We start from the raw sequence: 129,855 nt of genomic DNA, 5'->3' as shown, positions 1-129,855 counted from the left end.
GGGGTCCTACAGGGAGGCTGCAGAGGGACTTTTCCTGAGGGTGTCTAGAGACAGGCCAAGGGGGAATGGTTTGAAGCTGAGGCAGAGCAGGGTGAGACTGGAGCTGAGGAAGAAGTTCTTCAGTGTGAGGGTGGTGAGAGTCTGGCATAGGCTGCTCAGGGAGGCTGTGGCTGCCTCCTCCTTAGGGGTGTTCAAAGCCAGGCTGGATGAGGCCTTGAGCAGCTGAGTCTAGTTGAGAGGTGTCTCAAGCTGTGCCAGGGGAAGTTTAGGCTGGATGTTAGGAAGAAGTTCTTCCCAGCAAGAGAGATTGGCCACTGGAATGTGCTGCCCAGGGAGGTGGTGGAGTCACCACTGCCTGAAGGTGTTTAAGAAGAGCCTGGATGAGGCACTTGGTGCCATGGTTTAGTTGATTAGATGGTGTTGGGTGATAGGTTGGTCTTGATGATCTTGAAGGTCTTTTCCAACCTGGTTTATTCTATTCTATTCTATTCTATTCTATTCTATTCTATTCTATTCTATTCTATTCTATTCTATTCTATCACAGATGCCAGGATCCCAGGAAGTTAGGGGATTGGAGGGGACCTCAGGACATCCTTGAGTCCACCCCCCCTGCCAGAGCAGGAGCAGAGAATCCAGCACAGGTTCCACAGGAACACATCCAAACAGGGCTGGAAAGGCTCCAGAGAAGGAGACTCCACAACCTCTCTGGGCAGCCTGCTCCAGGGCTCTGTGACCCTCCCAGTGAAGAAGTTCCTCATGTTGAGGTGGAACCTCCTGTATCAGCTCTGGCAGCAGCAATCACCCATTTCTCCCTGCCACTCTGCGCCTTCTGGGACCACTCAAAGCTCAGTGGGATTTTACTTCAGCCTTTCCTGATGGGTCTTCTACTTGCAGATTCTGAAACTCCAAGGACTCTTCCAGTTCTGGCTCTCCAAGATTCCAAGCAATGCCATAGCTCTCCTTAAAGAAGTGAGCTATTCCTTGACAGAAGTGCTTAGCAAAAGCTTTGTGCTTTTCAGCACGTGCATCAAAGCTTTCCAACTGGGAGCAGACTTCACAGATCCAGGGAAAGAATCCTGCCATCTTCTACAGCTCTACTGCAGAGGCTTAGAGAAGGAGTCCAGAACTTCAGCTTGGCTTTGATGGAGCCATGAGGACTCTCTTGCAGAATCACATTTTCATCAAGTTGAGATGTGCTCTTGTGGCCAAGAAGGCCAAGGGCATCCTGGGGTGGATTGGAAGGGCTGTGGTTAGTTGATTGAGGGAGGTTCTCCTCCTGCTCTGCTCTGCTCTGCCCTGCTGAGGCCACATCTGGAATATTGTGTCCACTTCTGGGCCCCTCAGTTGAGGAAGGACCTCAGGGACTGCTTGAGAGAGTCCAGCTCAGAGCCACAAAAATTATGAAGGCAGTGGAACATCTTCCTTAGGAGGAGAGCCTGAGGGAGCTGAGGGCTCTGTAGCTTGGAGAGGAGGAGCCTGAGGGTGACCTCATTGCTGTTGATAAAGATGTGCAGGGTGAGTGCCCAGAGGCTGGAGCCAGGCTCTGCTGGGTGATGCCCAAGGACAGCACAAGGGGCATTGGTGGAAGCTGAGGCAGAGGAAGTTCCATGGAAACAGGAGGAAAAATCTTTTCCCCATGAGGATAGCAGAGCCCTGGTGCAGGCTGCCCAGGTATGTTGTGGAGTCTCCTTCTCTGGAGACATTCAAAACCCTCCTGGATGTGTTCCTGTGTGACCTGCTCTGGCAGGGGGGTTGGACTGGATGATCTCTGGAATGTCCCTTCCAAGCCCTAACACTGTGTGATGCTGTGTGATAGCAACAGGGAAGCTGGCAGAACGGTGCAGAACAATCAGAGAATCAATAAGGTTGGAAAAGACCTCAAAGCTCATCAAGTCCAACCTGTCACACAACACCTCATGACTACTAAACCACAGCTTAAGTGCAGTGCATGGCTTGAAGTGCCTGCTGGCTTCCTTTCACCACGTCCCTACCCGTTCCCTCATTATACCTGCTGCCAGGCTGTGCCGAGAGCAACACACAAGGCAGAGTCAAGCTTGAAGACTTCTTCCTAGGGAAAACTGCAAACCAGTGCTTGTGGGAAGCTAAGGAGTATTTCTTTGCAGCTCCTTTCATTGAAACAAAAAACAAGGCAGAGGAAATGAAATCTGAAGGTTGCATCCATTAGCAGGCTACCCTTACCTGCCCCCCGTGCAAAGCAAAGCTTTAAATGAAGAAAACACCTTCGAGTGGCACTGAAATCCAGGGTGGGCCTCCAGAAGGCTTTTGGGAGGCTGAGGCAAAAACCCAGCAAATGCTGTGGTAAGTACATACAGGTGGGGGACAGGAGACGTGAGGGAATGCTTCTACACAAAGGGTAGCTGCTGCACAGGTAATCCCTGCAGGCTGCTACACTGTGCTCCCACTTCAAACACCTTTTGTGTTTGGACCTGTGCTGGCAGCTGCTCAAAGGCATCTCAGCCTTTCTTCCCTCCCCCTTCCCCACTTTGCATGATAATTACTCTGGGAATATGCCGCTGATTTCTTATTATCATTTTAATACAGTCACATCTGAGAGACTTCAGAGCTCCACCAAAGCAGTCCTTGATGCTGAGGGAGCTGGGGGTGTTCAGCCTGGAGAAGATAACACTCCAGGGGGGACCTTAGAGCTGCCTTCCAATAGCTGAAGGGATCCTCCAGGAAGGCTGCAGAGGGAGTTTTCCTGAGGGTGTCTAGAGACAGGACATAGGGAATGGTTTGAGGCTGAGGGAGAGCAGGGTGAGACTGGAGCTGAGGAAGAAGTTCTTCAGTGTGAGGGTGGTGAGACTCCAGAACAGGCTGCCCTATAGACTCTGGATTAGGTTGTGGCTACCTCCTCCCTGGGGGTGTTCAAGGCCAAGTTGGATCTAGTTCAGAGGTGTCCCTGCCCATGGTGGGAAGGTTGGAGTAGATGATCTCTGAGGTCCCTTCCAACCTGAGCCATTCTGTGATGCCATCATGAAAACCCATGCAGCCTAAATGGACTGGAAAAACAAAGCAGAGGGAGAACATCACCTATCACCCCTGCTGTGTGCAAGGAGGGATGTGGTACCAAGCAAGTGCCCTGCCAGAATCTGTTCAGGCAGTGTCCTGTGCCTGACTGCACACCCAGCGTTTGCTTTATACACTGTGTAAGAGAAGGTGAAAGAAGCCCAGCAGTCAGAAGCCTCATCTGTCCTCACACTTCATTTCTTCCTCTTTCCCAGGAGTTAGATCCTGGTTTATTCCCTGCAGCACCAAGCTATAATCAGATAATTCTGACTGGTTTTGAACATGAAGTTCTTGAATGTTAAGTTCTGGGCTCTGAAACTATTCCTACCAGTGTAATTCATACATTTACAGAATGGTTTATGTTGGAAGGGACCTTGAAGATCATCCAGTTCTAACTCCCCTGCCATGGGCAGGGACACCTCCCACCGGCCCAGGGTGGTTAAGGGCTGCTCATCCAGCCTGGCTTTGAACACCTCCAGGGAGGGGGCATCCACAACCTCCCTGGGCAACCTGTGCCAGTGTCTCACCACCCTCACTGCAAAGAATTTCTTCCTAATCTCCAGTCTCAATCTGCCCTCCTCAAGCTTCAATCCATTCCCTCTCATCCTGTCACTAAAGCCCTTGTCAAATGTCCCTTCTCAGCTCTCCTGTAACCCCCTTCAGGTACTGGAAAGCTGCTCTAAGGTCTCCCTGGAGCCTTCTCTTCTCCAGGCTGAACCTCCCCAGCCCTCTCAGCTTGCCCCCACAGGGGAGGCTCTCCAGCCTCTGATGGTCTCCACAATCACACCAGTGTCAAGGTCCATCCATACAGGGACCTTCAGGCACCTGCACAGTTCCACTGAGTTCAGAAATACACCAAGTGGAGCACAGAGGTGATTCCTGCAGGGGAGGACCAGGGTTTTGCCCAGCATGGCAGCTTGTAAAGTCTGGGAAACTGAGTACAGGTCTCCTCAGTTCCAGTCTCTCCCTGCTTTACAATTACAATGCTGAGGAGGAACAGCAATCTGAAAGTCCTGAAGCTGCAAAGGAAAGGGAACCAAAAGTATGCATTTGGTGAATGATGCAAAACATGAGAAAGCACTGCAGGAGCTGGGTGTGCTGGAAATACCTTTCCCCAGGCTAAGTGCATGTTGATGTGCTTCAAAACCCTAAACAGATCTGTGCGTGTGCTGGCAGCAGAGGCTTGGGGTGGAGCTCTGGGGTCTGTTGTTACAGTGCTGCACTTGCTCTTAGTGCTTCTCAGGAAAGGGCAGATTCAGGCTGGCCATCAGGAGGAAGTTCTGCACAGTGAGAGTGGTGAAATACTGGAACAGGCTGCCCAGGGATGTGGTTGAGGCCCTGACCCTGGAGACATTCAAGCTCAGCCTGGACGTGGCCCTGTGCAGCCTGCTGTAGCTGGAGGTGTCCCTGCTGAGTGCAAGGGCATTGGACAGGATGACTTTTGAAGGTCCCTTTCAAACCAGTGAAATCTGTGAACCTGTGAAAGACACAAACAATGGAGTCTCTTCCCTCTGACCTGGGATTTATGTCAGCCACAGCAAGCTTTCTCAATCCTTCTGACTGTTTGATGATAGGGGAAAAAAGATGGCTTCTTATCACCCACCAATCTGCCTCCCTGGCTGGCTAAGGATTAACAAAGGAGCCCAACTCAAGAAAATACAATCGTAAACCAGTTTGGGGGATGTGATTTAATTCTAGAGGAAGCAAAGGAAGAGAGGAGAAATCATCCAAAAATCCTAAATTCAAATACTGCAAGTCCAATTTCACACCAGCTTGTCCATGTCCTCTGTCTCCTACTGGAAGCAAAGAGGAAAGCCATGCTTTGGTGCTTAGGTTCAGGGTGCTGGTGGGTGCCACAGCCAACCTTTGATGGCATATTTTCTTGCATGGCTTACAGTGACACATTGATAACTACTCAGTGACTGTGTAGAATCTCTTTCCAGCTGCAGGTAGACACTCAGGGCACAGACAGGATGCACATGGAAAAGACAGATGGACAGGCAGACATCTAACAGCCACTTACTTCTGTAACTTTGTTTTAGTTTGCCACAGAACAGAATCTCAAGGACTGTGACTGAATGAAATACATTGCTGCACACCACCAGCATGCTCCCATGGTCCTCCCAGCAGAGGACACAGCCCCAGCTCCAAGAAATCACAGAATCATAGAATGGTTTGGGTTGGAAGGGACCTCCAAAGGTCATCCAGTCCAACTCCTCTGCAGCCAGCAGGGACATCCTCCACTATAGAAGGTTGCTCAGAGCCTCGTCCAGCCTGACACTGAATATCTTCAGGGATGGGGCCTCAACCACCTCCCTGGGCAACCTGTTGCAGTGTTCCAGGACCCTCATTGTGCAGAACTCGTTTCTAACATCCAATCTAATTCTCCTCTTCCCTAATTGTCCCTCATCCTGTCCCTGCAGGCCTTTGCAAACAGTCCCTCTGCAGCCTTCCTGTAGCCCTCTTCAGGTACTGGCAGGCTGCTATTAGGTCTTCCTGGCTCTTCCTCTCCTCCAGGCTGAATACCCCCAGCTCCCTCCACCTGTCCTCGTAGGTGTTCCAACCCCCTCATCATTTTCTTGGCCCTCCTCTGGACCTTCTCCATCAGGTCCATGTCCTTCCTGGGCTAAGGGCTCCAGAGCTGGATGCAGTACTCCAGGTGGCGTCTTACCAGAGCAAAGTGGCAGAAAGGTACCATCCAGAGCATGCAGTGAAAAATGAGTCACCTCCAACAAGCAGGTGGAGGAGTCAGGCTGGCAGGGACAGCCATTACCTGCTAGTAACATGGGTTTCAAATCCCTTCTCGAGACACACACCCATGAAGCTCATTAGGTTTAGTCTTTTTACTTAGGCAGCAAGTTCATGAATATTGGAATATCACCTCGAATATTAGAGGGAAATTCTTCGCTGCCTTCCTGCTACAGCAGCTTTTTGGCAAGGCACCAAGGGCTTTGATCCTGAAAACACTCACCCCGTGTAACCACCTGGGTAGCCCTACTGGCTGAAACAGAACCAACCAAGAGCTTCAGCTCATGTGTCTGCAGATTAAGCCTCCTGTTTGTATTTTCAGATCGTATCTACAGAAGAAACGGCACTCATTTACCTAAGTGCTTTCAGAAACACACCTTTATTGAAACGAGTGTGATGCTACCCGGGCAGGAGGCTGCCGGCCGGGCAGGAGGCTGCCGGCCGGGCAGGAGGCTGCCGGCCGGGCAGGAGGCTGCCGGCCCTGCGGGGTGCGGGGGCCCTGCCCTGGCTGCCAGCAGTGCGACTGCAGCGGTGGCTCTCGGCCTGCTGGAGACCATCAGCACACAACACGGAGAATAAGGAAAAAAACCTTTCCACCGTGAAGGTCACAGTGCCCTGGAGCAGGCTGCCCGGAGAGCTTGTGGAGTCTCCTTCTCTGGAGACTTTCAAAACCTGCCTGGATGTGCTCCTGGGTGACCCTGCTCTGGCAGGGGGGGTTGGACTGGATTAAAGACCTGCTAGATCTTTCGATGTCGCTTCCAACCCCTCACGCTGTGTGACTCCACCATGGTAGTGCCAGGCTCTGCAGCGCCCAGGGAGAAGCCTCTGCCCGCAGGCAGCAGCTGGAAAGCCTCCTCACGTCCAGCTGCTTGCCCTTAGTCGGCAGCGCACTCCTGCAGCCTCTCCTGCTCCGAGGGCCGGGGACGGTGCACGGCTGGCGCTGTTTAGGCCTCCTCCTCGACCAAGCTCAGGCGGGAGCGCCCGGGCCGGGCCTGTCTCCCCTCAGCGAGGCCTGCGAAGCTCCGCGGCCCAACGTGCCCGGCTCGGCCGAACGGCAGCGCCGCGGGGCGCGGCCCCTGAGGCGCCTTCCGCACTGCCGCCGGCAGCCTCGGTCCACAGAGCACCAACCAGGCCCGGCCGCCCCCCGCCCCCTTTCCGTCCCCTCTGGCGCCGGCTCCTCCTTCCCCGCGGCCCCAGGCGGCCGGTTGGTTGCGGTGCCCTGCCCGTGGCGGGGGCTCTGCTGGTGCCGGTGCCCTGCCGGCGCGGCCGGATCTGCGCGGGCCAGGTGCGTGTTTGCGGGGCTCCCCTCACCCTGCTGCTGTGGGGGAAGCGGGGCTGCTGCGCGGGCAGCGCCGGGCACGGCCGGGGCGGGGCTGGCGGCGCCCCTCCGCCGGGCGGCAGCGCTGGCCCGGGGCCGCCCGTCCCGCGGGGTGCCGGCCCCTGCTGCCGGCCCCTGCTGCCGCTCCGCCGCCGGGGCGAGGGGAAGCGCGCAGCCTGCCGGCGCCTCGGCCGCGCTCAGCGCCCTCTCTTCCTCTTGCCGAGGCCTTGCTTTAGTGCCCTGCAGCCTGTGCTGAGGTCGCCCCCGCCGTGGGGCCTCGCTGGGCCGCAGACCCGGGTGTGCCCTGCCTCGGGGGGCTGGAGCCCGGCGGCGGGGCCTGGGGTGTACCTTGCGCCCATCTGCTCGCCCGTGTCGGGAGTGGGACAGGCAGCAGCTGGGCTGCCCAGCAGGGACGCGGACGTGCCGTGGCGTGAGCTTTCCCCACCAGCCCTCTCAAAGCAGCTCGACCCTGGGTTGTATCTGGCTGCCGTGCACAGGCTGGGGGCACACATGGGCGGCGCCAGGCGAGGCTGCTGTGATTCCTAAATTCATAGAAGGGTTTGGCTTGGAAGGGACCCTGAAGATCATCTGGTTCCACCCGCCCCCTGCCATGGGCAGGGACACCTCCCAGCAGCCCAGGGTGCTCAAGGACTCCTCATCCAGGCTGACCTTGAGCCCCTCCAGGGAGGGGACATCCACTACCTCCCCGGGCAACCTGTTGCAGTGTCCCCCCACCCTCACTCTAAAGAATTTCTAACTAATCTCCAGTCTAAATTTGCACTTCTCAAGCTTCAATCCATTCCCTCTCATCCTATCACCACAAGCCCTTGTCAGAAGTTCCTTCCTGGCTTTCTTGTAGCCAATTCAGGTACTGGAAGGCTGCTGTAAGATGTCCCTGGAGCCTTCTCTGCAGGCTGAACAGCCTCAGCTGTGACTGGCTGAAGGCTCTGCCACTGTTAAGTGGAGCAACCTCATCGATACCAGATGGGTTCACTAGATATTTAATTATGTTTTATGGCACACTTCACAGTGAAGAAGTCTAATGTGATTTAGTGCCTCTAAGTAGGCAATTCTGGTTTCTGCTACCCATGAGGCTTGGTTTGATGGGACTTTTTTCTTCAAAGACTACTTCAAACTGGTGCCAAAAGGGAGAAGTGTATAAGAAGAGAGGCAGTTTTTGGGTGTATGTACAAGTTTTGTGTATATGCACATACATATTTAATGAAAGTACTAGAATATATATATATATATATATATGAGAGACAGGAAAGAAAGATAGCAAAAACCCCATGAAAAGCTGCAAGTTCTGCAAGCTTGAATCAGATTTTACTAAGGAAGCAGATGGGGAGAAGCCTTTGGAAGGTGGTGGTCGTGTGACAAGTTCCATGTCTGCTCAGAAATACTGGAAAGAAAGTTCAAGATAGAAACACTGCAGTTCTTCTTGATGTTCCTCCCCTCCCTCCCCCCCCCACCCCCCAAACTGCAGACTTTTATGGCACCTGACCTTCCAGAGTGCTACATGAACACCCCAAAATGCCTGCTTAGGGAGGGCCACACATGTGCCACACCACAAATCCTGATTTGGTGTTTGGTGAGCCTCATTTCTTTCACTTCTGCTTCTCTGTGCTCTTCCCTCTGTTCAAAGTTAGATTGATTTTTTACTGTTTCTGCAGGCAGCTCCACATCTGTTTGCCCTTTAGCAGCAAAAGCCTGTTGTAGTCTGTGGATGGAAGGGAAGCCTGTGGGTGTTTCATAAAGCAGGACTTGGTATAGCTGTAGAACAGATTCCCTGTGTGGGAATGAAAGAACTGCTTCCATCTACATCTGTCTAGAATGCTATCAGTCTATTTTAGCTTCAGAAATGGGTAAGATTTGAGCTGAGGTGACAACAGTTGGCCTTGGTTTTGCTCTGAGGATTGCTCTGCACTGTTAAAAGCTTTTTTTATCACTTACAAATCACTTTTCAGTCTTGTCTGGTGTCCCCTCTGTTTGGCTATTGCTGTGAATAAACCTTACACAATTCTTTCCTGAGAGAAACCCTGCAAAACCTTACAGCCCTTGCTTCCTTGTAAATACTAACTCATTTTTTAGACATATGCAATCACAGAATGGTAGAATGGCTCAGGTTGGAATGGACCTCAGAGGTCATTTACTCCAACCTCCCTCCCATGGGCAGGGACACCTTTCAACTAGAATCAGCTGCCCAAGGCCTCACCTAACCTGGCCTTGAACACCTCCAGGGAGGAGGCAGCCACAGCCTCCCTGGGCAGCCTGTTCCAGAGTCTCACCACCCTCAGAATGAAGAACTTCTTCCTAAGATCCAGCCTAAACATGCTCTTCCCTGAGCTTCAAACCATTGCCCCTTGTCCTGTCTCTAGACACCCTCATGAAAAGTCCCTTTGCAGCCTTCCTGTGGGGTTCTACACATTGGCCACAGCAACCCCATGCAGTGCTACAGGCTGGGGGCAGAGTGGCTGGAGAGCAGCCAGGCAGAAAGGGACCTGGGGGTGCTGATTGACAGCAGCTGAACATGAGCCTGCAGTGTGCCCAGGTGGCCAAGAAGGCCAATGGCATCCTGGCCTGCATCAGGAATAGTGTGGCCAGCAGGAGCAGGGAAGTCATTGTGCCCTGTGCTCAGCACTGGTTAGGCCACACCTTGAGTCCTGTGTCCAGTTCTGGGCCCCTCAGTTTAGCAAAGATGTTGAGTTGCTGGAAGGTGTCCAGAGAAGGGCAACAAAGCTGGGGAGGGGTCTGGAGCACAGCCCTGTGAGGAGAGGCTGAGGGAGCTGGGGTTGCTTAGCATGGAGAAGAGGAGGCTCAGGGCAGACCTTCTTGCTGTCTGCAACTCCCTGAAAGGAGGTTGTAGCCAGGTGGGGGTTGGTCTCTTCTCCCAGGCACCCAGCACCAGAACAAGAGGACACAGTCTCAAGCTGTGCCAGGGGAGGTTTAGGCTGAAGGTGAGGAGGAAGTTCGTCTCAGACAGAGAGATTGCCCATTGGAATGTGCTGCCCAGGGAGGTGGTGGAGTCCCTATCCCTGGAGGTGCTTAGGAAGAGCCTGGATGAGGCCCTTGGAGCCATGGTTTAGTTGATTAGATGGTGTTGGGTGATAGGTTGGACTCAATGATCTCAAAGGTCTTTTCCAACCTGGTTAATCCTATCCTATCCTATCCTATCCTATCCTATCCTATCCTATCCTATCCTATCCTATCCTATCCTATCCTATCCTATCCTATCCTATCCTATCCCTTCAGGTACTAGAAGGCAGCTCTAAGGTCCCCCTGGAGTCTTCTCTTCTGCAGGCTGAGCACCCCCAGCTCCCTCAGCCTGTCCTCACAGCAGAGCTGCTCCAGCCCTTGGATCATCTCTTTGCACAGCAGCTATCAGTTGTGCCTTGCAATCAATTTTCCTTTGCCCAAACTTCAGTCTTTCAGATGAAGTCTGTGGAGCTAAACTTGGATCAGAGCCACCACAGCTTTAGAGATTCATCTAAAGCCTTTGTCTTATCCAGGCTTTTTTCTTGGTGCTTCAAATCTGTATAATTCTTCAGAGCAGCACAACAATAAGAGAATAAACCAGATAAGAACAGATTGCAAATCTGAGCTGGGAAAGAGCAACCTGGCATTGACCCCTGTTGGGAGACATCTGTCAGTAGAAGCTCCTATGAATTCTTACTGGGTTTATGACAGGGTTTTACAAGTGCCTGTGTGTCTGTAATGTCAAAATTGGGCAAGGAAGCAACTTGCATGGTTGATGTAATTGCACCAACTCCTCATGCACATGGGATTTTTTTGGTCTGTTAATCATAGAATGGCTTAGGTTGGAAGTGATCTCAGGGATCATCTCTGCCATGGGCTGGGACACCTCTCAGCCAGATTGGGTCGCCCAAGGCCTTACCCAGTCTGGAACTGAACACCCCCAGGGAAGAGGCAGCCACAACCTGCCTGGGCAGCCTATTCAAGAGCCTCATCACCCTCATACCAAAGAACTTCTTCCTCAGCTCCAGTCTCACCCTGCTCTCCCTCAGCTTCAAACCATTCCCCCTTGTCCTGTCTCTAGACACCCTCAGGAAAAATCCCTCTGCAGCCTTCCTGGAGGATCCCTTCAGCTATTGGAAGGCAGCTCTAAGGTGTCCCTGGAGTCTTTTCCTCTCCATGCTGAACACCCCCAGCTCCCTCAGCCTGTCCTCACAGCAGAGCTGCTCCAGCCCTTGGATCATCCTTGTGGCCTCCTCTGGCCTCACTCCAGCAGCTCTGTGTCCTTCTTGTGCTGGGGACACCAGAACTGGAGGCAGGATTGGAGGTGGGGTCCCAGCAGAGCACAGCAAAGGGGCAGAATCCCCTCTCTTGATTCTGACAGGCAGACAGACTCCAGCAGCTCTGTGGCCTGCTGGGGACACCAGAACTGGATGTAGTACCCGAGGTGGGGTCTGCTCCTGCTGAGGTGTGGAGAGCTTTAATGTTTTAGGATTGAGCACTTTGTCTTGTCATTTCTTCCTTCCATTCCAGTTGTGGGAGGAGGAAGATGCAGGATGACAGTACATCTAGGAGAGAGCAGCTGCAGGGGGGAAGTATTTTGCTTTAAAAAGTACTTTGTGCCTAGAAATGTACAAAATGATTACAGCCTTGAAGCTCCAGAGCTCTTTCTGTTCTGTCACCAGTGGCATTGCTTACCACTCACATTTGCTTACCAAATGTCTGCAGCAATCCCAAAGCAGTGCAATACATGTGAGGTCTTCCTTCAGCTGACCCCCCCCAGACGCTATCACATTGTCACTGCAATGGCAGCAGTGAATTTTGAGTTCTGATTTCTGATCTCCTAAATGCCAATTACTTCATCAAGTCGCTTTTCTAGACAGGATCTGTGGAAAAGGCTTCTTTTTTGGGTTCAATTTCACAAGGGGAAAAAACCAACATGTCAGCTTGAGAAAAATGTTATCTGTGTTAGGCTGTAGTTGTAAAAAATCATTGATAATGTCATAGAAGCATAGGATGGCTGAGGCTGGAAGGGACCTCAGAGATCATAGCATCACAGGATCAGTCAGGGTTGGAGGGGACCACAAGGATCATCTAGTTCCAACCCCCCTGCCATGGGCAGGGACACCCCACACTAGATCAGCCTGGCCACAGCCTCATCCAGCCTGGCCTTAAACACCTCCAGGGACAGGGCCTCAACCACCTCCCTGGACAACCCATTCCAGGGCTTCACCACTCTCATGGGGAAGAACTTCCTCCTCACCTCCAGCCTGAATCTCTCCACCTCCAGCTTCATTCCATTCCCCCTAGTCCTATCACTACCTGAGATCCTGAGCAGTCCCTCCCCAGCCTTCTTGGAGCCCCCTTCAGATACTGGAAGGCCACAATGAGGTCACCTGGGAGCCTTCTCTTCTCCAGACTGAACAGCCCCAACTCCTTCAGTCTGTCCTCACAGGAGAGGTGCTCCAGCCCTCTGCTCATCCTCCTGGCCCTTCTCTGGACACCTTCCAGCACCTCCAGATCCCTCTTGGAATAGGGGCTCCAGAACTGGAGGCAGTACTGCAGGTGGGGTCTCAGCAGAGCTGAGCAGAGGGGGAGAATCCCCTCCCTTGCCCTGCTGGCCACACTTCTCTTGCTGCAGCCCAGGCTCTGCTTGGCTCTCTGGGCTGCAAGTGCACACTGAGAGCTCCTGGTGAGCTTCTCCTCCCCCAGCACCCCCAAGTCTCTCTCCTCAGGGCTGCTTTCCAGCCAGTCCCTGCCCAGCCTGGATTTGTGCCTGGGATTGCCTCCACCCAGCTGCAGGACCCTGCCCTTGGTCTTGTTGAGCCTCCTGAGGTTGGCTTGTGCCCACCTCTCCCTCCAGCCTGTCTGCTGCACCACACAGCTTGGTGCCATCAGCAAACCTGCTGAGGCTGCACTCAATGCCACTGTCCATGGCACCCACAAAGGTGTTGAACAAGCCTGGTCCCAGGACTGATCCCTGAGGGACTCTGCTTGTCCCTGGCCTCCACTGGGACATGGACCCATGGACAGCCACTCTTTGTGAGCAGCCATCAAGCCAGTTCTGTATCCATCTAGTGGTCACCCATCAACCCCATGTGTCACCAGCCTGGAGAGCAGGATGTGCTGCGGGGTAGTGTCAATCATCTACTCCAACTTCTTAATATATAATCACAGAAAAAAAATCACAGAATGTTAGGGGTTGGAAGGGACCTCAAAGGATCTTCTAGTCCAGCCCCCCTGCCAGAGCAGGATCACCTATACCAGATCACTCAGGAATGAACCTGTGTGAGTTTTGAATACCTCCAGAGAGGGAGACTCCACAACCACCCCTGGGCAGCCTCTTCCAGGGTTCTGTCACCCTCACAGGGAAACAAATTTTCCTCATGTTTCCGTGGATCTTCCTATGCCTCAACTTCCACACATTGCCCCTTGTCACAGAATCACAGAATTAGCCAGGTTGAAAAAGACTTCAGAAAGCATCAAGTCCAACCTATCACCCAGCACCATCTAATCAACTAAACCATGGCTCCAAGTGCTCCATCCAGTCTCTTCCTAAACACCTCCAGGGATGGGGACTCCACCACCTCCCTGTGCAGCACATTCCAATGGCCAGTCTCTCTTTCTGGGAAGAATTCCTTCCTGACATCCAGCCTAAACTGCAAAATTGTTTTAGAAACAGAGAGAATTGTTGGAGGGGACCTCAAGGCTCAGCCAGTTCCAACCCCCCTGCCATGGGCAGGGACACCTCACACTAGATCAGGTTGCCCAGAGCCACATCCAGCCTGGCCTTAACTGATGTTAACTGATGAAACTGCTGTTTAACACCACCTCCCTGGGCAACCTGTGCCAGTGTGTCACTACTCTCATGGGGAAGAACTTCCTAAGATCCAATCTGAATCCTCCCATTTTCCCCATTCCCCCCAGTCCTGTCATCACCTGACACCCTGAAAGTCCCTCACCCACCCCTTTTCCCCCTCACATCCCAGGGCACCTGGGCTCTGTTGGAGTCTCCTCCCACCCCAGGTGTGGCCACTTTGCCCTCCCCACCCACTCCCCTTTTTAGTCCCCCCTAGGAAGGGCAGCAGCCCTAAGCTGAGCCCATCTGGGCTGAGGATCCTCCTCTCATCGCTGGTGAGTGCCCATGGTGTGCACTGGGTGATGGTGGTGGTGACAACAAAGGCCGGGGGGCCTGGTGGCCCCCCGGTTGTTAGGGACATGATTGATGACTACTCCAAGATCATCCACGGGTGCTGGCTAAGGCTCCTTGCTGGGGCTGAGCTCTTCTGTGTGGTTCTTCCTGACATCCAGACTAAATCTCCTTTTCCTCAGCTTCAAACCATTCCCCCTTGTCCTCTCTAGACACCCTTATGAAAAGTCCCTTTCCAGCCTTCCTGTAGGAGTCTGTAGGATCCCTTCAGGTAGCTCTAAGGTCCCTGCCCAGAGTCTTCTTCTCCAGGCTGAACACCCCCAGCTCCCTCAGCCTGTTCTCACAGCAGAGCTCCACTCTAGCCCTGCTCTTCCTCAGCTTCAAACCATTCCCCTTTGTCCTGTCTGTAGACACCCTCAGGAAAAATCCCTCTGCAGCCTTCCTGTAGGATCCCTTCAGGTACTGGAAAGCAGCTCTAAGGTCCCCCTGGAGTCTTCTCCAGGCTGAACACCCCCAGCTCCCTCAGCCTGAACACCCCCAGCTCCCTCAGCCTATCCTCACAGCAGAGCTGCTCCAGCCCTTGGATCATCTTTGTGGCCTCCTCTGGACTCACTCCAGCAGCTCTGTGTCTTTCTTGTGCTGGGGACAGCAGAACTGGAGGCAGGATTGGAGGTGGGGTCTCAGCAGAGCAGAGCCAAGGGGCAGGATCCCATCTCTTGCCCTGCTGACTTACAAGAGGCCTGATTTCTGGTTTTTTGAGTCACAGAGCATGGACCCAGGGTGCGGGAGGTTGCCTTCTCAAAAGGAACTATTTGTTTTTCCACGGTCAGCATTCAGACACCCAGCACATTTGGATTCCTTTTATTATTTCATCTTGATATTAATAATATTTTATTGGAGGCAAAGAGAAGGCTCCAGGCAGACCTTAGACCTACATTCCAATTCCAGAGTCTCACCCCCCTCCTACTGAAAAACTTCCTCAGCTCCAGTCTCACCCTGCTCTCCCTCAGCTCTGAACCATTCCCCCTTGTCCTGTCTCTAGACACCCTGATGAAGAGTCCCTCTGCAGCCTTCCTGTAAGGTCCCTTGTGTCTGAGCTGTTGTGCTTCTGAAAACCCTCTAGAGATTCCTTACCCAGCAATTACTTCAAGGCAACCATACTGAACAAGTGATTACAATCAAGCTGAGTTTGTTTTCCTTCTGGGGTATCTCTCAGTGCATCACAAAGGCAGCAATTGTTTGCTCTGTGTAATTTTGGGGCAGCACTGAATCTCTTACCTGAGATTAGTAATGCACTTTTCTGACTTAGCTAGTTGTCAGAAGAGAAAAATACTAACAGCACACTGCAGTAGATGATCAATCTGCAAGAAATTAGCAGCTTACAATTCTTTCTGCTTCCAAAGCAATCAGGAATCCCATCAAACCCCAGCCCCAAGAAGTGTTTTCAGAGTATCACAGTGTCACCAAGGTTGAAAGGGACCTCAAAGATCATCGTCCAACCTGTCACCACAGACCTCATGACTAGACCATGGCACCAAGTGCCACATCCAATCCCCTCTTGAGCACCTCCAGGGATGGGGACTCCACCACCTCCCTGGGCAGCACATTCCAATGGCTAACGACTCTCTCAGTGAAGAACTTTCTCCTCACTGCCAGCCTAAACTTCCCCAGGTGCAGCTTGAGACTGTGTCCTCTTGTTCTGGTGCTGGGTGCCTGGGAGAAGAGCCCAACCCCCACCTGGCTACAACCTCCCTTCAGGGAGTTGGAGAGAGCAGGAAGGTCTCCCCTGAGCCTCCTCTTCCCCAGGCTAAGCAACCCCAGCTCCCTCAGCCTCTCCTCACAGGGCTTGTGCTGCAGACCTCTCCCCAGCCTTGTTGCCCTTCTCTGGACATATTCAAGAGTCTCAATGTCCTTCTTAAACTGAGGGGCCCAGAGCTGGACACAGGACTCAAGGTGTGGCCTAACCAGTGCTGAGCACAGGGCAGAATGACCTCCCTGCTCCTGCTGGCCACACTGTTCCTGATGCAGGCCAGGATGCCATTGGCCTTGGCCAGCTGGGCACACTGCTGGCTCATGTTTAGGCAGCTGTCAACCAGCACCCCCAGGTCCCTTTCTGCCTGGCTGCTCTCAGCCACTCTGACCCCAGCCTGTAGCTCTGCATGGGGTTGCTGTGGCCAAAGTGCAGCACCCAGCACTTGGACTTGTTGAATGCCATCCTGCTGCACTCTGCCCATCTGTCCAGTCGGTCGGGGTCCCTCTGCAGAGCCCTTCTGCCCTCTAACTGACCAACATCTGTTCCAAGCTTGGTGTCATTTGCAAATTTGCTGATGCTGGACTAAGTGCCCTCATCCAGATCATCAATAAAGATATTGAACAGGATGGGGCCCAGCACTGATCCCTGGGGGACACCACTGGTGCCTGGCTGCCAGCTGGCTGTGGCACCATTCACCACCACTCTCTGGGCTCAGCCTCCAGCCAGTTCCTAACCCAGCTCAGAGTGCTGCTGTCCAAGCCAGGGGCTGACAGCTTGGCCAGCAGTTTGCTGTGGGGGACAGTGTCAAAGGCCTTGCTGCAGTCCAGGCAGACTCCATCCACAGCCTGCCCCACATCCACCAGGCAGTCACCTGGGCATAGAAGGAGATCAAGTTGGGGAGGCAGGACCTGCCCTTCCTAAATCAAGTCTGCCCCAGAAGAGCACTCATGTTTTGTATGGGAGGACACGACCAGGGAGCTCTAGGAGGTGAGCCCTGTGATTCAGAACAGCAAAAAGCAACAAGATCAGAGAAGCTAATCTCAAAATCTGTGAAGAGCAGAGGGAAGAAACCATTACAGATAAATCAAATTCATTCTTTGGTCTTCAAAAGTTACAGATAAAAAGAGGAAAAAAGTGAATGCTTTCCCTAGAGCTCAGATCTCATTTTAAGGCCTCAGAAAAGCACATTTCTTTCTCAAATGGCTGCTGGCACACACACACATAAGGAAAGCCTGTTTTGTGGGGGCTGCTTAAAACACAGAACTCCTGATTCCCTTTCTCACCTACATTCACAGTCAAGTGCCTTCTCTGAAATGAAACCCTCTCCACTCAAAGGCACAGATCTCAATGCACATGGAAGAGATGAAAGCTGGACCAATTAGGGGAGAGCAGAGGAGATCTCATTCCCTTTTCATAGTATCACAGTATCAGTCAGGGTTGGGAGGGACCACAAGGATCATCTAGTTCCAACCCCCCTGCCATGGGCAGGGACACCCCACACTAGATCAGCCTGGCCACAGCCTCATCCAGCCTGGGCTTAAACACCTCCAGGGACAGGGCCTCAACCACCTCCCTGGACAACCCATTCCAGGGCTTCACCACTCTCATGGGGAAGAACTTCCTCCTCACCTCCAGCCTGAATCTCTCCACCTCCAGCTTCATTCCATTCCCCCTAGTCCTATCACTCCCTGAGATCCTGAGCAGTCCCTCCCCAGCTTTCTTGTAGGTCCCCTTCAGATACTGGAAGGCCACAATTAGGTCTTCCCCAGAGCCTTCTCTTCTCCAGACTGAACAGCCCCAACTCCTTCAGTCTGTCCTCACAGGAGAGGTGCTCCAGCCCTCTGCTCATCCTGTTCCAGCAGTGCATTTAAGGAGAGGCTCATGCAGCATAACCAGCAGCTTGCAATTAAAAAGACCCAAGCCACAAACCCCAGAGACACCACCACACAGAGGCTTAAGCCCAGCAGTGTTTTCTCAACCAGGCTTCACGAGGGTGAAAGCAATTCTCAGCTGCACAAGATGCTTCTGTGGGGTCACCAAACAGGTCTGGGCAAATCCTGGGCTGGTGGAAACTGTCAATACTGTAACAGAATGCAGGGTGATCAGTCAGGCAAGTCTGAAAAGACTTCAGTTGTTTGTGTTTCCTGATGGCCTGAGATTAACCTCCCCTCACTACAGCCTGTGGAGCATTGATTTCAAATTTTATCTTGGAGTGCTGAGATGACTTGGAGTGGATTTTTTGCCTTCTCTAAACCAGGTTCAGCATCTTCTCAGGTCAGGTTTCAGGACCACAGGTCTTTTATCATCACCTCTGGTTGCAGGGGGTTAGAAGGGAAACATTTTGCCCAACTATATAAATAACCTCTTAGAGCTTTAATCCATGTGTCTGTGCATGAGGTGCTTCTAACAAATCCCCTTTGGCAGCAGCAGCACCAAAGGGATTGCTGTGTTTTGCTCTCACTCACTGTGGAGCACTCATCAAACAGTTCTCTGTTAATTACAGATGTACAGCTTCACAGACTGCAGTGGGCTGCAAGGGATCCTCAAAGGGCATTTTGGCCACCAACCCTGTGCTCAGCAGGGACACCTCCAGCTACAGCAGGCTGCACAGGGCCACAGCCAGTCTGAGCTTGAAGGTCACCAGGGATGGGGCCTCAACCACATCCCTGGGCAGCCTGTTCCAGTCTTTCACCACTCTCACTGTGCAGAACTTCCTCCTGGTGGCCAGCCTGAATCTGCCCTGCTCCAGTTTCACCTCTGCTCTGAGAACAGGCTGAGGGAGCTGGGGGTGTTCAGCCTGGAGAAGATAAAGCTCTGGGGGGACCTTAGAGCTGCCTTCCAGTAGCTGAAGGGATCCTCCAGGAAGGCTGCAGAGGGACTTTTCCTGAGGGTGTCTAGAGACAGGAGAAGGGGGAATGGTTTGAAGCTGAGGGAGAGCAGGGTCTGGAGCTGAGGAAGAAGCTCTTCAGTGTGAGGGTGGTGAGACTCTGCCACAAGCTGCCCAGGGAGGCTGTGGCTGCTTCCTCCCTTGGGGTGTTCGAGGCAAGGTTGGGTGAGGCCTTGAGTGGCTGAGTCTAGTTGAGAGGTGTCCCTGCCCCTGCTGGGGAGGTTTGCAGGAGGTGATCTCTGTGGTCCCTTCTGAGCTGAGCCATTCTGTGATTTTAAAAGATGGATTTCTATCTTATTACTTTTTGTCTCATGCCCTGACCCTGGCAGTATCAATGTTGATTGAAGGGAGTTTCATAATTCATTAATCTACTTTCCTTCTGACAAATACTTTCTTTTGCCATCTTGGAAAGCTCCCCAGTGTAGCTCCTGAAGGTGTTTTGTCAGTGGGACTCTCCTCCTTTGTTCTGAAGCTGCTGCTTGGTGTCTGTGCTTGTTTGTTCTACGGTATCTCTGCGAGTGCAGCTGTGCAAGAACAAGGCTTTTGTTTCTGCTTGGGTAACATCATCTAAAATCTATTCTGTTCTATTCTGAGGTTTTTCTAAAGACTTTCCCCTGCTGAAAAACTTCTTTACAGCCCAGCTCTGTGGAGACTTGGTCTGAACACTCTTGAAAGCTGCTGATCAGGACCGATGGCTAATTGAACCTGAAAACTCTACTGTAGGCATATTCTGCCTTTAGCTTTATAGATCATTCACTGGGTAATTGCTGCATTTCCTAGTGTTCATTCTGTGTACTGAGAAGTCAACACAGGCCTCTAAAATAGATGCACAGATTCCACTGGGTTGGAAGGAACCTTCAAAGGGACCTGGGGATATTGGTTGATGGTAGGCTGAACATGAGCCAGCAGTGTGCCCAGGTGGCCAAGAGGGCCAATGGCATCCTGGCCTGGATCAGGAACAGTGTGGCCAGCAGGAGCAGGGAGGTCATTCTGCCCCTGTATACTGCATTGGTTAGGCCACACCTTGAGTCCTGTGTCCAGATCTGGGCTCCTCAGTTCAGGAAAGATGTTGAGTTGCTGGAAGGTGTCCAGAGAAGGGCAACAAAGCTGGGGAGGGGTCTGGAGCACAGCCCTGTGAGGAGAGGCTGAGGGAGCTGGGGTTGCTTAGCCTGCAGAAGAGGAGGCTCAGGGGAGACCTTCTTGCTCTCTCCAACTCCCTGAAGGGAGGTTGTAGCCAGGTGGGGGTTGGTCTCTTCTCCCAGGCAACCAGCACCAGAACAGGAGGACACAGTCTCAAGCTGTGCCAGGGGAGGTTTAGGCTGGATGTTAGGAAGAAATTCTTTACAGAGAGATTGGCCATTGGAATGTGCTGCCCAGGGAGGTGGTGGAGTCATCATCATTGGAGGTGTTTAGGAGGAGACTTGATAGGGTGCTTGGTGCCATGGTTTAGTTGATTAGGTGGTGTTGGATGATAGGTTGGATGCAATGATCTCAAAGCTCTCTTCCAACCTGGCTTATTCTATTCTATCTTGTCCAACCCCCCTGCCCTCAGCAGGGGTACCTCCATCTAGCTCAGGCTGCCCAGGGTCTCATCAAGTCAGACCTTGAATGGGATGGGCCCTCAACCACATCCCTGGGCAGCCTGTTGCAGTGTTCCACCACTCTCATTGTGAAGAACTTGCTCCTGATGTCCTTATGTTCTCCTGATGTTTTATTGGACTTGATTCTGCTTTGAGTATTCACTGGAATTTGTGCTGTCACTTCTTGGCTGCTTCAGAGAGAGATTTCTTCTGTTCAGGCATTTGCTTAGAATTGTTATTCATACAATGGTTTAGATTGTAAGGGACCTTAAAGATCATCTGGTTCCAACCCCCTGCCTTGGGCAGGGACACCTCCCACCAGCCCAGGTCGCTCAAGGCGTCATCCAGCCTGGCCTTGAACAGCTCCAGGGAGGGACATTCATCACCTCCCTGGGCATCCTGTTCCAGTGTCTCACCACCCTCATTGTAAAGAATTTCTTCCTAATCTCCAGTCTCAATCTGCCCTCCTCAATCTTCAATCCATTCCCTCTCATCCTATCACTTGTCCAAAGTCCCTTCCTGGCTTTCTTGTAGCTCCCTTCAGGTGCTGGAAGGTTGCTCTACGAAGGTCTCCTTAGAGCCTTCTGTTCTCCAGCCTAAACAGCCCCAACTCCCAGCCTGCCTCCATAGGGGAGGTTCTCCAGTCCTCTGGTCATCTTTGTTGCTTCCTGTGGACCCCCTCCAGCAGCTCTATGTCCCTCTTGTGCTGGGGGCAGCAGAACTGAAGTGCTGCAGGTGGGGTCTCAGCGGAGCAGAGGGACAGAACCCCTTCCCTGTGCTGCTGCTCTCCCTGCTTTGGATGCAGCTCAGCACACAGCTGCCTGCTGGGCCACAGAGGGTAGAAATCCAGCACACAGAGCATAAATCAGCTGTGAACTTTATCTTTTGCTGAATGGGGAGCTCTGCCTGCAGTGTCTAGTGGCACCTTTGGACTTTCTGCTTGAATCCTTAGCTTTCTTCAAACGTTTCACTTCCTGCTCTGTGTTCCTCAGCACTACTGCCCTGGGCTTGGGCTTACATTGCCATACCCTGCTAGGTCACACTTGGGATTTAGAAGGGTTTAGAATCATAGAATGGTTTGGGTTGGAAGGGACCTCCAAAGGTCATGCAGTGCAACCCCCTCTGCACTCAACAGGGACATGCTCCACTAGATCAGCTTGCCTGTTGAGCCTCATCTTGAATACCTCTAGGAATGGAGCCCCAAACACCTCCCTGGGCAACCTGTTGCAGTGTTCCACTACCTTCCCGTAGTGGAAGGTAGTGGAAGGTGCAGAACTTGTTCCTGACACCCAATCTGAATCTGCCCTTCTCTAGTTTGACATATTTGCAGTTATAGCAAATCAAGGTAGTTCTAAAGTTGCTAAACAGCTCAGATGCTTCCTTGGAGTTTCAGCCTTTTTGGTCTAAGTAATCTGATTTAGTTTGCATTCAGAGTCTTGTATCCGTATCATGTGGTACTCTTCCTCCCCTTAGCTGGAAGCTCAAAAAGGCTCCTTTTAAGCACCTCATAATGTAAATGAGAGAGGTTGTGGAGTCTCCTTCTCTGGAGACTTACAAACCCCACCTGGATGTGTTCCTGTGTGACCTGCCCTGGGTGATGCTGCTCTGGCAGGGAGGTTGGACTGGGTGATCTCTGCAGGTCCCTTCCAGCCCCTAACATTGTGTGGTTCTATGATGTTCCCAAAGCCAAGATTTTCTACCTGATTAAAACCTTCTCCCCCATGAGGCTTCTTGACAGCTATGGAAAATGCAGTGGTGTGGCTCAGTTGGTAGCACATAAGGCCTTTAATGGGGAAGGTTGTGAGTTCAAGCCTGCAGTGGGCACTAGTGTCCTCCCTACTCTAGTCATGAGGTCTGTGGTGACAGGTTGGACTCGATGATCTTTGAGGTCTCTTCCAACCTTAGTGATACTGAAATACTGAAAAAGCAGGCTTTGAGGCATGTCTGCTTCACTCTGCAAGATCATCCAGCCTTCCCCCCTGCCCCTTGTCTCTTCATAAGTGATGAAGAACTCCATGACTTTATTTTCAGGCAGAAATCTCCTCCTCATTGTGCAAGTCCACCTAGCCTTCCAGCCATCCTACCCCACAGCTGTCACCACAAACTTGCTTTCAGATGCTCTTAAGTGTATCAGACATCACTCTGCAGCCTGTGAGTGTGCTGCCCTGGGGCTTTTCAGTCTGTTCTCATGTTCTCAAACCCACCATGTGAGCCCAACGTTTGTTTCTACATTCCTTGGAGGCAAATCAAATGATACATGGTTGGGCAATGCATAGATACTCTGCAGATTTAGCAGAGCTGGAGCAATTAAGTGGTTAATATCCTGAGCTTATTGTTTTCTTTCCTCATTTCCCATAACCATCACTCTCTGTGAACTCTGTATCCCTTTGTCTGCATTTGCAACTGGGATTTGGGGGAAGCTTTGCCACGCTGGAGAAGCAGCATTCCCTTGGCTTTGTTTATCCTGTTTCTGTTCCCCCAGCTCCTCTTTCACTTATCCAATTGCTGCTGACACTCTTCTCATCTGTTTTTTTTTCCCTTTTCTAATCCTCTTTCTCCCATGCTTTTGCCTCTATTGCATTTAAGTTGTTTGTGTTGTAAGGATTTTGGTGGTGGCAACACTGCTTAGCCTGGTTACAGACTGGGTGTGCTAAAGCTCTTTTATATAAGGGCATGGTGATACCAGACTGGGAGGCTTGGCTGAGACACCTGGAGGCTGTGTGGCCATGCACAGACTTGGACAGACTGAGAGCTGGGCAGAGAGGAACCTAAGGAGGTTCAACAAGGAGAAGAGCAGAGTCCTGCACCTGGGGAGGAAGAATCAACTGCAGCAGCACAGGCTGGGAGGGGATCTGCTGGAGAGCAGCCCTGTGGAGAAGGACCTGGGAGTGATGGTGGACAACAAGTTCTGCATGGGACAGCAATGTGCCCTGGGGGCCAAGAAGGCCAATGGGATCCTGGGCTGCATTCAGAGGAGTGTGTCCAGCAGAGCCAGGGAGGTTCTCCTCCCCCTCTACTCTGCCCTGCTGAGACCTCACCTGGAATATTGCATCCAGCTCTGGGCTCCCCAGCTCAAGAGGGACAGGGATCTGCTGGAGAGAGTCCAAGGGAGGGCTGCAAGGATGCTGAAGGGACTGCAGCACTGCCTGGTGAGGAGAGGCTGAGAGCCCTGGGGCTGTTTAGTCTGGAGAGGAGAAGACTGAGAGGGGATCTGATCAATGTCTGTCAATATCTGAGGGCTGGGGATCAGGAAGGAAGGAACAGGGACAGCCTCTGCCCAGTTGTGCCTCTTGCTGGGAAGAACTTTCTCCTCACCTCCAGCCTAAACCTCCCCTGGCACAGCTTGAGACTGTGTCCTCCTGTTCTGGTGCTGGTTGCCTGGGAGAAGAGACCAACCCCCACCTGGCTACAACCTCCCTTCAGGGAGTTGGAGAGAGCAAGAAGGTCTCCCCTGAGCCTCCTCTTCTCCAGGCTAAGCAACCCCAGCTCCCTCAGCCTCTCCTCACAGGGCTGTGCTCCAGACCCCTCCCCAGCTTTGTTGCCCTTCTCTGGACATATTCAAGTGTCTCAATGTCCTTCTTAAACTGAGGGGCCCAGAACTGGACACAGGACTCAAGGTGTGGCCTAACCAATGCAGAGTACAGGGCAGAATAACCTCCCTGCTCCTGCTGGCCATGCTAAAGGAGCTGGGGATGGTTAGTGTGGAAAAGAGGAGGCTGAGGGGAGACCTCATGGCTCTCTACAACTCCCTGAAAGGAGGCTGTGGAGAGGTTGGTGCTGCTGGTCTTTACTCACAGGCAATTAATGATAGAACAAGAGGGAACAGCCTCAACCAGTGTAGGTTTAGACTGGACATTAGGAAGAATTTTTTCCCCTCAAGAGTGGTCAGGCACTGGAATGAGCTGCCCAGGGAGGTGGTGGAGTCCCCAAGCCTGGATGTGCTTAAAGCTGGTGCTTGGGGCTCTGGTTTAGGGGTGACCCTTGCAGAGCAGGGTTATTGGTTGGACTTGGTGATCCTGAAGGTCTTTTCCAACCTGAACATTTCTGTGGTTCTGGGGCAGTTCCTGCTCCTCTGGAGCAGCCTTTGGAATGAGGCTGCTGCTGGTTGGGAATGAGGCCAGGGGAGCACAAGGGAAGCATTAAGAGAAATGTGCTAACTGTGGGTTCAGCTCTCCACTGAAAACAATACATGAAGTTGGTGTGCTGGGGGGCTCTTGAGGTGGCCAGTGCTGGTTCAACAATCCTCATGGGTTTCCTGCTTAGCAGCAGAGCTGTCAGCTGTGCTAACCCTTAAGCAAACACAGCTCCAACCAAACCTGTAGTTTTTGAGACTCACTCTCCAAAGCTGTCATCTTTGAATTTGTCTTGTGGCAGAAAGCAGGTTACCTTGCTTGCTTCTGTGTGGGTGATGAGCTTGGCAAAACCCAGGCAACAAGCATGGTCATCCTTCAGCAAATGCCTGGTGTCTCTAGGAGAGGAGCTCTAGAAGCATGTAATTAGCTGGTCCAAAGGGAAAGAGCATGGGGAGTGTAGAGAGCAGAGCAGTAAAAATACATCAATGCCCTCTCTAGTATGACCACAAACAGCAGCTCTGACTCTTGAGAGGCATTTTACACTTCTCTGGCAGTGTCCTCACATAACCCAAGTCTTGTGCTGCTGGTTGGGTGAGACCTTGGCCCTGTGTGTCTCTGTGTGATGGCTGTGTCACTTAGAGATGAAATCACACCTGGGTTTTGCCACTCTCTTGGGAAAGTGGCACTTCACTGCACACAGAATTTGGCACTGCCTTGATGTCAAGTTCAGGGGGTGTTTACCCTAACCCTCTACTCTGACCTGCTGAGACCACAGCTGCAATCCTCTGTCCAGTTTGGGGCTCCCCAGTTCAAGAGAGACAGAGACCTGCTGGAGAGAGTCCAAGGGAGAGCCAGGAGGATGCTTAGGGGACTTGAGCATCTCCCCTGTGAAGAGAGACTGAGAGCCCTGGGGCTGTTTAGTCTGGAGAAGAGAAGGCTGAGAGGGGATCTGATCAATGTCTATCACTAGCTGAGGGGTGGGTGTCAGGATGAAGATGGTGGTCTTTTATCAGTGGTGCCCAGTGATAGGATAATGAGCAATGGGTACAAGCTGGAACACAGGAGGTTCCACCTCAACCTGAGGAGACACTTCTGTATGGTGACTGTGGCAGAGCCCTGGGGCAGGCTGCCCAGAGAGGTTGTGGAGTCTCCTGCTCTGGAGACTTTCCAACCCCACCTGGATGTGTTGCTGTGTGACCTGCCCTGGGTGATGCTGCTGGGGCAGGGGGGTTGGCCTGGCTGAGCTCTGGAGGTCCCTTCCAGCCTCTACCATTCAGTGATTCTGTGATCTTCTGTAGGCAGAGAGGTTCAGCCCTGCAGTGCTCACCATTTGATCTGGCAGACACAGCTGTGGCCTGAAGCAAAGGTGGACTCTGGTTCTCTGGAGACATTCCAAACCCACCTGGCTGTGTTCCTGGGTGAGCTGCCCTGGGTGACCCTGCTCTGGCAGGGGGGTTGGACTGATTTAAATTCAAAGGAAAGTGAAACAATTGCACTTGGTTTTGTGTGCAGCAATAGAGAAATTGACCTTTGGCTTTGGCTAAGCACCATACTCCCTGTGTTACAACACAGCTGATTCCAGGAGGGTTTTGTTGTCCAGTTTTTATTAATAGTACAGCCCAAGTAGGGAGAAAATTGGTAAATGAGAACTCTTAATAAGGTGAATGAGCTGTCAACTGTTAACAAAGATTAAACTCTTGCTGTTGAGCACAGGGCCAGCACCCCTGGCACTGCACTTTCCCCCAGTCCTTGAGAGATTAGAATAGAATTGAATAAACCAGGTTGGAAGAGACCTTCAAGATCATGGAGTCCAACCTATCACCCAGCACTATCTAATCAACTAAACCATGGCACCAAGCACCCCATCAAGTCTCCTCCTAAACACCTCCAGGGATGGTGACTCCACCACCTCCCTGGGCAGCACATTCCAATGGCCAGTCTCTCTTGCTGGGAAGAATTTCTTCCTAATATCCAGCCTGAACCTCCCCTGGCACAGCTTGAGACTTTGTCCTCTTGTTCTGGTGCTGGGTGCCTGGGAGAAGAGACCAACCCCCACCTGGCTACAACCTCCCTTCAGGTAGATGTAGAGAGCAATGAAGTCTCCCCTGAGCCTCCTCTTCTCCAGGCCAAGCAACCCCAACTCCCTCAGCCTCTCCTCACAGGGCTGTGCTCCAGACCCCTCCCCAGCTTTGTTGCCCTTCTCTGGACACCTTCCAGCATCTCAACATCTTTCTTAAATGGGAGACTGTGGGGACAGTGCACCCAAATGGGGTAAGGGAGCTGGGGTGGGGACACACTGCACCCAAATGGGGTAAGGGAGCTGGGGTGGGGACACATTGCACCCAAATGGGGTAAGGGAGCTGGGGTGGGGACACACTGCACCCAAATGGGGTAAGGGAACTGGGGTGGGGACACACTGCACCCAAATGGGGTTAGGGAGCTGGGGTGGGGACACATTGCACCCAAATGGGGTAAGGGAGCTGAGAGGGGACACACATTACACCCAAATGGGGTAAGGGAGCTGGGGGGGAACACACTGCACCCAAATGGGGTAAGGGAGCTGGGGGGGACACACATTATACCCAAATGGGGTAAGGGAGCTGGGGGGGACACACATTGCACCCAAATGGGGTAAGGGAGCTGGGGGGGGACACACATTGCACCCAAATGGGGTAAGGGAGCTGGGGGGGGGACACACATTGCACCCAAATGGGGTAGGGGAGCTGGGGGGGACACACATTGCACCTAAATGGGGTAAGGGAGCTGGGGGGGGGACACACATTGCACCCAAATGGGGTAAGGGAGCTGGGGGGGACAGTGCACCTAATGGGAATAAGATACTGGGGGGACCTTACATCTAAATTGCTCTGACATCTTTCCAGTGCAATGAAAAGTCCTTCCCTGGTTCTGGAGCTAGGGATTAAGAAGGCCTTTTATTCCTGAAGGGTTTAAGCAGTGGCTCTGGGGAGGTGCTCTGTGTGAAGACATTTGGTTTGGCAATCCTGGCAAGCCTTGCTCCTGACAGAAGAGCTCCTCTTGGATGGCAGCAGGCCTGGGTTTTGCTGCAGTGAAGGATGTGGTCATTTAAAGAGATGCAGCATTCCAAGGCTGTTTCTGAGGACCACAACAAAGCCTGGGTCCAGTGCTCTGAGTATCTTACTCATTTGCTTTCAATCATTGTGTCTCTGAGTTTACTTCCCTGCCAGCTCTGATCAAAGCATTTTCATGATAAGCTGATTTCATTCCCTTTTGCCCTGCCTGCCAATCCAAATAACAAAAAGCATTGCTGATAGCTGTATGATTTTCATGATTGTCTTTTCAATCATTATGTTGGGTTGTTTATTTTGCCCTCCCTTCCCCCCCCTCCCCTTCCTTCTTTGTGTCTCTCCAACAGGCCAGCTGTGGGAAAGCAACAAGAGGGGGAAAAATGAAGTACTCACTGCTGATGTGTTTCATGGCTTTCTTACCTCACTGTGCTGGCAAGTCTGTGGGAAGAGGTGTGAGTTACCCAAAGGCATTTGAAGACATGAAAAAGGAGATAGCTGGCTACAGAGATATTGCTAAAGCTATTATTGACCTTGCTGTCCATGGCAAAGCTCAGAACAGATCCTATGAGAGACTGGCAGTTTTTGCTGATACCATAGGGCCCAGACTCAGTGGCTCAAAAAATCTAGAGGCAGCCATCAAGTACATGGTCAGTGCCCTGCAGGAGGATGGGCTGGAGAATGTGCACCTGGAGCCTGTGAAAGTGCCACACTGGGAAAGAGGAGAAGAGTTTGCCCTGATGCTCAAACCAAGGAATCACAGCATTGCTATCCTGGGGCTTGGGAGCAGTGTTGCAACTCCTCCAGAAGGTAACTCTTTGTTTTGGAATGAAGTGTCTCTTCCCTTTGAATCACAGAATGTTAGGGTTGGAAGGGACCTCCAGAGATCAGCCAGGGCAACCACCCTGCCACAGCAGGGTCACCCAGGGCAGGTCACACAGGAACACATCCAGGTGGGGTTGGAAAGGCTCCAGAGCAGGAGACTCCACAACCTCTCTGGGCAGCCTGCTCCAGGGCTCTGCCACCCTCACAGGGAAAAAGTTCTCCCTTCTGTTCCTGTGGCACCTCCTCTGCTCCAGCTTGCCCCCAGTGCCCCTTGTGCTGTCCTTGGACATCCCTGAGCAGAGCCTGGCTCCATCCTCCCCACACTGCCCTGCACATCTTTATCCCCAGCAGTGAGGTCACTCTCAGGCTCCTCTGCTCCAAGCCCCAGCTCCCTCAGCCTGTCCTCACAGGGAGATGTTCCACTGCCTGCAGCAGCTTTGTGGCTCTGTGCTGGACTCTCTCAAGCAGTTCCCTGAGGTCCTTCTTGACCTGAGGGGCCCAGAACTGGACACAATATTCCAGATGTGGTCTCAGCAGGGCAGAGTAGAGGGGAAGGAGAACCTCTCTTGAGCTACTCACCACAGCCCTTCTAATCCACCCCAGGATGCCCTTTGCCTTCTTGGCAACAAGGGTACATTACTGGCTTGTGAACATCCTTCTGTCCACCAGGACCCCCAGATCATGGGTTTTTATATCTCAAAATGTTAGTTTAATTGCAAATCACAGAATGGCATAGGTTGGGAGGGACCTCAGAGGTCATCTACTCCAGATGGGCAGAGACTCAGCTGCTGAAGGCCTCATCCAGCCTGGCCTTGAACAACCCCAGGGAGGAGGCAGCCACAACCTCCCTGGGCAGCCTGTTCTGGAGTCTCACCACCCTTGTACTGAGCAGCTTCCTGAGATCCAGTCTAAGTGAAATGATTGATAAGATTCAGAACAGAACAGAATTAACCAGGGCTGTAGGAACCTTTCAGGCCCAAGCAGTTTTTATTTCACAGTATCACAGTAACTAAGGTTGGAAGAGACCCCAAGGATCATCGAGTCCAACCTGTCCCAACAGACCTCACAACTAGACCATGGCACCAAGTGCCACATCCAATCTTCTCTTGAACACCTCCAGGGACGGTGACTCCACCACCTCCCTGGGCAGCACATTCCAACAACGAACGACTCGCTCAGTGAAGAACTTTCTCCTCACCTTGAGTCTAAACCTCCCCTGGCACAGCTTGAGACTGTGTCCCCTTGTTCTGGTGCTGGTTGCCTGGGAGAAGAGACCAACCCCTTCCTGTCTACAACCACCTTTCAGGTAGTTGTAGAGGGCAATGAGGTCACCTCTGATCCTTCTCTTCTCCAGGCTAAGCAACCCCAGCTCCCTCAGCCTCTCCTCACAGGGCTGTGCTCCAGACCCCTCCCCAGCCTTGTTGCCCTTCTCTGGACACCTTCAAGTGTCTCAATGTCCTTCTTAAACTGAGGGGCCCAGAACTGGACACAGGACTCAAGGTGTGGCCTAACCAATGCAGAGTACAGGGCACAATGACCTCCCTGCTGCTGCTGGCCACACTATTCCTAATGCAGGCCAGGATGCCATTGGCCCTCTTGGCCACCTGGGCACACTACTGGCTCATGTTTAGGCAGCTGTCAATCAGCACCCCCAGGTCCCTCTCTGTCTGGCAGCTCTCAGCCACTCTGACCCCAGCCTGTAGCTCTGCATGGGGTTGCCGTGGCCAAAGTGCAGCACCTGGCACTTGGACTTATTAAATGCCAATTTAATTTTTTTGCCAATTAATTTTAATTTGTTTCACTCCCAACAGGAAGTTCACTTCCACACAGATCTACAGCTGAGGGGGAAACGGGGAGCATTGTGTTACTTTTGGTTTCCTAAACACCTCATAAAGGAGTACGAATTCCTTGGAAGCAGCTTAGGGCTAAGGCTAAGCCTATAGTTCTTTCTGGAGAGCAGTCACAGAAGGTGGATGCCATCTAGGCTTTGATTAGCCCCACATCAGTATCTACACAGTCTCAAGCTGTGCCAGGGGAGGTTTAGGCTGGATGTTAGGAAGAAGTTCTTCATAGAAAAAGTGATTGGCCATTGGGATGTGCTGCCCAGGGAGGTGGTGGAGTCACCATCCCTGGAGGTGTTCAAGAAGAGACTGGATGGATGGGGCACTTGGTGCCATGGTTTAGTTGATTAGATGGTGTTGGGTGATAGGTTGGACTTGATGATCTTGGTTAATTTCTAGTTTTGCTCCATTCCCCTGGCGCTGGGGAGGGACTTTTGAGGGTGTCAGGGAGTGATAGGACTAGAGGAAAGGCAACAGAACTAGAAATGGGGAGATTCAGCTTGGATGTCAGGAAGAAGTTGTTCCCCATGAGGGTGGTGAGAGACTGGCACAGGTTGCCCAGGGAGGTGGTGGCAGCCTCATGCCTGGAGGTGTTTGCAGCCAGGCTGGCTGTGGCTGTGAGCAACCTGCTGTAGTGTGAGGTGTCCCTGGCCATGGCAGGGGGGGTTGGAACTGGCTGAGCCTTGAGGTCCCTTCCAACCCTGACAATTCTATGATTCTGTTTATCCCTCACTGATTTCTACTGTGTCATATTAACCCCCCACTTTATTCTCTTTATTCTTCCTCACCCTTTTGCTTTCCCTGACTCCTGCCATGTTTCTGGAGAGGTTTCTGTGCCGGTGCTGGGAGGCTGCCTGGCAGTGAGATCCCTCCCAGAAGAGCAGCCCCTTCCTTATGCTCAGTGCAATCATTCTGATCCCATGCCTTACCTTCTGACTTTATCCTGCAGTTTCTGCTGGGCTCACCTTGCTCTATGCAGGCTGTGACAGGTTGCTGTGCTTGAGGAGGCTGTGTGGGGTAGCTGGTCCCTGGTGAGCTCTTGGCTCCCGTGGTCGGAGCGGCTGCCTGCCTGCCGGAACTGCCTGGGGAGGGCTGCTGCTTGCCAGCCTCTCCAGAGCACAGGTCTGCAAGGTGAGCTGTCCTGAAGCCAGCACTCACCCCAAGAACGGAACACAGAGCTGTGCTGCTTTCCAGGCAGGGTGAGTGGGGGGCTGCTGAATTGGCCTCCATCCACCTGCCCGACCCTGCTGCAGAGGGGGCCCTTGGCCTGGCCTGGCCCAGGGAATGGCTTGGTGCAGGAGGCAGCAGGTCTGTGTTCAGTGAGGCTGGGGCCCATCTCTCTGCTCCCCTGTGCCCTCCAGGCCTATGGGGTTCTTGGGGGGGATTATGTTCTGTGCTGGGCCTCAGTGAGAGAGGGAGAATCCATAGGCTACCATCAGTGCCTGGAAGGAGCTTCTCTGGCATCTGTGTCACAGTCTCACAGTATCACCAAGGTTGGAAGAGACCTCAAAGATCATCAAGTCCACCCTGTCACCACAGACCTCATGAATAAACCATGGTACCAAGTGCCACATCCAATGCCCTCTTGAACACTTCCAGGGATAGTGACTCCACCACCTCCCTGGGCAGCACATTCCCATGGCTAACAACTCTTTCAGTGAAGAACAGTTTGAGACTGTGTCCCCTTGTCCTGGTGCTGCTTGCCTGGGAGAAGAGACCAACCCCCACCTGGCTACAACCTCCCTTCAGGGAGTTGTAGAGAGCAAGAAGGTCTCCCCTGAGCCTCCTCTTCTCCAGGCTAAGCAACCCCAGCTCCCTCAGCCTCTCCTCACAGGGCTGTGCTCCAGACCCCTCCCCAGCCTTGTTGCCCTTCTCTGGACACCTTCAAGTGTCTCAATGTCCTTCTTAAACTGAGGGGCCCAGAACTGGACACAGGACTCAAGGTGTGGCCTAACCAGTGCAGTGTACAGGGGCAGAATGACCTCCCTGCTCCTGCTGGCCACACTGTTCCTGATGCAGGCCAGGATGCCATTGGCCTTCTTGGCCAGCTGGGCACACTGCTGGCTCATGTTTAGGTGGCTGTCAGTCAGCAGTGTCTTTGCAGTATGTGCTGAGCTGCCCACCAGTGCTTCTCTGGAGAGCTTCACAACCTGCCTGGATGTGTTCCTGTGTGCCCTGCCCTTAGTGGGCCTGCTTTGGCAGGGGGCCTTGACTCAATGATCTCTGGAGGTCTCTCCCAACCCCTAACACACTATGATTCTATGCCTATGAAAATCACTGTCTCTTCACTTTTGAGGAATTCCTTGCCAGCTCCACTGCCTCTGCTCTGAGCAGCAGTTGTCAGCATGCCCTGTTCCTGCACGGGGAGGTGGCTGCCCTGAGGGAACAGCAGCAGCTCTGGTGTGTCCTGTTTTGGCCAGGGAGCTGTGGGAACGTGAGTCAGCCTGTGGTTAAAATGAAGCAGCTCAATAAGAGATGCTTGATGCTGATTCTCCTGGCATTGTGCTGCTGTTGCTGTGTGGGATCAGACCAGAGACATGTGCTGCTGCTGGGCTGAGCTTTGCCCAGAGGAATGCAAGAAAGGCCAAGGACTGGCCCTCAGGTGTCTCCTCCATGACCTGGCCCTTAGTGCCTGGATTGTGCCAGAACCTTCAGAGCCTCCTCTAGAGTGGACTGTGCAGGTGATCCCTGCAGGTGTTCAATGATATATTCTGTGTGTTTTAAAGCAGTGTTCCCATCAGGGTATGTTTCAGACACCTTGCTTTGCAAACTCCTGTCTCTTGAGAGCCCTGACAGATCCCTTCCTTGGCACTCCTGATGCCTGCTTAGAGGCAGAGAGCAGCACTGCCTGGACATTTTGTCTTTTAAGGTATGAGAATGAGATGAAAGAAGAGGACTCCTGTGTCCCAGCAGGAGGTACCTGAGTCCATTTCTTGCTTCTCATCTCACAGTTATGCCCTGTGTTCCTCCCTTCCCATTACCTGTCCCTCCCCCCAGCTTGGGATGGGATGAGCCAAGCAGGCTGCAGAGGGATTGTTTCCACAGGCCTGCAGTGATAGGATGAGGAGCAATGGTTTAAAATGAGAGAAGAGCAGATTTAGGTCAGATGTGAGGAACAAGTTCTGCACCAGGAGGCTGCTGGAACACTGCAGTGGGTTGCCCAGGGAGGTGGTTGAGGCCCCATCCCTGGGAGATACTCAGGGTCAGGCTGGACAAGGCTCTGTGCAACTTGATCTAGTTGTGGATGTCCCTGCTGACTGCAGTGGGGGTTGGACTGAGTGACCTTTGGAGGTCCCTTCCAACCCAAACCATTCTGGGATTCTATGAAGGGTGACCTGGATCTCCAGAAGTTGGCAAATTGACAATGGTCACCTCCTTGAGGAAGAGGATGCCAAGGCAGCCAGGACTGAATGGGCTCAGTGTAGGGAGCTGACAGACTGGAGTTTTACCATATTTAGTGTCCTCAGATCATCTCCAGTGGCTCAACACTGGCAAAACATACAGAGCTCTGTAGAGCCTGTGTTGTTTTGGGGTGGGACTGATTATAACCCTAAACTAGGAGGAAAATAGATATAATTGTTGCTTGGGCAATCCCATAATTGAAAGAGAGTAGCACTTTAGCAGATGTTTGACCATAAACTATCAGAGAATTCATTTTTGGGCATCTGTTTTAAATTGCACTCTTGGTTTTTCCTTCTCCTGGTGGGTGACCCTGCCCTTTCATTTTAAAGGAATAGTGACAAGGAGAACCAACTCCAGAGTGCAGCCTTCCTGAGCTGTATCCTGGGCAAAGGAACAGGCTCTCTGTGTGCTGTGTCTTGAGAGGCTGAGGGAGCTGGGGTTGCTTAGCCTGGAGAAGAGGAGGCTCAGGGGAGACCTTCTTGCTCTCTACAACTCCCTGAAGGGAGGTTGTAGCCAGGTGGGGGATGGTCTCTGCTCCCAGGCAACCAGCACCAGAACAAGAGGACACAGTCTCAAGCTGTGCCAGGAGAGGTTTAGGCTGGATGTTGGGAAGAAGTTCTTCACAGAAAGAGAGATTGCCCATTGGAATGTGCTGCCCAAGGAGGTGGTGGAGTCACCATCCTTGGAGGTGTTTAGGAAGAGCCTGGTGCCATAGTTTAGTTGATTAGATGGTGCTGGGTGATAGGTTGGACTTGATGATCTCTGAGGTCTCTTCCAACCTTATTAATTCTATTCTATTCTAAATAGAGATGAAGGCTGAAAAACAAAAGCTGAAAGAATATAAATGTGAAGGTGATGTCCTAGCAGACTTGTCCCTAGTTTTTGTGTTTGATCCAGGCTTACAATGATCAGCTCATGGAATGGTCTGGGTTGGGAGGCACCACCAAAGGGCATCTAGTCCAATCCCCTCTGCAGTAAACTGGGTTGGACTAGGGGTTGTACTTGTATGGAGGTGGTGGGAGTTGTGCCATGCAGATAATCATAGCACCATAGAATGGCTTCATTTGGAAGGGACCTCAGAGATCATCTACTCCAACCTTCCAACCGTGGGCAGGGACACCTCTCAACTAGACTCAGCTGCTCAAGGCTTCATCCAGCCTGGCCTTGAACACCCCAAGGGAGGAGGCAGCCACAGCCTCCCTGGGCAGCCTATTCCAGAGTCTTACCACCCTCACACTGAAGAACTTCTTCTTCAGCTCCAGTCTCACCCTGCTCTCCCTCAGCTTCAAACCATTCCCCCTTGGCCTGTCTCTAGACACCCTCAGGTAAAGTCCCTCTGCAGCCTTCCTGCAGGATCCCTTCAGCTATTGGAAGGCAGCTCTAAGGTCCCCCTGGAGTCTTTTCTTCTCCATGCTGAACACCCCCAGCTCCCTCAGCCTGTCCTCACAGCAGAGCTGCTCCAGCCCTTGGATCAGCTTTGTGGCCTCCTCTGGCCTCACTCCAGCAGCTCTGTGTCCTTCTTCTGCTGGGGACACCAGAACTGGAGGCAGGATTGGAGGTGGGGTCTCAGCAGAGCAGAGCCAAGGGGCAGAATCCCCTCTCTTGCCCTGCTGCCCACACTCCTCTGGCTGCAGCCCAGCACACAGCTGCCTGCTGGGCTGCAGGAGGGCACTGCTGGCTCCTGGGGAGCTGCTCAGCACCCAACACCCCCAAGTCTCTCTCTTCAGAGCTGCTCTCAACCCACTCTGCACCCAGCCTGGATTTGTGCCTGGGGTTGGCCTGACCCAGCTGCAGGGCCTTGCTTTTTGACTTGTTGAGCCTGATGCAGCTGGCACTGGCACACTTCTTTTTGGTGGTTTGGGTTTTTCAGTTTGTTTGCCTGGGCTTTTCTGTACTGTAAAATTTGTTGAAACTGCAGAGATTTAATTTCTTTTCATTTATGGATCAGCTATTTTTGTAAGCCTTTCAGTCTGTATTTCCAGTTGTCTTATGTTCAGCTAAGTTGTTTAGCAACATATCCAAACAATGCCATGAAAAGCTTCCTGTCTGTTTTTATTAATCCCACAGGCAGCTTTTGCAACTGGTTTTGTACTTGAGATGGGTGCAGTGAGGCATTGAGGCCCTTGCAGAGAGTCCTTGTATCCTTCTTGCCCCTCAAGTTATGTTTTAATACAGGCCTGTCTCCTCCAGTCCTGCCTCCAGTTCTGCTGTCCCCAGCACAAGAAGGACACAGAGCTGCTGGAGCGAGGCCAGAGGAGGCCACAAGGATGATCCAAGGGCTGGAGCAGCTCTGCTGTGAGGATAGGCTGATGGAGCTGGGGGTGTTCAGCCTGGAGGAGACTCTGGGGAGACCTTAGAGCTGCCTTCCAGTACCTGAAGGGAGCTTATAGGAAGGCTGCAGAGGGACTTTTCCTGAGGGTGTCTAGAGACAGGCCAAGGGGGAATGGTTTGAAGCTGAGGGAGAGCAGGGCTGACTGGAGGTGAGGAAGAAGTTCTTCAGTGTGAGGGTGGTGAGACTCTGGAATAGGCTGCTGATGGAGGCTGTGGCTGCCTCCTGCCTGGGGCTGTTCCAGGCCAGGCTGGATGAGGCCTTGAGCAGCTGAGTCTAGCTGAGAGGTGTCCCTGCCCATGGCAGGGAGGTTGGAGTAGATGATCTCTGAGGTCCCTTCCAACCTGAGCCATTCCATGGTGATTCAGAGAACTGTGTACTTGGCTCTGGGTGCCATTACAGCTGTTCAGTGCCCATCCTGATGAAGCATTTCCTGCAGTCTTCCTTTTCCAGTCTCAGGTTAAATCTGATTTCCTGTGTTCTTCACAGGCCATACCCTGGCTGCCTGTGGAAGCCTGCTGCAGGAGAGCTGCAGGCAAGGAGTGGTAAACCACTTGGGATGCTTTCTTTCAGGCATTACAGCAGAGGTCATAGTGGTGAGCTCCTTTGATGAACTGCACAGAAGAGCTCAGGAGGCCAAGGGGAAGATTGTTGTCTACAATGAACCTTTCCTCAGCTATGGTGAAAGTGTGAGGTACAGAGCGCAGGGAGCGGTGGAGGCTGCGAAGGCTGGGGCAGTGGCATCCCTCATTAGATCTGTGGCTGCCTTCTCCATACACAGGTGAGCAGTTTTCTCTTCTCTCCCTTGGACTTGCAGTTATGATGGGGATGTGTCCTCATCATGAGAAGGACACAGGGCTGCTGGAGAGAGTCCAGAGGAGGCCACAAGGATGATCCAAGGGCTGGAGCAGCTCTGCTGTGAGGACAGGCTGAGGGAGCTGGGGGTGTTCAGCCTGGAGAAGACCTTAGAGCTGCCTTCCAGGACCTGAAGGGATCCTCCAGGAAGGCTGCAGAGGGACTTTTCCTGAGGGTGTCTAGAGACAGGCCTAGGGGGAACGGTTTGAAGGTGAGGGAGAGCAGGGTTAGACAGGGAGGTGGTGGAGTCCCCATCCCTGGAGGTGTTCAAGAGGGGATTGGATGTGGCACTTGGTGCCATGGTTCAGTCATGAGGTCTATGGTGACAGGTTGGACTCAATGATCTTTGAGGTCTCTTCCAACCTTGGTGATACTGTGATAGATTGGAGCTGAGGAAGAAGTTCTTTAGTGTGAGGGTGGTGAGACTCTGGATCAGGCTGCCCAGGGAGGCTGTGGCTGCCTCCTGCCTGGGGGTGTTCAAGGCCAGGCTGCATAAGGCCCTGAGGGGCATCCCTGCCCATGGCAGGGATGTTGGAGTAAATGATCTCTGAGGTCCCTTCCAGCCTGAGCCATTCTATGATTCTCTCATTTCAGCCTTTATTCCACATGTCATGTTGTTTCCTAGGACATAAACCTTGCCACTTACAAGTGGGTGTTTGGGTTTGAAACCACTGGCTGCACAAAAAGTTCTTTTCCCCCTGTGCTTGGTCATTCTTTCCCAAACTTTTCATTTCTTTTTCCTTGTTACTGCTCCCAGTTTTGTATCAGATTTTGCTGTAAAGAACTTCCTGCATTCTCCAGGCTGCCAGAAGTGTTCTGAGATCAACCCAAATCAGATGTGTTCAGTGAGAAGCTGACTGTCAGTGTGGATAGGAGCTGTGTGGTTGACTACAGTGTTGATTGTGGAAGGGGCTTTTTGTTGGACATTTTCCTAGCACAAGGCTGGCTTGTACTAGATGAAGGAGCAGGCTGCTTGGAATTGGATTATTTACAACACTTCAGCAGCAAGCTTTCTGATTCATAGATTCACAGAATGGTTTGGGTTAGAAAGGACCTCAAAGATCATCCAGTTCCAACCCCCCTGCCACGGGCAGGGACACCTCACACCAGCTCAGGTTGCTCAAGGCCTCATCCAGCCTGGCCTCAAACACCTCCAGGGAGGGGACATTCATAACCTGTGCCAGTGTCTCACCACCCTCACTGAAAAGAATTTCTCTTAATCTTCAGTCTCAATCTGCCCTCCCCAAGCTTCAATCCATTCCCTCCCCTATCACTACAAGCCCTTATAAAAAGGATTCATGGCCTCCTCTGGACCTACACCACCATTTCCCTCTTATGCTGGAGGCAGTGCTGCAGGTGGGGTCTCAGCAGAGCAGAAGGGCAGAATCCCCTCCCTGTGCTGCTGCTCTCCCTGCTCTGGCTGCAGCTCAGCACACAGCTGCCTGCTGGGCTGCCAGGGACCACTGCTGGCTCCTGGGCAGTTTGTCACCAACTGCCACCCCCAAGGCCTTCTCCTCCAGACTGCTCTCCAGCCACTCCTCACCCAGCCTGGATTAGTGCTTGGGATTGCCCTGACCCAGGTGCAGGACCTTAGCCCTTGGCCTCACTGAACTTCCTGAGGTTGGCTTGGGCCCAGCTCTCCAGCCTGTCCAGGTCCCTCACAGAATCACCAAGGTTGGAAGAGACCTCAAAGATCGTCAAGTCCAACCTGGCACCACAGACCTCATGGCTGAACCATGGCACCAAGTGCCACATCCAATCTCCTCTTGAACACCTCCTTCCCTCCAGCCTGTCAGCTGCACCACACAGCTTGGTGTCATCAGCAAACTTGCTGAGGGTGCCTCAGTGCCACCCACTCTCCATGTCACTGACAAAGATGCCAAAGGGCACTGGTCCCAGCACCGAGCCCTGGGGGACACCGCTTGCCACGGGTCTCCACTTGGACCTTGAGCTGCAGCTCTCTGCGTGTGGCCATCCAGCCAATTCCTTCTCCAGCCAGTGGCCACTCCTCAAGCCCATACTTGCCCAATTTTCCAGTACTTGTTGGCAGCATTGAAGATCAGGAGTTTGCCTCCATTGTGTGGATCTGCTGCTTTCACTGAGAGCTTTCTGGGCTCATTATCTCCTGCTGACAGAGTGCCTGTTCTTCTTGTGGTTTTATTAAGTGGTTCTTTTCCTTCCTGGCATGTGAGTTTTAGGCACAGAAGGTGAAGTGGTGACTGTGTCTGTTGAAGAGTTGTTTTCTTTCACTGGGGAGAAGAATGCAGTTGTGGTTAGGTTAGTTTAGAATAGATCTCTGAGGGAACTGGGAGGCTGCTGAACCTCACTCTGCTGCTCTTGATCCTGTGTGTGCTTCCTCTTGATGCTGCAGAACTGACTGCCCTGGGTGATCCTGCTTGTGGCAGGGGGGTTGGCCTGGGTGATCTCTGCAGGCCCCTTCCAACCTCTTAACATTCTGTGATTCTGTGTTGTAAAAATAGGCTCCTTCTGAGCAGGCAGCATCCTCTTGCTGCTTTGTGGAGGCTTGGGGAATGTGTGAGCCATTAAGGCAGCAGGAATCTGGCTGATAAACTCTGGAGATGGAGTGGCAATGCTGTAACCTGACTGAAGAGATCAGGAGGCACCAGTGATAGTTTGTGAACACTTCTTGCTTGTGGGATGGGTATGGTGGCAGGAATTGCCCACAGGAAGCATCTTCAGGGATGGAGCCTCAACTGTCTCCCTCCCAACATCTCAGTGGGAGCCTGTCTTAAGGCAGTGTCCTGTGGCAACAGGATTCAGCCAGATTGTTCTACTGAGTGACCAGGAAGCAAAGGTGAAACCTTTGCTTGTGGTGTGAGAAGAAGAGATGAGAGCAGACCTAAGGCTCTGGTGAGCTCAGGAAAGTTGTGTGTCATGGTGCTGGGCACGTTGCCTTGCTGCCCTCGGAGAGCTGGAGTGGTGCTGTGCTGTGGGATTCAGTTAGGGGCTTTCCCTGCAGGAGCTCTGGGGCTGTGGTGGGCTGACAATTCAGTGATTGTGGCTTTGCTCCCTGTGCTCCCTGAAGGCCAACATGCCAGACTGCATTCTGCTGTGCAGCCTTTGTGCTGCCTTTGGGGCAAATCCTAGCTGTCAGCAAGAGAACTTGGATGTCCTTAGAAGAAGTGGAGCCTGTGCTTCAGGAGATGGTTGCACTGCACAGTGGGCTCTTTGCTGCTTGAGCAGTGCTTAGGGAGTCCAATTTCAGGTGACTTTGTACCAGTGAGAAATCAGGAGGTGATGATTTTTAATTCCAATAGCATCCCTTTCTTCACCCCCCACCCCCCCCCACCCCCTTTTTTTTTCCCCTCTCTGCTCTGAACTGCCTAACTCTTTGTTTCCAGCAGATAGGACTTGATGTGACATCTGAAACCTCTGGGTGATTTCCTTCAGCTGGTATATTTGCTTTCTGGTAAAGTCAGTCAAATGCTGCTGAGGCTGACAAGGGTTTTCCCTGCCTTCTCCTAGCTCTGGCTGCTCCTCTTCAGGAGCTGGTTCGTGGAACTGGGAAGATTTTCGTCCAGTCAGTGTCAGTAATGTAAGCAGTGTCATGAAACTTTGGTAGAGGTGGGTAAAGGGCTAGGGAAAACAGATTCTGTTATCCAGAGAGATGCTGTGGGGATAATGGTCCTTCAGAAAGCAGAATACAGAATTAACCAGCTTGGAAAAGACCTTAGAGATCAGCCAGTCCAACCCATCACCCAACACCATCTGATCAACTAAACCATGGCACCAAGTGCCTCATCCAGGCTCTTAAACACCTCCAGGGATGGGGACTCCACCACCTCCCTGGGCAGCACATTCCAATGGCCAATCTCTCTGCCTGGGAAGGATTTCTTCTTAACATCCAGCCTGAACCTCCCCTGGCACAGCTTGAGACTGTGTCCTCTTGTTCTGGTGCTGGTTGCCTAGGAGAAGAGACTAACCCCCAGCTGGCTACAACCTCCCTTCAGGGAGTTGTAGAGAGCAAGAAGGTCTCCCCTGAGCCTCCTCCTCTCCAGGCTAAGCAACCCCAGCTCCCTCAGCCTCTCCTCACAGGGCTGTGCTCCAGACCCCTCCCCTCACTAGCAGAGATTTTGTGGCCTCAATTCAGTTTGAATTTTTCTGTTGCCCTCTCTCTGGGAAGCTTCCTCTGGATGCCTTGGGCCTCAGCTTAGAGTCTAGGTATCAGCTGGTTTACAGAAGCTGGTATCAGATCTGAATCTCTCTGTGCTGTTGAGTACATTTTAAAGTATGCCCTTGGATTAAAACAGGGTAGATTTTAGTAGTTCATAGACCTGTGCTCCAGACTCCTCCCCAGCCTCATTGCCCTTCTCTGGACACCTTCCAGCAGCTCAACCTCTTTCCTGAACTGAGGGCCCAGAACTGGACACAGGACTCAAGGTGTGGCCTAACCAGTGCTGAGCACAGGGCACAATGACCTCCCTGCTCCTGCTGGCCACACTGTTCCTGATGCAGGCCAGGATGCCATTGGCCTTCTTGGCCCCCTGGGCACACTGCTGGCTCATGTTCAGCTGCTGTCAACCAGCACCCCCAGATCCCTCTCTGCCTGGCTGCTCTCAGCCACTCTGACCCCAGCCTGTAGCTCTGCATGGGGTTGCTGTGGCCAATGTGCAGAACCTGGCACTTGGATGTGTTCAATCTCCTGCCCTTGGACTCTGCCCATCTGTCCAGCCTGTCAAGGTCCCTCTGCAGAGCCTCTCTACCCTCTAACAGATCCACTCCTGCCCCCAGCTTGGTGACACCTGCAAACTTACTGATGATGGACTCAATGCCCTCATCCAGACCATCAATGAAGATATTGACCATCAATAAAGACACTGGAATCCTTGCTTCCTCCCCAATAGCTACCCCAGGCAAACTTTTATGACTGCAGTGTTCAAGTGGTGCTGTTTTGCCTCTTCTGGCCCACCCACTCTGCTAACACAACTGACTCAGAGGTTTTGCTGGTGGCTAGCTGGCCACCCATGGCATGGACAACATGTGTTCTCTGATTTGGGTGCCAGGAGCACCACTGATTTGATTTGCTAACATTCTGGAGTTCATAAGGGCTCAAGGAGCAGTTTTGTTCTGCCTCTGCCTTGCTGCTTCAGGAGTGCAAAGATGTTGAGCACATGAAACTGCCAAGCTTTGGGTTTGCTGTGCTGATCTTTGAGGAGTTACAGCTGTGCTTGCTGTGGGCTGAGCACTGGGAACTTTAGCAGTTCTCTGTGATTTCCTGTTTCTCCCTAATCAGCTTTGCCTTTCTTCAGTGCTCACAGCCCCTTCTGAGTCTGAATGAGCTGCTGTGCCTATGAAAGCCCTGGCAGCCAGTTCAGAACCATCTGACATGATTGTGATGTCCTCATCAACTGCAGGATCTGATTTAATGTTCTCACAAGTGTCAGGGTAATTAAGGAGACTGTGTAAGTGGCTCACTAGTACATGGTGACCATTGAATGTATGGAATTGAAGGAAAAACAGACAACACAATGCAGATGAAGATTATAGATACAGAGATTGCATTGGGATGGAAGGGAGCCTCAAAGGGCATCCCATCCAAACCCCTTGCAGTCAGCAGGGATACCTCCAACTACAGCAGGCTGCCCAGGGGCACATCCAGGCTGAGCTTGAATGTCTCCAGAGAGAGGGACAGAGATAAGGAAAGGAGGCAGTGCTGCCATGGACCAGGGCTTCTGGAGAGCACATAATGCAACATGAGCAGAGGTGTCCTGTGGAGTTACAGATTCACAGAGTGCATTGGGATGGAAGGGAGCCTCAAAGGGCAGCTTGGCCACCCCTCTGCAGTCAGCAGGGACACCTCCAACTACAGCAGGCTGCAGAGGGTCACATCCAGTCTGAGTTTTAATGTCTTCAGGGTCAGGGCCTCAACCACATCCCTGGGCAGCCTGTTCCAGTATTTCACCACTCTCACTGTGCAGAACTTCCTTCTGATGTCCAACCTAACTCTGCCCTGCTCCAGTTTCAAACCATTGCCCCTTGTCCTATCCCCACAGGCCCTTCTAAACAGTCCCTCCCCAGCCTTCCTGTAGGTCCTCTTCAGACATTGAAATGCAGCTCTAAGGTCTCCCTGGAGCCTTCTCTTCTCCAGGCTGAACAGAGAAGGATCTGAGTGATAACAGTGGCAGTGAATTCTTTTCACAAGGAGGGTATTTCTTTTCCACTGCTGATAAGGTCTGAGAAGTATGTAGGCTGTAATTCCATGTCTCTGTAATCCTCTGTGGGGTCTTGTTTTGGTTGGTGGTGTAAATGCAGCACTCTGGGCTTCATCTGCAGCATTCATTTCCAGAGCACATGAGCACCTGGCTCTGCACAACTGGAAGAGCTTAAGTAGTGCCAGAATGGTTGTGCCAGAGTGGTACAGCAGTGGTGTTTGGGGTATCCTAGCATAATGCTCTGCTTTTTCAGTGAAAACAAAAAACCACAGAGAAATAGCAGAGAGAGTCAAGAGTCTGGCTCTTGGAGATGTGTTCTAGAATTAACTCCATTGATACCAAGTTACACAGCAAATCCTTGATTCAGCCTGCAGCACAGCTGCTAGTGCTGGTAGCCCAGCATAAGAGGGACATGAAGCTGCTGGAGCAGGTCCAGAGAAGGCCATGAAGATGATCAGGGGGCTGGAGAGTCTCCCCTGTTGGGACAGGCTGAGAGAGTTGGGGCTCCAGATCCAGGAAGGTTCTCCTCCCCCTCTACTCTGCCCTGCTGAGACCTCACCTGGAATATTGCATCCAGCTCTGGGCTCCCCAGTTCAAGAGGGACAGGGATCTGCTGGAGAGAGTCCAAGGGAGGGCTACAAGGATGCTGAAGGGGCTGCAGCACTGCCTGGTGAGGAGAGGCTGAGAGCCCTGGGGCTGTTTAGTCTCCTGTCTCAGAGTATCTGCAGTACTCCCATTAGCCAGTGCAGGAGTGCTGTGGACAGTGATTAGCAATGGAAGGTAATGGGGACACAGTTAGCAGAAGCCACAGACCCTGCTCATCTACCCAGCTACCACCACATGGGAATGGTCTATAAATACCAAACTAAAGGTCAGATTCAGAAAGGAAAGCTGGCAGAGAGCCACAGCTTTAGGTTTGCACCATCCTCCTAAACAGAGAAGGAAATTGAGAGAAAACAAGGTGCCTGAAGGAGAGGAAGGGAGGCAAGTAATCAAAGCTGGCATTACTGGCAGAGCACAGACAGCAGTTGGCACCTCTCATTTAATAAACCAGATGGAGAAGGATCTCACCACTTAGCTCTACCCTGCAGGCAAGACCAAAGGATTAGTATTTGATGCAACAAGATGGACATGAGAGAGGCTCAGGTGACTGATTGGATTTGAAGGGGAATACAAAGCTGGAGAAAATATTAGTTGAAATGGTTACACTTAGAAGGCACAAGATACCAGTTCCAGTTCTGGAGCCCCTGTTCCAAGAGGGATCTGGAGGTGCTGGAAGGTGTCCAGAGAAGGGCCATGAGGATGAGCAGAGGGCTGGAGCTGCTCTGCTGTGGAGACAGCCTGAGAGAGTTGGGGTTGTTCAGTCTGGAGAGGAGAAGGCTCTGAGGAGACCTAATTGTGGCCTTCCAGTATCTGAAGGGGGCTCCAAGAAGGCTGGGGAGGGACTGCTCAGGATCTCAGGGAGTGATAGGACAAGGGGGAATGGAATGAAGCTGGAGGTGGGGAGATTCAGGCTGGAGGTGAGGAGGAAGTTCTTCCCCATGAGAGTGGTGAAGCCCTGGAATGGGTTGCCCAGGGAGGTGGTTGAGGCCCCATCCCTGGAGGTGTTTAAGGCCAGGCTGGATGAGGCTCTGGCCAGGCTGATCTAGTGTGGGGTGTCCCTGCCCATGGCAGGGGGGTTGGAACTAGAAGATCCTTGTGGTCCCTTCCAACCCTGACTGATACTATGAAACCCATGCAGGTTTCCCCCCCTCCCCCTTCCTTCACTTAGTTTTTCATCTCTCAATCCAGGGAAACAGAAATGGTTCCCTGCAGTGTCTGAGAGAATTCCAGCATTGCAGTATTGCCAAAAATACAAAGTGAATAAGCACACCCCTGAGAAAAGTTTAGCAGAGCCACTTGGAATAATTAGTGCAGCTGCAATTTAGCATTTTCGAAGCACAGCTCTCTCTCAGTGCCTAAAATTAGGCTGCAGTGGTGTGAATCTTTGTGGGGTCCTTCTGAGTGGCAATGAGTGATGGGTTGCCATCCATGCAACCCTTTCCCATGTAGCACAGCTCCTTTTATTCCTTGGCTCTGTCAGTGGTGCTTAGTGGAAAGACTTAGAAGTTAATGAAGAGAAGGCAGAAACCAGACAAGTGTGAAAAGATGGCAGGTAACTGAAGAACATCTCCATGCAGCTGAGAAAGGAGAAGGGAATGCAGCTTGTTCCTCTGAGGGCCACCCCCAGACCCTTAATGGAATTGGAAGTGACAGGGGTTTGGAGCACAGCCCTGGGAGGAGAGGCTGAGGGAGCTGGGGTTGCTTAGCCTGGAGAAGAGGAGGCTCAGGGGAGACCTTCTTGCTGTCTGCAACTCCCTGAAGGGAGGTTGTAGCCAGGAGGGGGTTGGTCTCTTCTCCCAGGCAACCAGCACCAGAACAAGAGGACACAGTCTCAAGCTGTGCCAGGGGAGGTTTAGGCTGGAGGTGAGGAGAAAGTTCTTCCCAGCAAGAGAGATTGGCCATTGGAATGTGCTGCCCAGGGAGGTGGTGGAATCACTGTCCCTGGAGGTGTTTAGGAAGAGCCTGGCTGAGGCACTTGGTGCCATGGTTTAGTTGATTACATGGAGTTGGGTGATAGGTTGGACTTAAGATCTTTGAGGTCTTTTCCAACCTGGTTCATTCTATCCTATCCTACTCTATCCTATCCTACTCTATCCCATCCTATCCTATCCTAACCTGTCCTATCCTATTCCCCCTTAGCAAGTCTGTGGTGACAGCAAGCTGTGTGGCCTGTTTGACAGGCTGGAGGGAAGGGATCCATCCAGAGGGACTTGGGCAGGCTGGGGAGGTGTGCCCAAGCCACCCTCATGAATTTCAGTGAGGCCAAGTTCAAGGTCCTGAAGCTGAGTCAGGGCAATTCCCAAGCACAAATCCAGGCTGGGCAAGGAGTGAATGGAGAGCAGTGTCAATGGGGTGACTTGGGGGTGTCAGATGATACTCAAGGCCTCATCCAGCCTGGCCTGGAACAACCCCAGGCAGGAGGCAGCCACAGCCTCCCTGGGCAGCCTATTCCAGAGTCTCACCACCCTCACACTGAAGAACTTCTTCCTCAGCTCCAGTCTAACCCTGCTCTCCCTCAGCTTCAAACCATTCCCCCTTAGCCTGTCTCTAGATACCCTCAGGAAAAGTCCCTCTGCAGCCTTCCTGCAGGATCCCTTCAGGTGCTGGAAAGCAGCTCTAAGATCCCCCCAGAGTCTTCTCTTCTCCAGGCTGAATACCCCCAGCTCCCTCAGCCTGTCCTCACAGCAGAGCTACTCCAGCCCTTGGATCATCTCTGTTGCCTCCTCTGGCCTCACTCCAGCAGCTCTGTGTCCTTCTGCTGGGCACACCAGGACTGGAGGCAGGATTGGAGGTGGGGTCTCAGCAGAGCAGAGCCAAGGGGCAGAATCCCCTCTCTTGCCCTGCTGCCCACACTCCTCTGGCTGCAGCCCAGCACACAGCTGCCTGCTGGGCTGCAGGAGGGCACTGCTGGCTCCTGGGGAGCTGCTCAGCACCCAACACCCCCAAGTCTCTTTCTTCAGAGCTGCTTTCAACCCACTCTGCTCCCAGCCTGGATTTGTGCCTGGGGTTGGCCTGACCCAGCTGCAGGACCTTGCACTTGGGCTTGTTGAGCCTGATGCAGCTGGCACTGGCACACTTCTCAAGCCTGTCAAGAAACTTCTGGATGGCCTCCCTGCCCTCCATTAGCTTATGTCTTGCTAACCCTGTGGTGCATTTTTTGTCCTATTCTCTGCTCTCCAAATAAAGGAGGTCTGGGGTGGTTTTCCTGGTGGTGGTGGTGGTGGTTTGGGGGTTTTGCCTGGATTTATTTATATCCTTGCTACAGGCACACAACAGACCAGCTGTTAGCACTGAGGGGTTTTTAATGTGCCCTGTGTGCTCACTGCTCTCTGGTGATGGAGGGGTCACTGAGGTTATAAATATGATTTCTACTCAAAGCTGAGAAGCCAGGAGATCAACAACAAAACACCCACCCCCTGAAGGCAGAAGCCTTGCAGCTGCTGGCAGTCAGGGTTGTCACTGGGGTCCCTCCAGGAGCTCTGGGCTAGCAGAGCTCTGGTGGTGTGCAGCCAGCAGCTGTGTCCTCCCAGGGCCAGTATGTAAGCACATGAGGAGGGAGCTTGGTTCTTCACTTGGAGCAGGAGGCCAAACAGGTGTATGCAAGAAATGGTTCCCTCAAGGTATTGTCAGCTGCTGGAGGATGATCCTCAAGTCTGTAAGAGGCAGAGAGTTCCTTTTCCAGTTGCAGAGCAGCTGAGCAAAGCTCCATTTCCTCCAGGTGCTTGGAAAAGATGCTGCAGGCTTTCCTGCTTTCCTAGCAGTTGGACAGTCCCAGGGTGGAGTTCATTGGGCTTGCTTCATTTGATCATGTTCCCATGCACAGTTGTCTTCTGCTGCTTGCTTGACAAGCCATGGCTCATCTACACTAAGCCTTGAAATACTTCTGTGGTTCTAGGATTCCCTTGGAGTGTGGGGCACTGAATGTTACAGTGAGAACTGAACATGCCTGTGAGAGCTGCCTGCTGTGCCCTGGCACAGAGCTAATGACCTCAAAGCTGCTTTGCTTGTTTTGTGAGGCCTGATTTTAATGAGTGCCTGGAGCTGATGAGATGCAGGTTTCTGAATGGTAAATGGAGTCCATGTGGTCACAGAACATGCACTCATTGAATGGCTCAGATTAGAAGGGACCCCAGAGATCATTTACTGCAACCTGCCTGCCATGGGCAGGGACACCTCTCAGCTAGACTCAGCTGCTCAAGGCCTCATCCAGCCTGGCCTGGAACACCCCCAGGCAGGAGGCAGCCACAGACTCCCTGGCAGCCTGTTTTAGAGTCTCACCACCCTCAGACTGAAGAACTTCCTTAACTCCAGTCTCACCCTGCTCTCCCTCAGCTTCAAACCATTCCCCCTTGGCCTGTCTCTAGACACCCTTATGACCCTTGTCCAGACACGCTCTGCAACCACCTTCTAGGATCCCTTCAGGTACTGGAAAGCAGCTCTAAGATCCCCCCAGAGCCTTCTCTTCTCCAGGCTGAACACCCCCAGCTCCCTCAGCCTGTCCTCATAGGTGAGGTGCTGCAGCCCTTGGATCATCCCCTCTGTACCTGCTCCATCATGTCCAGTGTCTCTCCTGTAGTGGGGGCCCCATAGGTGGACACAGCACTGCAGGTGAGGTCCCCCCAGGGATCAGTGCTGGGCCCCATCCTGTTCAATATCTTTACTGATGATCTAGATGAGGGGATTGAGCCCATCATCAGTAAGTTTGCAGATGACACCAAGCTGGGGGCAGGAGTTGATCTGTTAGAGGGTGGAAAGGCTCTGCAGAGGGACTTTGACAGGCTGGACAGATGGGCAGAGTCCAACAGCATGATATTCAACAAGTCTAAGTGCTGGGTGCTGCACATTGGCCACAACAACCCCATGCAGTGCTACAGGCTGGGGGCAGAGTGGCTGAGAGCAGCCAGGCAGAAAGGGACCTGGGGGTGCTGATTTGCAGCAGCTGAACATGAACCAGCAGTGTGCCCAGGTGGCCAAGAAGGCCAATGGCATCCTGGCCTGCATCAGGAAGAGTGTGGCCAGCAGGAGCAGGGAGGTCATTGTGCCCTGTGCTCAGCACTGGTTAGGCCACACCTTGAGTCCTGTGTCCAGTTCTGGGCCCCTCAATGTAAGAAGGACATTGAGAGACTTGAAGGTGTCCAGAGAAGGGCAACAAAGCTGGGGAGGGGTCTGGAGCACAGCCCTGTGAGGAGAGGCTGAGGGAGCTGGGGTTGCTTAGCCTGCAGAAGAGGAGGCTCAGGGGAGACCTTCTTGCTCTCTCCAACTCCCTGAAGGGAGGTTGTAGCCAGGTGGGGGTTGGTCTCTTCTCCCAGAAAACCAGCACCAGAACAAGAGGACACAGTCTCAAGCTGTGCCAGGGGAGGCTTAGGCTGGATGTTAGGAAGAAATTCTTCATAGAGAGCAAGATTGGCCATTGGGATGTGCTGCCCAGGGAGGTGGTGGAGTCACCATCACTGGAGATGTTTAGGAGGGGCCTGGATGGGGTGCTTGGTGCCATGGTTGAGCTGATCAGATGGTGTTGGGTGATGGGCTGGACTGGCTGATCTCTAAGATCTCTTCCAGCCTGGTTAATTCTCTTCTACTGTCTATATATCTTATTTGAGAGTCTACTGGGGATGGTATTAGAAGTGTTCTTTTCAATTGTCTAGTGATGATAACTTCAGGCCTTGGGTGGTTAGCAGTGTTTGTGTTTCCACAGCCCACACACAGGGTGGCAGAGTTACCAGCCTGCTGTGCCCCAGATTCCCACTGCCTGCATCTCTGTGGAAGATGCTGAAATGATGTCACGAATGGCCCGGAGGGGCTCCAAGATCGTCGTGCACCTGAGGATGGGGGCAAAGACCTACCCAGACTCTCCTTCCTTTAACACTGTGGCAGAGATAGTTGGAAGCAAGTACCCAGAGCAGGTGAGTGAGCAGGTGAAAACGAGTAAGTGTGGTTTGTTGTTTAAAAGCAGGGAGAAGACACCCCCAAGGTACAGCCCTGCCTGAGAAATCCCTCGGAGTAGGAACTCTCACCCACCTACTCTTCCACATTTCAGACAGCTCAGCCTTTGGATCTTTTTCAGGTAGCAGGTTTGAACCCACCAGGCTCAGTTCTACCTTAACAGGGTGTATTTTAGAGAACTGTAAGAATGACTGTGTTCTAAGAAGACACAGCCAACTAGACTGTCCACATCACACTACCACCAAGGTTGGAAGAGCCCTCAAAGATCATCGAGTCCAAGCTGTCACCACAGACCTCATGACTACACCATGGCACCAAGTGCCACATCCAGTCCCCTCTTGAACACCTCCAGGGACAGTGACTCCACCACATCAGAACCTCCTCCTTTTTGTTTCCCCATGTTAAAGCTCATTTTAAGTAGGCCCAGATGCATAGACTAATAAAACCGGTCTGTATACAAGCAGAGGTGACATCATGGCACTCAAGTAAAGGCAGTGTTGGTTTAAAGAGAGTCAGAGATCCTGGAATGGTCTGGGTTGAAAGGGACCACCAAAGCTCATCTAGTTCAACCCCACTGCACTCAGCAGGGACATCCTTCTCTAGATCAGGTTGCTCAGAACCCTGTTGAGCCTGAGCTTGAATATCTCCAGGGATGGAGCCTCAACTACTTCCCTGAGCAACCTGTTGCACTGATCCCCTACCCTTAGGGTGCAAAACTTGTTCCTAACATCCAATTTCAATCTGCTCTTCTCTCATTTCAAACCATTGCTGTCCCTGCAGGCCTTTCCAAACAGTCCCTCTGCAGCCTTCTTGTACTGGCAGGGAGGTCCTCAGTGCTTGCATGAATGTGTGGGTTTGGAACCTTGCGGCTCTGAGCAGCCTGATCTAGTGTGAGGTGTCCCTGCCCCTGGCAGAGAGGTTGGAACTGGCTGATCCTTGAGGTCACTTCCAACCTTGACAATTCTATGACTCTATGGTCAGTGGGCAGGGAGAAAATAACAACCCTCATGGCTGGTTTGCATCCCATCACCTACAAGTCTAGCTTCATGGTTGTCTGTGTTGGATAGACTCTTCCCTACATTAGGTATAGAGGCAGACTCCAGCTTCTTAATATTAAAAGCAAGAGAAGAGAAATTTTGGTGGTGCTTGGCTCCAAGGAGACCTTCTTGTGGCCTTCCAGTATCTGAAGGGGGCTACAAGGAAGCTGGGGAGGGACTTCTGAGGGTGTCAGGGAGTGATAGGACTGGGGGGAATGGAGCAAAACTAGAAATGGGTAGATTGAGCTTGGATGTTAGGAAGAAGTTGTTCCCCATGAGGGTGGTGAGAGCCTGGCACAGGCTGCCCAGGGAGGTGGTGGAAGCCTCCTGCCTGGAGGTGTTTGCAGCCAGGCTGGAGGTGGCTGTGAGCAACCTGCTGCAGTGTGAGGTGTCCCTGGCCATGGCAGGGGGGTTGGAACTGGCTGATCCTTGAGGTCCCTTCCAGCCCTGACAATTCTGTGAGTCTATGATGAGTGGGCAGGGACAAAATAACAACCCTCATGGCTGGTTTACATCCCATCACCTACCAGTCTAACTTCATGAAACACATTTATCAAGCCAAAGACAATGCCCCCACTTTGCAATCAGAGTGCAGTTAATTTGATTTGACCATCTGAATCTCCAGCCATGCTTCCAGTCAGCTCATACAAGGATCAGCTAACAGAATGATGCTGATGGCATAACTCAGGCTATCTTTGTTGAATTGGCCTTGCTGTATGGCAGAAGTTGACATTTAAGGTCAGGTTATGAAGTGTCCAACTGTGACTGTCAAAGATCATAGAATCACAGAATGGCTCAGGTTGGAAGGGACCTCAGAGGTCATCTACTGCAACCTCCCCACCATGGACAGGGATGCCTTTCAACTAGGTGCTTGTCTGTGCTCCAGTTTTCTCTTTGCTGTCCTGTGCTGTTTCTTTAAGTAAAGAAATGGGCTGGAATCTCCTCACTTCTTCCAGTGAGGAGCTTGGATTTGGAACACTGGGTAAAGAGTTCTTGTCAAGCCCCCTGCTGATGTTAATGCAAGTGGTAGTGGACACACTTTGAGAATGTAACCAAGAAACAGAAAAATACAACAAGTGAATGCTTGGATTTTTGTAGTAGTCAGCTCCTCTTGGAGCCTTCATGGGTGCCTCACCACACTCATTCCTCTGTGTTCCTCTGCAAGAATGGGAACCATCTCACTCTTAAAGCAGTAGAATGCACTCCAGACCCAAACACTTACAATGCCCTTTTAGCCAAAGTGTTTGCAAATGCAGTGCAAATGCAGGGGAGTAGAAAGGTGCCATTTCCACCAGCCAACAGTTTGCAGTTCAGAGCTGTGAAGTGAAACAAAAGGCAGTTTGGATCTCTGAACTCTGGGGCAGACATCAGCAGTGGGTGGAATTTCTGTTGCAGAGCTCTAAAGCAAACCAGTTGGAAATGAGGCTGAAGGCTGTGGAAGGTCACTGGTCAGAGGCACGGCAGCAAGTGACAGCATTTGGAAGTGGAGCTTAAATCAAAGAGTCACAGGGTTTAGAGGGGGTCTTCAGAGATCAGCCAGTCCAACCCCCCTGCCAGAGCAGGGTCACCCAGGGCAGGTAACACAGGAACACATCCAGGTGGGTTTGGAATGTCTCCAGAGAAGGAGACTCCACAACCTCTCTGGGCAGCCTGCTCCAGGGCTCTGCCACCCTCACAGGGAAAAAGTTTTCCCTTCTGTTCCTGTGGCACCTCCTCTGCTCCAGCTTGCCCCCAGTGCCCCTTGTGCTGTCCTTGGCCATCCCTGAGCAGAGCCTGGCTCCATCCTCCCCACACTGCCCTGCACATCTTTATCCCCAGCCATGAGATCACCCTCAGGCTCCTCTGCTCCAAGCCCCAGCTCCCTCAGCCTGTCCTCACAGGGAGATGTTCCACTGCCTGCAGCATCTCTGTGGCTCTGTGCTGGACTCTCTCAAGCATTTCCCTGAGGTCTTTCTTGAAGTCAGAGGCCCAGTAGTGGATATAACATTCCAGATATGGCTTCAGCAAGGCAGTGCAGAGATGGAGGAGAACCTCTCTTGACCTACCAACCATATCCTTAGGGCTGCTGAAGGATCCTGAAGCAGTCTGGTGAGAAGTGATAGAGTTCAGGGTGTAACTCCGCAGCAGGCATGCCTGTGCTCATCTGTATATTGACCAGAATTCAACATGCTGCTTGACTTATAAATAATTCATTCATTCCTCCCCTCAGTCTTGAGCACAATTACTAAAACATAATCACCCAGAACATTTTTTGTCTCTGCAAATTTGTATCTGTTCCAAGCAGTGTTGAATATTAAAATCCTTGGAAGAAAACAAACCCCCACCAGTTTCTGGGGGTTGGTTGTGGTTTTGTTGTTGGGGTTTTGGTGTCTTTCTGGTTTGGTTTTGGTGTTGCTGGTTGGTAGGAGGGTTTTTTGTTTGATTGAAGTTTGGTTTGGCTCTGTTGGGTTTTGTTTTGGTTTTGTTTTTAACCCAGGTCATATTTTTGGGGGTGCTTTTTCTCCTGGCTTTGCTTTCTTTCACCAGCCTTGCCACGTCTCCAGTTCAGTTCCCCCTGTTAAAGTAGGTTGTTTTTTTTTCCCAAGTGATCTCACATATAGGATCATAGAGTCAGGCAGGGTTGGAAGGGCCCACAAGGATCATCTAGTTGAGATTGGCCATTGGCATGTGCTGCCCAGGGAGGTGGTGGAGTCACCATCCCTGGAGGTAGATGGTGAGGGGACTGGATGAGGCACTTGGTGCCATGGTTTGCCTGGGAGAAGAGACCAACCCCCACCTGGCTACAACCTCCCTTCAGGGAGTTGGAGAGAGCAAGAAGGTCTCCCCTGAGCCTCCTCTTCTCCAGGCTAAGCAACCCCAGCTCCCTCAGCCTCTCCTCACAGGGCTGTGCTCCAGACCCCTCCCCAGCCTTGTTGCCCTTCTCCGGACACCTTCAAAAGTCTCCATGTCCTTCCTGAACTGAGGGGCCCAGAACTGGACACAGGACTCAAGGTGTGGCCTAACCAGTGCTGAGCACAGGGCACAATGACTTCCCTGCTCCTGCTGGCCACACTCTTCCTGATGCAGGCCAGGATGCCATTGGCCTTCTTGGCCACCTGGGCACACTGCTGGCTCATGTTCAGCTGCTGTCAACCAGCACCCCCAGGTCCCTTTCTGCCTGGCTGCTCTCCAGCCACTCTGACCCCAGCCTGTAGCTCTGCCTGGGGTTGCTGTGGCCAATGTGTAGCATCTGGCACTTAGATGTCTTCAGTCTCCTGCCCTTGGCCTCTGCCCATCTGTCCAGCCTGGCAAGGTCCCTCTGCAGAGCCCTTCTACCCTCTAACAGATCAACTCCTGCCCCCAGCTTGGTGGTGTTTAGGAAGAGTCTGGATGAGGCACTTGGTGCCATGGTTTAGTTGATGAGATGGTGTTGGGTGATAGGTTGGACTGGATGGTCTCAAAGGTCTTTTCCAACCTGGTTAATTCTATTCTAGCCTAGTCTAAGGGGTGATGGCTTGAACTGAAAGAGAAGAAAGCAATTTTTGTCACTGGGGGTGATGAGACCCTGGTTCAATTTGTCCATAGAGATGGTGGATGCCCCATCCCTAGAGCCATTCCAGGTCAGGTTGTTTGGGGCTCTGAGCAACCTGCTCTAGTTGCAGATGTCCCTGCTGACTGCAGGGGGGTTGCACTGGGTGGCCTTGAAGGATCCTTTCCAACCCCAACCCATTCTGTGGCTCTTGTGATGTGGGTGCAGATGTCCTGTTGCTTTTGGAGGCAGCTCTGCACCCAGGGTGTGCAGGTGCTGATGAAAAGCTGACCCACTGGTATTTCAGTGTCCTGTTCTGCTCTGTGCTTCTGTTTGGCCTGCCAGCAGCAGTCAGCAAGTGCTGCAGCCTCAATTGCTCTGAGGGAGAAAAATGCACTTTGAAACCTCCCCTAGCTTGCAACTTTGCACTGCCAAGGTTTTGAGTGATGAAGAAAGAATCTGAACGGAGCAAGTAAAGAGCTTTGTCATGGCTGTCAGTAACGTTCAGTGCCTCACCAATGTCTCTCTTCTTGCCTTTCCATTAGCCCTTCTGAGTTAGGGCAGGACTGCTCTCCACAGACAGGCTGACTGTATGAAGTTCACCAAGGCCAAGGGCCAGCTCCTCCACCTGGGTCACAACAACCCTGTGGCAAGCTACAGACTTGGGAATGTGTGGTTGGAATGCTGCAGCTTGGAGAGGGACCTGGAAGTGTTGGTTGACAGTCACTGAACGGGAGCCAGTAGTGCCCAGGTGGCCAAGAAAGCCAAAGGCATCCTGGCTTGGATCAGAAACAGGGTGGGCAGCAGGGACAGGAGGTGACCATCCCCCTGTGCTCAGCACTGGGGAGGCCACACCGGGAGTGTTGTGTTCAGCTCAAGGTGTGGCCTAACCAGTGCTGAGCACAGGGTACAATGACTTCCCTGCTCCTGCTGGCCACACTCTTCCTGATGCAGGCCAGGATGCCATTGGCCTTCTTGGCCACCTGGGCACACTGCTGGCTCATGTTCAGCCTACTGTCAACCAGTCCCCCCAGGTCCCTTTCTGCCTGGCTGCTCTCAGCCACTCTGACCCCAGCCTGGAGCACTGCATGGGGTTGTTGTGGCCAATGTGTAGATCATCTGCTCCAACTTCCCAACCATGGGCATGGACACCTCTCAACTAGACTCAGCTACTCAAGGCCTCATCCAGCCTGGCCTGGAACACCTCCAGGGAGGAGGCAGCCACAATATCCCTGTGAAGACTATCTCAGAGTCTCTCTACTGAAGAACTTCCTCAGCTCCAGTCTCACCCTGCTCTCCCTCAGCTTCAAACCATTCCCCCTTGACCTGTCTCTAGACACCCTCAGGAAAAGTCCCTCTGCAGCCTTCCTGCAGGATCCCTTCAGCTATTGGAAGGCAGCTCTAAGGTCCCCCCAGAGTTTCCTCTTCTCCAGACTGAACACCCCCAGCTCTCTAAGCTTACCCTCCCAGCAGAGGTGCTCCAGCCCTTGGATCATTTGGACTCTCTCCAACAGCTCTGTGTCCTTCTTACACTGGGGACAGCAGAAGTGGAGCCAGTATCATTTTGAGTTCATCAAGTCTTTTGTGGTTCCATGTTTGGCAGGTTAGGTACATTGAAGCCAGCCTAACAGGAACCAGCTGCTATCTAGAGCATTGCCCTGGAGAAGGGAACAGTTGCTTCTACACTTTTCAGCCCAATCATGTTACATTTGTATTGAAATGAGAAGACAAACGTGTTTCACTGCCAGCTCTGCCTGAACTGCAAATGAAAACCACATTAGCCACGTTCTGAATTCCTCAGTCCCTCTCCAGTGGCAGCTTTACAGGCTGGAAGTGAAGCATCTCTCCCATGCAGCACAGCAGGATGCTAACAACAAGGGCTCAGCTTCAACCTGCTGCTTCAGAAACTCCTCCTGCAAGACAAAGGTTGGGAATGGACTGCCAATGTCCCTAGCCTGCAGCAGGATGGCCCTCAGCAGGTTCTGCTGCTCCACCTTTCTCATTTCCCAGACCTCTGTGGCTCAGCTGTCAGCAGTCTGGCAGAAAGAGAGATTGCCCATTGGAATGTGCTGCCCAGGGAGGTGGTGGAGTCCCCATCACTGGAGGTCTTTAGGAGGAGACTTGATGGGGTGTTTGGTGCCATGGTTTAGCTGATCAGATAGTGTTGGTTGACAGGTTGGAGTCATGATCTTGAAGGTCTCTTCCAACCTGGTTTACTGCTGTTCTGCTCTGTTCCGTTCTGTTCTATCCTATCCTATCCTATCCTATCCTATCTCTGAGATCCCTTCCAAGCTAAGCCATTCTGTGATGCAAAGGTATCAGTTAGACAAAGATAAAACTCTAGTGCAATCCTGACTTTCGGCATCTTCCTGTGCTGTGGATCTCTTGGGGTGCAATTGTGATTTATTCAGCTTCCTGAGTGATGGAAAACCAGGTTCCTGTGTGCCCTGGAAGGTGTCTAAAAGTGATGGTTGCTCATTAGGCTGTGATCTGGCACAAACACTGCAGAGCAGAAACAGAGGAGCTCAAAGGTGGCTCTTTGGGGATGCTGAGGAGCTTTTCCAGGGCCTGATTCTGTGCAGCACTTTTGCCTCCTGGATCTCCATAATGTCTCCTTTGAAAAGTGACTCTGTTTGGAGCATGGGGGCATCAAAAAGGGTGACAGATTCTTAATAACTCATCTATAGCTCTGAGCACTTTAAAAGTAGCAGTCCTAGGAATGACCTGAGGATCAGCAATGCTAAGGTAATGGATTATGAAGTCCTTTACTGTGGCTGATGTCACAGAACCTGTTCTGCACAGGAAACTGCAGCTGATTTCCTTCTCTACTTTTTACTTCAAAAGTCTTTTGGGATTTGTGCTACTGGGCAGAGCTCCAGGGAACAAGAGAACATGAAAGTTGGCCAGGCTTCTGAGCCTGTTAGGCATTCATGCACATTGAGGGATGAAGTAATTCCTAGTCCAGAAAGAAACCCTGACACCCAAGGAAAGCAATAAAAGCAACCCAAGAGTGGCCTGCAGATGGGAAATGCTCACAGCAGTGTTACTTTATGGCCTGGCATCACTTGTACATGTGTTGACAAAATGTCTGTCCATTAGCACTGGGATGTGGCTCCCAGATAGCCCTGTGCTCAAACTAGATCATGCAAACAACAGAGCCTGGGCTATAAATGTTTAAGAGCCCAATGCCATCAAGTTCTGGCTCCATGACCATGTTTTCTGCACGTGGATGGCTTTGCTGTACATTGCAGAATGCTGAAGGCTTTATGATGGGTAGAATAGAATAGAGTAGAGTAGAATAGAATAGAATAGACCAGACCAGGTTGGAAAAGAACTCAGAGATCATCAAGTCCAACCTATCACCCAGTACCATCTAATCAACTAAACCATGGCACCAAGTGCCTCATCCAGGCTCTTCTTAAACACCTCCAGGGATGGTGACTCCACCACCTCCCTGGGCAGCACATCCCAATGGCCAATCTCTCTTGCTGGGAAGAGCTTCTTCCTAACCTCCAGCCTAAACCTCCCCTGGCGCAGCTTGAGACTGTGTCCTCTTGTTCTGGTGCTGGATGCCTGGGAGAAGAGATCAACCCCCACATGGCTACAACCACCCTTCAGGGAGTTGGAGAGAGCAAGAAGGTCTCCCCTGAGCCTCCTCTTCTCCAGGCTAAGCAACCCCAGCTCCCTCAGCCTCTCCTCACAGGGCTGTGCTCCAGACCCCTCCCCAGCTTTGTTGCCCTTCTCTGGACACCTTCCAGCAACTCAACATCTTTCCTAAACTGAGGGGCCCAGAAATGATGAGGAGCTGGGATGCATCAGAAGAAGTGCAGGTGGAGAGAGGTGGTTCTGCCCCTTTATTCTGCTCTGCTGAGCCCTCACCTGCAGTGCTGTGTCCAGCTCTGGGACCCCCAACACAGGAGAGACATAGACCTGATGGAGCAGGTCCAGAGCAGGCCACCAAGCTGATCAGAGGGTTTCAGCACCTTGCTGGGAAGACAGGCTGAAAGAATTGGGGCTGCTCAGCCTGGAGAAGAGAAAACTCCAGGCAGACCTTAGAGTTGCATTTCAATATCTGAAGGGGACCTACAATCAGGCTGGGGAGGGACTGTTCAGAAGGGCCTGTGGGGATAAGACAAGGGGCAAGGGTTTGAAACTAGAGCAGGGCAGATTTAGGTTGGCCATCAGGAGGAAGTTCTGCACAGTGAGAGTGGTGAAATACTGGAACAGGCTGCCCAGGGATGTGGTTGAGGCTCTGTCCCTGGAGACATTCAAGCTCAGACTGGCTGTGTCCCTGTGCAGCCTGCTGTAGCTGGAGGTGTCCCTGCTGAGTGCAGGGGGGTGGCCAAGCTGCCCTTGGAGGCTCCCTCCCAACCCAATGCAAGCTGTGAGCCTTTAAGTGCAGCTCTGCATGCCTCTCTCCTGCGACGGTGAGCTCGTGGCTGTCACTGCCAGAATTCAAGCCAATTGAGAAGAATTTAGGAGGTGCCCATGGAGGCTGAGGTTTGAGAATGAGTCCAGCACTTAGTGATGAGAAAGAGAAAGCAGCAAGTGGAGCAGGAAGCTTCTGCTGTTGCAGTCTGAAGGTCGAGCCCCGTAGCGCTTTGCTCCAGCAAGCCCTTTCCTTTTGGAGCTGGCATGATGGCAGCCTGGGATTGAATACCAGCAGCAGACTCAACTCACCCCATGACAAATGAGGTAGTTTCCTGGAAGTTGCTCTCCCAGTACTTGCTGAAGGAAGCAGTTGCCTCTCTGTCTGTTTCTTTTGCTGGGAACAGGACTTTGCAGTCCTACAGAACCCTACAGGAAGGCTGCAGAGGGACTTTTCATGAGGGTGTCTAGAGACAGGCCAAGGGGGAATGGTTTGAAGCTGAGGGAGAGCAGGGTTGGACTGGAGCTGAGGAAGAAGTTCTTCAGTGTGAGGGTGGTGAGACTCCAGAATAGGCTGCCCTATAGACTCTGGATTAGGTTGTGGCTGCCTCCTCCCTGGGGGTGTACAAGGCCAAGTTGGATGAGGCCTTGAGCAGCTGAGTCTAGCTGGGCACCTCAATGCAAGAGAGCTGTGGAGGTGCTGAAGTGAGTCCAGAGCAGGGCAAGGAAGCTGGGAAGGGCCTGGAGAAGTAATGTGATGAAGAGCAACTGAAGGAGCTGGGGATGGTTAGTGTGAAACAGAGGAGGCTGAGGGGAGACCTCATCACTCTACAGCTACCTGAAAGGACCTTGTGGAGAAGCTGCTGCTGGTCTCTTCTCACAGGTAATTAATGACAGAACAAGAGGGAATGGCCTCAAGCTGCCACTGGGGTGGTTTAGACTGGACAGTAGGAAATTTTTTTTCCCCTCAAGAGTGCTCAGGCACTGGAATGAGCTGCCCAGGGAGGTGGTGGAGTCCCCAAGACTGGATGTGTTTAAAGGTGGTTTGGATGTGGTGCCTGGGGAGGTGGTTTAGGGGTGACCCTTGCAGAGCAGGGTTAATGGTTGGCCTTGGTGATCCTGAGGGTCTGCTCCAACCTGACTGTTTCTGTGATTCTACAGTTGAGAGGTGTCCCTGCTTGTGGCAAGGGGGTTGGCAGGTCTGTGGTGACAGGTTGGACTTGATGATCTTTGAGGTCTCTTCCCACCTTGGTGATTCTGTGAATAGATGATCTCTGAGGTCCCTTCCAACCTGAGCCATTCTGTGCTTTCCTTCTTTATACAAGCAAAGCATCACATCCCTCAGAGCCTGCATGTGCTTGTTCCCACCAGGTTTGTGTTCTGTCATGTATCCCCCAGTCTGGTTTACCAACTGGGACAAAAATAAACTGAACTGTGTTTTCTGCTCATGGTTACAGAGTCCCTTGACATCTGATTTTTATCCTAGCATTCAAATTTACAGCCACCACTGTGCAATATGAGTCTCAAGAACAGTGTATCATGTCCTGGTAGAAATTACTCATAAAACCTCCCCCCTGTGGCCCATTTCATCTCATCATGCATACATTATCACATAAGAGGGTGGAGAATGGAACAGTGTCCTGATGGAAGATGAAACAGTCTGGAAACAAAAGTGCTTTAGAGATGGCAGCAGCTCAGTGCTTTATCCTTGCCTCAGAAGCAAAGCAAAGCAGGGTTTTGGTTGTAAGTATTTCAAGTCAGCAAGGAAGGATATTAATGCTGCCTCACTGCTTACATGTCACTTAAAATTCACAGGATCACAGAGTGTTAGGGGTTGGAAGAGATCTCAAAGAATCATCCAGCCCAACCCCCCTGCCACAGCAGGGTCACCCAGGGCAGGTCACACAGGAACACATCCAGGTGGGGTTGGAAAGGCTCCAGAGCAGGAGACTCCACAACCTCTCTGGGCAGCCTGCTCCAGGGCTCTGCCACCCTCACAGGGAAATAGTTTTCCCTTCTGTTCCTGTGGCACCTCCTCTGCTCCAGCTTGCCTCCAGTGCCCCTTGTGCTGTCCTTGGACATCCCTGAGCAGAGCCTGGCTCCATCCTCCCCACACTGCCCTGCACATCTTTATCCCCAGCCATGAGGTCACTCTCAGGCTCCTCTGCTCCAACCCCCAGCTCTCTCAGCCTGGCCTCACAGGGAGATGTTCCACTGCCTGCAGCAGCTTTGTGGCTCTGTGCTGGACTCTCTCAAGTAGTTCCCTGAGGTCCTTCTTGACCTGAGAGGCCCAGAACTGGACACAACATTCCAGCTGCTAGGCTTTATTTCAGTTGTGTGCTTGGTCTAATGATCATTCTGCTTAATTTCTGCTTTTGGTGATATCAACTGACAGAAGGTATTTTTTCCTCCATTGGGTGTGCCAAGTTTAATGTGCTGCTTGTAGGAGAAGGTATTTAATGCAGAAATGTTCCTTCACTGTAATGGAATTTGATGCTGTGAGGTGTGTATGTGATTTTCAGACACCCCTTTCTGTGGTGTGCTGCCCAGCAGGTCAGAGCATGTCCTACCATCCCATGGTGTGTCTGCCAGCTAGCTCCTTGCCAGGAGAGCCATCACTGAGCTCTAAAATGTGATGTCCTCCATCCTCTTCTTTAAATCAGAAAGAGAACCTGAGGTCACATCATTCTTTGAAGGAAACCTTGAGTCCTGTGTCCAGCTCTGGGCTCCTCAGTTTAAGAAGGACATTGAGACTCTTGAATGTGTCCAGAGAAGAGCAACAAAGCTGGGGAGAGGTCTGGAGCACAGCCCTGTGAAGAGAGGCTGAGGGAGCTGGGGTTGCTTAGCCTGCAGAAGAGGAGGCTCAGGGGAGACCTTCTTGCTCTCTACAACTCCCTGAAGGGAGGTTGTAGCCAGGTGGGGGTTGGTCTCTTCTGCCAGGCAACCAGCACCAGAACAAGAGGACACAGTCTCAAGCTGTGCCAGGGGAGGTTTAGGCTGGAGGTGAGGAGGAAGTTCTTCCCAGAAAGAGTAATTGGCCATTGGAATGTGCTGCCCAGGGAGGTGGTGGAGTCCCCATCCCTGGAGGTGTTCAAGAGGGGATTGGATGTGACACTTGGAGCCATGGTCTAGTCATGAGGTCTGTGGTGACAGGTTGGACTCGATCTTTGAGGTCTCTTCCAATCTTGTTGATTCTGTGATTCTGATTAGATGTTGTTGGGTGACAAGTTGGACTTGATGATCTCTGAGGTCTTTTCCAAGCTTATTGATCCTATGATTCTCTATGAATCTATGCAAGGAAAAACAAGATCTTGCACTGTTTACAAGTATGCTCCTCCCTGTCTTATCTCACAAGCAGATACTGCAGCTCATGGGCTGTTCTCAGTATCAGTATCCAGTATCAGTAACCAGTATCACCAAGGTTGGAAGAGAGCTCAAAGATCATCAAGTCCAACCTGTCACCACAGACCCCATGACTAAACCATGACCTCCAATCCCCTCTTGAATACCTCCAGGGATGGTGACTCCACCACCTCCCTGGGCAGCACATCCCAATGGCGAATGACTCTCTCAGTGAAGAACTTTCTCCTCACCTCCAGCCTAAACTTCCCCTGGCACACCTTGAGACTGTGTCCTCTTGTTCTGGTGCTGGTTTTCTGGGAGAAGAGACCAACCCCCTCCTGGCTACAACCTCCCTTCAGGGAGTTGGAGAGAGCAAGGAGGTCTCCCCTGAGCCTCCTCTTCTCCAGGCTAAGCAACCCCAGCTCCCTCAGCCTCTCCTCACAGGGCTGTGCTCCAGATCTCTCCCCAGCTTTGTTGCCCTTCTCTGGACACATTCAAGTGTCTCAACCTCCTTCCTAAACTGAGGGGCCCAGAACTGGACCCAGGACTCAAGGTGTGGCCTAACCAGTGCTGAGTACAGGAGCAGAATGACCTCCCTGCTCCTGCTGGCCACACTGTTCCTGATGCAGGATTCTCCTTGCAGGATTTGGTCTCTTGGCACTGTGAACCTGAACCTGGGTTTAAGTTCTCCACTTCTGCCTGACCTGGTCCACTGAGCTCAGCTTCTGTACTGAAGTGCTGCAGGGAGCTGGGAGCTCGGCTGGAATTACTGTTCAGACGATCCTTTCGTTGTCTGTGTCTGTGCACATCCTGCATGTGTTCTGCAAGCCTTTCTGGAGGGCTGCAGCTGTGCATAGAAATAGGCCTATTAATGAGCCTATTAATAGCCAGCCCCAGTTGATGTTGAGGGGTTTGTTTTGTATGGGGTTTTTTTAAATCTCTTTCTTCTCTCATTCATTAGTTCCCAGCCTTCAGAGAAGTTTGACAGAGTAATTGGATTGCATCCCTTACCCACTAAGGCTGCTGCATTTTCTCCTTTATTGATTAATTTGGTAGCTTAATTTAAGAGTCCCTAGATAACTTTATAAGTTCATGGATTCACAGAATGGCTTGGGTTGGAAGGGACCTTGAAGGTCATCCAGTTCCAAGCCCCCTGGCATGGGCAGGGACACTTCCCACCAGCCCAGGGCCTGTACAGACTACCCTGGGTGATGCTGGACTGGCTGATCTCTGGAGGTTCCTTCCAACCCCTTACACTCTGTGGTTCTGTGTTTGTACAGACATGAGTGGAGGCATCTAGGCAATCTTTCCTGAGCACAACAAGCTCAGGCTCCTGGGAGAGCATCTGAGCTTTGGCCATGCTGTCTTTGCTGCAGTTTGTTTCAAAGCCTCTCCAGTAAGGCTTTGTTCTTCTAGTTATCTCTGTAGCATATTTAAAGCTCTCTCAGTGACCTTTCACCAGAGGCTTCTGCAGTATCACAAAGCCCCAATGTTTGCTGTTTAAGATCCAGCCCCTAATGTGTAGATGGGGGAAATACCTCATTTGTGTGTCTGTCAGGTTAAATCACTTGCTGCTAAATTCAGTGTGGTGAAAGGATAAAAGCATCCAAGTTTGTGGTGAAGGCACAAATAAATCTCTTCTTTTTTGTTGTTTTCTTATAAGAAACTTTGCCCCAACTGGGAAAGGCTCTGTGTCTTTCATAGGAGAAGCAACAGGTTGCACCCAAGCTTTTCCCCTGCTTAACCGGGAATCACTCCGTGCCTCTCATTGAGATGGTCTTTGAAAGCCAGGAAGGAGCTGAGGAAAGAGCTGCTAGCTTGCTGTGAGCTCAGCTCTTTCAATCTAGTGGCATTGCAGCTCTTTCAATTGCTGGAAATGCAGGTTGAGAGGTCTGAAAGAAGCTTCTTTGTGATTGCATTTTCATGGGAATGGGGAGCTGTTAGAGGCAGATTGAGCTTTCTTCACTCTGGATGGTGCAGAAAGGTGCCGGTGTCTTTTCAGTACCTTCATTTTGCTCCTCTGAATGCTTCAAAACCTTTGGTTGACTCTTTGGGGCAGAGAACGGATTGATTTTACTAGTTTGGCTTGGTTTAGTTTAGTTTAGCTTAGTTTAGTTTAGCTTAGTTTAGTTTAGTCTAGTTTAGCTTAGTTTAGTATAGTCTAATTTAATCACAGAATCAACCAGGTTGGAAAAGACCTCAGTCCAACCTATCACCCAACACCTCCTGACAACTAAACCATGGCTCCAAGTGCCACATCCAATCCCCTCTTGAACACCTCCAGTGATGGTGACTCCACCACCTCCCTGGGCAGCACATTCCAATGACCAATCTCTTTCTATAAAGAACTTCTTCCTAACATCCAGCCCAAACCTCCCCTGGCACAGCTTGAGACTGTGTCCTCTTGTTCTGGTGCTGGTTGCCTGGGAGAAAGTTGCCTGGGAGAAGAGACCAACCCCCACCTGGCTACAACCTCCCTTCAAGGAGTTGTAGAGGGCAAGAAGGTCTCCCCTGAGCCTCCTCTTCTCCAGGCTAAGCAACCCCAGCTCCCTCAGCCTCTCCTCACAGGGCTGTGCTCCAGACCCCTCCCCAGCTTTCTTGCCCTTCTCTGGACATGTTTCAGCATCTCAACATCTTTCCTAAACTGAGGAGCCCAGAACTGGACACAGGACTCAAGGTGTGGCCTAACCAGTGCTGAGCACAGGGCACAATGTCTATTGCAATCTTCTTTGAACCTCTGAAAAGGGGTCTGAAGGTAAAGGATAAAAAGAATAAAGATAACAGAAATGAAGGGAAAATGGTAACATAGATAGCAAAAAAAATGACTCTAAACCATGAGCAGAGAAATGAAAGAATTTTGCAGCACTCATGCATCCAGCACCAGAACAAGAGGACACAGTCTCAGGCTGCACCAGGGGAGGTTTAGGCTGGAGGTGAGGAAGAAGTTCTATACAGAGAGAGTGATTGCCCACTGGAATGTGCTGGCCAGGGAGGTTATGGAGTCAACATCACTGGAGGTGTTCAGGAGAAGACTTGATAGGGTGCTTGGTGCCATGGGTTAGTTGTTTAGATGGTGTTGGATGATAGGTTGGATGTGATGATCTTGAAGGTCTCTTCCATCCTGGCCTATTCTATTCTATGCATAACAAATGGCACAAGAATACTGAATTGTGGTGGCTAAACCCACTCTGAGGGTAACCTCTCTCACACAAATTTACAAAGCCAAGGGACAGGTGAGTTCAAGACACCATCATTCCTGAGGGAGCTGGGGTTGCTTAGCCTGGAGAAGAGGAGGCTCAGGGGAGACCTTCAACTCCGTGAAGGGAGGTTGTGGCCAGGTGGGAGTTGGTCTCTTCTGCCAGGCAACCAGCACCAGAACAAGAGGACACAGTCTGAAGCTGCACCAGGGGAAGTTTAGGCTGAAGGTGAGGAGAAAGTTCTTCCCAGCAAGAGTAATTGGCCATTGGAATGTGTTGCCCAGGGGGGTGGTGGAGTCACCATCCCTGGAGGTGTTCAAAACAGGATTGGATGTGGCACTTGGAGCCATGGTTAAGTAGTCAGGAGGTGATATTAGATACTAGGTTGGACTTGATGATCTCTGAGGTCTTTTCCAACCTTATTGATTCTATGAGTCTGTGTAACCTATGAGTCTATGACTGTAAGAGTCTATAACATATGAGTCTATGTAACAGGTGGTTACCTGTTTCAACCTCGGACCTGGAGGTGCAATCTTCCCCACTGGGACACTCTCCCCAGCAGAGGAGCTGCACTGCAGTGCTAGGTTTGCATTGCTGGGGATGTTCAGTTTCCAGCTGACTTCCCTTCACATCCTGTGGTTGCAAAGCAGCAGCCTTCCCCCACATCTCACCCACACCATCTGGCTTGCTGCAGTCACTTTTTGAAGTGGTGTGGAGCCTTTCCTCCTTCTCCCATTTGTTTGATGTTAAGTGCAGGAGGAGTTGCTCTGCTGTGTGCTACAGTCAGGTTCTGGCACTGTGGCCTTCGGAGTAGCAAATGCTGGAAGCCTTTGTGGCGGTTGATAAAAGGAGTCAGCTGCTGGGCAGGCTGCAGTGCTGGGAAGAGGCAGGAAGTGCTGAGCAGGTCCCCAGCCTGTGAGCTCTGTGGCTCAGCCATGAATGGGTGGTGATAAAGTGGGCTGGCAGCATGGTTTTGAAGGAAGAGCTGCACTGGCATCTCCATTCTGCTTCTTGTTGTCAACCTGATTTATTTGTGTGGTGCTTGATCTGTGCCTGCTTTGCCCTTCCCTTGCCTGCATGTGGTGAATGAATCACAGAATCACAGAGGGTTAAGGGCTGGAAGGGACCTCCAGAGATCACCCAGTCCAACCCCCCTGCCAGAGCAGCATCACCCAGGGCAGGTCACACAGGAACACATCCAGGCAGGTTTTGAAAGTCTCCAGAGCAGGAGACTCCACAACCTCTCTGGGCAGCCTGCTCCAGGGCTCTGCCACCCTCACAGTAAAGAAGTTTCTCCTGGTGTTGAGGTGGAACCTCCTGTGCTCCTGCTTGTAACAACCCTTCCCCAGCATTGATGGTTTGGGCTGGGGAGTGGGTAAAACTGAAGGCAGTTGGAGGTGGAGGCTTGCCTCTGGTTGCTTCTAAGCTTGGTGACTCCTGGATGTAATCCATGCAGTGCCAGCCCTGTGAGGCACATTCCCTTCAGTTACAAATTCCAAGTAGCTGCTCTCTGAGCTCAAGGTGACCTAGAGAGGTTTGCCTCTCCTGCCCAGTGCTGTAACCTCTTCTCTGAATTATGGGTTGAAAGGAAATGGGAGAAGCACTCTAGGGGTAGTTTCTCCTTCAGGTATTTGTGTGTTAAAGCAACTGCTAAGAAAGGGAGTGTGCCAGCTGCTGTTCTCTTCTGAAACTCTCCTTGCCAAGCAAAACCAGAGAGGGACCACTCAAATGCTTCTGGAAGCTTGTCTGACAGTTTAACCTTCTAGGATTGGCAGGGTGAATGTCTAAGCCAGACAATGCAATGTTAATGGTTAAAAGAGGGACAACATTCATGCTTCCTGACTTCCTTGCTAAAATGCTCCATGGCCTTCCTGAAGCCATCTCCATGGGTGGGAATGAAACTCCTCTTGCTCAGTTCTCTCTTCCTGCTTTTCAGCAGCCTTAGAATTGTGGGGTGAGCTGGTAAGGCCACATGGACTCAAGCACTGATAACATGAGGTTGAGAAAAGTCCACATGTCCTTTTTCCTTGCCACATGTTTCTATAGCAATGGGACCAAGATCATATCCATAGAATCATAGAATTGTCAGGGTTGGAAGGGACCTCAAGGATCATCTAGTTCCAACCTCCTTCCATGAACAGGAATTCCTCACACTACAGCAGGTTGCCCAGAGCCACATCCAGCCTGGCTGCAAACACCTCCAGGCAGGAGGCTTCCACCACCTCCCTGGGCAACCTGTGCCAGGCTCTCACCACCCTCATGGGGAACAACTTCTTCCTAACATCCAAGCTGAATCTACTCATTTCTAGTTTTGCTCCATTCCCCCCAGTCCTATCACTCCCTGACACCCTCAAAAGTCCCTCCCCAGCTTTCTTGTAGCCCCCTTCAGATCCTGGAAGGCCACAGGAAGGTCTCCTCAGAGCCTTCTCTTCTCCAGACTGAACAACCCCAACTCTTCTCAGTCTGTCTCCAGAGCAGAGCAGCTCCAGCCCTCTGCTCATCCTCATGGCCCTTCTCTGGACACCTTCCAGCACCTCCAGATCCTTCCTGTCCTAGGGGCTCCAGAACTGGACACAGTGCTCCAGGTGTGGTCTCAGCAGCCTGGAGCAGAGTGGGAGAATCACCATCCCCAAGATACTCATCTTGTGCTTAGATGAGATTAGTTAATGCGTTAAGAGGAGCTAGATGAAGGTGAACCTGAGACAGGAGAATCCTGGTGGGAGAAAGAGACCTTCTGAACAATGTGCCAACCTGGGCCTTCTGTCTCCTGCTGAAGACTTGGACATTATAGTGATGAAGTTTATTTAGTTGTATGCAAGGTATTGATCCTCCTCTATTACTCTCCAGTTGTGTGGGGCTGTGCTCTTTCAGCTGCAGGGCATTCCCACAGCAGGTTGGACATCAGCTGAACTCAGGGTAAGGAGAAGCAGAATGGCACCAGGCTGAAGTGTTCTCATTCTGTATCTGGGCTGTGGAAGCCTTTCTTCTGTCATCTTCCTGCCAGAGGCATCTGGACTGGTCAAGCACTTAAAGATCACATTTCTGTTTCCCTGTGCAGAGGGATGGCCATGGTGGTACAGAGCCCAGAGCAGCCATCCCTGGGAGGGCTCACAGGTGGGACCCAGCAGGTGAAAGGAACACAACTGTATGCAAGTTCTCTTCTTGATGAAGTCAAGAAGACTCAGTAAGTTTGCAGGTGACACCAAGCCTGATGGCTGTGTGGATGGTTAGAGGGTAAGCAGCCTTTGCAGTGGGATCTGGACAGGTGAGACCCACAGGCCAAGGCTGGTTGTAGGAGGTTCACCAAGGCCAAGGGCCAGCTCCTCCACCTGGGTCACAACAAGCTACAGACTGGGGATGTGTGGTTGGAAAGCTGCAACTTGGAAAGGGTCCTGGGGGTGTTGGTTGACAGTCAATTGAGTACGAGCCAGCAGTGCCCAGGTGGCCAAGAAAGCCAAAGGCATCCTGCCTTGGATCAGAAACAGGGTGGGCAGCAGGGACAGGAGGTGACCATCCCCCTGTGCTCAGCACTGGGGAAGCCACACCTGGAGTGTTGTGTTCAGCTCTGGGCCTCTCACTCCAGGAAGGACATTGAGGGGCTGGAGAGTGTCCAGAGAAGGGCAAGGAGGCTGGAGAAGGGCCTGGAGCAGCTGGGCTCTGAGGAGGGGCTGAGGGAGCTGGGGGTGTTCAGGCTGGAGCAGAGGAGGCTGAGGGGAGACCTCCTGGCTCTCTACAGCTCCCTGAAGGGAGGTTGGAGCAAGGAGGGGGCAGCCTCTGCTCCTTGGTGGCAAGAGACAGGAGCAGAGGAAATGGCTCCAAGCTGCAGCAGGGGAGGTTCAGGCTGGATGCTAGGAAATATTTCTTCCCAGAGAGGGTTCTCAGCCACTGGCATGGTCTGCCCAGGGCAGTGCTGGAGTCCCCATCCCTGGGGGTATTTAAGCAGCCTGTGGACCTGGTGCTTAGGGTTTAGTGTTGACCCTTCAGTGCTGGGTGGAGAGGTAGACTGGATGATGCTGAGGGTCACTTCCAACCAGATGCTTTCTGTGCTTCCTGGGGATTCTCTTGGATTCTGCAGTCTGTGTGGCTGCCCAGCTGATTGTGGTGCTAGCAAATGCTGGCTTAAGCTGGGTTTGCCAAAAGATGCAGCAGCAGGGCCAGATCCATGACTCATGATGAGCTGTTATCTTTCTTTCTTTCTTCATCCTCCCTTTCTTTCTTCTGCAAGGAATTCAGCAGCTTTTCAGAGACACAGCAACTCCCAAATGGCAGCAGCCTGTGTGCTCAGCCTCCATGCCAGAGATCTGCTGACTGCAGCAGTTTTCTGCTGCCTGCAGAATCCTGATCTGCTGTTGGACCTTGATTGGAATGCTCTGCATGGCTTCACTGTCCAGTTAAAACTATGTCCTTTTCAAAACCCCTGCAGCTCACTTGTCTGCCCCTGAACAGGAGACAACTGCCAGGGGATATGAATATAGATGATGAAGTGGATTCTGCCAAGGGGACACACAAAAAAATCAGTCTTCATATCCATTGATTAGAATTTCAACTTCCCCTTCTGCTCACATCCTACTTGTCCCAACCAATAATTGAATGGTCTGGGTTGGAAGGGACCTCCAAAGCTCATCCAGTCCAACCTTCCTGCAGTCAGCAGGGACATGGGTCAAGGCAATCCCAGGCACAAATCCAGGCTTGGCAGGGACTGCCTGGAAAGCAGCCCACAGGAGAGAGGCTTTTGGGGGTGCTGGTGGAGGAGAAGCTCAACAGGAGCTCTCAGGGTGCACTTGCAGCCCAGAAAGCCAATCAGAGCCTGGGCTGCAGCAAGAGAAGTGTGGCCAGCAGGGTAAGGGAGGGGATTCTCCCCCTCTGCTCAGCTCTGCTGAGACCCCACCTGGAGTACTGCCTCCAGTTCTGGAGCCCCTATTCCAAGAGGGATCTGGAGGTGCTGGGAGGTGTCCAGAGCAGGGCCAGGAGGATGAGCAGAGGGCTGGAGCACCTCTCCTGTGAGGACAGACTGAAGGAGTTGGGGCTGTTCAGTCTGGAGAAGAGAAGGCTCTGAGGTGACCTCATTGTGGCCTTCCAGTATCTGAAGGGGGCTCCAAGAAGGCTGGGGAGGGACTGCTCAGGATCTCAGGGAGTGATAGGACTGGGGGGGATGGAATGAAGCTGGAGGTGGGGAGATTCAGGCTGGAGGTGAGGAGGAAGTTCTTCCCCATGAGAGTGGTGAAGCCCTGGAATGGGTTGTCCAGGGAGGTGGTTGAGGCACCGTCCCTGGAGGTGTTTAAGGCCAGGCTGGATGAGGCTGTGGCCAGCCTGATCTAGTGTGGGGTGTCCCTGCCCGTGGCAGGGGGGTTGGAACTAGATGATCCTTGTGGTCCCTTCCAACCCTGACTGATTCTATGATACTATGATACATCCATACATCCCCAACTAGATCAGGTTGCCCAGAGCTTTGTAGAGCCTGACTTTGAATATCTCCAGGGGTTGGGACCTCAGCTACTTCCTTTCTTCACAGTGTCATGAAGAAGGCTTGAAGGAAGAGTTTTTTGTCTTTTTACATATGTGGGAATCTGTTGGTATGCCAAGGGGTGTGTGTGTGTGTGTGTGTTAAGTACCAAGGAAAACTTACTTGAAATTGTTTTTTACTATAAATAAATAAGTAAATAGAATAGAATAGAATAGAATAGACCAGGTTGGAAGAGACCTTCAAGATCATCACATCCAACCTATCATCCAACATCACCTAATCAACTAAACCATGCAACCAAGCATCCTATCAAGGTTCCTGAACACCTCCAATGATGGTGACTCCAAAACCTCCCTGGGCAGCCCATTCCAATGGCCAATCTCTCTTTCTGTGTAGAATTTCTTCCTAATCTCCAGCCTAAACCTCCCCTGGCACAGCTTGAGACTGTGTCCTCTTGTTCTGGTGCTGCTTGCCTGGGAGAAGAGACCAATCCCCACCTGGCTCCAACCTCCCTTCAGGGAGTTGTAGAGGGCAAGAAGGTCTCCCCTGAGCCTCCTCTTCTCCAGGCTAAGCAACCCCAGCTCCCTCAGCCTCTCCTCACAGGGCTGTGCTCCAGACCCCTCCCCAGCTTTGTTGCCCTTCTCTGGAATATGCTGCATCTCCTTTTTGCTTGCTGGAAGCTGGGCTGCACATCCTGGCTTGCATACAGGAGCAAGCTTTTTATGCTGGAAAGGCATTCTCTGCTCTGAAGTGGGGATAGTTTTGTTCACTTGACCCTGCTCAGTGCAAGGGCAGTTGGCAGGCTTTGGGAGAAGGCTTTGCTGCAGGAGATGCTTTGTTTCTGGGTGTGACAGCACACAGCTAATGCCTGCCTGACGTGCTTGGGGATGGAGTCAACGTTGTTCCTGGTGATCTAATCAGGAAGACATCCAGTGAACATTGTCAGAACTGGGCATGGCCCAGAGCACAGCTTCATGAAACAACAACTCAAGAGCAGCTCAGTGTGCTTTGGAATTCTAATCTGGCTGAGAATCTCAGGAGAGATTTCTGTTTCAATTCTATCTAATAGCCAGGATCGCATCTGCAAACTCAAGTTGTGATTTGGATTTATGCAGCTGTTTATTCAAGAGGCTGGGTGGAGGAGGAGGTTAGAAAGGAACCATAGAATCAATAAGGTTGGAAAAGACCTCAGAGATCATCAAGTCCAACCTGTCACCCAACACCTCCTGACAACTAAACCATGGCGCCAAGTGCCATGTCCAGTCCCCTCTTGAACACCTCCAGGGATGGGGAATCCACCACCTACCTGGGCAGCACATTCCAACAGCTAACAACTCTGTCTGGGAAGAACTTTCTCCTCACCTTCAGCCTAAATCTTCCCTGGTGCAGCTTGAGACTGTGTCCTCTTGTTCTGGTGCTGGTTGCCTGGGAGAAGAGACCAACCCCCACCTGGCTACAACCTCTCTTCAGGTATTTGTAGACAACCAAGTTGTAGACAGCAAGGTGCAGTGACTAAAGCCAAGAGATTCACTTGCTCTTTGTTGGGGCATTTTGTTTTTTCTCCCCTACCTGCACCATTGGTAACCTACCCAGTGGATGTTGTGCATTGTGTCCATAGGATGGTTTGGGTTGGAAAGGACCTCCAAAGGTTATCTAATCCAATTCCCCTGCAGTCAGCAGAGGCATCCTCCACTAGATAGGGGGCTCAGAGCCCTGTCCAGCCTGACCTTGAAGATTGCCTAAGATGGGGCTTCAACTACCTCCCTGGGCAGCCTGCTGCTGTGTTTCAGCAAAGTCATGGTGCTGCATTCTGATCCCTCTGCTCTGGTGAGACCTCACCGGGAGTACTGCATCCAGCTCTGGAGTCCTCAGTATAGGAAGGACATGGACCTGAAGGAGCAGGTCCAGAGGAGGGCCACGAAAAAGATCAGGGGGCAGGAACACCTCTGCTACAAGGACAGGCTGAGGGAGCTGGGGGTGTTCAGCCTGGAGAAGAGAAGGCTCCAGGGAGACCTAATAGCAGCCTGACAGTACCTGAAGGGGGCTGCAAGAAGGCTGCAGAAGGACTGTTTGCAAAGGCCTGCAGGGACAGGTCAAGGGGCAATAGCTTCAAACTAGAGCAGAGCAGATTTAGATTGGATGTCAGAACAAGTTCTGCACCATGAGGGTGGTGGAACAGGGGAGCAGGTTGCCCAGGGAGGTGGTTGAGGTCCCATCCCTGGAGATATTCAAGGTGAGGCTGGACAGGGCTCTGTGCAACCTGATCTAGTTGGGGATGCCCCTGCTGAGTGCAGAGGGGGTTGGCCTGGATGAGCTTTGGAGGTTCCCTTCCAACCCAAACCGTTCTGGGATGCTGTGATTGCAAGGATAAAAGAAATTGTTCTAACCCAATCACCCACTTGTTCCTGCCTGCTGTGAGTGGCTTGCTGTGTATCCAGGGAAAACTGCTCAGGAGAAGAGAGTCTGTGACTTTTATTGAGTGCATTTTATGCAGCAGTTACTTGGCTAGACAGAATGATTAATAAATTACTGCCTTAGTAACTTGAAGCAAATCACTTTTGCTGTAACTGAATTACCAAAAGGATCAGGCAACAGCAACAACAAAAGGCTTGTAGAGGGAAATTAAATATTTTGAGCAGTGCTTTCTTTCCTTGACAAGCTAATGCACCCTTTTTGTGTGTGTGTGGAATAAATCATTTTACTGTGCCTCAGTGGGGAGAGGCTTGGGATATCAGGCAGAATGTGGAGCACTGGATTTATTGAGATGCCACAAGTGATTGTGCTGGAGAAATGCAGCCCCTTTCTTTCTTCACCCATCCAGATTTAGCACTGGAGTTGCCTTCCTGTGCTCCTGGCCACTCTGCCACGTTGTGACAGCAAGTCTGCAGGAGCAGCTCTGTGAAGCCAGCCAGTGAGGGCAATGAGGCCCAAATGGAGGTGCATCGAGACCCAGTTGCACCAATATGGTTGCATTCAGTCTGCTCCAGCTTTAGCTCACAGACATTCATGGCCCTGGAGGTGTCTCCATGAAGCTGGGGGAACTGAACCCAGGAAGCAGCAGTTAGGTGATTCCATGACAGAGATCTACTGCCTTAAACCTGGAGCATCAGGCTGGTTTCACAGCTTCACAGATTGTTGGAAGGGAGCTTCAGAGATCATCCCATCCAACCCCCCTGCACTCAGCAGGGACACCTCCAGCTACAGCAGGCTGCACAGGGCCACAGCCAGTCTGAGCTTGAATGTCTCCAGGGACAGAGCTTCAACCACAGCCCTGGGCAGCCTGTTCCAGTATTTCACCACTCTCACTGTGCAGAACTTCCTCCTGATGGCCACCCTGAATCTGCCCTGCTCCAGTTTCAAACCATTGCTCCTTGTCCTATCCCCAGAGGCCCTTCTGAGCATTCCCCCCCCCAGCCCTCCTGTAGGTCCCCTTCAGATACTGAAATGCAGCCCTAAGGTCTCCCTGGAGCCTTCTCTTCTTCAGGCTGAGCAGCCCCAATTCTTTCAGCCTGTCTCCACAGCAGAGGTGCTGCAGCCTTCTGACCATCTTGGTGGCCTCCTCTGGACCTGCTCCATCAGGTCCATATCTGTCTTGTGTTGGGAGTCCCAGAGCTGGACACAGCACTGCAGGTGAGGTCTCGCCAGAGCAGAGGGGCAGGATCCCCTCTCTCCATCTCTGGCCACACTGCTTTGGATGCAGCCCAGGCTGCCATTGGCCTTCTGGGCTGCCAGTGCCCATTGCTGGCTCATGCCCAGCTTCTCACCCACCAGCACCCCCAAGTCCCTTCCTGCAGGGCTGCTCTCAATCTCATCATCCCCCAGCCTGGATTGATATGCAAGATTGCCCCATCCTAGGTGCAGCACCTCTTGATCTGTATTTCTTTTTTCTCCCCTCACTGAAGTGTGAAGTTTCTCAGACAAGGATATCCTTCAAGGATTTCCAGGTACCCACTGAGTGCCTGATGCAGGTTGGACTCAATGATCTTTGAGGTCTCTTCCAACCTTAGTGATAGTGTGACTTCTGTGCCTGTGTTTGGGAGGCAGAACAAGGTTTCATTTCCTGCCTCAGGTTGTGTCCTTTGTGTTGCTCAGGTTTCCTCTCTGCTTCCAGCAGTCTCAGCTGATGTTCCTTTGTTTGCACACAACCCTTCACATTGCTCACACTGAGGGTTGGGTTGTCTGGGGTGGGTCTCAGCTTGAGACTTCAGAGGGTAGTGAGGGACAGGGGAGCCAAGGCTTTTAAATCCCTGGGGGAGAAATGGGGAAGTGGCAGATAATAAACTTGAGAGGCTCTGTTCAGCTCCTCTGAAACCTAAGTCTGTTTGCACAGCCAGCATTTCTTGCAGGTCCTAGAGGTGTCTGCCACCCTGCTCTTCAGATGTTTTGTTCATGCTGGTTGCATCTGGGTTTAAATTCTGTGGCTAATATTTCAAGAGCAGGTAATTCCTCTCAATCACTTTTATTCCTAGGCTAATACAGAGCTTTTCTGGAGCAGAATTCCCAAAGCTGCCACACCACCACATACTCAGTTCACAGAGTGCTTTGGCTTGGAAGAGACCCTCAAAGGTCATCTTGTCCAAGCCCCCTGCAGTCCAACTAGATCAGGCTACCCAGAGCCACTCTTGATGTCTCCAAGGACAGGGCCTCAAACCCATCCCTGGGCAACTTTTTAGTTCCACTATCTTGTCTAACAAGCTTCTGCTTTAAAATGACTTCTGTGCCTGTGTTTGGGAGGCAGAACAGGGCTTCATTTCCTGCCTCAGGTTGTGTCCTTTGTGTTGCTCAGGTTTCCTCTCTGCTTAGAATAGAATAGAATAAACCAGGTTGGAAGAGACCTTCGAGATCGTCGCATCCAACCCATCAACCAATCCAACACCACCTAAACAACTAACCCATGGCACCCAGCACCCCATCAAGTCTCCTCCTGAACACCTCCAATGATGGTGACTCCACCACCTCCCTGGGCAGCCCATTCCAATGGGCAATCACTCTCTCTGTGTAGAACTTCTTCCTAACATCCAGCCTAAACCTCCCCTGGTGCACCTGAGACTGTGTCCTCTTGTTCTGGTGCTGGCTGCCTGGGAGAAGAGACCAACATCTGCCTGTCTACAACCTCCCTTCAGGCAGTTGTAGAGAGCAAGAAGGTCTCCTCTGAGCCTCCTCTCCTCCAGGCTAAGCAACCTCAGCTCCCTCAGCCTCTCCTCACAGGGCTTGTGTGACTTCCAGCAGTCTCAGCTGATGTCCCTTTGTTTGCACAGAGCCCTTCACATCGCTCACGCTGAAGGTTGGGTTGTCTGGGGTGGGTTTTTTTCCCTGCACACACTTGTTGTCCAGGGATTGTTGTGACCACACTTGTAGGAGGAAGCTGACTTCAGCTTGAGCTCTGCTTTGTGTGGTGCTTTGAGCCAGTCAACAGGGTTGGTACAGTTTACTTCTGTGCTCAGCAGTTCCGGCAGAGAAACCAAACAGCCCTCTCTGTTTAGACTGCCTCCGTTCTGTGCAGCCTTTGTAGCCCTGCCAAGGTTCTCCACATCACTGAAGCCTCCCCGGGAAAAACACAGAGACCACTTCACTTTGTTCACAGGGCCCAAAAGCTGCTCACAGGGTGGGATCTGGGGGGGGGGGGGGGGGGGAGGGGAGCAGGGCTCTTTCAAGAATGAATTACACTCACCCAGTCCGAGTCAGCAGAGGAGTAAATCAAAGGCATTATTTGTTTTGACTGCTGCCTGATGTGTTTTTGCCAATCTTCTGCTCAGTCAGAAAGTTTTCAAAAGCCCCTTAATTAAGTGTGATATTTTTATAAGCCAGAAAGAAAGACACACAGGAAAAAAAAACCCCAACCCCCCCCCTAAAACCAGGCAAAAAGAATCTGGTTTAGCTTTTACTCTGCCCTCCCTACAGCAACTTTTTATCATCTGAACCGTGCTTGGCTTCTTTCTCTTCTGCCTTTCTGAAAGGTTTAAAAATAGGGTGAGAGGATGGTGGTTTGTGTAAGAGAAGGCTTCAGCAGGGGGAGAGGGGGAGGCAAAAGATTGTACCTATATCTAGAAAGCTGATCATGGGAACTGCTCTGCTTCTCTAAATTGTTTATAAAGGATTCAAAACAAAAATGACAGCAATGCAGATGCCATCATCTTTTGGGGGTTGGACAAGATGACCTCAGAGAGTCCCTTCCAGCCCAGTGCAATCTTGAGCACAAGCCCTGTGAGGAGAGGCTGAGGGAGCTGGGGTTGCTTAGCCTGGAGAAGAGGAGGCTCAGGGGAGACCTTCTTGCTCTCTACAACTCCCTGAAGGGAGGTTTTAGCCAGGTGGGGGTTGGTCTCTTCTCCCGGGCAGCCAGCACCAGAACAAGAGGACACAGTCTCAAGCTGCAGCTGGGGAAGTTTAGGCTGGAGGTGAGGAGAAAGTTCATCCCAGAAAGAAAAATTGGCCATTGGAATGTGCTGCCCTGGGAGGTGGTGGAGTCCCTGTCCCTGGAGGTGTTCAAGAGGGGATTGGATGTGGCACTTGGAGCCATGGTTTAGTCATGAGGTCTGTGGTGACAGGTTGGACTTGATGGTCTTTGAGGTCTCTTCCAACCTTGGTGGTACTGTGATACTGTGAATGTAAAGTGGGCAAAGCATGATTCTAAGTGTGTGTGGGAACCTCCAACCCAGCATTCTTTTGTTTGTCAGTTTTCTGAGCATTTGAGAGGAATTACCATAGAATCAACCAGGTTGGAAAAAGTCCTCAGAGATCATCAAGTCCAACCTATCACCTAACATCTCGAGACTAACTAATCCATGGCTCCAAGTGCCACATCTAATCCGTTTTTGAGCACCTCCAGGGATGGTGATTCCACCACCTCCCTGGGCAGCACATTCCAATGGCCAATTACAGAACTTTCTCCTCACCTCCAGCCTAAACCTCCCCTGGCACAGCTTGAGACTGTGTCCTCTTGTTCTGGTGCTGCTTGCCTGGGAGAAGAGACCAACCCCCAGCTGGCCACAACCTTCCTTCAGGTAGTTGTAGAGAGCAAAAAGGTCTCCCCCAAGCCTCCTCTTCTCCAGGCTAAGCAACCCCAGCTCCCTCAGCCTCTCCTCACAGGGCTGTGCTCCAGACCCCTCCCCAGCTTTGTTGCTCTTCTCTGGGCACCTTCCAGCATCTCAACATCTTTCCTGATCTGAGGGGCCCAGAACTGGACACAGGACTCAAGGTGTGTTATGCCAAGGTGTGTTTGGTGAAGAGACTGCATGAGGTAAACCACTTAGGTGTCTGTATCATTTTTATTCATAGATTCATAGAATGGTTTAGGTTGGAAGGGACCTCAAAGATACCCAGTTCCAACCTCCCTGCCATGACCAGGGACACCTTCCACTAGCCCAAGTTGCTCAAGGCCTCATCCAGGCTGACCTTAGGCATCCACAGCCTCCCTGAAGGACCTGTTCCAGTGTCTCCCCACTGGAAAGAATTTCTTCCTGCTCTCCACTCTAAATCTGCCCTCCTCAAGCTCAAATCTTAACAGCCATAGAGGACACCAAAATAAAATGAGAGAGTAGTTGCTCTCCCGAAGATTTTACAGGTGAAACTGGGGGTGAGGGAAGGGCTGGGTGACATGCAGGGAGCTATTACAATGCTGCTGTGTCAAAGGTTTGGAAGTAGAGATTTTGATAGAAAAGTTCCAAAGTTCAGAGCAAGTACAGAGAGCTGCTTGAGGGAATTGTGGGGGGGGAGGGAGCTGAGGGATTAAACCCACTAAGAGGATTTTGAGGCATGGGGAGTGACATGGTTGGGCAGTAGAAGGAGAAATCCTTTTACTCTTTCATGTTTAACTGAGGAATTAGGCACGGCAGAGAAAAGGAGGTTACAAAGGGGAGGCAGCAAAAAGGGATGGAGACAGGAGGTGTGGATCCCAGTGTGGGCACTGGGAATTGAAACATGAATGACTTCAGAGGGTAGTGAGGGACAAGGGAGCCAAGGCTTTTAAATCCCTGGGGGAGAAATGAGGGCTGGCAGATAATAACTTTGAGAGGCTCTGTTCAGCTCCTCTGAAACCTAAGTCTGTTTGCACAGCCAGCATTTCTTGCAGGTCCTAGAGGTGTCTGCCACCTTGCTCTGCAGATGTTTTGTTCTTGCTGGTTGCATCTGGGTTGCATCACATCTCCCAGTGTGATTTCCCCCCCCCCCCCAGCCCTTTCTGTGACTGGTTTTTCCAAGGCTAACACAGAGCTTTTCTGGAGCAGAATTCCCAAAGCTGCCACACCACCACATACTCAGTTCACAGAGTGCTTTGGCTTGGAAGAGACCCTCAAAGGTCATCTTGTCCAAGCCCCCCTGCAGTCCAACTAGATCAGGCTACCCAGAGCCACTCTGATGTCTCCAAGGACAGGGCCTCAAACCCATCCCTGGGCAACTTTTTAGTTCCACTATCTTGTCAAACAAGATTCTGCTTTAAAAAGGCAAACCAAATTCCAGTGCATGGATAAATAACCTTTGCTCAGCTGTCTGCTTGCTGGAGAGTCCTTGGGATGTGTGCAATCCAAAAAGGAAAGGGGGCTGCAGGATTGTGAGCTGTCAGATCCATACCTCAAGCCTTGCAGTTAGGAACTGTTGCTTTTCCTCAAAGTTGAGTTTTGGGTTTGGTTTTTTCCTTACTCAGTGAATATGACCAGGGAGGTGGTTGAGGCTCCATCCCTGGAGATATTCAAGGTGAGGCTCAAGAGGGCTCTGGGCAACCTGATCTAGTTGGGGATGTCCTTGCTGAGTGCGGGGAGGTTGGACTGGATGAGCTTTGGAGGTCCCTTCCAGCCTGGACCATTCTGTGATTCTATGACAGAAGCATGTCAGAGCTGGTGAGGAAGGCTTTCATTTGGTTCATGTGGGACTGTTTCTGTGACCTGGAAAGTTTGGGAGAAGAGCAGAAAGGAGAAAGCAAGGAGTCTGTAAAACAGCTGCATGTGCAGGCTGCAGAAGAGAGAGAGGTGGTTTGCATCTGGTGATTGCCCAGTCAGGGAATCAGCCCCAAGGCAGCAGTGGCAGCCATTGTACAGCTGTTGGGAGAAGGCTCCATTGCAGTTGATTTGTGTAAGACACTTCTGGCACTGGCTGAACTTCTTTCTGCTGGCAGTGCATTGCAGCCTTGTAGATCTCTGCTGTTGCTTTGGTATTCACAGTGTGTAGTTAGTGTGTTTTCCTCCTGCTCATCCAATCCTTTGATCTCTTCTGTTTTGATGAAAATTGAAACTAGCCTGGGCTCTCCCTGGCAGCTTGCTGGAGGTAATGTGTTCCACTCTCTGAAACAATTCATCTTCTCCCATTGTCTGCTTTGCTGACCTGGTTGTAGGGCTCCTCCAGAGTGAAAGCCAGCTCTCAAGACAAGGTATTCTGCCTCTGCCCTGGGGAGACCTCACCTGGAATATTGCATCCAGCTCTGGGCTCCCCAGGTCAAGAGGGACAGGGATCTGCTGGAGAGAGTCCAAGGGAGGGCTGCAAGGATGCTGAAGGGACTGCAGCACTGCCTGGTGAGGAGAGGCTGAGGGACCTTGAGGCTGGCAAGAAGACTGAGAGGTGAATCTAATAACTGTTTATAAATATCTGAGGGCTGGGGGTCAGGAAGGAAGGGACAGGGACAGGCTCTGCTCAGTTGCATCCTGGGATAGAACAAGGAGAAATGGATGGAAGCTAAAAATGAGGAGGAACTTCTTGACTGTAAGGGTCCCAGAGCCCTGGAGCAGGCTGCCCAGAGAGGTTATGGAGTCTCCTTCTCTGGAGCCTTTCCAGCCCTGTCTGGATGTGTTCCTGTGTGACCTGTGCTGGATTCTCTGGTCCTGCTCTGGCAGGGGGGTTGGACTGGAAGATCTCCACAGGTTCCTTCCAACCCCCAGCATCCTGGGATCCCGTGACTTGTCCAGGCTGAATGCATTGTGCTGAGCTCTGTGAAAGCTACAACAAAATTCTTGTCAAGACAGTTTGTCCAACTTGGGGATCAATTCCAGTCTGTGTGTTTCCATCCAAGTGTCTCATGGAGAAGAGAGATGAGCTGACTGTCTGCTGTCTGAGGAGTTTTGCCTCATGAGGATACTGGGAATGGGAAGCCATTTGCTAGACATTGGTACTCATTGCTGGTTATGCATATGGTTAATGGCATGGAGCAAGTTCTGCAAACCAAAAGAGAAGAAAATACAGCAACCATTGCTCCTGATGGATGTGGATGCAACCAGACTAATCACAGCTAGATTTAAAGGGGATTAGCTAGGAGAGTTGAGATAAGAGGCAGAACATTGTTTCTAGCCTGCTGTTTCTTGGCCCATATCTGGCTTCAAAGGCTTTTAGGCAGGGTTAGAATGTCCCTGTGCTATAAAAGCCATGAGAAAAGACTGTGTCCCTCTCTGCTTTGCTGCTCTGTTGATAGGAGTGTTCTTACTTGCACTCATGTCACAGATTCACAAAGAGGTTTGGGTTGGAAGGAACTTTCAACATCATTCCCCTGCCACAGGCAGGGACACCTCATCCAACCTGGCCTTGAGCCCCTCCAGGCAGGGGATAACCTGTTCCAGTGTGTCACCACCCTCACTGCAAAGAATTTCTTCCTACTCTCCAGTCTCAGTCTGCCCTCCTCAAGCATCCCTCCATTCCTTCTCATCCTATCTTGTACCCCATTCAGGTACTGGAAGGCCACTGTGAAGTCTTCCTGGAGCCTTCTCTTCTCCAGGCTGGCAGGTTAATGTCTTTGAGTGTCACTGACATCACGTGTTGCCTGGATTCAAAAGCTCTTTTGTCTCCTATGCCCCAAAACCCCCTCAGGTCTCTGTTCACTGGAATTTCAACTGATTGCATGGTCACCATTAAATATTCCTAGCCTGGTAGTAATCTCCTCAGTAATTTCCCTTCTAGTAAAAACTGCTTGGAGAAGTTTTCTTGCTGTAGGATGAAGAAAATGCTTCCAAAATACATACAATAGTAGCCTGGAGTCAAGGGATATGATTTCTTATCTAGCTGGTAAATAGTGGGGTTATGAAAAATTCACAGCTTCACAGATTGCATTGGGTTGGAAGGGAGCCTCAGAGGGCAGCTTGGCTACCCCCCTGCACTCTGCAGGGACACCTCCAGCTACAGCAGGCTGCACAGGGACACAGCCAGTCTGAGCTTGAATGTCTCCAGGGACAGAGCCTCAACCACATCCCTGGGCAGCCTGTTCCAGTATTTCACCACTCTCACTGTGCAGAACTTCCTCCTGATGGCCAACCTGAATCTGCCCTGCTCCAGTTTCAAACCCTTGCCCCTCATCCTATCCCCACAGCCCCTTCTGAACAGTCCCTCCCCAGCCCTCCTGTAGATCCCCTTCAGATAGTGAAATGCAGCTCTAAGATCTGCCCAGAGCCTTCTCCTCTCCAGGCTCAGTTCCAATTCTGTCAGCCTGTCTTTATAGGAGAGGTGCTCCAGCTTTCTGAGCATCTCGGTGGCCTCCTCTGGACTGGTTCCAGCAGGTCCATGTCTGCCTTATGTTGGGGACCCCAGAGCTGGACACAACACTGAGGGTAGAAAGGCTCTGCAGAGGGACCTCGACTGACTGGACAGATGGGCAGAGTCCAACAGGATGGCATTCAACAAGTCCAAGTGCCAGGGGCTGCACTTTGTCCACAGCAACCCCATGCAGAGCTACAGGCTGGGATCAGAGTGGCTGAGAGCTGCCAAACAGAGAGGGACCTGGGGGTGCTGATTGACACCCGCCTGAACATGAGCCAGCAGTGTGCCCAGGTGGCCAAGAGGGCCAATGGCATCCTGGCCTGCATTAGGAACAGTGTGGCCAGCAGGAGCAGGGAAGTCATTGTGCCCCTGGACTCAGCACTGGTTAGGTTAGGCCACACCTTGAGTCCTGTGTCCAGTTCTGGGCCCCTCAGTTTAAGAAGGACATTGAGAGACTTGAAGGTGTCCAGAGAAGGGCAACAAGGCTGGGGAGAGGCCTTGAGCACAGCCCTGTGAGGAGAGGCTGAGGGAGCTGGGGTTGTTCAGCCTGGAGAAGAGGAGGCTCAGGGGAGACCTCATTGCCCTCTACAACTACCTGAAAGGTGGTTGTAGCCATGAAGGGGTTGGTCTCTTCTCCCAGGCAAGCAGCACCAGAACAAGGGGACACAGTCTCAAGATGTGCCAGGGGAGGTTTAGACTCGAGGTGAGGAGAAAGTTCTTCACTGAGCGAGTCATTCGTCATTGGGATGTGCTGCCCAGGGAGGTGGTGGAGTCCCCATCCCTGGAGGTGTTCAAGGGGAGATTGGACGTGGCACTTGGTGCCATGGTCTAGTTGTGAGGTCTGTTGGGACAGGTTGGACTTGATGATCCTTGGGGTCTCTTCCAACCTTAGTTATACTGTGATACTGTGATACTGTGTGTGAGGACACAACACTGAGGTGAGGTCTGACCATAGCAGAGCAGTGGCCCTGAGTTCAGGGTGAAGGCACATGCAAAAGCACTGAGGGCAGGTTCTCTAATACATTTTTAACACTGCCATAGACAGTTTTATCAGTGGGGTTTTCCCTCAGATGCAAGGAAATCTTCTTCTGTGGTTCTGGGCTCTGCAGTTTTCCTTCAGTGCAGGACTTTGTTGCACATGTCATACTACATGAACTTTGATCTTGCAGCACTCTGGTGTATTGTGGATGCTCAGGCACTTTCTCACCCTGAAAAACATGTGCCTCTCATTTGAGGCATAAACTGTTGTTGAGTGAAGCCTTTGATCTGAGATTAGAGTCTAGAAACTTAACATTTAATAGCTTGTGGACATTTAAGGGTGCTTGAAATGTTGCATATCCTGGCTGGAATGTGTGCCCATGTCACAGCTGACCCATGATGAAGTTCTGAAGGTGAAGAGTGCTTGATGAAGTCTTTCCTGGTTTTATTCTCTGTGTCCTCCTTGGTGGTCAAGCTGTCAATAAAGAGGATCTCAGGGATGAATTAATTGAGAGCCACCCAGAGAGTGGCTGACAATGAGTCCATGTCCAAGTGGAGTCCAGTGACAAGTGGAGTCCCTTAGGGATCAGTACTGGGACCAGTCTTGTTTAACATCTTCATCAGTGACAGGGAGAGTGGCTGTGAGGCTCCCTCAGCACTAAGCTGTGTGGTGCAGCTGACAGGCTGGAGGGAAGGGATCCATCCAGAGGGACCTGGACAGGCTGCAGAGCTGGGCCCAAGGCAACCTCATGAGGTGCAACAAGAGCAAGTGCAAGGTCCTGCAGCTGGGTCAGGGCAATCCCAAGCACCAATATAGGCTGGGCAGGGACTGGCTTGAGAGCAGCCCTGAAGAAAAGGCCTTGGGGGTGCTGGGGGATGAGCAGCTCAACAGGAGCCAGCAGTGAGCACTTGCAGCCCAGAGAGCCAAGCAGAGCCTGGGCTGCAGCAAGAGAAGTGTGGCCAGCAGGGACAGGGAGGGGATTCTGCCCCTCTGCTCCGCTCTGCTGAGACCACAGCTGGAGCTCTGTGTCCAGTTCTGGAGCCCCTAGGACAGGAAGGATCTGGAGGTGCTGGAAGGTGTCCAGAGAAGGGCCATGAGGATGAGCAGAGGGCTGGAGCTGCTCTGCTATGGAGACAGCCTGAGAGAGTTGGGGCTGTTCAGTCTGGAGAAGAGAAGGCTCCCAGGAGACCTAATTGTGGCCTTCCACTATCTGAAGGAGGCTCCAAGAAAGCTGGGAAGGGACTTTTGAGGGTGTCAGGGAGTGATAGGACTGGGGGGAATGGAGCAAAACTAGAAATGGGTAGATTCAGCTTGGATGTGAGGAAGAAGTTGTTCCCCATGAGAGTGGTGAGAGCCTGGCACAGGCTGCCCAGGGAGGTGGTGGAAGCCTCCTGCCTGGAGGTGTTTGCAGCCAGGCTGGATGTGGCTGTGAGGAACCTGCTGTGGTGTGAGGTGTCCCTGGCCATGGCAGGGGGGTTGGAGCTGAATGAGGCCCCTCCAACCTCGACAGTTCTGTGATTGTGTGGAACTGGAGCAGAATACTTGAAATGCAGGAGTGCAGGCTGAAACTGGATGATAAAGTAGCTTTCCAGGGATGTGACAGAGTCCCTGCATGTCTCATTTTCACAGCCTCTGGTTACCAAAGGTAGGCTGTCCCCTCCCCACTGTCTTTACTGTGAGTATTCATTTTCCTATCTTTCAGGTAAAGTTACTCAAATTCAGCCTGAGTTGGGCAGTGGGAGAGGAGAGGGAACATGCTGAGGAGACAAATGTTCTCTCTTTTGGTATGCCAGGTAGTCACAGAGACCCACCAAAGGTGACCTGTGAGGTTTCTCTGGTGTCAGCTGTGCTGGAATCCACATTCCACCCTCCAGTTTAAAAAAGAACAGGATCACAGAATGCTTTGGGTTGGAATTGACCTCAAAGTCCATCCAGTTCCAACCCCCCTGCCATGGGCAGGGACACCTCCCACCAGCCCAGGCTGCTCAAGGCCTCATCCAACCTGGCCTTGAACACCTCCAGGGAGGAGGGGTCCACAACCTCCCTGGGCAACCTGTGCCAGTGTCTCACCACCCTCACTGGAAATAATTTCTTCTTAAGCTCCAGTCTAAATCTGCCCTCCTCAAGCTTCAATCCATTGTGTCTTGTCCTACCACAACAAACCCTTGTAAAAAGGGTGCTGGAGGGCCACCAAACTTGAAGGCAGCTGGTTTTGAAGGTGAATTGTAAGTGTGTCTGTTCTGTGCCCTGCTTTAAGTCCAGTCCCACCTAAGCCACTCTTTGATTCTGTGAACTTGGTGGACCGAAATGCTGGCCAACCTTCAAGCCTCTTTTCTTCTTTCAGCAGGAGTGAGACATCCAGGAATGCCTTGGGAAGTCAGTAGTAGATTTGCTAAGAGATCAGTGGGAGGAGAAGAGTTTAGAGAGAGCTGCAGATGGCTATCAGTGACTCTGAAATGCTTTTGCTATTAAATCCTCTAACCTGGGAATAAAAATTGCTGAGTGCCCTTAAATTCTGACCATGTGAGGCAGCTTTATCATGCAGTTACATCTGACAACAGGGGCTGGAGGGGCTGCATGAGGAAAAGCTTGCTCCTCATGCCCCTAATTCTGTGCACAGCCTGCTTAGAAGTGTATTTGAAGGCTGGGGTAAGTTTCTTCTGAGGTTCCACCACTGCAAGATTGTAATCAGGGACAGCCCTGACATGATCTCAGCTAAATCTGCCTGCCAGACTTACCAATCCAGGACATGTCATCAGTTTTGTGTGCAGCACTGGGTGTGATGCTGAAAGTTAAAGGCACAAAACCAAATGCAATTGGCACAGGAAGCCTCCAAGCAGGGGGCCTGAAGGAGGAAGTGAATTCATTTCAACATGAGCAGGCAGGGAGTGAAGTACAAAACAGAACAACAGGAATCCCTTTAGGGTGACTCAAGGTTTCATTCACAAGTCCCATAACCTTCACTGTGTTTGTGTCAGGGTTGTGGAGGCTGAATGAGGATAGGGTCTCTTCTATGCATGTTTTGGAGGTGATTTGGGACTAAGAGCAGGGTCCTGCACCTGGGGAAGAATCAACTGCAGCAGCACAGGCTGGGAGGGGATCTGCTGGAGAGCAGCCCTGGGGAGGAGGACCTGGGAGTGATGGTGGACAACAAGGTCTGCATGGGACAGCAATGTGCCCTGGGGGCCAAGAAGGCCAATGGGATCCTGGGCTGCATTCAGAGGAGTGTGTCCAGCAGAGCCAGGGAGGTTCTCCTCCCCCTCTACTCTGCCCTGAGGAGACCTCACCTGGAATATTGCATCCACCTCTGGGCTCCCCAGGTCAAGAGGGACAGGGATCTGCTGGAGAGAGTCCAAGGGAGGGCTCCAAGGATGCTGAAGGGACTGCAGCACTGCCTGGTGAGGAAAGGCTGAGAGCCCTGGGGCTGTTCAGTCTGGAGAGGAGAAGGCTGAGAGGAGATCTGATCAATGTCTATCAATAACTGAGGGCTGGGGGTCAGGAAGGAAGGAGCAGGGACATCTTCTGCCCAGTTATGCCCTGTGGTAGGACAAGGGCAATGGATATAAACTCCAGCACAGGGGGTTACACCTCAACATGAGGAGGAACTTCTTGATTGTGAGGCTCCCAGAGCCCTGGAGCAGGCTGCCCAGAGAGGTTGTGGAGTCTCCTTCTCTGGAGCCTTTCCATCCCTGTCTGGATGTGTTCCTGTGTGACCTGTGCTGGATTCTCTGCTCCTGCTGTGGCAGGGGGGTTGGACTGACAGATCTCCAGAGGTCCCTTCCAACCCTTAACATCCTGGGATCTGTGATGTGTGATAGCAGACAGTGGTGCTTGCCAGTGCTGTGTGGATGTCAGAGCTCCTGTGGGCATTCATCCCTCTGCCATGTGGGAAATGGTGGAGTTCAGTAAATTAGTTACATCAGCTTAGAGCTCTGGGGAGGGAAAGAAAATGGATGTGTCACTGGCAATGAGAGCCTCAACCTTTCAGAGGAAGGTCAGGGATTCAAATGTAAGGCAAAGTGACAGGGAGTATTTGTTAGCAGTGACAGATTTTGAGACATAAATGTGATGGTGAGTCCAAGTAGACAGAAACCTACATCACAAGCTAGCCTGTATCACCTGGGCCTAGCTGCTGTTCCTGGTTGTTTTCCTTCTGTCTTCCTGTCTGTAGCTGGCCATGGGGGTGGGGGGAAAATGCTGCTGTGAACATTTTCATGAGCTCAAAAAGCTTCCCATGGGGCCTTCAATGCAGGGAGGACATGCATCTGGTGGAGTAGGTTCAGAGGAGGGCCACCAAAATGATCAAAGGCCAGGAACACCTCTGCTACAAGGACAGGCTGAAGGAGCTGGGGGTGTTCAGCCTGGAGAAGAGAAGGCTCCAGGGAGACCTAAGAGCAGCCTGCCAGTACCTGATGGGGGCTGCAAGAAGGCTGCAGAGGGACTGTTTGTCAAGGCCTGCAGGGAGAGGATGAGGGACAATGGCTTGAAATGATAGCAGACAGATTTAGATTGGATGTTAGGATCAAGTTCTGCACCATGAGGGTGGTGGAACACTGGAACAGGTTGCCCAGGGAGGTGGTTGAGGTCCCATCCCTGGAGATGTTGAAGGTGCAGCTCAGCAGTGCCCTTGGCAACCTAACCTAGTGGAGGATTTCCCTGCTGACTGCAGGGAGGTTGTTCTGGATGACCTCTGGAGGTCCACAGAATCACACAAAACATCCAGGTGTAAGAGACCTGAAAGCTCATCAGTCCAACAACCTTCAACCTGTCACTGAAGGGTCAACTCTAAACCATGTCCCTAAGCACCAGGCCTACAGCTTCCTAACCACCCCCAGGCATGGTGAGCCCAGCACTGCCCTGGGCAGAGCATTCCAATGGCTGAGAACCCTCTCTGGGAAGGAGTTTCTCCTAGCATCCAGACTCAACCTTCCCTGGTGCAGCTTGGAGCCATTTCCTCTTGCCACCAATCCATTCCATTCCACTCCAATCCATTCTACTCTCCTTCCCTCCCCTCCCCAAAGGATGATTCTCTCTGCACCTCAGGTCTGATGCTGTTTCAAGTTCCCTTCAGGGACATTGCAGAGAGTCTTTGTTCATCTTAGAACTACAGACACAGCAGCTACTTTGTGCAGGGGTGAGTGGTAGCTGGGTTTTGTTCAGAGGCAGTCATTATTATGCCTTTTCCTCTTAAACCACCATGAGCCAGTCTGCAATGCAGCAATTAGAATCCTGAGTTTCAAAAGACAGTCTGAACAAGTGTGGTCTTACTTCTGAAATGTTTCAGCTCAAGAAATAGAGAGTGAGAGATTCTAGGGATTTAAATATGGGCATGCCAAGTGCTGAATGTGACATGAAGGTGGTAGGCATTCCAGCATTGGGTTATCTCCCCCACTTTTGTATCCTTTTTATGGCTCATTACCTTCACTGCACTTCCATTATCACTCATCCTACACCTTGGCCACAACAACCCCGTGCAGAGCTACAGGCTGGGGACAGAGTGGCTGAGAGCAGCCAGGCAGAAAGGGAGCTGGGGGTGCTGGTTGACAGCAGCTGAACATGAGCCTGCAGTGTGCCCAGCTGGCCAAGAAGGCCAATGGCATCCTGGGCTAGATCAGGAACAGTGTGGCCAGCAGGAGCAGGGAGGTCATTGTGCCCCTGTACACTGCACTGGTTAGGCCACACCTTGAGTCCTGTGTCCAGTTCTGGGCCCCTCAGGTTAGGAAAGATGTTGAGATGCTGGAAGGTGTCCAGAGAAGGGCAACAAAGCTGGGGAGGGGTCTGGAGCACAGCCCTGTGAGGAGAGGCTGAGGGAGCTGGGGTTGCTTAGCCTGGAGAAGAGGAGGCTCAGGGGAGACCTTCTTGCACTCTCCAACTCCTTGAAGGGAGGTTGTAGCCAGCTGGGGGTTGGTCTCTTCTCCCAGGCACCGAGCACCAGAACAAGAGGACACAGTCTCAAGCTGTGCCAGGGGAGGTTTATGCTGGATGTTAGGAAGAAGTTCTTCCCAGCAAGAGAGATTGGCCATTGGAATGTGCTATCTGTGGAGGTGGTGGAGTCACCATCACTGGAATTGTTTAGGAGGAGCCTGGATGAGGCACTTGGTGCCATGGTTTAGTTGATTAGATGGTGCTGGGTGATAGGTTGGACTTGATGATCTCGAAGGTCTTTTCCAGCCTGGTTGATTCTATTCTATTCTATTCTATTCTATTCTATTCTATTCTATTCTATTCTATTCTATTCTATTCTATTCTATTCTATTCTATTCTATTCTAATTTCCTCCTTCACTCTCCTATCTGCCACAACTGATCCCAGCCCATGCTATATCAACTACTCAGTGCTTTGGAGATTGCCTTCAACAAGGGAGCTTTGGTTGCAATACTTTCTGAGGGCACTTCCATTTGCAATCCCTTTTCCAAAGCAGAGATTCAGCCTCCTAGAGTTTCTTGTATCCTGTGGCACAGAAGCTCTTGGAAGGTTAATCAGCAATAGTGGGGTTGGATTCTTGATGAGTCACTTCTGTGTGAGGAGCAGAGCTATCATTTCATCAGAAGCCTGGGAGTTAAGTTTTTACTACAGTGCATATTAAGTAGAAAAGACAGTTCTGTTTGCTTGAATCCTTTTCCTTCTCCCTCTGAACTTCACTGTCTCTTTAGGGCTGTAAATTACTTGAGACAGCCAAAATGATCAGCTAAGAACCATTCCTAATGTGCATGAAATCTAATGAAAGGAGCTGCACCATGGAGTCACATCATTAAGACACCAAGGCTTGAAAAGTCATTTGGAGGAATACTCTTCCATAGCCCAAATGAAAGCCACTAAGTGTGGTAATGTTCCTTCCTTACATGTAGGGCATGATTTAATCCCACTGCAGCTGAAGGCAGGCAGTGTGCTCTGCAGGGCAAGTGCAGAAGCTCACAAGTCTCTTTTTTTCCCTCACATAGTTGTAGCCCATACCAAGTATTTGGGGGATGGTCAGGGTAGACTTTCAGGAGGAGCTTTTACCATGTAAGCATTTACAACTGAGTGTCTCTGATGCAGCTCTGTCCTTGAATTCAGCTGCTGAAGTGGAACTCATGAAGTTCCACAAGGCCAAGTGCAAGGTCCTGCACCTGGCTTGGGGCAATCCCAAGCACAAATCCAGGCTGGGTGAGGAGTGGCTGGAAAGCAGCCTGGAGGAGAAGGCCTTGGGGGTGTCAGTTGGTGACAAACTCCCCAGCAGCCAGCAATGGTCCCTGGCAGCCCAGCAGGCAGCTGTGTGCTGAGCTGCAGCCAGAGCAGGGAGAGCAGCAGCACAGGGAGGGGATTCTGCCCCTCTGCTCTGCTCTGCTCAGACCCCACCTGCAGCACTGCCTCCAGCTCTGGTGCCTCCAGCACAAGAGAGACATGGAGCTGATGAAGAGGGTCCAGAGGAGGCCACAAAGATGATCAGAGGGCTGGAAAAACTTTCCCATGGGGACAGGCTGAGAGAGTTGGGGCTGGAGAAGAGAAGGCTCCAGGGAAACCTTAGAGCAGGCTTCCAGTACCTGAAGGGGGCTACAAGAAACCAGGAATGGACTTTTGACAAGGGCTGTACTGATAGGATGAGAGGGAATGGATTGAAGACTGAGGAGGGCAGATTTGGACTGGAGATTAGGAAGAAGTTCTTTGCATTGAGGGTGGTGAACATTGGAACAGGGTGGCCAGGGAGGCCTTAATCACCTGGACATGGTTAAGGCCAGGTTGGATGAGGCCTTGAGCAACCTGGGCTGGTGGGAGGTGACCCTGCCAACAGCAGGGACGTTGGAACTGGATGATCATCATGGTCCTTTCCAACCCAACCCATTCCATGAATCTATGAATTCTACTCAGCAGTGTTTAAACACAACTGGACAAAAATATCAGTTCTTTTTGTCTGGTAGTAATGAAGACAAAATTTTAAATACAGGAGAGTTTATATTCAAATTCATGTCTGTAGAATAGAATAGAATGGAATAGAATGGAATAGAATAGAATAGAATAGAATAGAATAGAATAGAATAGAATAGAATAGAATAGAATAGAATTAGAATAGAATAGACCAGGTTGGAAAAGACCTTTGAGATGATTGAGTCCAACCTATCACCCAACACCTCCTGACAACTAAACCATGGCACCAAGTGCCTCATCCAGGCTCTTCCTAAACACCTCCAGGGATGGGGACTCCACCACCTCCCTGGGCAGCACATCCCAAAGGCCAATCTCTCTTGTTGGGAAGAACTTCCTCCTCATCTCCAGCCTAAACTTCCCCTGGCACAGCTTGAGACTGTGTCCTCTTGTTCTGCTGCTGGTTGCCTGGGAGAAGAGACCAACCCCCACCTGGCTGCAACCTCCCTTCAGGGAGTTGGAGAGAGCAAGAAGGTCTCCCCTGAGCCTCCTCTTCTCCAGGCTAAGCAACCCCAGCTCCCTCAGCCTCTCCTCACAGGGCTGTGCTCCAGACCCCTCCCCAGCTTTGTTGCCCCTCTCTGGACACCTTCCAGCAACTCAACATCTTTCCTAAACTGAGGAGCCCAGAACTGGACACAGGACTCAAGGTGCAGCCTAACCAGTGCTGAGCACAGGGCAGAATGACCTCCCTGCTCCTGCTGGCCACACTGTTCCTGATGCAGGCCAGGATGCCAGTGGCCTTCTTGGCCACCTGGGCACACTGCAGGCTCATGTTCAGCCTACTATCAACCAGTACCCCCAGTAAGTATATCTCTAACGTTGCATGCAAGTCTCTTGATGATGGGCAACTTCATCAGTGTTGTTCTCCCTGGATGCTGGGAAGCTGAGCTTTGACTAATGGTTGTGTGGATGCCAAGCACAGTGTCACTGCAAGAGCCCTTTAAATGCTTATCTTTATGATGCAGTGCTTGAGACATTCCCTTCCAGTCTCTCTCCTGCTGTTGGAAGGTCTGGGTTGGATTCCACAAAGGAAGATGATGTGTGAAGCATCTGTTGCAGCCTGTGTGCTGCTGCAGCACTTAGGTTACAAGTTCTGATTGTTTAGATTTGGGGAGGCCTTTGGTGAAACCCACAGGCAGTTCATTTCCAGAGTCTTACTGCAGGAGACAAAGAAAGAGCTGATGGAAATACTTTGAAACCTGAGGAATGTTGGTTTGTGTGCAGGAAGCTGATTCTGTCCAGCCATGCAATACCCAACTGAAAGTGTTAATAACTCTGGAAGTTTTCATTTATTTTGCTGTGTGAGTTGAAGGTTTGTGGTGGAGCAAGGAAGACAATGGGTCAGGGCAAAAAAGCAACCACATTTTGTTCCAGATGATAGAGCTTTGTCCTAACAAGAGGGAAACAGACAGCCTGCAGACTCATTCCTTTAAAAGGGGAAGGGTGCTGTGGGTCCCAGTGGCAGCTTTGCTGTGTGGGTAAGCAGTAGCAAAGCATATTGCTTAGTGTCCAAGGGCATGAGATTGAGCAAGTCTAATTGCCAGGTACTGCACTTTGGCCACAACAACCCCAGGCAGTGCTACAGGCTGGGGGCAGAGTGGCTGCAGAGCAGCCAGGCAGAAAGGGACCTGGGGGGACTGGTTGACAGCAGCTGAACATGAGCCAGCAGTGTGCCCAGGGTACCAAGAAGGCCAATGGCATCCTGGCCTGGATCAGGAACAGTGTGGCCAGCAGGAGCAGGGAAGTCATTGTGCCCTGTGCTCAGCACTGGTTAGGCCACACCTTGAGTCCTGTGTCCAGTTCTGGGCTCTTCAGTTCAGGAAAGATGTTGAGTTGCTGGAAGGTGTCCAGAGAAGGGCAACAAAGCTGGGGAGGGGTCTGGAGCACAGCCCTGTGAGGAGAGGCTGAGGGAGCTGGGGTTGCTTAGCCTGGAGAAGAGGAGGCTCAGGGGAGACCTTCTTGCTCTCTCCGACTCCCTGAAGGGAGGTTGTAGCCAGGTGGGGGTTGGTCTCTTCTCCCAGGCAACCAGCAGCAGAACAAGAGGACACAGTCTCAAGCTGTGCCAGGGGAGGTTTAGGCTGGAGGTTAGGAGACAGTTCTTCTCAGACAGCGAGATTGGCCATTGGAATGTGCTGCCCAGGGAGGTGGTGGAGTCCCCACCTCTGGAGGTGTTCAAGAGGGGATTGGATGTGGAGCCATGGTTTAGTTGATCAGATGGTGTTGGGTGGTAGGTTGGACTCGGATGATCTCTGAGGTCTTTTCCAACCTTGTTGATTCTATGATTTGGGAATCAAGGTTGTGGCATGTCTGGCTGCTAGCAAGCACATCAGGCTGTGCTGGCAAGCAAGCACATCAGGCTGTGCTGGCAAGCAAGCACGTGGTGAGTTAAGTTTGGAGAGGAAGTCAAGAGAGTTGAAAGTTCTGAGAAAGAAAGAACCAGCTGCTCTTTAGATTGTGATCACAAACTTTCCCACCTTCTGAAGCATGACACTGCTGACGTCTCTGATGTGTTTATAAACATTTCATGATGTGCTTTCTGAATTTGAAGAGGTTTGGTGCACTCTGGTTGCACATGGCCTGGCTCTGACTAGGAATTGATCTGGTTTGACATAAAGGGGAGTTGGAGTTGTATTGCTCTGCTCTGGTGAGACCTCACCTGGAGCACTGTGTCCAGCTCTGGAACCCTCAGGACAGGAAGGGCTTAGAGCTGATGGATCAGGTCCAGAGGAGGGACATGAAAATGATCAGGGGTTGGAGCAGCTCTGCTACAAGGACAGGCTGAGGGAGCTGGGGGTGTTCAGCCTGGAGAAGAGAAGACTCCAGGGAGACCTCATAGCAGCCTGCAAGTACCTGAAGGGGGCTGCAGGAAAGCTGCAGAGAGACTGTTTGCAAAGGCCTGCAGGGATGAGAGACAATAGCTTCAAACTAGAGCAGAGCAGATTTAGATTGGATGCTAGGAACAAGTTCTGCACCATGAGGGTGCTGGAGCACTGGAGGAGGTTTTCCAGGGAGGTGTTGGTGCCCCATCCCTGGAGATACTGAAGGTCAGGCTCACCAAGGCTCACCAGGGCTCAACCAAGCTTTGAGCAACCTGATCTAGTTGGGGATGCCCCTGCTGACTGCAGGGAGGTTGTTCTGGATGACCTTTGGAGGTTCTTTCCAGACCATTCTGTGATTCTATGTATCTGTGACCTGTGCTCATATTGGGTTGCATGAGAGATTTCAGTGGGCTGAGGTTTATTTTTGTCTTGCCATGATCTGCCTGCCCACTGTTTTTTATTCCAGGTGAGAACATACTAAGATTTCTCTCATGTGTAGGGGAAAATAAGAGAACTTCTTGGGCTTCAAATTAGTCCCTTGCAAAGAGAGCTGTGCATGTGACAGCAAAGGCTCTCACCCTCCAGGGGAAGCACTCATTGTGTTCTCATTGTCAGTGCTAGAGCAGTTGTCCTGGGGTGAATCACAGAATGTTAGAGGTTGGAAGGGGCCTTCAGAGATCAGCCAGGCCAACCCCCCTGCCACAGCAGGGTCACCCAGGGCAGGTCACACAGGAACACATCCAGGTGGGGTTGGAAAGGCTCCAGAGCAGGAGACTCCACAACCTCTCTGGGCAGCCTGCTCCAGGGCTCTGCCACCCTCACAGGGAAAAAGTTTTCCCTTCTGTTCCTGTGGCACCTCCTCTGCTCCAGCTTGCCCCCAGTGCCCCTTGTGCTGTCCTTGGACATCCCTGAGCAGAGCCTGGCTCCATCCTCCCCACACTGCCCTGCACATCTTTATCCCCAGCAGTGAGGTCACCCTCAGGCTCCTCTGCTCCAAGCCCCAGCTCCCTCAGCCTGTCCTCACAGGGAGATGTTCCACTGCCTGCAGCAGCTTTGTGGCTCAGTGCTGGACTCTCTCAAGCAGTTTCCTGAGGTCCCTCTTGAAGTGAGCAGCTCAGGGCTGGACACAATATTCCAGATGTGGCCTCACCACATGAATGAAGGCTGAGATGGTATTCCAGGAGGATCAGAATTATTCTCAGAGGGACAAGGTGTTAGGAGGAATGGCTGGGTTTGAGCTTTGGCAAGTGCCTGGTGATACACAGGGTACTATCCCCTGCTGTAAGTACAACATTTATTCTGCAGAAAGCTCATCTGGGTCTTGCTACCATGTAATATGTAGTTTTATAGTTCCATTAGTCATAAAGATAGTTTAAATACCTTGTCCTACTTGTAGCACATGTGGGATCCAGTGATCAATGGCTGCTCCTTTGTGCCAGGTAGGATAGATAGAAAATAAACCAACAGCCTCTGTTCTGGGAGCACTTCAGTCTAAGTTCATATTTCTTCTTCAGGCACCTAAAAATAAGCTTAATCAAGTTTCAGGCCTAAGAGCTTAACCAGCTGGAGTAGGAAGGAGATCTTCACCCTTCTGCAGTGTGGTTGTCCTGGGAAGCAGACACTTTGTTCATGTACAAGACAAAACCTCTCATGGGAACATTTCTCACAGCACATCTAGTTGAACTGAGGCTGTGGGCTGAAGCAGTAGGATGCCTTTGGTCATCTCTCAGAATCACAGAATGTTGGGGGCTGGAAAGGACCTCCAGAGATCACCCAGTCCAACCCCCCCTGCCAGAGCAGCAGCACCCAGGGCAGGTCACACAGGAACACATCCAGGTGGGGTTTGAATCTCTCCAGAAGCAGACTCCACAACCCCCCTGGGCAGCCTGCTCCAGGGCTCTGTCACCCTCACAGGGAAAAAATCTTTCCTCCTGTTTCCATGGAACTCCCTGTGCCTCAGCTTCCAGCAGTGCCCCTTGTGCTGTCCTTGGGCATCACCCAGCAGAGCCTGGCTCCAGCCTCTGGGCACTCACCCTGCACATCTTTATCAACAGCAAGGAGGTCACCCTCAGGCTCCTCCTCTCCAAGCTACAGAGCCCTCAGCTCCCTCAGGCTCTCCTCCTAAGGAAGATGTTCCACTGCCTTCATCATCTTTCTGTCTCTGCAGTAGTCTCTTTCAAGCACTTCCCTGAGGTCCTTCTTGACCTGAGGAGCCCAGAACTGGACACAATATTCCAGATGTGGCCTCAGCAGGGCAGAGTAGAGAGGCAGGAGAACCTCTCTGGACCTACTGACCACAGCCCTTCTAATCCACCCCAGGATGCCCTTGGCCTTCTTGGCCACCAGAGCACCTTGCTGGCTCATGGTCAACCTCCCATCCACCAGGACCCCCAGGTCCTTTTCCCCCTCACTGCTGTCCAGCAGCTCAGTCCCCAACCTCTCCTGCTCCATGGGGTTGTTCTTTCCCAGGTGCCAGACTTGACACTTGAATGACTACAGAACAAGACTTCAGCTGGAATGCTCTCTTCCTCCTGCTCTAAACCTGAAAGCCAGATTGGTGACCAAATGACTCAAACACTTGCATGCTGGGCTGCCTTTCCTGATTCAGTGTTTTCCTCTGGATGTGCTTTCTCCCAATTGCTTCTCCAGGTCGTATTGATCAGCGGACATCTGGATAGCTGGGATGTTGGGCAGGGAGCCATGGATGATGGTGGTGGAGCATTTATATCCTGGGAAGCATTGTCACTCATTAAGGATCTAGGTAAATACTGCATTTGAATTTATGTTTACTGCACTGTGTTTGCAGGACATCTTGAAGGGGGTCTTAGCAGATGTTCTGTTGTAGCCAGTGCTCTGAGCACAGATATTCATCTTTAGGATGGACACATTGCAAGTTTGTCTCTCAAACTCAGATTCACAGAGTGCATTGGGTTGGAAGGGAGCCTCAAAGAGCATCTTGTCCAAGCCCCCTGCACTCAGCAGGGACACCTCCAGCTGGAGCAGGCTGCACAGGGCCACAGCCAGCCTGAGCTTGAATGTCTCCAGGGACAGGGCCTCAACCACCTCCCTGGACAACCCATCCCAGGGCTTCACCACTCTCATGGGGAAGAACTTCCTCCTCACCTCCAGCCTGAATCTCCCCACCTCCAGCTTCATTCCATTCCCCCCAGTCCTATCACTCCCTGAGATCCTGAGCAGTCCCTCCCCAGCCTTCTTGGAGCCCCCTGCAGATACTGGAAGGCCACAATGAGGTCACCTCAGAGCCTTCTCTTCTCCAGACTGAACAGCCCCAACTCCTTCAGTCTGTCCTCACAGGAGAGGTGCTCCAGCCCTCTGCTCATCCTCCTGGCCCTGCTCTGGACACCTTCCAGCACCTCCAGATCCCTCTTGGAATAGGGGCTCCAGAACTGGAGGCAGTACTCCAGGTGGGGTCTCAGCAGAGCTGAGCAGAGGGGGAGAATCCCCTCCCTTGCCCTGCTGGCCACACTTCTCTTGCTGCAGCCCAGGCTCTGCTTGGCTTTCTGGGCTGCAAGTGCACACTGAGAGCTCCTGGTGAGCTTCTCCTCCCCCAGCACCCCCAAGTCTCTCTCCTCAGAGCTGCTTTCCAGCCAGTCCCTGCCCAGCCTGGCTTTGTGCCTGGGATTGCCTCCACCCAGCTGCAGGACCCTGCCCTTGGTCTTGTTGAACCTCCTGAGGTTGGCTTGTGCCCACCTCTCCAGCCTGTCCAGGTCCCTCTGGATGGATCCCTTCCCTCCAGCCTGTCTGCTGCACCACACAGCTTGGTGTCATCAGCAAACTTGCTCCTGCTTCATCAGCTGGAATCCCCTTTTTTCCAGAGGTGTCACCTGTGGTCAAGGGGAATGCACCATCTATTCCTTAACAACAAAAATCAGCTGCTGTTCCTGCTCCTGGCTCTGGCAGGCTTTCAATAATGAACAAACTTTCCCTGCTGCCCCTCTGAAGGATCTCTGCACTTGAAACAATCTCCTTGATAATGGAAGGATTCTTTGTAGGTGAGCTCTGCTGTGTGATTAGCCACTCTCATACTTCTGTAGCAAACATCAGACACCCCTGTGAATTCCTCTTCCTTTGCTTTGCAAAGGAAAGGCTGAGGGCAGAGTGGCTGCAGAGCAGCCAGGCAGAAAGGGACCTGGGGGGACTGGTTGACAGCAGCTGAACATGAGCCAGCAGTGTGCCCAGAGGGCCAAGAAGGCCAATGGCATCCTGGCCTGCATCAGGAACAGTGTGGCCAGCAGGAGCAGGGAAGTCATTCTGCCCTGTGCTCAGCACTGGTTAGGCCACACCTTGAGTCCTGTGTCCAGTTCTGGGCCCCTCAGTTTAGGAAAGATGTTGAGTTGCTGGAAGGTGTCCAGAGAAGGGCAACAAAGCTGGGGAGGGGTCTGGAGCACAGCCCTGTGAGGAGAGGCTGAGGGAGCTGGGGTTGCTTAGCCTGGAGAAGAGGAGGCTCAGGGGAGACCTTCTTGCTGTCTGCAACTCCCTGAAGTGAGGTTGTAGCCAGGTGGGGGTTGGTCTCTTCTCCCAGGCACCCAGCACCAGAAGAAGAGGACACAGTCTCAAGCTGTGCCAGGGGAGGTTTAGGCTGGAGTTGAGGAGAAAGTTCTTCCCAGCAAGAGTAATTGGCCATTGGAATGTGCTGCCCAGGGAGGTGGTGGAGTCCCCATCCCTGGAGGTGTTCAAGAGGGGATTGGATGTGGCTCTTGGAGCCATGGTTTAGTTGTCAGGAGGCGTTGGGTGATTGGTTGGACTTGATGATCTCTGAGGTCCCCACCTGGCTAGGAGGGTGAGGTCTGTTGGTAAATCTGATCCATTTCAGCTAGGAAATGCAGTTTTGGCAATGCTATGGATATTATTTCTCCTCAGCACACCCATGTGTGTGTGTGTTAATTTATGTGCTATCACTTCTGGTTATTACCTCAATGCTGCTGCTGCTGCTGCTGATTCTTCTTCCCCCCTTTATTTTGTTAGTGGGTTTAGGGGCTTTGTTCTTGCTCAAACATCATCAGCCTTACACTGCACAGACAACACCATGTGTGCTTGGTCTGTTTACTCTGCTCTGCTCTCAGGTTTGATGTCTCAGATGGATTTCTTTCTGAAAATATTCTGGCCTGTTGCAGTGGGGCCAGAGGAGAGCCACAAAGGTGAGGGCTGGAGAGCAGCCTGGAGGAGAAGGCCTTGGGGGTGTCAGTTGGTGACAAACTCCCCAGGAGCCAGCAATGGTCCCTGGCAGCCCAGCAGGCAGCTGTGTGCTGAGCTGCAGCCAGAGCAGGGAGAGCAGCAGCACAGGGAGGGGATTCTGCCCCTCTGCTCTGCTCTGTTCAGACCCCACCTGCAGCACTGCCTCCAGCTCTGGTGCCCCCAGCACAAGAGAGACATGGAGCTGATGGAGAGGGTCCAGAGGAGGCCATCAAGATAAGCAGAGGGCTGAAGAACCTCCCTGTGGGGAGAGTTTGGGCTGGAGAAGAGAAGGCTCCAGGGAGACCTTCGAGCAGCCTTCCAGTACCTGAAGGAGGCTACAGGAGAGCTTGGAAGGGACTTTTGATGAGAGGGAATGGATTGAGGAGGGCAGATTGAGACTGGAGATGAGGGAGAAATCCTTTGCAGTGAGGTTGGTGAGGCACTGCAAGAGGTTGGCCAGGGAGGTCATGGATGCCCCCTCCCTGGAGGTGTTCAGTGCAGTCCAGGTGCTCAGGTGTGGAGGGATTTGGTACTCATGCCAATATTTACCCTTCTGGCTTAGGCCTTCGCCCCAAAAGGACTCTGCGTGTGGTGCTGTGGACAGGAGAAGAGCAAGGAGGAGTAGGTGCCCAGCAGTACTATCAGCTGCACAAGGTGAGTGATCTCTTCAGATGGTTTGCTTCACAGCTCTTTTCTTCCTGGTCCTCTCCCTTGCCTATTGTTTTGTGTCAAAGTGCTCAGCTCAATGTCTGACTCGGCACAGTGATTCTGGTTCTGCCTGGATGTCTGGTCTTGGCTTCCCACCCTAAGTGTAAACTTCATTGTACATTCAACAGCAAGTGCCATGTTGTTCCACTGGACCTCAGACACTGTCACAAACCTCCTCTGCAACAGGTATTTCATGGTGCTGTCTGCTATAGCTTTCATAGATTCATAGAATGGTTTGGGTTGGAAGGGACCTTAAAGATCACAGTATCACAGTATCACCAAGGATGGAAGAGACTTCAAAGATCATCAAGTCCAACCTGTCACCACAGACCTCATGACTAAACCATGGCTCCAAGTGCCACATCCAATCCCCTCTTGAACACCTCCAGGGATGGTGACTCCACCACCTCCCTGGGCAGCACATTCCAGTGGCTAACAGCTCTCTTGGTGAAGAACTTTCTCTTCACCTCCAGCCTAAACTTCCCCTGGCACAGCTTGAGACTGTGTCCTCTTGTTCTGCTGCTGGTTGCCTGGGAGAAGAGACCAACCCCCACCTGGCTACAACCTCCCTTCAGGGAGTTGGAGAGAGCAAGGTCTCCCCTGAGCCTCCTCTTCTCCAGGCTAAGCAACCCCAGCTCCCTCAGCCTCTCCTCACAGGGCTGTGCTCCAGACCCCTCCCCAGCTTTGTTGCCCTTCTCTGGACACCTTCAAGTGTCTCAATGTCCTTCTTAAACTGAGGGGCCCAGGACTGGACACAGGACTGAAGGTGTGGCCTAACCAGTGCTGAGCACAGCACACAATGACTTCCCTGCTCCTGCTGGCCCTGGCCACACTGTTCCTGATGCAGGCCAGGATGCCATTGGCCTTCTTGGCCCCCTGGGCACACTGCAGCCTCGTGTTCAGCCTACTACCAACCAGCACCCCCAGGTCCCTCTCTTCCTGGCTGCTCTGCAGCCACTCTGCCCCCAGCCTGTAGCTCTGCATGGGGTTGCTGTGGCAAATCATCCAGTTCCAACTAGTTCCATGGACAGGGACAATTTCCAGCAGCCCAGGCTGCTCAAGGCTTCATTCAACCTGGCCTTCAACACCTCCATGGAGGGGGCATCCACAGCCTCCCTGGACAACCTGTTCCAGTTTCAAGCATAGCTCACAATCTGAGGGTGACTGTCAAATGCTCTGTGTGTGCTGCAGTGCAACTTTCCTTGCCCTGCATATTTCTGGTTCTTTGGGTTTCCCCATTGTATTTCACAATGTGGACCATAAAATGAAGCAAAGAAAAATCTTTGCTCTCTTATCTCAACACCCTCTGCAGTCAGCAGGGACATCCTCAACTAGATCAGGTTGCCCAGAGCCCTGTCCAGCCTCACCTTGAATATCTCATAGGATGAGGCCTCAAGCACCTCCCTGGGCAACCTGTTGCAGTTTTCCACCACCCTCATGGTGCAGAACTTGTTCCTAACATCCAATCTAAATCTGCTCTGCTCTAGTTTGAAGCCATTGTCCCTCATCCTGTCCCTGCAGGCCTTTGCAAGCAGTCCCTCTGCAGCCTTCTTGTAGCTCCCTTCAGGTACTGGCAGGCTGCTATTAGGTCTCCCTGGAGCCTTCTCTTCTCCAGGCTGCACACCCCCAGCTCCCTCAACATGTCCTTGTAGCAGAGGTGCTCCAAGCCCCTGATCACTTTCATGGCCCTCCTCTGCACCAGCTCCATCAGGTCCATGTCCTTCCTGTGCTGAGGGCCTGGATGCAGCACTGCAGGTAAGGTCTCAGCAGAGCAAAGTCTCTGCATTTCCTGGTTGTCTCCAGGACTTCTCTGCAGAATGAATATTAAAAAGCAGGCTCCAGGATCAAACAGGCAAATGGAAGGCAGGCTGGGTGTTGTTTGACAGACACTTCATTACTTCACTTTTAAAACACTTGAGACAAAGCTTTGTTGATGTGATCCCAGCTGGATGTTGTGCTCTGTGAAGGAAGCCCAGGGTAACTTACCAACTGTTTGCAATTTACACATCTAAGTGCCAGGATCTGCACTTTGGCCACAACAGCCCCAGGCAGTGCCACAGGCTGGGGGCAGAGTGGCTGAGAGCAGCCAGGCAGAGAGGGACCTGGGGGGACTGGTTGATGGCAGCTGAACATGAGCCAGCAGTGTGCCCAGGGTGCCAAGAAGGCCAATGGCATCCTGGCCTGCATCAGGAACAGTGTGGCCAGCAGGAGCAGGGAAGTCATTCTGCCCTGTGCTCAGCACTGGTTAGGCCACACCTTGAGTCCTGTGTCCAGTTCTGGGCTCCTCAGTTTAGGAAAGATGTTGAGATGCTGGAAGGTGTCCAGAGAAGGGCAACAAAGCTGGGGAGGGGTCTGGAGCACAGCCCTGTGAGGAGAGGCTGAGGGAGCTGGGGTTGCTTAGCCTGCAGAAGAGGAGGCTCAGGGGAGACCTTCTTGCTGTCTCCAACTCCCTGAAGGGAGGTTGTAGCCAGGTGGGGGTTGGTCTCTTCTCCCAGGCAAGCAGCACCAGAACAAGAGGACACAGTCTCAGGCTGTGCCAGGGGAGGTTTAGGCTGGATGTTAGGAAGAAGTTCTTTATAGAAAGAGAGATTGGCCATTGGGATGTGCTGCCCAGGGAGGTGGTGGAGTCACCATCCCTGGAGGTGTTTAGGAAGAGCCTGGATGAGGCACTTGGTGCCATGGTTTAGTTGATTAGATGGTGTTGGGTGATAGGTTGGACTTGATGATCTTTGAGGTCTTTTCCAACCTGGTTAATTCTAATTCTTATTCTAATTCTAATTCTAATTCTAATTCTAATTCTAATTCTCATTTTCACAGAGAATTTCAGCAGGCATGACACCCTTCTGCTGGTTGTGGCTCCTCTTCCTCTCCCCCCTCCCCCCCCCCCAAGCCATCTGATCTGGCAGAATTATATACAGCTAGGAGTGTGGGACACTGCATTAGTCAGAACAGCAAAATCAAGCAGATGACTGTTGTGCATCATATTTAGCATGAAAAATAACTTCACCTTTTCATGATTTACTCTGGCAAATTTCTGGCAATTAGGGCAGGGTGGCTGGCACGTTGCTTGCTGATGATAATGAGTGCAAGCTAACTGTGAGTGGTATTTAAAGATGCCTTGTGAAGTGAGAGATGGTCTCTGTGACTCATCTGCAGGGCTGGGCTTATTATGGCTTTAGTTAGCTACAAGCCAGTGGAAATATGAGTGCAGTAACTCAGCACAGACAGGCATGGATTGCCTTGAGGTGGTAAATTACCTCCTCCTGCCAGTGGGCATGTGGCAAGGGAGAAGAAATGAGGACAATATAGCACTGGGCAAGTGCAAATACTTTTGTAGCCTGTCAACCAAAAGCTCTTAGAATCACATAGAATCAATAAGGTTGGGAAAGACCTATTGCTGACCTATTGCTGATGCAGACCAGGATGCCATTGGCCTTCTTGGCCACGTGGGCACAGTGCTGGCTCATGTTCAGCCTACTGTCAACCAGTCCCCCCCAGGTCCCTCTCTGCCTGGCTGCTCTCCAGCCACTCCAGCCCCAGCCTGTAGCTCTGCATGGGGTTGCTGTGGCCAATGTACAGAACCCAGCACTTGGATGTGTTCAATCTCCTGCCCTTGGACTCTGCCCATCTGTCCAGCCTGGCAAGGTCCCTCTGCAGCACTCTCCTACCCTCTAACAGATCAGCACTCACCCCCAAGGATCAGCTCCCTTCATTTATGCTTCTAGCACACCCCCAGAGGAAGCATTTCTGAAGCAGCTCTGTGTGGCTGTGCTCCCCCTGGCCTCTGGAACACAGCACCGAGCAGCAGCACAAAGAGCAGTCACCAAACCATCTCTTCTCTCTTTCCCTGCTCAGGAAAACATCTCCAACTTTGACATTGTCATGGAGTCTGATGAGGGCACCTTCAGGCCATCTGGACTGGGGTTTACTGGCAGTGCTGAAGCTCAGGCCATCATGAAGGAGGTCCTGGCTCTGCTGCAGCCCATCAACGTTACACAGCTCTACGACGGCGCTGACGGAACTGACATAGCCTACTGGATGAGAGCAGGGGTACCCGGTGAGCATCCCCCTGCCTGGCACTGCCAGCATCACAGGATGTCAGGGGTTGGAAGAGAGCTTCCAGTCCACCCCCCCTGCCAGAGCAGGAGAACAGAATCCATTGCAGGTCACCAGACAGGGCTGGAAAGTCACCAGAGAAGGAGACTCCACAACCCCTTTGGGCAGCCTGTTCAGAGAGGTGGTTTGGAAAGAGAATCACAGGATGAGCCAGGTTGTGAGAGACCTCAGAGGTCATCAAGTCCAACCTATTACCTAATACCTCACACCTCCTGACAACTAAACCATGGCTCCAAGTGCCACGTCCAAGCCTTTTGTGAACACCTCCAGGGATGGGGACTCCCCCACCTCCCTGGGCAGCACATTCCAATGGCCAATTACTCTTGCTGGGAAGAACTTTCTCCTCACCTCCAGCCTAAACCTCCCCTGGCACAGCTTGAGACTGTGTCCTCTTGTTCTGGTGCTGGGTGCCTGGGAGAAGAGACCAACCCCCACCTGGCTACAACCTCCCTTCAGGGAGTTGGAGAGAGCAAGAAGGTCTCCCCTGAGCCTCCTCTTCTCCAGGCTAAGCAACCCCAGCTCCCTCAGCCTCTCCTCACAGGGCTGTGCTCCAGACCTCTCCCCAGCCTCGTTGCCCTTCTCTGGACAGGTTCAGGAGGAGGAAATGCTTTCTCCCAAGAAGGAGAATTTGCTGTAGGGGAAATGCAGAGCTGCTGAAGGGTGAGCAACAGAAGTAGGCCATGGAGCGGTGCCGCTTGCAAGCGCTGTAGATTATGCAGGGCATAACAGGCCTGAAATCTTCTTTTCAGCTTTAAGGATTTGTAATAATTAATCCCAGCCTGCTGGGTTATAAATAGTAAACTCAGGCAGGGGAGAATTCTCCAATGCAGAGCAAATCATCCTTTTTTTTTGGTTATTAATACTTTGAGTTTGAAATGCAGGGCTTTTCCTCCCTGTTTTGTATGCCAAAGAAGCAAACTTATCGAGGCCTGACATTTAAAAGGCTCTGAGCAACCTGCTCTAGTGGAGGATCACAGGATCCCAGGATGTCAGGAGTTGGAAAGGACCTCTGGAGATCTTCCAGTCCAACCCACCTGCCAGAGCAGGACCAGAGAATCCAGCACAGGTCACACAGGAACACATCCAGATGGGGCTGGAAAGGCTCCAGAGAAGGAGACTCCACAACCTGTCTGGACAGCCTGCTCCAGGGCTCTGTGACCCTCACAGGGAAGAAGTTCCTCCTCATGTTGAGGTGGAACTCTCTGTGCTGTGGTTTATATCTATTGCCCCTTGTTCTATCACAGAGTGCAGCTGAGCAGAGGCTGTCCCTGTCCACTCCCTCTTGACCCCCAGCCCTCAGATATCACAGTATCACAGTCTCACAGTATAACTAAGGTTGGAAGAGACCCCAAGGATCATCAAGTCCAACCTGTCCCAACAGACCTCATAACTAGACCATGGCACCAAGTGCCACATCCAATCCCCTCTTGAACACCTCCAGGGATGGGGACTCCACCACCTCCCTGGGCAGCACATTCCAATGGCAAATGACTCGCTCAGTGAAGAACTTTCTCCTCACCTCGAGTCTAAACCTCCCCTGGCACAGCTTGAGACTGTGTCCCCTTGTTCTGGTGCTGGTTGCCTAGGAGAAGAGCCCAACCCCTTCCTGGCTACAACCACCTTTCAGGTAGTTGTAGAGAGCAATGAGATCTCCCCTGAGCCTCCTCTTCTCCAGGCTAAGCAACCCCAGCTCCCTCAGCCTCTCCTCACAGGGCTGTGCTCAAGGCCTCTCCCCAGCCTTGTTGCCCTTCTCTGGACACGTTCAAGTGTCTCAATGTCCTTCCTAAACTGAGGGGCCCAGAAATGGACACAGGACTCAAGGTGTGGCCTAACCAGTGCAGAGTACAGGGGCACAATGACCTCCCTGCTCCTGCTGGCCACACTATTCCTGATGCAGGCCAGGATGCCACTGGCCTTCTTGGCCACCTGGGCACACTGCTGGCTCATGTTTAGGCAGCTGTCAATCAGCAGCCCCAGGTCCCTCTCTGTTTGGCAGCTCTCAGCCACTCTGACCCCAGCCTGTAGCTCTGCATGGGGTTGCCGTGGCCAAAGTGCAGCACCTGGCACTTGGACTTGTTGAATGCCATCCTGTTGGACTCTGCCCATCTGTCCAGTCGGTCGAGGTCCCTCTGCAGAGCCTTTCTACCCTCTGACTAACATCTGTTCCCAACTTGGTGTCATCTGCAAAGTTGCTGATGACTGACTCAACCCCCTCATCCAGATCATCAATGAAGATGTTAAAGAGGATATTGATAGACATTGATCAGCTCCCCTCTCAGTCTTCTCCTCTCCAGACTAAACAGCCCCAGGGCTCTCAGCCTCTCCTCCCCAGGCAGTACTGCAGTCCCTTCAGCATCCTTGCAGCCCTCCCTTGGCCTCCCTCCAGCAGCCCCATGTCATAGAGCACTGCCTGTTAACCAAATACCAAAGAGTTCCTGCAGCATAAAGGCACAAGGATGCTTTTTTTTTTTTGCCCCCTTGAGCCCCAGTGGGAAGGAATTAGCTCTACCAAAATGCTTCTAGCTGCTTTAGAATGTGTTTCACCCTGGAGCAGGGCAAAAAGTCTGCAGCATCTGGTGAGCTCCATGCTTTGTCTGCAGCCTTCTCGCTGCTCCGAGGGAGCCCTTCTGGTGTCTAATAGCAGTGCAACAAATGGAACCCTCTGTAACAGCTTTCCTAATTGAGGCCAATTTCAACAAGCAGTCAACTGTTGACACTTCATCAGTTTTGTTGGGATTATTTGTGTGAAAATGCTCTTGATGGCTTTGTTTCTGCAACACTGAGAGGAGCTAGGCTGCTCTGCTTGAACAGTGACAGCAGTTTCTGATGGGGTTTCTCAAGAATAATTTCTTCTTTTCAGTGTCAAATAGATTGTGCTGCTAAAGCACAGGCAGGGTGAGCTGCACCAAACACAGCAGGTTAATGCTGCTAGAAACACTTCCCCCAGACTGGATTGTTTGGAGAGAGGAGCAGATTCAAAGTGGGTGATAGGAGCAAGTGCTGCACCATGAGGGTGCTGAGCCCTGCAACAGGTTGTCCGTGGGAGTGGTTGAGTATCCCTGGAGATAGAATCATAGAATCAATAAGGCTGGAAAAGACCTCAGAGATCATCAAGTCCAACCTGTTACCTAATACCCAACACCTCCTGACAACTGAACCATGGCTCCAAGTGCCACATCCAAGCCTTTTGTGAACACCTTCAGGGATGGTGACTCCACCACCTTCCTGGGCAGCACATTCCAATGGCCAATTACTCTCTCTGGGAAGAACTTTCTCCTCACCTCCAGCCTAAACCTCCCCTGGCACAGCTTGAGACTGTGTCCTCTTGTTCTGGTGCTGCTTGCCTGGGAGAAGAGACCAACCCCCACCTGGCTACAACCTCCCTTCAGGGAGTTGGAGAGAGCAAGAAGGTCTCCCCTGAGCCTCCTCTTCTCCAGGCTAAGCAACCCCAGCTCCCTCAGCCTCTCCTCTCAGGGCTGTGCTCCAGACCCCTCCCCAGCTTTGTTGCCCTTCTCTGGACACCTTCCAGCAAGTCAACATCTTTCCTAAACTGAGAGGCCCAGAACTGGACACAGGACTCAAGGTGTGGCCTAACCAGTGCTGAGCACAGGGCACAATGACTTCCCTGCTCCTGCTGGCCACACTCTTCCTGATGCAGGCCAGGATGCCATTTGCCTTCTTGGCCCCCTGGGCACACTGCAGTCTTGTGTTCAGCCTACTACCAACCAGCACCCCCAGGTCCCTTTCTGTCTGGCTGCTCTGCAGCCACTCTGCCCCCAGCCTGTAGCACTGCCTGGGGTTGCTGTGACCAAAGTGACCAAAGATATATAAGGTGAGGCTCAACAAGGCTCTGAGCAGCCTGATCTAGTTGAGGATGTCCCTGCTGACTGCAGGGGGGGTTGGACTGGAATACCTTTGGAGGCCCTGTCCAACCCAGACCATGGTATGATTGCAAGAGTTCAGTGAGGAATGTCTGTAGCTGTGTTTTCCCAGTGAGAGGCAGTTTCCAGCTCCTGGAAATCTTTTGTGTAACTTCTGTTTTCCTTTCTCACGAAGCGTCGATCAAAACGAATGGGAGCTCTCGTGGGCTCACATTTCATGCTGTGCTTTCACACTTGGAGCTGACCACTGCTTCCCAGGCTGCTCCTTGAGTCATTATGCAATCCTCTTCCACAGCTCCCTTTTTAAGGATTCCATTAGGTAGTTATTTCTAGGGAGGGATACATCTAAACTGTGGCACTTAAAGCCTTTGCTTCCCAAGGCAAAGTGCTAGTCAAGTTTGGCCAGAACCTGCAGAGCTGGGTGTGGAGATCCCAGGATCCCAGGATGTTAGGGTTGGAAGGGACCTCCAAAGGTCATTGAGTCCACCCCCAGCCAGAGCAGGACCATCACAGGTCACACAGGAACACATCCAGACAGAGCTAGAAAGACCCCAGAGAAGGAGACTCCACAGCCTCTCTGGGCAGCCTGCTCCAGGGCTCTGGGACCCTCACAGTCAAGAAGTTCCTCTCATGTTGAGGGGGAACCTCCTGTGCTGGAGTTTCCATCCATTGCCCCTTGTCCTATCCCAGGGTGCAGCTGAGCAGAGCCTGTCCCCTCCCTCCTGACCCCCAGCCCTCAGATATTGATAGACATTGATTAAATCCCCTATCAGTCTTCTGTTCTCCAGACTAAACAGCCCCAAGGCTCTCAGCCTCTCCTCCTAGAGTAGCTCTCCAGGATGATGAGATGAGTTGCTTGGCTTTGGTTGTTTGGTTTCTTTGCCTGCTTTTTCACTACAGGCTTTTTCAGTGTCTGAAATGATGTTAAAAGGACACTCAGCAAGCCCTGCTAGGCCAGGACTTGGGTATTTTTACTGGAAAAGTGAGGGACCTGCTGGTCACAGGGATGCTTCAAACGTGATTTAAACCAGTTCCTGAGGTAATAGGTCCTGCAGCTGGGCTGGGGCAGTCCCAAGCACCAATATAGGCTGGGCAGGGACTGGCTTGAGGGCAGCCCTGAAGAAAAGGCCTTGGGGGTGCTGGGGGATGAGAAGCTCAACAGGAGCCAGCAGTGAGCACTTGCAGCCCAGAGAGCCAACAGAACCTGGGCTGCAGCAAGAGAAGTGTGGCCAGCAGGGCCAGGGAGGGGATTCTGCCCCTCTGCTCCACTCTGCTGAGACCACAGCTGGAGCTCTGGGGCCAGTTCTGGAGCCCCTAGGACAGGAAGGATGTGGAGGTGCTGGAAGGTGTCCAGAGAAGGGCCATGAGGATGAGCAGAGGGCTGGAGCTGCTCTGCCACGGAGACAGACTGAGAGAGTTGGGGTTGTGCAGTCTGGAGAAGAGAAGGCTCTGAGGAGACCTAATTGTGGCCTTGTAGTATCTGAAGGAGGCTCCAAGAAAGCTGGGGAGGGAGCTTTTAGGCTGTTGGGTAATGATAGGACTAGAACTGGATGAGTTCCCTTCCAACCCTTACACTTCTATGATTCTAATAGCAGCAGAGCTGGGTCAGCCTTCCTGCACAGCTTCAGAGACTGAGAAGGGAGGCTGGAGTGATGATACTTGTGCTGTGGCATCCAGTGAACACTAGCTCAGCTGTAGGTGTTAGGGGAGAGGAGGACAGGAGCTGGTCTCTGCAGAGGGAAGGCTCTTGTGGCACAGTGTTTGCAGGAGAGCTGGTGGGAGGATGCTCCTCTCCGGGCTCCTGGGGGAAGTTACCTGTCGCTGCAGCGCCCATGCTGGGAACACTTGTCAGGTAAGAACTGAGCTGTATGTGAGATCAAGGTGACCCAGGACATCAAACAACTCCCCAGGCACATGTGGCAACTCCTCTATTTAAAATTCAACCAGTGACCTAAAGGTGAAACTCCTTTGTGACAATGTCAGCCTGAACCTTGATGGCTGCTTGTGTCTCTCTGCCTCTGCAGTGGCCACCTCTTGCTTTTCTTGCTGTGTGTTTCACTGCACAAGAGGAGGAATTATTCTTCCAGGAACTAATAAACCAGGAGTTCATCTCAACTGTAATGCTTCTTCACAAAGAAAAAATGTAAGTGCTAACCCAGACTATTAGGCATTTCCTCAGAGGTGGCAAATAAAGGCTATCATAGATCAGTTCTCTCATTTTTATGTTTTCAGAGTGCTTCTTTATTACCTTCATCTGAGAGCAGATCTGTTTGGGCCCTGGACTTTGACATGCATAGTTTCCTTTCTTACTACAGGAGAGATTAAATCTTTCAGTTTCACCCTTTTCCTGCAGCATGCTGACCCTTGTCCCCCCATCCCCATCATCCTCTTCCTCAGCTCCAGTCTCACCCTGCTCTCCCTCAGCTTCAAACCATTCCCCCTTGGCCTGTCTCTAGACACCCTCAGGAAAAGTCCCTCTGCAGCCTTCCTCTAGGGTCCATTCAGGTACTGGAAGGCAGCTCTAAGGTCCCTCTGGAGCCTTCTCTTCTCCAGGCTGAGCACCCCCAGCTCCCTCAGCCTATCCTCATAGAGAGGTGCTCCAGCCCTTGGATCATCTTTGTGGTGCTGAATCCCCAGTTTCATTTTCCTGTACCATGGGCAGTACCTGTTCTCCATTTTCCCCATCCCTGCTGACAGGCAGAGACCTGAGAGTTACTTTAAACTGCAATTAGTTCCTTACTCTCCTTTCTTTACTCATTAGAGCCAATAACTTGCACAGCATTTTCTCCCATGCAATATAGTTTCACCTGGAAAGGAGGCTGTAAAAGCATCCTGCCTCATTGCAGGTTTGAGTCTGGCATGGATCTGAGAGCTTTCTACTGGCAGAGCCTTAGATATTGCTCAGCAAACTGATCCCTTCCTGCAGCAGCAAACACCTCAGGCTTTCATTTGCAGGTGACATTTTAGGTGTAAATGTCTGAGGCTTCTGGAGAAGGCTTTTGATAGCAGAGCTTAGCTGAACAAACACAGAGCTCAGAAACCATTTGTAGAGACATCTTCCTCACAGCAGAAAGTTCAGGATGATTTCAGTCACAGTCTCTTCAGGACACTGTTAACATTTATCTACTCCAAAACTGGAACCCTTCTACCTGTTTGTCTTCCTACAGATGTGCCCTACAGTGCTACTGACTTTCTGAAGGCCACAGTTACTGAGTACCCATTTCCCCCCCCCTCCCCCACCTTTATCACTCTTTCCAGTGATGTAATCCCAGTCAATTCAGCCATGGAATACACCAGTGAAAAACACAAGTGTGAAAGAAGCTGAATTGTATAGTGGCAAATGCTCAGGAAGGGATGATGGGCTGCACAGGAGTGCAAGAGAGAAGGTTCATGGTTACTGTCCCAGCTCTGGAAAAACAGAAGGCTCCAGGGGGGACCTTAGAGCTGCCTTCCAGTGCCTGAAGGGCTCCTACAGGAAGGCTGCAGAGGATTTCTCATGAGGGTGTCTAGAGACAGGAGAAGGGGGAATGGTTTGAAGCTGAGGGAGAGCAGGAGCTGAGGAAGAGGTTCTTCAGGGTGAGGGTGGTGAGACTCTGGAACAGGCTGCCCAGGGAGGCTGTGGCTGCCTCCTCCCTGGGGGTAGTTAAAGCCAGACTGGATGAGGCCTTGGGCAACCAAGTCTATCTGAGAGGTGTCCCTGCCTGTGGCAGTAGGAGGGTTGGAGTAGATGATCTTTAAGGTCCCCTCCAACCTGAGTCATTCTATGATGCTATGAATGTGGCAGTGTCTGTGGAAAGAGCTTCCTACAAATGTACTTCAGGGATGTGTAAACAGCTCTGCCTGCCAGGGCAAAGCAGCATGCAGCAGTTCATTCAGATTCTCCATCCAAAGAGCCAGAAACCCCTAATTCATCATAGAATGGATCAGGTTGGAAGGGGTTGGCCCTGCCCAGCTGCAGGACCTTGCATTTTACCTTAATGAACCTCACCCATGCATTGCAACTTCTGTGAAGTACAGGAGCAGGACAGTTCTCTGATGGAAAGTTCTTATTCCTAAGCTGTTTGTGAAATGCAGCAAGGTTACTCCAGGTGTTTGCTGCCTGGTTTAATGCTGTGTGCAAGGGTCACTTGGAATAGTGATCCTGAATTGCCCTCAGGCTCACAAGGCCAAAGCTGGCTGTAGCCATGGGTCAAGTCAAGCAGCAGAGAGCTAAGCTCTGTAGTTCCTTAAGGAGCTATTTCAGCTATGTTTATAAACAGACAAGAGCTGGCAAGGAGGTCCCTAGAGAGCCTCTGAGCATCTTCTCTTCCAGTAGTGTCTCACCACTGCCTGTGTCAGTTCTTGCACATCTTTGTTGTTCTTGAAGACCTACTCTAACAGCAACACCACAGACGCCATCGGAATGTGCTGCCCAGGGAGGTGGTGGAGTCCCCATCCCTGGAGGTGTTCAAGAGGGGATTGGATGTGGCACTTGGTGCCATGGTTTAGTCATGAGGTCTGTGGTGACAGGTTGGACTTGGTGACCTTTGAGGTCTCTTCCAACCTTGGTGATTCTGTGATTCTGTGAAATAGGTTGGCACTCAGAGCTCAGGCCCCTAGCTTTGGCATAGCATGGCTTAATTCTGAGGGTGGCTTTTTTCCCTATGCAAAAGGGCTAGGGAGGTTCCTAAGCTGTGTGCACAGTGCCACTGCTGGCCTTGAACAGTATCATAGAATCATAGAGTGGTCTGGGTTGGAAGGAACCTGCTAAGGTCATCCAGTCCAACCCCCTCTGCAGTCAGCAGGGGCATCCTCCGCTCGATAGGTTGCCCAGAGCCCTGGTGAATATCTCCAGAGGTGGGGCCCCAACACTTCCTGGGCAACCTATTGCAGTGTTCCAGCACCCTCATGGTGCAGAACTTGTTCCTAACTTCCAATCTAAATCTGCTGTTGCCTAGTTTGAAGCCATTGCCCTTTGTCCTGTCCCTGCAGGCCTTTGCAAACAGTCTCTCTGCAGCCTTTTGCATCCCCCTTCAGGTACTGGCAGGCTGCTATTAGGTCTCCCTGGAGCCTCCTCTTCTCCAGGCTGAATACCTTCACCTCCCTCAGCCTGTCCTCATAGTAGAGGTGCTCCAACCCCCTGATCATTTTCATGGCCCTCCTCTGGACCTGCCCCTCAGCCACAATTACTCTTGATCTTGAAACTGCCAGCAGCAGGAAGGAATCAGGTCTGACGGGCCAGCTCTCCCTCTCCTGCTGCGCTGGAGTGTGAGAACCACAGGCTGCAGATGTCAGGGCTTCAACACTCCACTGCAGCTGCATCTTTTCTTGGCCTCAACAATTGTATCCCTTCTACCTCCTAGCTAAGAAACAGCTAAAACTAATGGGCAGGGTTTAAGACATCTTGATTTGGAAAACATCTGATTTTAAACCCCCAAGATGTGCTAGGTGGGAAGTATGGAGGAGAGCTACTTAGCCTGCCTGCCTCGTGCTTGAGTTGTTCATTACTGAGAGTACTTTTCTTGTCCACCACAAGCTGCTGGCCTGATTTGAGGGCAGATGTTCCCATGCAGTCCTGATTAAAAGCATATGCATTTGATGCTGCTGAAGCCCCCAAGTGCTCTGCATTGATGGGTTTTACTTCAGGATGCTTGGGGGAAAGAAGGGATCATCAGGCAGTTAAAAATGTCATTTGCTTGCTTGCTTCCTTTCCATGCAGCTTCTCTCTTCCTGCCAGACAAGTAGCTGCTAAGCCATCTGCTAATCACAGGAGCACACAGGATGTTAGAGGTTGGAAGGGACCTCTGGACATCCTCCAGTCCAACCCCCCTGCCAGAGCAGGACCACAGAATCTAGTGCAGGTTGCACAGGAGTGCATCCAGATGGGTCTGGAAAGGCTCCAAAGAAGGAGCCACAACCTCTCTGGGCAGCCTGCTCTGGGACCCTCACAGTGAAGAAGTTCCTCCTCATGTTGAGGTGGAGCCTCCTGTGCTGGAGTTTGTATCAGTTGCCCCTTGTCCTGTCCCAGGGTGCAACTGAGCAATGCTAATACTAATGCTAAACCAGCTCTGAGCCATAGACTCATAGTGCTGAGAACCTCTACAAACTTTTCCACTCCATCCTCAGCCTAGTGACAATTTCATTTCTCTGTCCCTTGGCCCAAGTAACAACTTCAACTTTCTGCTAAGAGAGCAAGGGGGAAGGGGCTGTGTGTGGTCCCTGGAGCCTGAGTTAAGAGAGTGCTAAGAAACCCTCCTGCAGTCATTTCCCAGGCAGGAGAGCTCCTGCCTGCTGAGCCAGCTGCCTGCCTCTGGCAGTAGACAGCATTGCTGTGTCTGCTCTTGCTCATGTCTTGGCTCCCCCTCCCCTCTGCAAGTCTTGGCTTGGGCTCCTATCTCATCTGCTCGGGTGTAGAGCATCCTTCCTATGGAAAACAGCACTGAATGCCTGTCCTCACTGTGGATAGGGTTAGTCCTTGCCCTTTGCTGCTCTTCTCCAGTCGTTCTTTTCCTTTGTGATGTGCAGTGCATTGTAAATTCACTGAGCCAGGAAAAGTGTGATTGCTCTTTCACTCTTTCCAGAAGAGGGTGGCTGATTGCTCCAGACACTCCAACAGAGAGCTGCAAAGGCTCTAATTGCAGATAAGCCTTGGGCTCCTAGTACACAGCACAAGACTAATTGCTGAAGTAATGATGATTGCCTTCTCTGCCACACCCAAGATTTATCCAAACCCAGAGCCGCCTTTGGAGTCACAGCAGGGACCCTGCTGGCAGCCTGGGGAGGTTTAGACTCCAGGTGAGGAGAAAGCTCTTCACTGAGAGAGTAGTTAGCCATTGGAATGTGCTGCCCAGGGAGGTGGTGGAGTCCCCATCCCTGGAGGGGTTCAAGAGGGGATTGGATGTGGCACTTGGTGCCATGGTTTAGTTAGTCATGAGGTGCTGGGTGATAGGTTGGACTTGATCTCTGAGGTCTTTTCCAGCCTTATTGATTCTATGATCATTTGGTTGTGCTTACCTGGAATGAGTTCCTTCTTTAAAATCTCACTTGTCTGGTTTTTGACCCTGATAAAGTGAGAGAAGGGGAAACATATTAGACACTGGCACAGGCTGCCCAGGGAGGTGGTGGAAGCCTCATCTCTGGAGGTTTTTGCAGCCAGGCTGGATGTGGCTGTGAGCAACCTGCTGTAGTGTGAGGTGTCCCTGCCCATGGCGGGGGGGTTGGAACTGGCTGAGCCTTGAGGCCCCTTCCAACCCTGACAATTCTGTGATTCTCTGATTCTCTTAGCAGAAAGGAGGGACCCATGAAGATGAGAGATGAATGCTGAAAGGTATTTTATTTCCAAGGGTCAGATCCATTCACAGTCTCTCAAGCTGCAGTGTGCTCACCTGGGTGTGTAGGGGAGAGCTCTGCTTCTCTTTGCCCCCACAGAATAAGAGTCTAATACTCTCTGAAGCTTTTCAATGATGGCTTTTCACAGAAGCCCCTTAGACCAACACAGCTCTCACCACACATGCTGGGACACCAACCCCTAGCTAGTGCCTCACACAATGTTCTTGATGAGCAAACTCCTGCCAGCCTGTCAGGTGGCAGCATGAAGCTCAGGCACCAAGGCTGTGCAGGACACGTTCCATGGAAAGGGAGAGTGCTCTGAGGGTGGAACAAAATAAAACAAGCAAGGAAAAAACCCACAAAGGTCTTCCCCTCTGTGTCACTTCCACCTCTTTCCCCTCAGGTGAAGCAGGGCAGGGTGCAGCAGCAGGAGAAACTGTTTGGGATATAAAGTTGAGCTTTGAACCTGTCTGCCTGTCAGAATCAGGAGAGGGGATGCTGCCCCTTTGCTCTGCTCTGCTGGGACCCCACCTCCAATCCTGCCTCCAGTTCTGCTGTCTCCAGCAGAAGGAGGACACAGAGCTGCTGGAGTGAGGCCAGAGGAGGCCACAAAGATGATAGAATGGAATGGAATGGAATGGAATGGAATGGAATGGAATGGAATGGAATGGAATAGAATAGAATAGGATAGAATAGAATGGGATAGAATAGAATAGAATAGAATAGAATAGAATAGAATAGAATAGAATAGAATAGAATAGAATGGGATAGAATAGAATAGAGTAGAATAGAATAGAATAGAATAGAATAGAATGGGATAGAATAGAATAGAATAGAATAGAATAGAATAGAATAGAATAGAATAGAATAGAATAGAATAGAATGGGATAGAATAGAATAGAATGGGATAGAATAGAATAGAATGGGATAGAATAGAATAGAATGGAGTGGAATGGAATAGAATAGAATGGAATGGAATGGAATAGAATAGAATGGAATAGAGTGGAATGGAATGGAATGGAATAGAATAGAATAGAATAGAATAGAATAGAATAGAATAGAATAGAATAGAATAGAATAGAATAGAATGGAATAGAGTGGAATAGAGTGGAATAGAGTGGAATGGAATAGAGTGGAGTGGAATGGAATGGAATGGAATGGAATTAACCAGGTTGGAAAAGACCTTTGAGATCATGGAGTCCAACCTATCACCCAGCACCATCTGATCAACTAAACCATGGCACCCAAGTGCCTCACCCAGGTCTTCCCTTTGTGCTGATCTCTGGAGGTCCCTTCCACCTCCTGACATTCCATGCTTCTGTGCTGGCATTTTGGAGTGTTGTTCCCCTGTGCTTTATGGAGTGGAGCTGCTCCCTTCCCTGAGACCTTCCTGCACAGGATTTCATGTGAGTGCAGACTGGATCCCCGGCTGTCACAGCTCCTCTGCTGCAAGGAGGGAGAAGTTGACATGTTGCCAGAGTAACTGTGATAATCCTGAGCTGTAATGTAGTCAGTTCAGTGTAGCCAGAGGATGAATTCTCTAAGGCATTATTAAGCCAAACAGGAAATAATGCACACTTCAGATTGTCTCCTTCACACTCCAGTCTCATTTAATTAGCCAACTGAAAGCTTTCCCTCTGCCTTCTTGTTTGATTCCTTTGAGAGCATGACTCAAGGCAGGTGACACAGCAGGGCTTCTGGTGGCATTTGTGAGCCCTGTACTGGAAACTTTCAGTGTCTGTGGTTGTGAAACTCAAGCAGCTTAGCTCTCATCATTTGAGCCTAAATGGCAGGAGAGGGACTGCTGCCAGTGCCCCACTCAAACCAGCAGCAGCCTTCTCCAGTGCTTCTGCTTAATTGAGACGTGGAGAATGAACTAATTGGCATTAAAGGCAGCTATGAGCTACAGGTTAGCCTGTGGAAGAAGAGGTTAATGTGGGCACTAAAACCCAGGCAAGGCAATAATTGAGTTTTCACGACAGGAACAGTTCTGCAGGCTGTGATGAAGTGAGGCCAGCTCACAAAGCACCTGTGCAGCACCCAGCTCAACAGGCTGAGCTCTCCACGGGGCTGGCAGCGGCAGGGTGGCACAGGGCAAGCCTGCCAGCCAGCCTGCCCCAAACACCTCCTGTTGCAGCAGGTTCACTCCCTGACCACTTCAGATTTGTGACTCTGCCAGGTTTTGGAAAGACTGCAAATGAACATAAAATACCTAGAAAAACCAGAACAAGAGGTGATGTTCCTCTCCATCTCTTTAATCTGGTGGATATCTTTGGTAACTCTGGCACATGTGCTTTGAAGGAAACATCCTGGGCCAAGGACTGGCTTGAGAGTGGCTGGAGAGCAGCCTGGAGGAGAAGGCCTTGGGGTGTCAGTTGGTGACAAACTCCCCAGGAGTCCCTGGTCCCTGGCAGCCCAGCAGGCAGCTGTGTGCTGAGCTGCAGCCAGAGCAGGGAGAGCAGCAGCACAGGGAGGGGGTTCTGCCCCTCTGCTCTGCTCTGCTGAGACCCCACCTGCAGCACTGAACAACCACATCCAACCTGGCCCTGAACTCCTCCAGGGAGGAAGCAGCCACCACCTCCCTGGGCAGCCTGTTACAGAGTCTCACCACTCTCATGCCACATAATTTCTTCCTCAGCTCCAGTCTCACCCTGCTCTCCCTCAGCTTCAAGCCATTCCCCCTTGGCCTGTCTGTAGACACCCTTAGGAAAAGTCCCACTGCAGCCTTGCTGTAGGCTCCCTTCAGAAGCAAATTCCAGATCATTCCCTGATACAAATAGCAGCAAGGAGAGGTTCATCAGTTCATTGGGATGAAGGCTGGAGGAAGCTCTGCCACCTGTGGGGTTTCTGCAGGGATTGCTCTGCCTGGATTCTGGTAGCCTTAGAGGAAGGTGGCTGTCTGCTGTCACTGAGGAGAAAAGTGTTCCAGGGGAAGGTCAGCTATTCCCCAGTGTGAATGTTTGCTGCCTCATGCTCACTCAAGTCAATTAACCCAAAGGCTACAAACTGCAAATACCACAGCTCAGGGCAGCCCTTCTATGGAACACAGAGTCATAGAGTCAGTCATAGAGTCATAGAATCATAGTCAGAGTGATAGAGTCATAGAGTCATAGAGTCAGAGTCATAGAATCAGTCATAGAATCATATTCATAGAGTTATAGAGTCATAGACTCATAGACTCATAGAGTCATAGACTCATAGAGTCAGAGTGATAGAGTCATAGAGTGACAGACTCAAAGAGTCATAGAGTCATAGAATCATAGTCAGAGTGATAGAGTCATAGAATCATAGTCATAGAATCAGAGTCATAGAGTCAGAGTAATAGAGTCATGGAGTCATAGAGTCATAACAGAGAGGGACCTGGGGGTGCTGATTGACAGCTGCCTAAACATGAGCCAGCAGTGTGCCCAGCTGGCCAAGAGGGCCAATGGCATCCTGGCCTGCATCAGGAATAGTGTGGCCAGCAGGAGCAGGGAAGTCATTGTGCCCTGTACTCTGCATTGGTTAGGCCACACCTTGAGTCCTGTGCCCAGTTCTGGGCCCCTCAGTTTAAGAAGGACATTGAGACACTTGAAGGTGTCCAGAGAAAGGCAACGAGGCTGGGGAGAGGCCTTGAGCACAGCCCTGTGAGGAGAGGCTGAGGGAGCTGGGGTTGTTTAGCCTGCAGAAGAGAAGGATCAGAGGTGACCTCATTGCCCTCTACAACTACCTGAAAGGAGGTTGTAGCCAGGAAGGGGTTGGTCTCTTCTCCCAGGCACCCAGCACCAGAACAAGAGGACACAGTCTCAAGCTGTGCCAGGGGAGGTTTAGACTCAAGGTGAGGAGAAAGTTCTTCACTGAGCGAGTCGTTCGTCATTGGGATGTGCTGCCCAGGGAGGTGGTGGAGTCCCCATCCCTGGAGGTGTTCAAGAGGGGATTGGATGTGGCACTTGGTGCCATGGTCTAGTTGTGAGGTCTGTGGTGACAGGTTGGACTTGATGATCCCTGGGGTCTCTTCCAACCTTAGTTATACTGTGAGACTGAGTCACAGAGTCATAGAATCAGAGTCATGGAATCATAGTCATAGAATGGTCCAGGCCAGAAGGTCATCCAAAGCTCATCCAGTCCAACCTCCTCTGCAGTCAGCAGGGACATCCCCAGCTAGATCAGGCTGCCTGGGGCCTTGTTGAGCCTCACCTTGAATATCTCCAAGGATAGGGCCTCAACCACCTCCCTGGGCAACCTGCTCCAGTGTTCCACCACCCTCATAGTACAGAACTTCCTCTTGATATCCAATCTCAATCTGCTGTGCTCTAGTTTGAAGCCATTGTCCCTCATCCTGCCCCTGCAGGCCTTTGCACACAGTCTCTCCCCATCCCTGCTGTAGGCCATGATGCAGCTGCATGTGGATTTGGTGCTGGGCAGCCCAGGAATGGATTCCAGTCTGTACTGCTCATTAAATGTTTGCATTGCTCCCACGTGCCTCTGTAGGTGCCAGCCTGCGCGATGACCTCAGCAAATACTTCTGGTTTCATCATTCTGAAGGGGACACGATGACAGTCCAGGATCCACACCAGATGAACCTCTGTGCTGCTGTTTGGACTGTGGTCTCCTATGTAATTGCTGACATGGAGGAGATGTTGCCAAGGTAATCAAAGCAGCAAGAAAGAAGATTTCTCTTGCTTTCTAAAGACTGGGAGTCCTCTAAGGCATGCTGGCCACAGCTGTGGGCAGTTCTGCTTTCCCCCCCCTGGTTTTATACAGTGTTATGTCTGTTTTCCTCCAATCATGTGCTCTTTCCCACTTTCTTCCTGCTTTTTGGTGGTTGTTTTGGGTTTTTTTCCCTCCATCTGGGATTTTTCACTCAAAATGTCTCCTTTTAATGACTTCTGCAATGCCTGAGGAGGGGCTGATACCCCTCTGAGCATCTGGGTGCAAAGGAAAACACAGCAAATAAAGTTGTTGCATCAGAATAATTCATGTGTTGAGTTAGTGTTCAGGCAGGTCACTCTCTGCATTAGAATGGAGCCAATAAACCAACCCTTCTGTTTGTTAATTGACTCTTTTAATAATGCTGTACATCATCATCATCATCATCAGGAGCCAGCAGTGTGCCCAGGTGGCCAAGAAGGCCAATGGCATCCTGGCCTGCATCAGCAATGGTGTGGCCAGCAGGAGCAGGGAGGTCATTGTGCCCTGTGCTCAGCACTGGTTAGGCCACACCTTGAGTGGTTAGGGGTGAGAAGGGACCTCCAGAGATCATCCAGTCCAACCCCCCTGCCAGAGCAGCATCACCTACAGAGGTCACAGAGGAACACATCCAGGGGGGGTTTGAGTGTGCCCAGAGGAGACTCCACAACCTCTCTGGGCAGCCTGCCCCAGGGCTCTGCCACCCTCACCACACAGAAGTGACTTCTCACGTTGAGGTGGAATCTCCTGTGTTCCAGTTTCTACCAATTATTCCTTGTCCTATCACTGGGCACCACCAAAAAGAGACCATCACCTTCATCCTGACACCCACCCCTCAGCTATTGATAGACATTGATCAGATCCCCTCTCAGCCTTCTCTTCTCCAGACTAAACAGCCCCAGGGCTCTCAGTCTCTCTTCACAGGGGAGATGCTCAAGTCCCCTAAGCATCCTCCTGGCTCTCCCTTGGACTCTCTCCAGCAGGTCTCTGCCTCTCTTGAGCTGGGGAGCCCAGAACTGGACACAGGATTGCAGCTGTGGTCTCAGCAGGGCAGAGCAGAGGGAGAGAAGAACCTCCCCAGCCCTGCTGGCCACACTTTGCTCCATGCACCCCATGCTAACTTTATTTCAACACTGCTTCTTTTCAAAGGAAAAGCAGAGCCCCCCAGGCAGCTTTTGTGTTCCTGAGGTTATTTGGAGGGAAACCTGCCCTGTTTAATAAATCTGCCAGAAAGCTGCTATTGTCATGGCAAACAGATGTGATGGTTATTCATCCTGTAAAAGCAAATGGTTCATCACTCAGCCAGGGATCACCTGCAGAAGTGATTCACAGCTCCAGGGCCTGCCTGCCACTGGCTTTGATGGTGCTCCTCACGGTAGCTGTTTGCTGCTGATTGTACTGCAGCAGCTCTTCACATCAGCAGCTTGTAGGATTTCACAGCACAAAGGAGGAGCACACCACAGAGAACTGAGCAGAAATCATACCTCTTCAAATATTCCCCAGCACCAGCTGGGCCTTCTCTACAGACACCCCTGAGCCTCATCTGAGTGCTGGTGAAACAAAACAAGGCACAGGCAAACCAACAAACCCCCCCCAGCCAAGGAACCAGGAACTGAATTCCCAGATGAAGTCCTGCACACACAGCAGCACAGGGAGACCTCACCTGCAGGGCTGTGTCCTGCTATGAAACCCTCAACACAAGAGGGACATGGACCTGCTGGAGCACATCCAGAGGAGGCCACCAAGATGATCAGAGGGCTGCAGCACCTCTGCTGTGGAGACAGGCTGAAAGAATTGGGGCTGCTCAGCCTGGAGAGCTCAGGGCAGACCTTAGAGCTGCATTTCAATATCTGAAGGGGACCTACAGTCAGGCTGGGGAGGGACTGCTCAGAAGGGCTGTGGGGATAGGACAAGGGACAATGGTTTGAAACTGGAGCAGGGCAGATTCAGGTTGGCCATCAGGAGGAAGTTCTGCACAGTGAGAGTGGTGAAATACTGGAACAGGCTGCCCAGGGATGTGGTTGAGGCTCTGTCCCTGGAGACATTCAAGCTCAGACTGGCTGTGTCCCTGTGCAGCCTGCTGTAGCTGGAGTTGTCCCTGCTGACTGCAGGGGGGTTGGACAAGATGCCCTTGGAGGCTCCCTCCCAACCCAATGCACTCTGTGAATCCTCTTGCCCGGCTTCCAGCAGGGGAGCACATCCCTCCGTGACATGAGTAGCAGGGAATGGCTTCAGGAGCCAGAATCAGAATCTGCTCTTACACTTTGCTTATCAGCTGGCAGGTGGTGAAGGGCACAAGTCACAGCTGGGATGCCACTTGTGAAACATGAAGGCATTTCAGAGCACAAACTGCCCTGCAGAATTCACTGCACATCTCTGTGGCACCTCCCCCACCACAGAGCAAAGGACACTCAGCTGTCCCCAGGAGGGGCCTGCAGAGACATAGGAGAGCTGCCAGTGCTGTGGCTGCCTTCCTGTCCTCTGTGTCCTGGTTTAGCTGAAGTCTGACACCAAGCAGCCTTTCCTAAGGTTTAATAGGGGCACCTGAATGAGAATAGGCTGAGGGAGCTGGGGGTGTTCAGCCAGGAGAAGAGAAGGCTCTGGGGGGACCTTAGAGCTGCCTTCCAGTGCCTGAAGGGATCCCAGAGAAAGGCTGCAGAGAGACTTTTCCTGAGGGTGTCTAGAGACAGGAAAAGGGAAAATGGTTTGAAGCTGAGGTGAGACTGGAGCTGAGGAAGAAGTTCTTCAGTGTGAGGGTGGTGAGACTCTGGAACAGGCTGCCCAGGGAGGCTGTGGCTGCCTCCTGCCTGGGGGTGTTCAAGGCCAGGCTGGATGAGGTGTCCCTGCCCATGGCAGTGGGGTTGGAGTAGATGGTCTCTGAGGTCCTTTCCAACCTGAGCCATTCTATGACCTATTCAGAGCCCTACTACTTTATCATTTTAACCATTATTTGACCATTTTATCCTACACTGCCATGGAAGCAGCCGAGATTAATTCGTTCTATGCCCTTAGGACCTGAAAACTGTACACAGACTACAGTATTAGCAATATTATTGCATTAATAGTAGTGATGAAGATGATGATGATCACAGAATCACCAAAGTTGGAAGAGACCTCAAAGATCACCAAGTCCAACCTGTCACCACAGACCTCATGACTAGACCATGGCACCAAGTGCCATGTCCAGTCCTTTCTTGAATACCTCCAGGGATGGGGACTCCACCACCTCCCTGGGCAGCACATTCCAATGGCCAATCTCTTTCTATAAAGAACTTCTTCCTAACATCCAGCCCAAACCTCCCCTGGCACAGCTTGAGACTGTGTCCTCTTGTTCTGGTGCTGCTTGCCTGGGAGAAAGTTGCCTGGGAGAAGAGCCCAACCCCCACCTGGCTACAACCTCCCTTCAAGGAGTTGTAGAGACCAAGAAGGTCTCCCCTGAGCCTCCTCTTCTCCAGGCTAAGCAACCCCAGCTCCCTCAGCCTCTCCTCACAGGGCTGTGCTCCAGACCCCTCCCCAGCTTTGTTGCCCTTCTCTGGACACCTTCCAGCAACTCAACATCTTTCCTAACCTGAGGAGCCCAGAACTGGACACAGGACTCAAGGTGTGGCCTAACCAGTGCTGAGCACAGGGCAGAATGACTTCCCTGCTCCTGCTGGCCACACTGTTCCTGATGCAGGCCAGGATGCCATTGGCTTTCTTGGCCACCTGGGCACACTGCAGGCTCATGTTCAGCTTCTGTCAACCAGCACCCCCAGGTCCCTTTTCTGCCTGGCTGCTCTCAGCCACTCTGCCCCCAGCCTGTAGCTCTGCCTGGGGTTGTTGTGGCCAATGTGCAGCACCTGGCACTTGAACTTGTTCAATGGCATCCTGTTGGACTCTGCCCATCTGCCCAGCCTGTCAAGGTCCCTCTGCAGAGCTCTCCTACCCTCTAACAGATCAACTCCTGCCCCCAGCTTGGCGTCAGCTGCAAATTTACTGATGATGGACTCAGTGCCCTCATCCAGATAATCAATAAAGATATTGAACAGGCTGGGGCCCAGCACTGATCCCTGGGGCACACCACTGGTGCCTGGCTGCCAGCTGGCTGTGGCACCATTCACCATTCTCTGGGCTCAGCTTCCAGCCAGTTCCTAACCCAGCTCAGAGTGCTGCTGTCCAAGCCAGGGGCTGACAGCTTGGCCAGGAGTTTGCTGTGGGGGATGGTGTCAAAGGCCTTGCTGAAGTCCAGGCAGACTCCATCCACAGCCTGCCCCACATCCACCAGGCAGTCACCTGGGCATAGAAGGAGATCAGGTTGGTCAGGCAGGACCTGCCCTTCCTAAATCCATGCTGGCTGGACCTGAGCCCTTGGCCATCCTTCAGGTGCACAGTGATTGGCCCCAAGATGATCTGCTCCATAAGGAACATCAAGGATAGGCTCCAAGGAACATCAAGCCCTCTCCTTGGTAGCTCCTCAAAGACAAAATGGACCCTGCACACAACAAAAGTCTGATCAGGCTCTCCGATTGTTTAGCAGAGAAGAGGAAAAAACAGGTAAATGAAATGCTTGTCTTCCAGAAAGCCCTGAATTTCCCCATCCAGGAGCTGGGATGCATGCACTGTTAATTCCCATGCAGGAAAAACATTGTTCACTTCAACCAGCAATTAGTGAGCACCATCTCCAGCCTGTGCAGTGAGGTGATTCTTATGCTAATGGCTGCACAGCAGTCAATTAATCATCTGGGCACATTTAGCTGGGATGTATATTTCATGAGACAGATACAGATATCAAGATCAGTTTGATATTTACTCATGGCAAATGGAAGTGTCTCAGATGGTGGTGGGGGAAGCATGCAAAGTAAACACACAGCAAAGAGGGATGTTAGCAGCTGCAGCACGGCTTCGGCTCTTGCTCCAGCAAACAGCTCTCTTTTCTTTGCCTTTAACTATGTTAAGAGAGGTCAAAACCTTGTGGGATCACCCAGAACTGAATCATTGGATGCAACCAGGTGGATGGATGATGGTAGAGCAGTGGCTGTGGTTTGTCTTGACATCAGTAAAGCATTTGACACTGCCTCCCACAGCATCCTCGCAGCTACACTGAGGCAGTGTGGTCTGGATGGGCAGGGAGTGAGGTGGATGGGAACTGCTTGAAGGGAGGAAGTCAGAGAGCTGTGGTCGATGGGACAGAGGCTAGTTGGAGGCCTGTGTCTAGTGGAGTCCCTCAGGGCTCACTACTGGGACCAGTGACCTTCAATATATTCATCAATGACCTGGATGAGGGCACAGAGAGCACTGCCAGCAGGTTTGCTGATGGCACCAAGCTGGGTGGAGTGGCTGACACAGGAGGGTGGTGCTGCCATTCAGCCAGACCTGGACAGGCTGAGAGCTGGGCAGGGAGAAATGGAATGGGATTCAACAAGGGCAAAGGGAGAGTCTGGCACCTGGGAAAGAACAACCCCATGGAGCAGGAGAGGTTGGGGACTGAGCTGCTGGAGAGCAGTGAAGGGGAAAAGGACCTGGGTGTCCTGGTGGATGGGAGGTTGACCATGACCAGCAATGTGCTCTGGTGGCCAAGAAGGCCAAGGGCATCCTGGGGTGGATTAGAAGGGCTGTGGTGAGTAGGTCCACAGAGGTTCTCCCCCTCTACTCTGCCCTGCTGAGGCCACATCTGGAATATTGTGTTCAGTTCTTGGCCCCTCAGTTCAAGAAGGACCTCAGGAAACTGCTTGAAAGATTTCAGCACAGAGCCACAAAGATGATTAGGGGAGTGGAACATCTTCCTTATGGGGAGAGCCTGAGGGAGCTGAGGGCTCTGTAGTTTGGAGAGGAGGAGCCTGAGGGTGACCTCATTCCTCAATTTAAGAAGGACAGGCAACCAGCACCTGAACAAGAGGACACAGTCTCAAGCTGTGCCAGGGGACGTTTAGGCTGGAGGTGAGGAGGAAATCCTTCCCAGCAAGAGAGATTGGCCATTGGGATGTGCTGCCCAGGGAGGTGGTGGAGTCCCCATCCCTGGAGGTGTTCAAGAGGGGACTGGATGTGGCATTTGGAGCCATGGTTTAGTTGTCAGGAGGTGGTGGGTGATAGGTTGATGATCTCTGAGGTCTTTTCCAACCTGGTTGATTCTATGGTTGCCACAGCACTCATGCAATGGCAGTGGGCAGCCTTTGCACAGAGTCCCATGGCCTCTCATTCCCACAGAATCACAGAATGGTTTGTGTTGGAAGGGGCCTCCAAAGGGCATCCAGTCCAACCCTCCCTGCAGCCAGCAGGAGCATCCTCCACTAGATCAGGTTGCTCAGAGCCTCGTAGAGCCTGGCCTTGAATATCTCATAGGATGAAGCCTCTACCCCTTCCTTGGGCAGCCTGTATGCAGGACTAGGGGAATGGAGCAAAACTAGCAATGGGTAGATTCAGCTTGGATGTTAGGAAGAAGTTGTTGCCCATGAGGGTGGTGAGAGACTGGCACAGGTTGCCCAGGGAGGTGGTGGCAGCCTCCTGCCTGGAGGTGTTTGCAGCCAGGCTGGATGTGGCTGTGAGCAACCTGCTGCAGTGTGAGGTGTCCCTGCCCATGGCAGGGGGTTGGAACTGGCTGAGCCTTGAGGTCCCTTCCAACCCTGACAATTCTGTGAGTCTAGGATTCCACCACCCTCATAGTGCAGAACTTCCTCACATCCAATCTGAATCTGCTCTTCTCTCATTTCAAACCATTGCCCCTGGTCCTGTCCCTGCAGGCCTTTGCAAGCAGTCCCTCTGCAGCCTTCCTGTAGCCCCCTTCAGGTACTGGCAGGCTGCTATTTGGTCTCCCTGGAGCCTTCTCTTCTGCAGGCTGATTGGATCCTGTCAATGGCTTTGCCACAGTGCCAGGAGGGGCTCCTGCTTGAAGAAACAGCAGTACTAATGCCAGGTTTAGACCCCAGCAGAGCTGCATCCTGTTTATCAGGGCAGGGAAAGCATGTAGGAATTTACAGTTCCTGTGGATTTACTTCTTGAATTCTCCTGTTTGAAGGGTTCAGATTTCATTATGGAGGCTTAAAATAACTGCAGTGCAGAAGTCAGCACTGGGAATCACTGCTGGAGGGAAGCATGCATTCCCTTATGGGTATTTATAGCTTCCTCTGCCTCTGTCATGAGCAGTTAGGAGGGGGGAAGCTGTCACCATTTTATTTCCATTCAGAAACTCTGCAATGATTTATGCCTGCTAAACTTTCCATGGTTAAATGCCTTATGACTCACTTTCCAGTAATCCCTTTCATTAAACTCATCTTACTGGTGACCTAAAGCTTGGGAACAGCCACAGGAGGAGCAGCTCAGGTAGCTTTCAGGTGTGGGTGGTTTGTTATCTGCTGTTGGACAACCACAGAGTCACAGAATGCCTGGGGCTGGAAGGGAGCTCTAGAGAGCAGTGAGTGCCAGAGCAGGGCCACCTAGGGCAGACCTTCCACCAGCCCAGCTTGCTCAAGGCCTCATCCAACCTGGCCTTCAGCACCTCTAGGGGAAGGCATCCAGCACCACCCTGAGCAACCTGTTCCAGTGTCTCACCACCCTCACTGTACAGAGTTTGTTCCTAATCTCCAGTCTAAATCTCCCCTACTTCTTCTTCTACCCTACCCTTCTGCCTAATAATTATGGTTGAATGAGACCTTTAAGATCATGGAGTCCAACCATCAACCAAGCACTGCCAAACCACCTTCCATGCCATGATCTAGTCATGAGGTCTGTGGTGACAGGTTGGACTTGATGATCTTTGAGGTCTCTTCCAACCCTGGTGATACTGTGAGACTGTGAAGCTTGGAAACTGGCCAGTGTGGTGCCCATCCACCAGAAGGGTCGGATGGAGGAACCTGGAAACTCCAGGCCTGGCAGCCTGACCTCAGTGCCAGGGAAAGTGATGGAGCAGATTATCCTGGGGGCAATCACTGCACCTGAAGGATGGCCAAGGGCTCAGCTCCAGCCAGCATGGATTTAGGAAGGGCAGGTCCTGCCTCTCCAACCTGATCTCCTTCTATGATCAGCTGACTGCCTGGTGGATGTGGGGCAGGCTGTGGATGGAGTCTGCCTGGACTTCAGCAAGGCCTTTGACACCATCCCCCACAGCAAACTCCTGGCCAGGCTGTCAGCCCCTGGCTTGGACAGCAGCACTGAGCTGGGTTAGGAACTGGCTGGAGGCTGAGCCCAGAGAGTGGTGGTGAATGGTGCCACAGCCAGCTGGCAGCCAGGCACCAGTGGTGTGCCCCAAGGATCAGTGTTGGGCCCCAGCCTGTTCAATGTCTTTGTTCATGATCTGGATGAGGGCACTAAGTTTGCAGCTGACACCAAGCTGGGGGCAGGAGTTGATCTGTTAGAGGGTAGGAGAGCTCTGCAGAGGGATCTTGCCAGGCTGGACAGATGGGCAGAGTCCAAGAGGAGGGCACTGAACAAGTCCAAGTGCTGGGTGTTGCACATTGGCCACAACAACCCCATGCAGAGCTACAGGCTGGGGTCAGAGTGGCTGAGAGCAGCCAGGCAGAAAGGGAGCTGGGGGTTGATAGCAGCTGATCATGAGCCTGCAGTGTGCCCAGGTGGCCAAGAAGGCCAATGGCATCCTGGCCTGCATCAGGAAGAGTGTGGCCAGCAGGAGCAGGGAAGTCCTTGTGCCCTGTGCTCAGCACTGGTTAGGCCATACCTTGAGTCCTGTGTCCAGTTCTGGCTCCCTCAGTTTAAGAAGGACATTGAGACACTTGAAGGTGTCCAGAGAAAGGCAATGAGGCTGGGGAGGGGTCTGGAGCACAGCCCTGTGAGGAGAGGCTGAGGGAGCTGGGGTTGCTTAGCCTGGAGAAGAGAAGACTCCAGGGAGACCTAATAGCAGCCTGCCAGTACCTGATGGGGGCTACAGGAACGCTGCAGAGAGACTGTTTGCAAAGCCTGCAGGGACAGGACAAGGGGCAATGGCTTCAAACGAGAGCAGAGCAGATTTAGATTGGATGTTAGGAACAAGTTCTGCACCATGAGGGTGGTGGAACCAGTGTTCCACAGGTTGCTCAGGGAGGTGGTTGAGACCTCATCCTATGAGATATTGAAGGTGAGGCTGGACAGGGCTCTGGGCAACCTGATCTGGTGGAGCATGTCCCTGCTGACTGCAGAGGAGGTTGGTCTGGATGAGCTTGGGAGGTCCCTTGCAACCCAAAGCACTCTGTGATTCTGTGAAGGTCACTGAGCAGAGCTGGGGTCAATCACCTGCTGGGCTGACCTGTGTCTGTAGCACTCATGTGGGATTGCCACTGCTGATTGCCTGGGTGCAGCAGAGCTCCTTTGCATGCATGCTGCTGTAGGACTAGAATGAGAGGGAAGTTTTGCTGCTTGGTGACCCTGTGGAGGTGAATACCTTTTTTTTGTTCACTCCACTGCTCAGTTCAGAAGGAGCCCAGGCTCAGAGGCTCTTTATTCCCTCCCAAGCAGCCTGAATTCCACTTCAGACTGCAGTGTCCTTTAGGCTGGATTTGCAGTGGATTTGTCACCTTGTCACCACACTGTGCCATCACCAAACTCTGGTACTTGGCATGTTCCCTATCTGAGCCTTTCAGAGCTGTGTCTAAACAAGCAGGCCCCAGGAATGGCTGTCAGCAGAGCACTGGGCAGTATCTTCAAAGCAGAAGAGCCGGGGTAAACATTGCCTGGGTCTGCTCTATTAGGTGCCAGGGGAAAGTTTTCTCCCTCCCTCCCTCATCTGTGAAGTGATGGATGGGGAGAAGATGACTGCTCTGCCCTTCTGCAGCAGTTACTCTGAGTGCTGCAGCTACAAGGCTCCTCAACTGAGGTGTAAGATTATGGGAGACATCAGGAGGTGGGCAAACTTCAGGGGAGCTGCACAGGCAGCAACTTTGTGTGTTCACAGGGTAGCAGTGGATGAGACTCTGGAAGGGGAAGAGTTTGGCACTGCTTGCAGAAACATTTTGCTGACCAGCTAAAGCTTTGAAAGACCTCTGCTGCCTTGTTGATGTAAACTGACCAAGTGAAATTCAGGCTCCCAGTGCTGGATTCTTTTTTGGGGGGGGTGGGGGATGGGTGTTGGTTTGGTTTTGGTCTTTCTTTTTTTCTACCTTGCCACTTTTAGATTCCTCCCTGGAAAAACCTCCCTCAGGCCAGTTTAAAATGACTGTAGGAAGAGGTCCCAGAGTTATGTTAATATACACAGGCTTCAAATAGCAGAGAAATGCTTGGATTGGAAGGGACCTCACAGATCATCTACTCCCTGGGCAGCCTGTTCCAGAGTCTCACCACCCTCTCTTCCTCAGCTCCAGTCTCACCCTGCTCTCCCTCAGCCTCAAACCATTCCCCCTTGGCCTGTCTCTAGATACCCTCAGGAAAAGTCCCTCTGCAGCCTTCCTGCAGGATCCCTTCAGGTACTGGAAAGCAGCACTAAGATCCCCCCA

At 51.9% G+C, this 129,855-nt stretch overlaps 1 protein-coding gene across 1 annotated transcript; it reads left to right on the top strand.

The window, feature by feature from the left end:
* The first annotated feature begins 27,936 nt into the window (after positions 1 to 27,936).
* Positions 27,937 to 119,515, top strand: CPQ (carboxypeptidase Q). Its single transcript, XM_009902931.2, has 7 exons — positions 27,937 to 28,363; positions 36,524 to 36,731; positions 49,277 to 49,484; positions 96,234 to 96,345; positions 99,343 to 99,434; positions 103,344 to 103,545; positions 119,264 to 119,515. The coding sequence occupies exons 1-7, from the start codon at positions 27,937 to 27,939 to the stop codon at positions 119,422 to 119,424; spliced, it is 1,410 nt and encodes a 469-aa protein (XP_009901233.2). The 3' UTR covers positions 119,425 to 119,515.
* The last annotated feature ends 10,340 nt before the right edge of the window (positions 119,516 to 129,855 follow it).

The sequence above is a fragment of the Dryobates pubescens genome, chromosome 14 (assembly GCF_014839835.1).
Source record: "Dryobates pubescens isolate bDryPub1 chromosome 14, bDryPub1.pri, whole genome shotgun sequence".
In the NCBI taxonomy this organism is placed as follows: domain Eukaryota; kingdom Metazoa; phylum Chordata; class Aves; order Piciformes; family Picidae; genus Dryobates; species Dryobates pubescens.
Note: the sequence above shows the minus strand (reverse complement) of the source record. Positions and strands in the feature narration are given on the sequence as shown.

Excerpts from the sequence above, each read along its gene's own strand:
- CPQ (XM_009902931.2), top strand. The coding sequence starts at position 27,937 with ATGAAGTACTCACTGCTGATGTGTTTCATGGCTTTCTTACCTCACTGT. Across the intron at positions 36,732-49,276 it reads GCTGCCTTCTCCATACACAG|CCCACACACAGGGTGGCAGA; the intron begins GTGAGCAGTTTT and ends GTGTTTCCACAG. Across the intron at positions 49,485-96,233 it reads GAAGCAAGTACCCAGAGCAG|GTCGTATTGATCAGCGGACA; the intron begins GTGAGTGAGCAG and ends TTGCTTCTCCAG.